Below are 144,179 nucleotides of genomic sequence, written 5' to 3'. Positions count from 1 at the left end.
TATTACAGCTTAATAGAGTCTATGCCATTAGAAATCCAGTGTTATTAAGATTTTTTTTGAGGGTGCGTCTCTTGGAACGTGAATTTGATTACATTGAATATCAGCATATTCCAAGGTATTTAAATACATTAGCAGATGCAATGGCGTCTTGAATGTTAAATAGACATTTGTAACAATCATAAATGTAAATTTATAAACATTTCATCACACATGTTTAACAAAATAAGTCAGTAATAATGATATATATAGATAGGAGTGTGTCAAAAATATACATCGTCTTCGATCATAGGTTGAAAAACACCTTATGATCGGCAAAAATGATAAGTACAAAAAACCAAAAATGTCATATGTGTCTACAAACTGACTAGCCAATCACTGGTGGTGCTCTCTATACGAGACCACTGCCTGCGCTACCCTACATAGGAACCTCCTGAAAGGTCCTGGGACTGCGACCACGTAGCGCTGAAGTCGGATAGGAATGTCATCTATAGTGGTCTCTGGTATATCCGCCGTCAGACGCTCTAGATCCTGTTCCAGCTCGGCTAAGGTCTTTACGGCCGCATCCTGTGGGGCTGGTGCTGGTACAACTGGTACTCTCCTCTCAAAAGCTCGGAGGTTGGCCGGAAGCCGTGGACCTACATCTGCATTTTGAAGATTTGTGCTGTCAGTTTTGAGGCGATATATAAAAAACAAAAAAAAATACATAATTTAAAAAACTTGTGAAAATGAAATACCTCTGTCGTCCCATTGTTCTCCCTGTGGAAGAACCATGTCCGGATCATTGCGAAAATCCATTCCGGCATACGGAAAATCCTGAATCGCAAAGACCTGGCCCTCCAGCCAGTGAAAGTAACCATCAGGAAATCGAACAACTGCTGCTCCCTCGTCAGGATGCCGGGCCATTACCGCAACCCATCTCGTCAACTTAGGCTCCCGAGGAGGCCCAACTGGAACTGTAAGATGCTGGGGGATCAGCATTGGAACTCTCTCTAGGGCAAAGCTCACAACTAAAGGCCCATATCCAAAAGTCTTCAGTTGTCCTCTCTTTGCCCTGGTTAGTTGGCCCTTCATATTGGCCAACACAGCATCGCACCAGTTGAAAATGGTGCCTTGGAAGCAATCTATAGCCATCCGCATTTGGGAACCAGTGGCTATGTGCAAAGCGGTAGCGCCGCAGAGTCTGGTAACTGTAAAGGCAATTACCATAAGTTCAGGTCGGGATATATATTTGATTTCTATCCCCTTCTCCTGGCTTTGATTGTTGCACCACTCTAGCCGGAGACTAGCAAGGGATTGGCCACCCGACCTAGTCCCGAATAGAGAGAGTTACTCGCCCCTGTTAGGCAAGCCAGTGAGAAAGTATATGTCGGAGGACTCTATCTCGAGCTAGTTTTCTCCGATGTAAAAAGATTGATCCTGAATATTCCACCTTTCAACCAGCCACTCTAAGAATGGCACTTGGGCCCTCATGCTAGGTATGGCCCAGTACTTGTAGAGTCTGCATGCCTTTAACGCATCAATAGAAGGTTGATGACCTATTGCGGCCAAATCAATGTCTTCGTGCTCTCTTTCACGCCAATCTAGCATGGTGAGTGACCTACACACCAAAAAACAATAGTTAGAATTCATTAAATAAAATTTGGTTGGTTAAAATTGGAGTTTGGGGTTTCAAAATCCATGTTTCACGGGGTACGCACCCCGCGTTCAGAAGACAGAGCGGCGGTACGCAGCTGTCTTGAAGGCGGGCTGCGTACCCCGACCTTTTTCCCATATACGAAAAAATCGGGGTACCCCCGAGAAACATATTTTAAAACCCTAAACCCCCCAAAAAATCAAACTAAAACTTGAAATGAAATTCTAAATGGATGAAATTGAAGAGGAGGATGTTGTGAAATACCTGAAAGAGACGACGCTCGATTCTGACGGTCGGATTCTCCGCAAAGTCCACAGGAAGTTTTCTTGTCAAAAGCCCTTTTCTCAACCTCAACAGTAAAATGGTAAAAATGACATGGTAAAAAGTCTTTTTATAGGTTTTTTGGATGAATGAATGTTAAGTTTGTTTATTTTTCACCATGAAAGGACATTTTTCAATGTATTTTTACCCATCTTAAACAGGTATGAGTAATGTGTCGTTTTTGTGCAGGACAAAAGGACTTTAGAGCAAAATCATCATTTTTCACGAACCAAAACATCAGAGTCATCTTTTAAGCTCTTTTCTGACTCCTAAAACATGAAAAGATTGCCAAGCGTTTCTTTTACACTCGTTAAAACAGAATTAAAAGACGGTCCCCTTATAGCTCTTTTCTGACCGTAAAAACAGGAAAAGATTGCCGGGTTTTTGTCGTTTCAAACTCGATACGGAAATAAAACGACGTGTCCTTGATCGCTTTTTACTTTTCAGGTCAGAGACACTAATCATGAAAGTACTCCTTGATCGCGAGATCAAGCGGTTTTCTCAGGTATTATTTTATACTTTTTCGGGCTTTGGAGACACAAATTTACGAAAAAGTTCACCGTGGAGTCTTCTTTAGTTTTTTCAGACTCTCTAAAAATGAAAAACGCCGAGTTTCTCCTATACTGGACTCGTTAAAATTTCACAGTAAAGGACCTGTTCGATTACAAACAGGAACGGACCACTCCTTCTTAGGGTCCAAATCTAAACTAAGTTGGACTCATCCGAAAGATGAGCTTATAATCAAGCATATGTTATCCTCCTCAAGCTTGTTAAAAATAAAGAGGTACTTGCCAGAAATGGTGGGGGAAAAGAGAGAAGAATGAATCGATTTGTCATCCTTTGTTACAGAAGAACCTTATCGCCGCTCTTGAACACGACATTTTTCATTCACCTGGGTTGGGAAATCCTTTGCCTTAAAAGTTGATCAAACCACTTTGAAAGTCTTCAACCGTTTCCGGGTATTAACTTTGGGTCAATCGTCACCAAACCATCTGTCGTGTCGTTATGTGTTCAAGAAGTCTCTGCAAATAAACCATTCATATGCAAAATACTTGTCATCCATTTGACCATCCATGAGTCAGTCCTTACAGCAACATTTCTTCAACTTGAACAATGATTTCGTGTTGCGGGCTTGCCTGCAATGGGTCGCTTTCTATCGACATCAGCACATTATCTAGAAAGATGACTTAGAAATCGTCAGTACCTTGAAGTCTGCATGCATCAATGGCAGGTTTCTCGTCTTTGACGACAGTTTACATCATTGACTTTCGATCAAAGGATTCCGTGACGTGTTCGACATCAACTCATTCATTCACATTTCATGGATTGTACTGGGTACTTTGAGAACCATTGAGATCACTGGTGGTCTCTCTCACACTTGTTAACGGTTTACATCATTGACTGGTAATCAAGTGGTTTCTACCATGCTCGACATCAACTCATTTATTCGCATGGATAGAATCGTACTAATTCGGGAAGTAGAAATGAAGACCCTGGATCTAGTTTCCACCATCCAGGCTGCGAGGAGTTTTGTATTCATTATACAATAGACTAATCATAAACAGATGGCTGCGTCCATATAGTGTCTACAAAAGTCTATGATTGTGATGTACTGCAAAATCATTCTTGTATCAGAGCAGTAGTTAGATCATTAGTTAAAGTTTTCAATCTGAGTATGGGAATGCCTACCTCAGCGATGATATCATCTTATATATGTATTTTGTGTTGAATATTTGCAGGTTCTGACCGGGTCCTCCGCAAGATACTCCTTGAAATGATAAAGTACTTCACCCTTCCTAGATCATAAAAACCCTAATCTACTACAGGCTTTGCACTTTAGGGGGAAATCTGTTACACTAAAAAATGTCACCATGACTATTTGCAGTTAGTATGGCTCCATCCACTGTCATACTATCCTCCTTGGCAAGTCTCATGCCTCTGCTCTTCATGTCAAACTTCAAGAAAGAGAGAAAAGTCATTTAAAAGTCAATTATCTCTGGTACGCAGTTTCTCTTAGCCTCACCTGCGGGTACGCAACCCAAGTTCACAAAACCTGCGTACTTGTACGCTCTGTATGTAAAGGGGTGGGTGCGTACTCCTGTAAAGGTCAAAAGGCGCAAGTTTCACTCCAAAAAAGTTACTTGTGGTCATTTCTAGAGTCTTCTAGAAGCATGTTTGATGTGTATGAAGCGCCTCCAGATGGTTCATGTATCCCTACCTAAGAGGAACTTATCCCATCAATAGGGGAGCTATCCCATCCAAAGAGGGGCTTATCCCATTGATGGTGGACCTGAATAACTTCCTCTAGAGCACTATAAATACAGGCATTGGGCCAAAGGGAGGGGAGGTTGAAAGTTGAACATTCCTAAGGGTAGATGCTGCTGGAATTAGGACTTTCTTGTAGAAGCTTGTGAGGAGAGATTACCATCTTTACTTGTTTCCATTGGGAGGTGGGTGAGCTGATCAGAGTAAGGGAGAACTCTTGTGGACCCTGGGAGGAGCTTGCACAACACCAAGGCTCAGGTTGTAATGGTTCCTTTTGTTACCTTTTAATACAAATTAGTCCATTCTTCTCAACAATTTGTTATTAATGAGTTGTTTCATATACTCCTTGGTCTATATGTTAAATATGTTTTATTTTATGTGATATTCAGGTGCTATTTAATCGTTTGATTGTTGGTGAATGCAGGTTTCGAAGGGAAGGAGGAGCTCATCCGGATCAACGAAGCTGGACTACTACAACAACATTGGATTACAGGTAGGATCTAAACACTTGATTTCTCATATTGTAAAAGCATATTTAGAGAAGGATTGCTCTTATTTGTCTTGTTTGTCATTAGAGAGTCTTAGGCTTTCTAGGAAGGTCGGTTGTGTCCGCACTAACGACTCTTTCCGCGTGACAATCCTAGGAACTAATCATATATCATTTCCTGACTTATTATCGCATGAAAATTTATTACCACCAATCATGGCAAAGTAAATGACAATGACCACTTGAGATTTGGCAAGTACGACAGACGTCCTATCCCCCCAGCCTCGCATCATAGCACAACAGCCTCTTACGTAATATGCTATCCAACTCTACGCCTCGATTTCGGTAATTCGTTGTTTTTCTAAACATGGCATATTTTCATATGTTGTTCCTTTATGACTCTATTGCAGATCAAGTGCTGTTCCTTTATTTGACGGCTGGGACAACCTATCACATTTCGGGGGGGAAGGTTGACCTCATTATTCCCTGGATTACGTTTCAGCTCACTATTCGGGAAAATTTATGTACTAGGGTATGGCACGGCTTAATGGCATGCTATTTCTATTTTTGTTACACAAGTTGCTGTTCATAAGCCATTTCTGTTGCATACTCTATTTTTTCAAAGACTTGCGACTATTACCCTCTCTGTGTTTCAAACAGCACAAACAGTTGCTGTTCCATTGAGAATCCACAGTGAAACCATAGGAGGAAGAGCGATTCGAAGGGAACCGCAGGTGTTGACAGTCTCCGCTGCTGCCCGGGAAATCCTGGAAAGAGCAGGGTGGCTGACTTATCCCAACCGCTTGCAAGAGTCTAGCGAAACAGTGGCGATTGAATTCCTGCAGAATCTGCAGGAGGATTACTCCACAGTAAGGGGGAGATAGATAGTAGTCACCGATGATATAATCGCAGAAGTCTCGGGACTACCAGCCACTGGACCTGTATGGACGCTAAAAAAGGAGAGACTACAAAAGATTATAGAAATATTCCAGGATGAAGGCCAGAGCTTGATGATTAAAGGGAAGGGAGTTCTGCCAGCAACGCTAGGAGAGCCCTGGGCAGAATTAGCAAGAACTGTGCAAAGCTACATTACCTGCGAGGGTAGAAAAGACGTGGTAAGACCACGACATCTTAAAATCTTAGCTGTTTTAAAGAGGAAATGCTCTGTAAATCTGCCTGCACTTTTGAATTCGTTACTTCATGACGTTGCACGAAGCTTAAAAAAGGCATAGCATGTAGAGTCAGTTGTCAGTCACCACGGGTTAATTCGATTAATTGTTAGTCATAGCCTCACCCAGCAGCAAAGCAGCTGGGAAGAACTAATTGCAATGATTGAGGGAGGGGTGACAGCACTATCCCCAAAACGTAAGCATACTACCAGCACACCAGAACTTCCATAAAAACGCAGAGAATTAGTAAAACAAAAACATGTCACTAGTACATCCGAACGTCCAGAAACACGCTAGGAATCGGCAAAGCGTAAGCATGCCACCGGTACACCCAAACAGCCAGAGAAACGCAGGAAATCGGTCTGGTTAGCTCGGATACGAGGAAGGCTGGAAAAGCTCCAGGAAAGCACCAGCCAGCCAGTAGAAATTGAGGACGAGCAATCCTCACGGCCAGAAGAAGAAGCAGAGCAATCTGAAGGAGAAGAGAAAGAAGAGGCCGAGCAATCTAAAGAGGAGGCCGAGAAATCCGAAGAAGAAAATGAAGAAGAAGCTGAGCATTCTGAAATAGAATCTGAGCATTCTGAGGCAGAAGCTGAACAATCCAAGCAGGAGGGGAAATGGGACAGCAGGAAGGCAGCCCACCACGGGACCCAGTGGGAGAAGATGAATTGGTCGCAGTCTTGGCCAATATGGGTGAATATGGCCAACCTTCTAGTCCATCAGACCTCCATGACAAACCATAAGAGGAAAATGCATCTGAAAAACCACATGCAAAAGAGGCAGAAGAAGGAAATATGCCTATTCATAATGAAGAAGAAATAAGAGATACTGAACAGGAACAATCCGTTCCTAAGGCACCGTAAGAAATTCCGGAGGAAGTAGGGGCAGAAAAAGAAGTTTCCTAGGAATTGACAGAACCAGTTAGGGTTCCTACCTTAGAACAGCCGTCCAGCAGAACAATGAAGAAAAACCCCAGGAGAAGATCCAGGGACTAGTCACGGCCCAAACCGCCGCAAACAACTTGCTGTTCCTTCTAATGAAACTTTGGAAATTAAAGAATTGCGAAAGGAACAACAGAGATTATTGAGCATAATAGCCCAGCTCCACGAGCAGATCAGGATCCTGAAAGCAAGGCAAAGGGTAAGAAAGACTGCAGGGAAGAAAAAGGTGACCACTCCAGTAAAACTCCGCAAGGCAAAAAGGCGAAGGACCAAAATTCGTCGTGTTGTTCAAAACCCTATTGAAAATCCAGCTATTGTTCCAAATGATGCTGAAGAACAGAATGTTGTTCCATTTGAAAAGGAATAACAGCAAACTGATATTCATGTTAAAATAGAAATGGATGATATGATGACTTGTGACAAGAAAATTCAGACGGAGGCACCACCCTCAGGGGTGTTAAGGGTTCTGAACTCAAAGCAATGCAATAAGAAAGTTTAGGTAAAACTCCCAGCCTCCACTGCTGCATGGAGAAGAGATCCAAAAACAGTAACCTTGCACAAGGGGTTAAAACAGGCTCAGCAAGAAGCAGAAAGCTTAGAGAGCAAACGGTCCCTCACGAGAAGTATGAAGAACTACAGCAGCAACTTAGGAACGTCAATCAATCCGAAATCCAGGCCTTTGAAGGTTGGCGGAAGGAACAAGAGAAAGTTGCAAAGGTAACTCGTAGGCTAGATACTATTATCAAGCAGATGGATACCTTGTGTTCTTTATACAATGACGTTTTAGCATGTAGGGCCCCTGCCAAAAATTATGCCCTGTTTTTACTGGAACGATATTTACAATTAAAAATAAAAGTTGTTAAAGCAGGTGCCCCCATACAAATTAACACTGTCAATGACTTTATAGACTGCTGTTAACACTTCGGGGTGAAGGTCCAGAGACTGATGTGCGAATTCTATTTGCATAACCTTGTACTAGATCAGGAGACTGAGCTGAACCCTGGCCCTTTTGTTGGAGACATCCAATTTCAAGAATTCATCTCATTCGAGGTTAATCAGATTGAATGGCTCAAAGCCTATAATACTTTCCAGAGGCAAGAAAATGGCCTAGATTTATGGGTAAGGGCTGAGCCTAGGAACCCAGTGCAGTTGTGGAAAGCACATAGAAACCTCATGAGGACTCCGGGTGTCATTGAAACATTAGGAGCCATGCATGAGGCACTCATTCGACAAGGATTAGAATATTTTCTTTCTATCAAAGACCTTGCCATTGATGCAGCTAAATTTTGGTATCAAATCTCTAATCCGAATATCCAGCTCAGGGAACCGTTTAAGTATGAGAATTTTAAATTAGCTGCCAATCGTTTGCACCTCTATGGTGAAAGAATTTTGAGAGCACGACCATCCTGGTTAGGATATAGGTTCCGCAGTCCAATTATTTGGCACCCTGCACCTGGATACCAAGCCCTGTATGAGATGCCTGAGGGTCAAACAAGCCATTTCTTTGACTACTTAGTTACTCAACACGGCTGTAGGCCTCCGCATGAGATTCCTTCTCCAGCCTATTCTCTCACTGCCTTGCATGTCAACTACAACGTTTTCATGAGGGCATGAAACAGGGTAAGTAGGGGGGTGTGTGGAGTACTAAAAAGACATGTTTTTGATGATCATTTCAGTGGCTTTTCAGTAGAACTTGTAAACCTTTTTGCATCATGAACTTGGAAAACAATAAAGAATTATAACAAAACATGTGAGATTAATATGCAAGACTTAACCGCTAACAATTGTCATTCTCTCATGTAGGAAGGGGTGAAAACGAGGAGTTGTTGTTCCAAAGAAAAAGACAAGGACAAGGTAACTGTTGTCCCTTTGAGGGGAGACCGAGTGCAAACAAGGCTAAGCAGATCAAAGCAAATTAGCCCTGAAAAGGAGGAGAAGACACCAAACACATATTTCATTAAAATTGGAAAATTTTTATTACAAGGACATCACTAGAATTGAGTTTTTTGGTTATTTTGAAATTCTAGATCCACAATTTAATTCCAAATTTAATAAAATATGTGTTACCAGCTCAGCGTAGGAGAAAAGAGATGATTAAGAATTAACAGTTTGGCGAATCCCTCAGGATCCTTGATCCTGAGGGATCGCTGCTTTATCTATCTTGTTACTTAGACATCTTCGCCGCCACCCTTATATAAAGGGACAGCACTGGTAGCTTTGGGGACATGATTATGCTTTTATGTAATTTCTATTAAGATCAAAACTTTGATCACCGAGTCTCGATAAGAACTGGTTCATTGTACTTTTGTTTCATGCATTAATACAAACTTGGTGATTATTTTATCTCCGCGTCTGGATTAACCTAAATCGGTGTACCCTTGGAGGCTAAGGACCCAGCCCCAGAGGACACTTGCTTCTGTATTATTACGATTTGATTTTTGCGTGGTTTGCTTATCATCGTTATTTGGTAATTTGATATGCTTTATAAGTCTACATCACATGCTTTGTTAAGATTAATTCCTTAAGATTTATACAGAAAGAACTGTTGTATTGAATCTGCATTATATTATTGTTCCTTTCAGAGTTGATTGAATATTATTAGTCTTAACCGAATATTGTTACTATTTTGTTACAAAGATTTTGTGTTGTACATTCATGTTACAGAATTCATTTGAAAGTTGTGTTCTTTATGATTGTTGGATTCAGAAGTAATGATGTTCTATTTTGAAACGCAGTTGTATTCCTTTTAAGATTGATGCTAGATCAGATTACTATTCAAGCGTGTTGTGTGTGTATATGATTTCCAAGTGCTGTTCCATAACTTATCAGTAATTAGTGTTGTTCTATTAGTGTGTGCTGCTTGATCTGCCTTAAGAGTGAAAGATTGATGTTTGATTACGATGAATGCATTTGAGTTAGTAGATTAAGTTTGATTACTACTCGCGAGACTTAGTTGTTTAACTTCTGTTCCTTTTGAGAATTGTTGTTCCATTTCAGAATTGTTGTTCCATTCCAGATTTGTTGTTCGATTTCTTATTTGTTGTTCCATTTTTCTATCTGTCGTTCCATTTACTAGCATTTTTTGTTTTGGTGTGAGAGACGATCTAAGGCTGTAGTGAGCCTCGGCATTTACTGTCTAGCTCCCAGACCCATGGTTTGTTCTCTAATTTCCTTTCCATCAGTTTCCAAAGGGATGGGTTATCGCTGCCGAACCCTTGACTGATAAGTTGCCTAGTTTTCTGAGTGTGCGATTTACTCTTTTGAAGTAACTTAGTTATAGACAAGCATCCGTTTACTCTTGTATTTTTGAACGTTGTACTACTAGCATTACTCTGACAAATGATAGCCTCAGACTGAGACACTCTTTGAAATAATACAACGCTCCCGGATTGACATATTAATTTGAGGTAATTAGAGGTGAAAAAGACCCTTTTTATAGCTCTACACAAGCATAAGCATAACCAATCCTTAGCATTCCAAAACTTAACATTGAAGCATGAGCATAGCTCCAAAAATTAATGCACCCTTTTAATGGAGAGGGCACTCCTATTTATACAACAACTAAGATAACTAACTAATAAATGTAGACCCAAAAATACCTCATGTGGTTACAACCATGTGTTAACATCTAAAAAGTATCATCTATTCATATTCTCTCACAAATCTCTAATAGCTTTGATACAAGAAACTTATGAAAACTTCCATGATTCTTCTCCATAACATGTGCTTGATTAATGATCTCAAATCTTCCTCAAATATTCAAGATCTCAAAGAGGAAATTCGAATTTGAGACTTAGAGGCCAAATATGACTCTGCTAGAATCTTCAAATAGGCCTACACACATCACAAAACTCGTCCAACTTTTATATATAAGTGAATACATCTTATTTTTCTAATATTTAATTATAAATTCGCTCCAAATACCAAAAACAATTATTGGAAAATAATATGTCTAAACTCATATTTAATCATGAAGATGGTATTAGTGCATGGTTATGGAGCTGTGGAATGTGGTAAACACTGAAGGAAAATGGAAGAAAAGAGGGTGAAATGGATGAAATTTTGGAGATCCATCATAATCTTAGTCATAACTATAAGAGAGAATGATAATAAGTAAAATTTAATTTTCTTGTTAGAGGTGAGTGAACTTGAGCACCCTTGGAGTCAAAATATAGGTTGGTAACAAGCCAAGCTAAATTCCCTACAAATTTCCAATAAAAAAGAAGAGTATCCACTAAGACGTTAATATTTTTAAGGAAGATGAGGAAATTTATTAGATAAACTATCATGAGGCAAGATAAGAAGGAGAAATGGAAAAAAAATATGTCTAAGCCTAAGTTAGCATATTACCTCTGAGAGTACTTGGAGGAGAATGTCTTGTTTTGGAACCCCGACTTAGATAGGAAGTCACAAGTCAGAAGAAGTATCCTTGCACATATAAAAGGATTTTTAACACTAGAGGTTAATAAATATCATCTTAAGATATATTTCATTTAAAAAAGGTCACTTTAATGTATTCTTGCACATATAAAATTCTTTTGACAAATACATTTTATGAATACTGAACCTAGTTACATTTTTCAACACGCCCTCTTAAGTAGGGAGGTATTCATATGAAAGATATCAAACTATATGAACAATGAATATTTTAGGCACCATAATGCCATGGACTAGATTCCAAGTGGGACTAAGATGGACTAAATATTTAAGCCTTTATAGGTACCATAAGGCTTACTTGCTAACCATCAACCAAGGGATCTAGGTGTGTATCTGAGGTCATAGATCCAAGACCAATACCACCCTCCCTACTTTGGGAACCAGACATCAAATCATAGTGCTGGCTAGATGTCCTCCTAGGAAATGTGTCTCACACAAAAGGCCTCAAAAAATATGTTCCAAACTTTTACCATTGTCAACAAAATCAACAATATCAACTAAACCAAGCATGTAACTTATTATTAGGAAGAGACTTTGTTAGTATATCAACTACATGATTATCTGTCGAGATATACTGTAGCTTTAGGATCCCATCCTACACCAAGTTTCTAATATAGTGGAACCTAGTTTTGATATGCTTCATCCGAGAATGAAACATGAGATCTCCAGACATCTTGATAGAAATTTACTATCACACTTAGTCAAAGTAGGATCTAGAGGCTTCTCAAATAAATCTATCACAAGTTTCCTCAACCATACAACCTCCTTTCCTACTTCACAACCAGCCACAAACTCTGCTTCAGCATTACTCAAAGCAATAGGATCTTTCTTTCTACTTATCCATGAGATCATGGAAAATCCCAAACTAAAGCATCCTACGGTAGTGCTTCTTTCATCAGTCTCACTGCCACCCAAATCTGAATTAGTGAAGCTAATCAACTTGATTTCATTTCTATTTTACTTTAGGTAGTGATGTATCGTACCCCAAATATATCTCAATATATGCTTCGAAGCTATCTAGTGATCATGACGAGGATAAAACTTAAACTGGTTGAGAATGTTCACAAAGAACATATATCTGACCTATTATTTACCAAATACATCAGAGAGCCTACCAATTGACGATAAGATGTAGAATCCACGCGACTTAAGTCAGAATGCCTAAAATTCTTGAGATTGGTGATCATAGGAGTAGTTATGGGCTTGGAATCCATCATCCCAAATTTCTGCAACAACTTGATGATGTACTTTCCTTGCCCCAAATATATCTCCCCGGGATTTTTCCATACTAGACCTAGATAATAGTGAATTAGTCCTAGATCCTTCATCTCGAATTAGGCTACTAGAATCTTCTTACATTCTTGTATTCTTATCTGCGCAGTCATGATGAATAGATCATCCACATACAATAGAATAATGACTGGCTCATAATTCACGACCTCGATGTAGAGAATAGGATCAGGGGAACTTTTCACGAACCCAATTCTCAAAAGGTATGCATCCATTCTTTCATACCATGCCCTAGGAGATTGTTTCAAACCATACAGGGCCTTCTTAATTCTACAAACATGAGTGTCCCTATTATTTTCTTCAAATACTTCGAGTTGCTCAATGTATACTTCCTGATTGATGGTCCCATTCAGAAATGTTACCTTCACATCCATTTGATGGATGTTCCATTCCATTGTAGCAACCAATGAAACCAAGGATATAATGGTATTATACCTTGCAGTGGATGAAAAGGTTTCTTCATAATCTATGCATTCCTTTTGAGAGAAAGCCCTTGCAACAAATATGGCCTTGTAATTATCTATCCTTCCATCAACATTGTGTTTCATGTTATAGATATATTTTGAGGTGACAACTGATTTTTCACTAGGTCTAAGAACGATTTCCCAAACCCCATTCTTCATGATGGATTGATATTATTCCTGCATAGATTTCTTCCATATTTCTTTATGATAAAATTCTTCAAATTTATATGGCTCTTCTTCAATTAGTCTTGTCATATATGCAACATATCCAGAATATATCTTCAGCCTTTCTCTTTCCCTAAAGGTTCCTTTCACAGCTCCATGCCCTTTAGCATCTTCAAGAGTGGATTTTAACTAATTTGGCCTCTTCCTTGTGCTCGGTATGACCAGAGCTTGAATAGGCTCACTTGGTCCTTCTTCTATCTCTTGAATTGTAGAAGGGTTGTCAGGTTGTACTTCTTCTTCTTTAAATATGGGTAGAACTTCATCATTAGAATCAATAGAAATATTCTTCGACTTTTTGTAGGCTTGATTCTCATCAAATATAACATCCCTGCTTACTTCAATGTGTCCCTCTTCCTTGATGTAGATTATATATGCCTTTGAGGAGAGATTATAGCCAATGAAGATCCTTTGATTCTTGTAGAATCCAACTTCTTTCGCTTGTCTTTTGGAACATGGATATATGTAGGACTCCCAAAGATTCATAGATGGTCCACACTTTGCTTCTTTCTTGTGAATTCTTCCTCGGGTGTCATATTATTGAGAATTCTACGAGGACTTCTATTTTGAATATATACAACTGTCATTGTTGCTTCTCCCAATAGAAACTTTGGAAAATCTTGATCAAGTAGCATTGTTCGTACACCTTCTTAACTTGTCCTATTATTTCCTTCCGCCACTCCATTTTGTTTGGGATAGTAGGGAACAATAAGCTCCCTCTTAATTCTTGATTTTTTACAATGTGTAATTAATTATTTAGATGTGTATTCCCCACCATTTTCAGATCTCAAAGTTTTTATCTTTCTTTCGGTTAGGGTTTCCACTTCATATCTAAACTCCTTCAATTTATCAAATAATTCATCCTTTTTCTTGAGAAGGTAGAGCCATGTCTTTCTAGAGTGATCATAATAATAGTTACATAGTAAAGATGACCTCCAAGTGATTTATCATGCATGGGAACACACATATCAGAATGTATGAGGTCTAATATTTCTTTAGACCTAGTTTCACTATTTGAAAATGGTTTTCTTGTATGTTTTCCCAAAGAGCATCCCTTGCAAACTCCTTCACTCTTCCTTGATATCGAGGATGCCATGAACTAGATGTTTGAGATTAGGAATGAATTTGTACTGAAGATGACCATATCTTATATACCATATCTCCAATGACTCAAGCTTTATCAATACTAGAATATTTTTCCCAGAACAAAACCTTTCCATCAACAAAAGAAACTCTATCCCCTTTATCTTCTAACAAAGAAATTGAAAGAAAATCCTTTTTTAAACCTGGAACATATAGTATTTTGTTGAGATGTATTTTTTCTCCATTCTCCAGCTTCAAAGATGTAAATCTCAAGCCTCTAACAACATAGCTTTTTTTGTCTCCCAATTCCACTGCATGACAGGACGGTTCCTTAGATAGAGTTTGTAGTTTCTTACTTTCCCCTGTCATATGCCTTTATGCTCCACTATCAATGATCCATGCATTATCATAATTGAGGGATCATGTAAGTGCAGATAATAATCCTTTCCTTATGACCTTGTTGAATAAGTAGTAGACAATCTTCTTGATCCATCTTCCTATAGAAGTGAATCCCATTCTTATCATAGAGGGATAAATCATTTCGTTAAAACCAACGAGGTGATCTTCAATCTTCTTTAACCTTAGCTCTGATACCATGTTGAGAAATCAATGCTAATAGGATTAGGGTTAGATTTATCTTTCTTGATAATTACTTATGAATTATGTTGGATTCTTTTAGTTATTTGTTATATTATCTTTCATCAAGCAATTACCAAATTATGTGTGCATGAAGATCACAAAAATACAAGGCACAAGATGTAGGCACACTGCTAGGGAAAAACCCTATTTAGGGGAAAACCCAATCAAAATCTCTTCCTTCAATAGTTTTCCTTGAGACTCTTATACCTAGACAAAGACCTCATCCACACCAAGTTAGCCTCTCCTTCTTCGATCCAACCTTCAACCTAGCAGCAACAACACTTTGACCCTAACAACTTTGACTTGGCAGCTTCCGGCATTAGCAACATCTTCAACCTAGACTTGGAGACTTTGATCTCTAAACTAGCCCACACAAGAGAGAGAGGCACCAAAATTTTGATTTTCTTCTTCTCTTTCACGTTGACCAAACTCGCATTCCTTTTGGACCCTTCAACTTCACACTTCTTTCTAGCTTCGAGTTTCTAGCTTCCAAAGATCGAACTATGCTTGAGAGAGTGATATTTCCAAATGAAGTCGAACTAACTTGTGTATACATCCTTCTAATGAGTTCGAAATGCCTTCCTTTAGGCCGACTTGATCTTATTGAGGCCGACTTGGTGTGGAGGTTACATAATTTTTTTTTGACTTAGAAATAATTATTTTTACACCATTCAAAAGCCCAAGAAGGGTCTCATGAAATATGCAATGACTCTATTGACACTTTATTAAACCTAGGAGTCCTCAATGGGGAATTTGACTAATAAAATGATGGTCCAAGCATGAAACCCATGCTTTAATAAGTCATTGTAACAATAATAATAAATTATTTTGACAAATACATTTTATGAAGACTGAACCTAGTTACATTTTTCAACAAATACATAAGAAATCTTGATTATCTAGGTAGAAATGGATATGGTGAATGGTGTATATAGTATACTAAACAAAATTAATATTTCCGGAATGATTTGTACATGTGTTATAGGAAAAACACACAAATAAAATTTATGATAATAATAATAATAATAAATTACACGCACCCCCACTCCCCCTAAAATAAATAAATAAGTAAAACTAGATGAGTCTAGCCACTTGAGCCTCATAGCCAATAAATTAGAGATGATAATACACTAATATACTCAAGTATCCTTCTATAATAAATGTTAGTGATATCTAATACACATATTTATCAATAATATTCGTAATGTTGCTTGTTTACCACTCTAACCTCCCATTGATTACATCCAGACTAGGATACCCATGAAAGTCCTCAATAACAACTCATGGAACAAATCAATTAATTCATGGGAAACAAATGATGGATAATCAAAGGAGGAGATAATTTGAAAGGCTTAGATGAACAAATGGAAAAGCTAACACAATCTAAGAATAGAAAAGCTTTCAATGGCTGGGGCGGATGGCTTTCACACCCCCCACCCAAGTTCGAATCCTGCGGAGGTTGTAAAAAGTGGAAAAAAGAGAGGGTCCTACCGAAGCTTACAAAAAAAAAAAGAATAGAAAAAAAAATACACTAAGGTGACAACTTGCAACAAGGAGACACATTAAATTATTTAATTAGAGCTTAGATGATACTACGATACAATATTTTCAAAATTGTACAAAACCATCACAATTATACACAAAAATGTAAAATAATTTAGTATGGTCCAAAAGAAATGAAAATAAAATATTTTTATGAAATTATATGTGTGTGTGTGTGTGTGTGATGGAAAATGGAAAGTTAACATTAAAAAATAGATTGAAATGGCATTTCTAAGCATTATTCTTCTAGAATCCGACACATAATAGATTTTTTATTTTAGTGTGATCCATTGTTGGGTTATTTCATTTTCGATGATCTAGGTCAATTTAGAGACCCCAAATCACCTGCTAATAAATTTATCAATTGATAAACATGTATCTTTGTCAAGATGAGATCACAATATCAAATTTCCAAACAAAATATATGTTGAAAGAATCATTGGAAGTAGGGTGTTTTAGTTAAAGTTTAGCCTACAATAATTGAATATATTGGTCACTAAGATGATAAATATATATAGTCACTAGGGCTTTTGAACACTATATATGCAACTAATCACAAAAATAATAACATTTACAAATACCAATACATATATCAATTGCATTTTATAATTGGTTTATTTTTTTGTTTATTTGTTTTCAATATTGACATCCATCATTAATATAAACTATATATCTTCAATATTAAAAAGGATATATATATATATATATATATATATATATATATATATAAGAGATTTGAGTTGTTAAATTTCCTTTTTTTACTCATTTTATTGATCCACCCAAATAAAAAAATAAAGACAATGAGAACTTATGTAGCCCAAAAGAGTAATTTTGTTGGGATGCCAATATAAAGTGTGTTGTTTTACAATGGTTTATTTCATGTAATAATAATGTAAATTCGTGTACCTTGAAATCCCCTTTCCATTCATTCATTCACCCTCCATCTGACTTATTATCTATTGTTTAAAAGGCTACACCCATCAATATGATATCGTTCATTATTCCTTCTTCAATCTCTAAACCATGTTTTCAAGTGTGTCATCCAAACTCATTGGATTTTGATATTTCAAAAAATTGCAGATTCGTCAAAATGTTATTTGTTTCAAATGCAAATGTGAAGGCCTGGATGAATACGTAAATGCTCTATGATATAACTGATTAGACAAGGAAAATAAAACCTGCCCTTCCATATCACAAACCAATAGAAGAGTAACACTTCCATGGCAATGTGTTTCTATCAAAATTTAACTGTTTTTAATATACTTATTTGCCAATTGTCAGATATGGAAGTTCAATTTCATGAAGAAGACAAAGCTATCACCTTGTTGTGTTCTATGTCTGATTCATGGGACCACTTCATAACTTCTATCAGTTTGAGCACAACTGAGTCTTTGGAATTTGTTTCAATTGTTGGAGCTTTGTTATCTGAAGAAGTAAGGAGGAAGGCCAGTATTGAAACCTCTCCACCATAAGCCATGGTAGCCAAAGGCCGGTCAAATAAAAGAGGGGAGAAAGTAAGGAGTTATTCCAGATCAAAGTCAAAGGGAAAGAAGTGTAAAGACAAATGTTGGTACTACAAAAAAATTGGACACCTCAAGAAAGATTGTTGGAAATAGAAGGAGTCTGAAAACCAGAAGAAGGAAGAAAATCAAGTTGATTCAGGTATGATTGATGAAATTTTATCTACTGAAGAATTAGGCATGGTAGATGAAAATTTACCTATTTGCACTGTCTCTAATAAATATGAAAATTGGTTGTTAGACTCTGGCACTTCTCATCATAAGAGTCCACATAGAAATTGGTTTACTACATATGAAGGTATGAATGGTAATTCTGTGTTTATGGGAAATAATGTATCTTGTCAGATTGTTGGGATAGGAAATATCAAAATCAAAATGTATGATGATACGTATTGAACATTAACTAGTGTTAGGAATGTTCCTGAATTGAGGAAAAAATGATTTCTTTGGGAGTGTTAGACTCGGATGATTACAAGTTTACAGGTTAGAATGGAGTGTTGAAAGTCTCAAAAGGTGCCATAGTTGTTATGAAGGCAGAAAATATCAGAAATATTTACAGACTTAAAGGAAGTAATCAGGTGAGTGAGGCAGTGGCTGTATTAGAGAAGGCAAAATAAGGTACTTAGCTATGGCATCATCGACCGGGTCACATGAGTGAGAAGAGTCTTTAGGGACTAATGAATTGCAAGTTGCTTCCTGATTTAAAATCCATGAGGTTGGATTGTTGTAAACATTGTGTTTATGGTAAACAATGTAAACATAAATTTAAAACTGGAGGTCATAATAGTAAAGAAATTTTGGACTATATCCATTCTTATCTTTGGGTACCATCTCCTACTGTATCTTATGGAGGTGCATTATACTTATTAACATTTATTGATGATTTCTCCCATAAAGTTTGGGTCTATATGTTGCAAAGAAAAGCTTATGTATTTAATGTTTTTAAATAATTTAAAGCTATGGTGGAAAACAAAATTGGAAAAACAATTAAATTTTTAATAACTGACAACTGCAGTGAATTTACTTCCCTGGAATTTGAACAATACTATAAGGATGAAGGGATTGTTAGACATAAAAATATTGTTTATAGTCCTCAAAAAATGGTGTTGATGAACATATGAATCAGACTCTTATGGAAAGAGTGAGAAGCATGATCATTAATGCTGACCTGCAAAAGGAGTTGTGGGCAGAGGAAGTATCTACTACTTGTTAATTAGTAAATAGGTTGCCTTCAATTGCCATTAATTTTAAAATTCCTGAAGAAGTTTGGTCGGGTTAGTCTTGTGATTATTTACAATTAAGGATTTTTGGTTGTGATGCCTATGCTCTTATTCCTAGGAATCAACAATCAAAATTATATCCAAAATCGAAATGTTACGTCTTTGTTAGGTATGATTATGCAGTGAAAGGATACAGGTTGTGGGATCCTTATTCACGGAATATAGTCATTAATAGAGATGTAACATTTGATGAATTCTCTCTTCTAGAATCAGATGTTGAAAAATTTGAGCAGGAACAGGTATCGCCTAATAAAAAAATTCAGTTGGAGACTAAACCTTTTTTAGAAAGTTGAAAGGAAGGAAATACTTCTGAAGAAAAGGGTGAAGAATATGCAAAGGAAATTGTTGAAGTTCCAGAACCAGTTCAGCCACTAGTCCCTCTAAGAAGGTCTACAAGGGAAATAAGAACACACAAAAGGTATGAATATTCTACTTCATCTTCTGCATTGACTACTAAAGATGGGGAACCTTCTTGTTATCAGAAGCAATGGATGATGTAGATAGCGAAAAGTGGAAAATGACTATGGACGAAGAAATGGATTCCTTAGCCAAGAAAAAACTTAGGATCTTGTAGAACTTCCTAAAGGGAGAAGTATTGTTGGATTAAAATGGGTCTTCAAATTAAAACAAAATGTTAATGGAAGTATTGAAAGGTATAAGGCGAGGTTGGTTGCAAGATGGTATTCTCGGGTTGAAGGTATTGATTTTCATGAGATTTTTTCACCAGCCATAAAACTTGTTTCTATTTGTATTGTGTTAGCACTAACTACATTGCTTGAACTTGAGTTAGAAAAGTTAGATGTTCAAACAACTTTTCTACATGGTGATTTGGATGAAGATATTTTTATGGAACAACCAGAAGGTTTTGTACAAGGTCACAGTAGAATATTAGTTTGCAAGCTCAAGAAATCATTGTATGGCCTGAGGTAGTCAACCAGGCAGTGGTACAATAAGTTTGACTCCTTCATGGTGAGCCAAAAGTTTATCAGAAGTGAGTATGATCATTGTGTATACTTCAAAATTTTCAATGATGTATTCATTATCTTGATCTTGTATGTTGAATATATGTTTATTGCAAGAAAAAACATTGGAAAAATCAACAGGTTAAAGGCTCATCTCTTTAAGATGTTTGATATGAAGGATCTTGGAGCGGAAAAAACATATCTTGGGCATAGAGATACTTAGAGACAGAAAAATGGAAATATTTGGTTATCACAGCAGAAGTGTGTGGAGAGAGTACTTGAAAATTTTGGTATGAAAGATGTGAAACCTTTTAATGTTCCATTAGCTTCTCACTTTAAGCTTTCTTCAGTTTTGAGTCCTAGAACTGATGAAGAAAAGAAGTATATGTCTCGTGTACCATATGAAAATGTAGTTGGAAACTTAATGTATATGATGGTATCTACAATACCTAATATTTCACATGTAATTGGAGTTGTTAGTAGGTTCATGGCAAATCCAGGAGAAGAAAATTGGCGAGCAGTGAAATGGGTGCCTCAGTATTTGAGAGGCACAAGTAACTATTGCATCATATTTAATGGTAGTGAAGGACCAGTCTGTGGATATGTAGATGTTGATTATGCAGGGTATATGAACAAAAGGAGATCTACTATAGGTTATGTCTTTACTCTTCTAGGTGGAGCAATTAGCTAGATGTCAAAGCTTCAAGAAACCATTTGTTTATCCACTACTAAAGCAGAGTATATAGCTTCTTTAGATGCCCGTAAAGAGGCAATCTAGTTAAAAGGTCTACTTGATGAGATTGGAAGGACACAGGAGAAAGTGAATTTGTTTTGTGACAGATATAGTGCTATTAATTTGGCTACAAATCCAACTTATCACAGCAAGACCAAACACATTGATGTAAGGTATCATTTGTTGAGACATGTGATAGATGGAGGAAAAGTAGTTCTCAATAAGGTCCATGCATAGGAGAATCATCCAAACATATTCACAAATCTAGCTACAGTAGAGAAGTTGCAACGATGTCTGGCTTCTCTTAGCTTGCAGAAGAGATGATGAATGGGCATGAGAAAGGGATTAGGAAAATTGTTGTCAAGGTGGAGATAGTTGAAAAGTGAAAACAATGTAATGTAAATGATGTAATTGTGGATAAATCTTATTTTTACTTTCAGTTAGTTTTATAAAAATATTTGTAATGAAAGGAGTTATGTAATGGAGTAGCCCATATTAATTGGTGATTTTCCGAGAGGCTTATATCATGGAGAATCATATTTGAGTAATAATATTTCCAATCCTTTGCCCCATGGAGGTTTCCTTGACACACTGTTAAGGTTTTACCATATAAATTTTTTGTTCTTATGTGTGTGATTTAGTTCCTTAGTTTTATTCATTTCTTTCTTATTTGTTTAAATGATTAATAACTCTGAAATATCGATAGAAAGAGAGTGTATTTCAAATCCTTAGGAACAACAGTCACATCCCAATGAATTTATTTTATTATCATCTATCATTCATATTATGAGTCAACAACAAATGCCATTTTCCTTGTTTTCCACTTCTTTTGTGGACATTAATTAAAAACAACACATTGTGCAACAAAGTCATCTCCAAGACGAAATGATTAGTAAATTACTTTCATGTTATAGAATCTGCGATAACTATTGAATGAATTAAAGCTTCTTTCGAAGAGATGCCTTTGGAAGACAAGTTATTCAAGCAAAGAGAAATCCAAGCTTGGGTAAATATCCATTATCAAGAGAAGTTTTATATATGTCCTTGCATTCTTGTAGTATTTACAAGGAAAGAGAAGAAAATAACTATACTTTGCACTAAAATAAATACTCAGAAAGGAATCGACATGAGAAGGAAGAATAAATAAGCAATAGCCTAGAGGACATAAGGTATGACTAAGAAGAATAAATAAGAAATAACTTGGAAGTTAGAGGATATGTCACGGTCATCCTTCCTTGGTATCCCTTCTCGTAATTCAATGAACTTCTATACAACTTCAGGCTACAGTTGGACAAAATAAAAGAGGTAGGTGTAAACACTCCTCCCTCCAATAAATTTCAAGAAGAAAATTGAACCAAATTTTTTCTCTAATGCATTAACTTATTTATATAGATCCTTGAATCACTGCTTTTTTCAAGTTTAGAAATATTGAAATGGAACAAATAAAATCTTATCTCCTGTTTACAAGTGCAAAATTCCTCTTATTTAATACGATAATTCAGCTTGGAAATCCAACTAACATAAAATAAAAGACACTGAAGGCCAAGGCCCAAAATATTTCTTATATCCTCTACCATCACAACAAAAAATGTAACTAAATATAGATACCAAACAATCAAGGTGGCTTTGGAGAATGTTTGAATAGACAAGAGTAAAGAATTTCACACTCTCAATAGAAGCAAGTTCTCGCAAATGTGTCAAAGGTTGCACTCTTTTTCTCCACTTTCTGCAAACCACTCATAAAGGATTAATTAGTTTATTACCTTTAACTGCATGTGTGTGTGTGTTTGTGTGAATGCACCGTGCAACAATATGACATATAATATAGTATATTCAATAGTTATTATAACAGTGATATATTTTGCATTCAAAAGGTATGATATTTATTTCCACTTGCAAATCATGAATGATTACAACAATATATACATGGTTATGATGGGACATTAAAATGTGTGATAAACAAGATGCACTTTACTGATGTAGAAGAAGGTTCAAGATCTAGGAAGAATTAACATGTTACATCTTACAACAGAAGTTATATTAATTTGGAAAATGGGATGGGCCACCCTCAAAGTCAACATAACAAATAATAAAATTTTCGAAAAGTTCTGAAACAAAGGGAAATGCGACCATCTATCTTAGCCCTTTCAATACATTATGGTTTCGCATCCTGAACTTATGTCTATTGTAGATTCTGTGAATATCCCAGAATTTGATGGTCATGAGAGAGGTCAAAGAGTTGGCCTCTCTTCTAACCATTAGATTCTAGGATATTCCCAGAATCTACAATCGACATAAGGATGTTGGTTTCACACAGTTTAAAGAAGCAAGTTCTGACAAAGGAGATGCATATATAATTTGGAACCTAAAATTTTATTATACAAAACAAGTTCTCTTGTAAAAAGCCATAATTACAATAGTATCATAACTGATTGGTATTTGTAAAATTGCTAGACATTTGTGTTGCAAAGTTTCATTTCCTGAAAATAACATAATAGAGTTCACGCACTGTCAAATAGCTATTAAAATCTTCAACAAAACCAAAACAAAAAATAAGGCTTCTCTTGAAGAATGATATAATTTGAGAACCAAAGAATGTGTTAAAACCTACCTAAATCATAGATGTTGCAACACAATGTACTAAATTAGAGAAGAAAAGATGGAATAAACAGAAGATGTGTTGAAATTTGGGGCAACTTTGGGATAAATTTCCCCAGGAGAAATCCAATTACCCCAAGGAGAAGCCATCTTGCCCCGAAAGAGAATTCAAAGTGAATAAAATAAATATTATAATTAATGTATTTCACACTCTCATTATTGTTGGGCCGTTAATATGTCATTATTATTATCACCTTTTAATACCTATTTCATCCATTTCTACCATTCTTTATCACGTCATTTATCATGGTTTATCATATAATTCCATCTTATAATTATTTATGCTCTTATGGATAAATATTATTTCTTCTCCTTTATTTTTAATAAATTGATTATTATGCATGATTTTACCAATTATGGTTTATTAATAATTTTTTTCACCATTTTAGCCTCCAAGATATTTTCTAGATTGAGGATTTGATCTCCAACTCATCATTAAATGTGCCAACTCAGAAATTTGTTGGAATAAGAAGTGACAATTTTTCATTGGACATTTTGGGCAAATGGAGAAGAATCTGGAAAATCCAAAACATGGATTTTGTTCATAACGGACCAAATTAGTTTTGTGATGAGCTGTTTTCCCAAATTCGGTCCATACTAAGAGAAATGGAAGGTTATATGAAGACATTTTTCTCAGATTCGCTGTTGTGGCCGTTTTCCAAAATATCTCAGCTGCAATGCCAAATTCGACCTGTTCTTGTTGAATGATTGATGAAGAGATATTCCCGATAGGATCTTGTTTATCAATTTGTTTTGAGAAATCCAATTTTGTAATGAGAATCATATTGTAATCATCTCTATTGTAACTGCTCTCTGCTCTCTCTGTATTTAAATGAAAATAGAGATTAGAGAAGAGAATTCAGGATTCATGATTCATGGTGGGATAGATTATGAGAAATTAAGTTAGGAATTATTAGAGATAGGATAGGATAGGATAGGAGGAAAGGGGAACTGTTGCATTACCATTGTAATTCTCAAGGCTTTTGCTGTTTTAATGATTTCACAGTTTGATGATTAATAAATAAAAGAGTTGGTGTTCCATTATTTGATACTGGAATAAGTTTGGTGGTGCTTCACTGGCGGCTAAGGGCCCGGCCCTGGTGGATCCACTTGCTACATGTACCATTATTTTACAGTTCCAGTCATGTGATGGTTTGATTTACGTTTCATTGATTTTGAGTTGCATTGCTTTCTAACTTCCTGTTCTTGTACATTTTCCTGAAATCGTTTCGTGCATGAAATCGCAATTGGACCGCATTGCTATTTTCTTCCACCATAAAAAACATTGCTATTCATTACAACTTAAATTGTTATGTTGTTCATTTTGGTTATAAAGCTTCACTGTTCACTTCAGATTCTGCCGTGCATTACAGGTTGCTGCTTATTTAGTATTGTTGTTCATTTAGCTTTGCGGTTCATTTCCATTTAGCGTTGTTTTTCATCTTCAATAATTTAGTATTACTATTCCTTTCCATTAATATTTCATTTCTGTAAGATGAGCTTTGTTGTTCAGTTTTTCGATAGACTTAGTCATTGTTCTTTTCTGCAAGGATTTGATTTCATGTTTTAATTAATATTGCAGCAAGTGTGTTTTAGTGAGCATTTCCAATTTAATTGCCATTTCCAGTTATTTGCTTTAGTGTGGATTGAAAGGTCAACAACTGTAAAGGACACTAACTATCACTGTCTAAGTTCTCAGATTGGAGATCTTGTCTATGATTGATTTTCATTTGCATCAATTTACAAGGTAGAGAGTTATCATTACTGAGTCCTTGACTGATGATTATTTGAGTAAATTATTTAATTACAGAACATTTCAGTTTCTTGTTGTTCTGATTAGATTTTGTTTCCAGCATTCATTTACTTTTGCATTTTAAGCACTATACTGCAAAACATTACCCTTGATCAAGTGACTGCCTCAGACTGAGTACACTCTTGAAATAAAAAATCGTCCCTGGGTTGACAATTAATGTGAAGATAATTAGGAGTTAAAAAGACACCTCTTTATTTCCCAACAATTATTATTTCATGTGACCTTTATTTGGGAAAGTAACTATGTTAGCTTCAATGTCAACACACTTATTAGCAATTTGATTTTATGTTTTACCTCCAAATTCACAAGTCGGACTCATAATATTTCAAGTTGGCCTGCACCAATAGTTGTGATCCTTCACATGGAGAATTAACTATAAATTGGCATTTATCCTCCATTGTTTGTAATTAAAACTCGAGCACATCCAAGTGCTATCATCTGAGGTACCGCAAGCCTAAAGAAGACAAATTGGAGAGGAAATAAGGATGTGGGTTTTTACTTGTTTTTATGGTTCGGTACAAGTTGAAGTTAGGGTTGTTGGATAAAATTATTCTGACAAGTTTTGTGGAAATCTTTGTGGCCTAATGATGGAAGCTATTGTGTTCTAACATTGGCAATATTTGTGGCCTAATGGTGGCATCTATTTTGGGCTAACAGTGGAAATCTCTATGGCTTAATGGTGGCATCTATTACGGCTTTATTGTGGCAATATTTTCGGCCTATTGGTGGCATCTATTGCAGCCTAAAAATGGATATCTTTGTGGCCTAATGGGCATCATATGCGAACTTTTATGTGGCATCTTGTGCGACTACCTCAATCCTCTATGTGGCCTTCTTTATGGAATATTGTGTGGCTTCCTCTAGCCTATTTGTGGCCTTTCTCTATGGCTACATGCAACCCTTTCCTTGCTTCTTCATGCGACCTTTGTCTATGGATATTTGCTACATTCTCTCTGTGATCTTATCATAATTATATGTGGCTTTTCCTTGAGAAAGTAAGGATTGAATGAGAGAAGTTAAGTAGCCTCTTTGGCATATCTTGGTGTGGCCCTAATGGCCCTAACATTCTGCAACTAGGCTATTGTTTATGTGACCTTTAAGAGGTCTACGAGGAGATCTCTGCAACCTACTTAAGCAACCTTTATGTGCCCTAATATTTTATGTTTAATAGTAATGTATGACAGTGATGTATGCTAAGTTTCTTGTAATTCTTATGACAATGATTCTTGACTATGATATATGGAATTATCTCTAAGACTAAGATGTATAGCGGTACCCTTATAGGGAAATCCTTTTATGACAGTGATGTATAAGAGTGACCTAATGACATAGATGTATGGCAATCCTTATGACCGTGATATATGGTAGTGTCTCTATGACTAAGATGTATAGCGGTGCCCTTGTAGGGAAGTCCCTTTATGATAGTGATGTATGTTGCACATGGAATGCCCCCAATGCATGTTTTGGGGCTTAAAGCCCAAGTTTTGACCGAATCTTGTTGCAAAAGCTCCGCGAATTGCGGGCGCGGGGTGCAAAAGTATAATAGAGTCACAGGGTTGTCCACCCTAGTTTTTGTAATGTAATGTTAGCTGGATAGACCTACCCATGGTCTGTGGACCATGGGATTGTATAAATAGAGTAATTCTCTAAGTATAGAAGGGGAAATGAATAGAAGATGAGAAATATAAGTGATTGAGTCGAAGTGTGAAGTATGTCTATGGGTCGTAGAGTAGGAGAAGGCTCTGCAGTTGAGTGCGCAGAGGACTAGTAGTCTGCAGTTGAGTGTGCTGACCCTTGCAACTGAGTATGCAGGGCAGGTCAAGTCTGTAACCATTGAAAGAATCAATAAAGAGAAGTTTTGCTATAATTTTGAGTATCTTTTCCTGGTTTAATGCATGATTAGATATACTTTGCAAATACATTGCTTATTTATTGCACGATCATGTATGAATGCTTTGTATTGTTGAATGATTTGTATTGCTAATTATAAGACATTCAAGTAGGCAAGGGCAGTTAATTAACACTGGAAGATAAGTAAGATCTTGGGAATAGTGCAAAGTGTGGTACAACCCCTGGTTAGGACTGCGCGAAGGTAGTATATCAGGCCATGTGGAAGAGGAAGTGCATGAAGCAAATTGCGTGCAGGAGCAAACGAAGGACCAGTCGAACTTCTCAGACATCTCAAGGGTGTGGAAACTTGGTTCTATCACCCTCCCATACTACTTCAGGTGAGACCTCATTCTGCGCTCCATGGACCGTTTCCGAAAGGGCTAGTAGTACAGGGATTTGTTTAGATAATTAACTCTGAACCTGGGTTAGGCCCAAACAAGCCAACAAGTGGTTACGTTGTTGGGACTAGGATCTGCATAGAGATGTCTGATGTTGTATCACTGGAATCCGACAAAGAAAGGAATTGAAGAGTGGTTGGACAAAAAGATTTACGAGTTCACGGCACAGGAAAACATGAATCCATGACTATCAAATGAAGAGTGGTTATATTGCTACTTGTATATGGAGATCCACGAAATTTCCTTTGCATCCTTCCCTACTCAGTTGTATGAGTGGATCGTGAAGCTAGTTGATAGCCAACGAAGGTGTAAACTCAACAAACCTATTATGTGGACTCTAGAATTGGTGCGCAGACTAGAAACATCGGAAGATAAGATCGCACACGCTGTCAATCACTGGCTCGATCAAATCATAGGAGGATTTATCACCGAATTCACGGTAGATACTTCAGTCAACTATATCGAGGTAGAATGATGTTTCCTCAAGGGACCGCGAGGTAAGTACGTTAAATCTTTGAACACTTGGAGTAAAATGCTACTGTGTAAAAAATGGGTTATGCGAATAAATTGATGTTTGGGGCTACGCAAAGTGGGAAAATTTACAAAAATGAAGGTAGCACTAGCCCCTTGATTTCACCTCCATGAGGGGGTGAAGAAGAGCTCGTGAAGGTTTCACCAAGAAGTGTGAACAATCTGATAAGGCAAAGCATTCCACGTGTACCTCTCCCACCCACACCACCACCAGTTTCACCATCATCACCCCTGACTTCATCCATACCACCTCTGCCACCACCACGAAGAAGTATGGCCAGTGCAATAAAGCTACCAGTGTTCAAGGGAGTAGGGAATGAGAATCCAAACCAATTTCGGTTCGTGATGAAAGCTGTATGGGAGGCACAGGGTGTCACAGATGAAAATATAAATAAGGCAACATTGGTCAACACTCTGCAGGATCGTGCGATGACCTGGTACATTAAGAATTCTAATGACAATCCGAATGCGGGGATAGCAGATATCCAAGCTGTGCTAAACAAAGAATTTAGCAGGCCAAAATCGGAGGCACAATCAATAATTGAATTCAAGGAAATCACAATGCTACCAGGTGAAACCCTCTGGGAGTTGGATCAAAGACTAAAGTGCACAATTCACAAAGAGAACATGACATTAACAGATGGGCAACACCGCGAATGTTTTGTAGCATCATTAACACCGAATCTATGGAATGTGCTATCACAACAAAGTCTAACCACTTAGGCTGAGGCTTTGGAGGTCGCGATGAGATTGCATGAGACTCCAATACAAGAACCTAACCTGGGAGTTTAGCAGATTCATGTGCAGTTGAAAAACACATGCCTTGAGATGCAGAGTTTGAAACAAGATAGGATGACGTGATGTGGTATTGTGTGTGACGAGGTATGGTGTGTAAAATGCAAGGGCCAGGGGCATGACAAGGACCACTACCCGGTGTTCACAAATTACCTTGCAGGAAGAGGGCCAATGCCACTAAGACTGGAGGCACAAGTAGGACCAAGTGTGGCACCTACATTATGGTGCGTGATTTGTCAGATAGGAGGAAAGCATGCTTTATATAACTGCCATCTATTACAGAAGTATACACAGAATTCCCAGTAGTTGTTCTATAATTTCTATAGGTCAGTAGGACATGATGAGCACACCTGTAGAAGTTATGAACTGATGATGGATCATACTCCTACCTACAAAGTTCAGGCTAAAACATTGGCCCTCGATCAAAACACAGGAATGGCGAGCACTAGATTTCAGGGGCACGAATGAGGCTGAGGTAGAGGGGGGCCGGGAAGAGGTCATGGATAGCTAATATGTTACAATTGCGGAGGGCTAGGACATTATGCTCGCAATTGTATGAATCCAACGTGGCCATCATTCTTGTATTGTACATTGTTTGATCATGAGACAGAGGATTGTCCAACATTGATAGCGAGGTTATGCGATAAAGGAGCACTCCAACCTCCCCCAACTCAGAACCTGCAAATGGTGAGGTCTGAGCTGTGTGAGGAAGACCCTAATGTAAATATCATGCTCCGGAGTGGTATTACGATAGGGGATGACAAAGGCAAGTATCTTGAAGAAAGTACCTCGGTTTGTAAGGCCCTAATGAAGGAACCAAAATTTGATTTGGAGTGCGCTAAGGAGACCTTCATGGAAGCTAAGAGGAGCTTTGTTGATGCCTCCATTTTAGGAAGTAAAGATAGACTAGAGCGAGAAATGGACCCATCGATTCTCACTACATTCTTGGAGACATGCATGAAGTTGTTGCATGACAACAAGGCTGTAAAGGGGCTACAAGAACTCATAACTAGATGTGCTAGGACCCCGCCAAGAGAACCGCGCGTAGTTCAAAAGCTCGGGAAGCACACGACACGAACAGGAAGGGGGATGAGATTGACTGCACAGATTAGGGAATATGAGATGAACCAAGTAATTCTGGACCTAGGATCAGACGCGAACCACCTGCCAAAGTAGACATGGGAGCGCATGGGCAAGCCTGCGCTGCAATGGTCTCCTATCCAACTGTGAATGGCGAACCAAAAAAAGATCCTACCTATGGGGAGATTGCAGGGAATCACAGTAGACATTGAAGGAGCAAGCACACTAGTAGATTTCGAAGTGATAGAAATTTTTGATGACAGCAATCCCTACCCCGCGCTATTGGAAATAGATTGGGCCACTGACATGAATGGAGTGATAAATCTAAAGAAGTACAAGATAATCTTTGTGGAAAAGTTGCTACGCGTAGTGGTACCTTTAGACCCTACAGAAGGATTGCGCTACACAAAGCCAGTACGCAACTACGATAGTGACGATGATCTGGACTGCATCTACAAGATAACTACGTGGGAGAAAGATTATGTAAATCCAACCGCGGATGGCCGAATCTCTTGGGAGTGTGAAAGCTATTGCACATCATATTCTGACGAGGAGATAGAACGATGGCAGAATCAGCTACACGAGGTAACCATGCTCAACTATAACATGATGAAAAGGTCGCTGCGCTGCATGGTGACAGAGGCAAGAGATCTGCCTACGTATGACAGGTTGAGTGAGGTGGATGACTTCTTGAACAAATTTGAAAGAGAAGTACCATAACAACAACGTTTCGACGCTCTAAAATGGGTACTACAAGCTATGCCCGCAAGATGGTGGGGTATGCACCAAAGAAGTTTTGAGGATTGGCGCCAATGAAGAAGGATGATGCTCATGCAGTTTCGGAAGCCTCAGATGTAATTAAAAGACAAGTATGACAAACGAACCAGCCCCAACACCCACTTATCTAGGCCAATACAAACATATGGTGCGAAACCTACGTGAATACACAATGTCCTTGCGATAGGAGACACGATCGGTAAGCAGGTGCGGGTAAGGAAATGGCACGAACGACTGCACCGGTTGGGACCATGAGGTATGGAAATACCAAGCGCACAGAAGAATACCCATGCAGAAGCTTTTAACAAAGTACACGAAGCGCTGAACAAGGTCCACAATGTGAAGCGAATTGACTCGGAACCGCACGTACCAGCTATTCTCTGGGATTATAGGACCGCGTGCAAGAACCTGACCATGCAGGCACCGCCAAGGCTAGAGTATGAAGCAACCACAGTAAGCCCTATAGTACTTGAAGAACTTAGACCGTGCATGATAGCACCGATAGATATGACGGTTCGCAAAACCTTGGAAGCAGAAATCCAACAGGGAAATCTTAGACTCCAAGAACTTGAAGAAGAAAGGATACGATTAAGGAAGAAAAGCACTCTGGTGGACGCGGAAGTCAAGAAGTTGGAGGACGAGATAAAGGAAGATTTTCTTGGAAAAAAAACCAGGGTGATAAGGCAGGATGCATACAATCGTGATGACAGGTTTAAGGCCTATCGTCGTGAATTGATCAATCTGATGCCTTGGCTTGGACCGCACATTACTAAGCGTATTGACTAAGGTAGCGCATTGCAGATGGTAAAGTGCACGATGTTGACCGTAACAATAAAAGGTGGGTATTCTCCAGGAAACATGATGAATGACAGGATGAAACTTTTCACGGGTGGTGCGACCACCTGACTAGCCGATGGAAGAACAGTCTTAGTGCTCCAGGCAGTTGAAAGGGAGTGTAGGACTATAAACTATTTTGCCTAGGAGCTGCGCATAGAAGCAAAGAATCAAAAGGTCCATGACCACGCACGGGTGGCTGCGCTACCACGCGGGTTGACCAGAAAGTGACCATTGAAGTCATTATTCATGATGAGATGCTGACTTGAGACCAAAAGGAGTGAGCGGCAGGCATTTAAGACACGATTTATGGGCAATATTTTGGAAAATATTCCACCAAGGGAGAATTAATGAACCGGATTTGGGGGGAACGATGGAATTCAAATTCAAAAAGTGCTATAAATTACAAAGGGCTTCCCAACAAACAACACTTGGTCATTTACGAATTGAGCTATTGAGCAGAGCCTTGATTGTTGTGTGCCGAGCATTGATTGAGCCCCTGAGTTCGCGAGTGCTAGATTTCTAGACAGATATGTTGGCAACAACTGAGGATGTTATGGAGATAATAGAAATGACTACTGAGGAGGCCGCACAGGCCCTCACTATGGGGGATGATCCAGAAAGTGCCAGGTTTGTGGCAGAAATCCCAAAATCACCACGCACACCAAGACCCAAGAAGGACAAATAAGAAATGGTTCCCATACGTGTGTGCCCGTGGAACCCGCTGCGCACCAAGCTGTCAATAGAGGAGAAGAGGAAAGGCATCACTATAGAGACCGATGAAGAAGAGGAAGACCTAATCATCACAAAAGATGAGGATGAAAGCATCGAGGAAGAAACTCAGCTTGTGAACCCCCTGACAAAGTTTCCCACCTATGGCCCCCCACAAAAAGGGAAGGCTAATGTGCCCAAGGACCTGGACAAGACCATGAGCTCGCTCCAGACCCTGATCCTCCTAGACAACATTATTTTTGACAGCACGCACCGGGACGGGTGCCAAGCCTAAAATTCAAATACTGGGACCTCGTTGACCACAAGAAGTTCCCTCACCTTGAGACCAAGCACCTCATGAAGCCCAAGAAAAACACCACGATGGTGGTTACAAAATTAGAGCTTCGAAAGTGGTTGCGTGGAGTGGAAAAGGCCAGGCTACTGAACCTGCTCTGGGTGCTACATTTCTACTGCACCCCAATAACCATTTTCGTCATCAAGCAACTGCTCTACTTGGTGCATGATGGGTGTTTGTGGCTGGAGGAGTGTTGAAAAGTGTGCAACAAGAAATGCTAAATTTAGAATGTGCTAAAAATAGACCTGCTAAAAATAGCATGTCTAAAAATAACAGTTTGGCCAATGAGGTCATTGGGCACATTGGGTGAGAGGTGAAACTGCTAAAAATAGAAAGTTCTAAAAATAGCATTTCTGGATCCCTTCCTATTTATAGCAGTCCCTCGTCTATCTATAGGAAGTAAAATTAATCTTGGTCTTAACAACAATTGGAAATATTAATTAATTAATTCAGTTGAGTTAATTAGTTAAGGAAATTCGAATTTGAAGTCATTGTGGGCATGCATATGAGTTGTCCCACTAATTGAGGAATTTATCCTTAATTTCCTCCACTGATTGAGGGAATAAGTATGAGTTCTATAATGAGAGAATCAGTTGACTTAGTTCTAACTAGTCAAGTCCAATTAGATTATTTTAACAAGTTGTTAAAATAATAAAATATAGTTTGTTAACGCTTGCATGCATGTGACAATTATTATTTTAGATAATTGAGGATTCACTCATGGATAAATGTTGCATGTCAGTTTTGTCAGAGACCCAGTTGAGATCAGATGAGGGACAATGTATTATCAAATTCTTGGATCTTCCCATGGAATATTCCTTGCATGCATGAGGAACTAGTGTCCTCAAGGATTGCGTAGTTGGACCTATGGTTGATAGCAGGTATGATTTGGGGCCAATGCTCATATGTTATGAATTGGACCCCAATCAAAATTGCGCAAGGAAATAGGGGATTGATGGATGGTTGCCTACATATTGAGGCATAGTGAGTCTATCATCATCATCTTTTGATTGCAGGAAGTAGAGGATAGCTCTTGAGCTGATATTTTTTGTAAACAGAAGAGGATTTCCACTTGATTGATAATATAGTGTTGGGGGTTTTATGCTGGTGCTTTCCATAGTGATATTTCTATGTTATGTGTGATTATTTCTCTTGATCAGTCATATGTGTTTATGGTTGATGTTTCTCATGAAATCGATTTTGCTTCCATTTAATGTTTTGTAGAAGTAGATCATGTGTTTTTCTTTTGTACATTGCATTACTAGTTTGATCTACAGGTGAAATTTCTACATGGTATCAGAGCACAGTTAATCAAGCAAGAACAGTATACTAGCAAGAGAAATTCAAAGTTTACTATTCGGGATATAGATCTCAAGTTCTTATCACATCTATTTCATCGATGGCGTTCTATGGTTTGAGGCTTGAGTATGCCCTTGATGGTAGCTCAAACTATATAGCTTGGAAGGATCGCATGGAGGCAGTTTTGGAAGATAATGGCCTTAAGGATTTCATTGATCAAGAAATCCCTAAGCCTACTGACAAGACTGAGTAGGTGGAATGGAGGAAGTGTGTGGCTAGAGCTAGGAGAATTTTATTGGAGGGAGTGCGAGATCACATTGTCTCGAGCCTCCATGGGAAGGAGACTCCGAATGCAATGTGGAAACCATAGAAAGATTTATATCAGAATAGCAGTGATCAGAGGAAGATGGCACTGAAGTACAAACTTTGAAAGATCAAGTGTGAAAGGGATGAGATGATCTCTATGTATCTGACCAAGCTCATCACATGCAGGGATGAGCTTGCAAGTGTAGGGTTCGTGACATCGGATGAGGATATGGTGAGTCTAGCACTCCTTGGCCTTCCTAAGAGTTGGCATAGCTACCAGGACTCAGTGAATGGAAGGGAGAAACTGTTAGATTGGGAATGACTATGGTCAAATTTGATGTAGGAGGAGATCAAACAGAGCACCAGAGACAGTTCTTCTTCCATGCATGATGAGGAGAACTATGCCTTAGCGAGTAAGACAAAGAAGGGGAAGGAGAAGGTTTCTCTTTCCGAATCCAGTTCTTCCAATGATAAGAAGGTTGAAAAATCAAAAGTGTGATGCTTTCGTTGTCATGAGGTGGGCCATTATGCTGCAAATTGTCCACAAAGGAAATCCAAGAAGGGATCCGGGGAAGGAGCTGAAGGTGAGGCACTTGCTTCACAATTTGAGTTGGATTTCACACTTTTCGCATGCATGGTTTCATCCATGGTGAGAAGTGGTTGGTTTCTTGACACTAGAGCTTCTTCCCACATGACCAGAAACAAGAGTTTGTTCAGTACTTTGGAGGAGAAAGATCTCTAGATACTCATAGTGATGGGTAATGATGAGAAGTATAGTGTCTCTGTCGTATTCATGGTTATTTTTCAGAGGGAGCATGGAGCTCACCTTACCTTGACCGATGTCAAGTATGTACCAGGACTGAAGAGAAACTTGGTGTCGATCGCGATGCTGGAAGATAAAGGCTATGATGTAATCTTCAGTAACAGAAAGGTTTTCCTTAGACATGTTATCACAAAATCATGCCCCTGATAGGTTGTTGATTAGGAAGACCTTATGTAACTATTTCAAACCAACTTTTGGCTAAGGCTTAGCCTCCTCAACCTGAGAGAGCTCTCTCAAAGGTTAATGATTTTGATAAAGATAAGATGGCTAACTCTTATAGAACAACTATAAAAAATATGAATGGTGGAAACACATTAAACAAAACTATCCATTGGGCTTATGGAGTCAACAACACCTCAATATAACAATGAACTCAACCTTACATGGAAGTCAAGGCATTCAGCGTTTAAACATTCAGAACATAACTCATATGGGACCACACAGTTTATGCATGTATACAGGAAGTCAGAGCACATTCAGTGAATTCTGAGTGATTATACATCCATACCACTGTAAACAAAACTAAGAAAAGGACAACATCACATATTCTGAACATAAAAAACCCTTCATGAATCCTGAGAAGTAAAGTCAAGCATGCATTATTGAAAATGAGTCTTACATATGCCAAATACAAGCTTTTTCATAAAAATTTCCAACCCTTTGTACATCAGCTCTTCTGCTATATATAGAGCTCTTTACACAACTTAGATTCCTCCTCCAGCATGAGGGAAATTCGAATTCATCCTACTATGACACCTATTGATACTCAAAACTAACTATTAAATGCAAATGACACCTAACTAGCAGTCCTAGAGACCTAATACAACTAGGAGTGTAACTCCTTATCATGATTCAACAACCTTATCTAAGCATTTAAAGCATTATTTGACACCTAAAACTCCATGAAGTCGAATTTGATGAAGCCTCCCACGTGGTCACCCAACTGCTGATGACAAACCCTAGAAATTAGGGAACATGTTTCCCTGTTTTTAGGTTTAGATCCTTGAAAATTGCAGAGCCTTTATCTCTTCATCCATGACACATTTTACGAAACTGAAGGAGGTTTTTGTAGCCCATGTTGTCTAGAACAAAAACCTCTCCGGGTTTTTGAAAATATTTCTCCAGCTGTCTAGAAACTGTCCTTGAAAAACACGTGGCAAACAGGAAAAATCCGTTTTCGGAAATTAGGGTTTCAAAGAAATCTTATTATCTCCCAACTAAAAAAACTTATGAAGAAATTGAGATAGGTTATTGTAGTAGGAGAGTTGATGAAGATAAACCTCCTTCATAATTCCAAAATACCCTTTCATGTGACCAGAAACGGATCTTGAAAAAGACTGCTAAAACCAGTAGACAAAGCTTGACTTTCAGCAGTTTCGTAGCGCAAGTTTAACCATAAATTCCTCCCACCTCAGAACGAATTTGAAGAAATGGAAAGTGGTTTTTGTAGTGCAGCATGTAAGGAAGAAAAGCCTCTTTCAGTTTGAAAAACTAAGTTCTCAGCTGCTCAAGAAAGCTTTTGGAAATTGACTAGTAAAAGCAGAAAACAGAGTTTTTCTGCTAAAACAGGCTGCTACAAGGGTTTCGTAACGCACTACGAAAATGCCTAGTTCAGTGATTTCGAAGCTAGTTTGAAAATTTCTCCAAAGTAATGTGAGATATGACTTCCAAACTCATGGTGAGGCTTCTAGGACATGGAATGAGGCTGTCAAACTTTGATGGAAAAGAGATATGACCTTGAAAGACTTCTAACCTTCTGACCTAACTCTTAAAGCATGAAATGACCTAGAGACCCTTTAACACCATGACTAAAAGAAGGGTTTGTAAATGAGAATGACACTTATTGTGATGAGCTGACTCAAAACTTATAAGACTATGATTAGAAACGAGGCAACTTACCAAAGCTTAGAGACAAAGATTTTAGGGTGATAACAGTGGCTCCACTAGGGATAGTGTGCCCTTGTGGTATACTAAGAACTTGCAGCTCCAGTGCCGCTATCCATCCTTTAGAATAAAACTCTAAACCTCTGCCCAATTTTCTCCTCAAGCCTTTATGTTTTCTAAATGAAGAATTCAAACCGCACCTACTGAAATAGATGCTCAGTCAACCTACCCTGAGCTTATTTGCACATTCCTACCTACCCTATCAGCTGCATTCTCCAATTGTAGCTCAAGGAACATGAAACTTCCAATGAATCCAATCATCAATCTGATCTGAAACTTGGATCTCCTTACTGTGCTTGAAGCATAAATAAACCAGATACTGAAATAACCAAGGAAGCATGAGGTGTAACTGTTCTTCAAGATGAACATATAATTTGAAGCCTGAACAGTAAATCTTTTCCATGTAGTCAGCTATAGGATCAAAAAACACATGGTTAGTTTGATGATTCTCATAACATTCTATATCTTCAAACAACTTATCCTCAGCCACACCAAATTTATTTGATATGCTATCCAACTGCCTTTCTGAATGATTCCCATAGACAATGTAATTTTCCTCACTATTGTGATCATTATTTGAAGTAAGCTGCTGCAGGGAATTACAAAAATGAACAACCTTTTCCTCTGCCTGAGGATTATAAAAAATTTCTTCCAGTATTTCTTCTTGTTGTGTGTAATCATTTTTATCTTCATTATGATTCGAAGACTGAGAATACTGTTGTATCTCTTCATTCATATCAAAAGATGAAACATGGTTTTCACAAGTAAACCCCTGCTGTTCTTCATGCTGCGTTTCATGAGATGTTATACTTTCTTCTTGGTGTTGAAATGCATTGTTATGAAGAGCCTCTAAAATTTCTTCATCCATAAATTCATCATCATCATAACAATCCTCCAAGTATTGAATAAGACTTAAAGAATGTCTACAGCAATCTTTGAGCAACAATAAGGAAGGATGACATTCTTTATACATCTCATAGAATTCATCATGAAAATTAGCAAGTGAATATATTGAACCATTTTCCAAACCTTTATACCAAGACCATGCTTTTCCTTCTAAAGTGGTCATAAACATCTTCATGAGACAATCTTCAGGGAAATGAACCTTAAGATTGCGTACATGCATATGAAACCTAACCAAATGAAGAGCAGCATCATCTTTCTTTTCATCTTTGAATATTGGAAGATCCTCTAACCAATCAACCTTTGGCATAGGATTTGGAAAACCAGGGATATGAGACTGATTCATAGGAGCATACCTGGCATTCATTCTTGCAGTGGAACTCATCTTGAAACTTCATCAAGCTACTGATCTTCTAGCAGTGGAGTCACCTTCCAATTTCTTATTCGATGTGTGGAGTCGCCAAGGTAGTTTTGCAGCCTCAAAATGATGTCTGAGCTCCTGCTACCTTCAGAAGTTCAACCTCTTGATTTCGGGAATGAATAGACTTCAGGCTCCCGGCAGACGCACCAAAATGTTATCACAAAATCATGCCCCTGATAGGCTGCTGATCAGGAAGACCTTATGTAACTATTTCAAACCAACTTTTGGCTAAGGCTTAGCCTCCTCAACCTGAGAGGGCTCTCTCAAAGGTTAATGATTTTGATAAAGATAAGATGGCTAACTCTTATAGAACAACTATAAAAAATATGAATGGTGGAAACACATTAAACAAAACTATCCATTGGGCTTATGGAGTCAAAAACACCTCAATATAACAATGAACTCAACCTTACATGGAAGTCAGGGCATTCAGTGTTTAAACATTCAGAACATAACTCATATGGGACCACACAGTTTATGCATGTATATAGGAAGTCAGAGCACATTCAGTGAATTCTGAGTGATCATACATCCATACCACTGTAAACAAAACTAAGAAAAGGACAACATCACATATTCTGAACATAAAAAACCCTTCATGAATCCTGAGAAGTAAAGTCAAGCATGCATTATTGAAAATGAGTCTTACATATGCCAAATACAAGCTTTTTCATAAAAATTTCCAACCCTTTGTACATCAGCTCTTCTGCTATATATAGAGCTCTTTACACAACTTAGATTCCTCCTCCAGCATGAGGGAAATTCGAATTCATCCTACTATGACACCTATTGATACTCAAAACTAACTATTAAATGCAAATGACACCTAACTAGCAGTCCTAGAGACCTAATACAACTAGGAGTGTAACTCCTTATCATGATTCAACAACCTTATCTAAGCATTTAAAGCATTATTTGACACCTAAAACTCCATGAAGTCGAATTTGATGAAGCCTCCCACGTGGTCACCCAACTGCTGATGACAAACCCTAGAAATTAGGGAACATGTTTCCCTGTTTTTAGGTTTAGATCCTTGAAAATTGCAGAGCCTTTATCTCTTCATCCATGACACATTTTACGAAACTGAAGGAGGTTTTTGTAGCCCATGTTGTCCAGAACAAAAACCTCTCCTGGTTTTTGAAAATATTTCTCCAGCTGTCCAGAAACTGTCCTTGAAAAACACGTGGCAAACAGGAAAAATCCGTTTTCTGAAATTAGGGTTTCAAAGAAAGCTTATTATCTCCCAACTGAAAACACTTATGAAGAAATTGAGATAGGTTATTGTAGTAGGAGAGTTGATGAAGATAAACCTCCTTCAGAATTCCAAAATACCCTTTCATGTGACCAGAAACTGATCTTGAAAAAGACTGCTAAAACCAGTAGACAAAGCTTGACTTTCAGCAGTTTCGTAGCGCAAGTTTAACCATAAATTCCTCCCACCTCAGAACGAATTTGAAGAAACTGAAAGAGGTTTTTGTAGTGCAGCATGTTAGGAAGAAAAGCCTCTTTCAGTTTGAAAAATTAAGTTCTCAGCTGCTCAGGAAAGCTTTTGGAAATTGACTAGTAAAAGCAGAAAACAGAGTTTTTCTGCTAAAACAGGCTGCTACAGGGGTTTCGTAGCGCGCTACGAAAATGCCTAGTTCAGTGATTTCGAAGCTAGTTTGAAAATTTCTCCAAAGTAATGTGAGATATGACTTCCAAACTCATGGTGAGGCTTCTAGGACATGGAATGAGGCTGTCAAACTTTGATGGAAAAGAGATATGACCTTGAAAGACTTCTAACCTTCTGACCTAACTCTTAAAGCATGAAATGACCTAGAGACCCTTTAACACCATGAATAAAAGAAGGGTTTGTAAATGAGAATGACACTTATTGTGATGAGCTGACTCAAAACTTATAAGACTATGATTAGAAACGAGGCAACTTACCAAAGCTTAGAGACAAAGATTTTAGGGTGATAACAAGACACATCATCACTAGACAGGTGAAGCAGATTGGTTCACAGGTCAAGAACATGTATGCTATTGAGGTTCAAGATGCATGAAAAGCCTTGAGCAGCAAGGCAACTGATAAAGACTTGGTGGTTGAGAGGGAGGGTATGTTACCTCTCAACATGCAGCGCCAGAAGAAGTCTCAAACGATTGTTGAGGAGCCACGATTGGTGCAACAGCTTCAGGAGGTTGTGGAGCAGCCACAATAAGGGAAGCTGAGAGGAGATCGAGTAGAGACATCTACTCATGCAGAGACCTACAATAGTGGGAAACTTCAAGCCAGGTGGGCTGAGGGATCACATGCAGCCATACCTCCAGGTAGGAGGTGGGGCAATATAGAGTGATCGTCCCAAGGAGGAGGGGCAAGATCCTTGAGGTACCCAACCTCTTGGATGAGACCTTGCTACAGAAACCCCGATGTGGAGTAGCAAGAATTGACTAATTGGGTAGAAACAAATGTGGATGGAGCAGCAGAGAAATGACAGTGCATGGAATCCCAAGACAGCGCATAGCTATCAGGCTGTAGCAATGTGAGAGGCACAAGTGTTTTGCACAGTGCTAGGTGGCACAGAGAGGTGTGCAATGGTGCGAGATGCATGGAGATGTTGCAGTAGCGCAAATGTCAGAGAGGGAGCACTTGTAAGTAGCAGGTAGAGCTTTAGCATCAAAGTATGTTCCTAGCCCAACAGAGTGGTTAGTTGGGAGTGTTTTTGTTCCAAGTGTTGTTGGAGCAAGTGGACTCGGTAGATGTGTTGCATGCAGAACATTCCAGAGTTACATGATTGGGTTCAATAGGAAGCATTTCTTGTTGAGAGGGAGTGTTGAAAAGTGTACAACAAGAAATGCTAAATTTAGAATGTGCTAAAAATAGACCTGCTAAAAATAGCATGTCTAAAAATAGCAGTTTGGCTAGTGAGGTCATTGGCCACATTGGGTGAGAGGTGAAACTTCTAAAAATAGAAAGTTCTAAAGATAGAATTTCTGGGTCCCTTCCTATTTATAGCAATCCCTAGTCTATCTATAGGAAGTAAAATTAATCTTGGTCTTAACAGCAGTTGGAAATATTAATTGAAATATTAACTAATTAGTTCAGTTGAGTTAATTAGTTAAGGAAATTCGAATTTGAAGTCTTTGTGAGCATGCACATGAGTTGTCCCACTGATTGAGGAATTTATCCTTAATTTCCTCCACTGATTGAGGGAATAAGTATGAGTTCTATAATGAGAGAATCAGTTGACTTAGTTCGAACTAGTCAAGTCTAGTTAGATTATTTTAACAAGTTTTTAAAATAATAAAATTTAGTTTGTTAATGCTTGCATGCATGTGACAACTATTATTTTAGATAATTGAGGATTCACTCATGGATAACTGTTGCATGTCAGTTTTGTCAGAGACCCGATTGAGATTAGATAAGGGACAGTGTATTATCAGATTCTTGGATCTTCCCATGGAATATTCCTTGCATGCATGAGGAACTAGTGTCCTCAAGGATTGCGTAGTTGGACCTATGGTTGACAGCAGGTATGATTTGGGGCCAATGCTCATATGTTATGAATTGGACCCCAATCAAAATTGCACAAGGAAATAGGGTATTGATGCATGGTTGCCTACATATTGAGGCATAGTGAATCTATCATCATCATCTTTTGATTGCAGGAAGTATAGGATAGCTCTTGAGCTGATATTTTTTGTAAACAGAAGAGGATTTCCACTTGATTGATAATACAGTGTTGGGGGTTTTATGCTGGTGCTTTCCCCAGTGATATATCTATGTTATGTGTGATTATTTCTCTTGATCAGTTATATGTGTTTATGGTTGATGTTGCTCATGAAATCGATTTTGCTTTCGCTTAATGTTTTGTAGAAGTAGATCATGTGTTTTGCTTTTGTACATTGCATTATCAGTTTGATCTACAAGTGAAATCTCTACAAGGAGCCCATCCCCATCATGGTAGACTTGATTCACCGCATCTTCCCACTTCCATGCAAGGGAGAGGACCCTGTAGACATCTCGGAAGGGAAAAGCAGTGACTTGGCCATCGCGGAGGCCATGAAGAAAAAGTACAAGCTAGTAAAGAAAAAAGGGGCTACACCATATCCATCATTAGCGACAAAGCAGTGAAAGTGGAAACCCAAATATTGGATGGTAAGGTTATGTGCAAGTGTCGCGCAGACGAAGTACCCATGCTGGTGGTCGCACTCGCTGAGTAGTGTGTGGAGGGGTTCCAGTTTAACTGGTCAGAATTCCTCTACAAGGAGTTTTTAGATAATTGTCGCGAAGCTTAGGAACAGGGCAAAATGTTCCACTATGCATGGCTTCTGCTGTCCATAGTGCTCATGGCAGGGGAATTACAAGAGGATAGTCAATTCCCCATAATTAACAGGGACCTGCCAGAGGTGATTTAGCCAAACAAATCCTAGTACTACTGGCCCTTCCAACAACAGTCCCCGGAGCACGGACTGAGGTCTCACCCGAAGTAGTATGGGAGGGTGATATAACCACGTTTCCACACCCTTGAGATGTCTGATGAGGTCAAGTGGTCTGCGGTTCGACCCTGTGCGCATGTTGCTATGCACACTTTTTGTACCTCGCAGCCTAAGATGCTACCTTCGTGCAACCTTACTTGAGCCCCAAATACTGTTATTACCCATGTGCTTACTGATGTTCAATGTTATTTGATTATCTTAGTCTACTTGCAATCTTTAAGATATGCTTAACAATACAAACCATTCATACAGGTGAGCACAGTAAATAAACAATATATTTGCAATTTATATCAAACATGCAATAACCCAAGAACATATACACAAAATTCATATAAAACTTCTCTTTATTATTTTCTTCCTCTGTTACAGACTCAACTCCGCCCTGTGCACTCAGGTGCAAGGGTTCACGCACTCAGCTGCGGACTACTAGGCCTCTGCGCACTTAGTTGCGGACTACTAGGCCTCTGCACACTCAGCTGCAGAGCCTTCTCCTACTCTATGACCTAAAGACACTCTTACTCATTTAGACTCTTATTCTTCTCTCTACTTCGCTATCCTCCATTCCTTAGTTAGTTGTTTTTTTCACTTAGAGCCTCGCTCTATTTATACAATCCCATGGTCCGTAGACCATGGGTAGGCCGACATTACATTACAAGACTAGGGCGAACAACCCTATGACCCTATTATACATTTCACGTTCTGCGCCCACAATTCGTGGAGTCTTTACAACAATATTGGGTCAAAACTTGGGCTTTGAGCCCTAAAACATGTCTTGGGGGGATTTCATTCCCAATAGGCCCCCAACACAAACATCATGAATCGCCCTCGAGTCACTCGATCGGCACGGTGATCTTGGCATGGAGTCCCTCCAACTATTCTTGAACTGTTCTGAGCTCTGCAGCGCACTGAGCTGCTGCTTGCTGGATCTGCTGCATCCATTGTTCCAAGACCTCTATGTTTGGGGTGATTCTCTGCATCAATGTGTGCATCCCCTGTATGTGTACGAGCTTTCCTTCGATGTTTGCTGTGATAGTGAAAGCCTCATTGATCCAAGGCTGAACGCATACTTTGAGAACTACCTCGTTGTGTCGCGCCACGTCCACCTTCTCCTTCAATGCTTTGGCTTGCTGTATCCTCGGAAGCCTCTGGGTGAGCACTACTATCTGTGCAATTCCTCGGACACTGTCATATTGTTGTTGGAGTTCTCATGCTTCTGTCTCCAAGTGCTGGATGTTGGGGTCCTCCTAGAGAGTTGTGACGACCTCAAGTGCTTGTTCCAACATGCTGATACAGTTTTTCACTACACCTCCGATTTCCTCCAGTCCCACTGTGATAGCTCTAGCACGCTATTCTCTGAATTTCGGGGGAGTGGATGGCTACGCCTTTAATTGCAGCTCGGCGATCTGAAGATTCAACTCCAGCTGAACCTTTGTTGTTTCTTCCCTAGCCTCGCAGACTCCTGTTGCTAGCTTATGGATCCGCACCTCCACTAATAGATCTGCTGGGATGGCTAGCTCCGAGACACTGCGGCAAGCGTCACCTACCACCTGCATCAAATGTTGATTTTGTGACACCAATTCATCACGCTGCAAGCTGAGTTTTTCCATGATTATCTTTTTCTCACTGAGGACATGGATTGCATGGCTCTCCCTAGTGCACAACTCTTCCGTTATCCCATCCTATAATAGATATAGTGTCTCACGCGGAATGGAAGCCAGATTAAGGCCAAGGCCTTTCATCATGCTAACCAAAAATCTATCGACCTCATCCGATGTCACTAGGGCCCCTTCTGGCAACACTGTTGTGTTCTCCATCCATGGGCGCAACATCTGCTCTACTGCCGAGGATCCCGCTGCGAGGTAGGTTGAAAGGGTACCAACCTAAGGGGGATGCACTTGTAACTCCTGCAACTATGCTCTAAGGGCCCCCAACACAGTAAGGTGCTCTTGCATAAAATCCTGAAGTGCCTCATTTGTGACATTGCACACTGTATCGTCGATGTCTTGCAGATCACCCTTGGTTAAGGAGATTGGGTCAATGGCCAATTTCAAGGTCTTGACCTTCTTGCTTGGTCCTTCTCGCTTTGTTGTGTGTGGGTGCTTCAACTATGTGGACGTGGTCCCTGGGTCCACGCTTCCTTCTTCTATTTCTACTTCCTCTGCCTCTTGCTCCTGCGAGAGCATTACTTGGCCCTCACCCGCCTTCGCGGTTGCTTCCTGTGCTGCTATGGCTGCTTCTTTGGCCTTTTTCTACTCAACGGATTTTTGTGCATGCTGCCCATACTTCTGTTGCTCCTATTTTCTTCTTCCTTTTCTCGGTCAACTGTGTGACACGCAGCTTGGCATCGTCCTTCTTTTTCTGTGTTGCCGCCTTCTCGAGTTCTACAAGATCTGTGGCATGCCATTCTAGAGGCCATGCCTCTGAAACAGTGAAAATGGCATCATTATTGGCTACAAAAGGTAGATTTGTCAACTGCTTCTTCAGGTGCTTTCGCGCCCTAATAAAGATGTTGTGCATGTTTGCCTTAAATTCTGCAAAACTCTGCAAATTTTTGTACACTGTGGGCAACAAGAGTGACTTCCGGTTGATCCACATTCAGATGTTCATCTCCATGAGCACCTAGAAGAACTTGTTATTGCATATCCTTTTTGCATCCTTTGTGGCCCAGAGCGAAGCGTACTTCACGACCTCTATTAAATCTTTGTCAATTGTGGGGAATTGACTGTCCTCCGGCAGTTCCCCTGCTACAAGCACTATGGATAGCAACAACCATGCATAGTGGAAGGTTTTACCCTGCTCCCAGGCTTTGTGACAATTCTGTAACAATTTTGTACAGAGGAATTCAGCCCAATTAAACTGGACCCCCTCCGCACACTGCTCAGCCAGTGAAATTACTAGCGTGGGTACCTTGTCGGCATGGCACTTTTGCATAACTTTGCCAGCCATGATTTGGGTTTCTATGTGTATCACTTTGTCCTTGATCCTGGAGATGGTGTAGCTCCTCTTCTTCTTCTGTAGCTTGTACTTTGTCTTCATGGCCTCTGTGAGGGCCAAATCACTACCCTTCCATTCTGATATGGTCGCGGGGTCCTTTCCTTTGTATGGTAGCTGGGATATGTAATGAATTGGGTCTACTGTGATTGGGATGGGCTCCTCCAGCCATAGATACCCATCATGCACTAGGCAAAGTAGTTGCCTGATGATGAAAATGGCTATTGGGGCACGGTGGAAATGTGGCACCCATAGTAAGTTTAGTAGCCTGACCTTTTCCACTCTACGTAGCCACTTCCGTGGTTCTAATGTTGTCACCACCCCCATGGTGTTCTACTTCATGATTTTCTCAGTCTCCAGGTGAGGGAAATTCTCGCAGTCAGCAAGGTCCTAATCTTCAAACTTCATGGTTAGCATGCAGCCCAGGTGCGCGCCTTCAAACACAATGTTGTCTGGGAGGAGCGGGGTTTGGAGTGAGCTCTTCATTTCATCCAGGTCCTTGGACACTTCGGCCTTCCCTTTTCGCGGGGGGGGCATATGCGGGTAGTTTTTTCGTAGAGCATGTAGGCTGAATATCCTCCTCCATGCCTTTGTCTTCTTCCTCCGCAATGATAAGGGCCTGCAAATATTCTTCTTCCTCATTTGTTTCTATTATGACAACTTTCTTCTTCTCTTCCATTGATAGTTTGTTGCACAGTGGGTTCCTCGGGGACACACGTACGGGAGCCATTGCTTGCTTATCCTTCTTCGGTCTTGGTGTACATGGTGATTTGGAGATCTCTTTCACAACCCCAACAACTGCTAAGAAATCCTCCATAGTTAGGGTCTGCGCTACCTCACCGACGGTTACCTCTTCTATTCCCAAACCATCCTTAGTTTTTGTCATGGTATCTGGGCTGTAATTTGTCACTTGTGAATTCAGGGGTTCAATTAATGCTCGACTCCTAATTCTCAGGGTTTTTCTCAATCGTTCAATTCTAAAATGACCAAGTGTTGTTTGCTAGGCACCCTTTTGCATTTTATAGTGCCTTTTGAATTCGAATTCGACCATTCCCCCTAATTCTAGTTCATTAATGTTTTCTTGGCAGCAAATTTTCCAAAATCTTACCCATAAATCGCATCTTAAATGTCTGCCACATACTACATTTTGCCTCAAATTGATCATCCCATCGTGAACAATGACTTCAACGGTCACTTTCTGGCCAACCCGTGCGGTAGCGTAGTCCCCCATGCACGGTCACAGACCTTGTGATTCTCTGCTTCTGCGCGCATCCCTAGCATCACACATCTCCTGAGTAGGATAGTTTATAGTCTCGCGCTCCCTTTCAACTGCCTGGAGCGCTAAGAATGTCCTTCCCTTGGCTAGTCAGGTGGTCGCACCACCTGTGTGGGGCTCCATCCTATCCCCCAACATGGTTCTCGGAGAATCCCCACCTTCTATGGTTGTGGTCGGCATCGCACACTTCACCATTTGCAACGCGATACCCTGGTCACTACGCTTAGCAATACATAGTCCGAGCCAAGGCATCACACTAACCAATTCACGACGATAGTTCCCAAACTTGTCAGTATGATCATGCGCACCTTTCCCTATCATTCTAGTGTTTTCGGCAAGAATCTCTTATTTATCTCGTCATCCAGCTTCTTAACCTACACATCCATCAAAGCACTTTGTTGTCTTAACCGTACCCTTTCTTGCTCAAGTTCGCGGAGTCTAAGGTTTCCTTGTTGAATTTCTTCCTTAAGTCTCATGTGTTCTGTCTCTTGTGGCTGTGTTATTCCTTCTTTCCAGGCTTTGCGTACCCTTGTATCTATGGGTGTTGCCATGCACAGACTAGGCTTTGCATGTTCCATAGGGATTACAACATCTACTTCATACTTCAGCGTTGGAAGTGCCCGCATGGTTAGGGTTTTTCACATGGTCCTATAAGCCCATAGAACCATTGGTACGCGCAAGTCCCAGTTAGTGCGTCTTACTTGGTGGACCGTGTTCAGTACTTTGCAGACTTTGTCAAAGGCTTCTACGTGGATAATATTTAGGGCACTTGGTCCTATCACACTTCGTAATTCATGCCATCGTCTTGCCTGCTCCTGCCTATTGGTCTTGTTTCGCATCACGAGGATGGTGTGCATTCATGCAGGTCGCATACCATATGCCTGTACCCATCTAGAGAGGTGGGCGTGCAAGTTGTTTCATCCATTATACCTGGATTTCATCCTCACCTAAGGCTTTCCAAACCATATCAGCATCATCCTCCTACATTCGCACCAGTCCCCAAAACTTCTTTGATGCGTACCCCACCATCTTGCGGGCATAGCGCACAGTGCTCATTTCAGAGCGTCTAAATGCTATTGTTCGGGTACTTCGCTTTCAAATTTGTTTAGGAAATCATCCATCGGTGTCAAACCATCATACATAGGCAGATCCCTTACCTCTATTGCCATGCACCACAATGAACTCATCATCATGTTGCAGTTTAGTGTGGTTAACTCGTGTAACTGGTTCTGCCATCTTTCTATCTCTTCGTCTGAATCTGAGGTGCAGGAGCTTTCACATTCCCACGAAATCCTGCCATCCGCTGTAGGATTCACCCAATCTTTCTCTTGAGCGGTTATCTTGTAGATACAGTCTAGATTGTCGTCACTGTCACAATCGTGGACCGACTCCGTGTAGCGCGATCCTTCCGCAGGGTCTAAAGGTACCACTACGCATAGAAATTTTTTCTCAAAAATCATCTTACACTTCTTTAGACTTATCACTCCATTCATGTCAGTGGCCCAATCTATTCCCAGTAGCATGGGATAGGGATTGTTTTCATCAACAATCTATATTACATCGAAATCTACAAGCGCGCTCGCACCTTCGTTGTATACCGTTATTCCTTGCAATCTTCCCATCGGTAAAATATTTTGTTGGTTTTCCATTCACAATTAAATAGGAGACCATTTCAACGCGGTCCTGCCCATGCACTCCCATGTCTACTTTGGCAAGATGTTTGCGTCCGATCCTAGATCCAAAATCACTTGATCCATTTCATATTCCCCGATTTGCATAGTCATTCCCATCTCCCTTCCTGTTCACGTTTTGTGCTTTCTGAGCTTCCATACTACGCGCGGTTCTCCTGGTCCAGCACATCTATTGATGAGCTCTTGCATCCCCTTCACTGCTTTTCTATCGCGCAGCAGCTTCATGCATGTCTCCAGAAAGGTAGTGAGCATTGATAGGTCCATCTCCTATTCTAGTTTGTCCTTACTACCTGAATTGGAGGCCTCTATGAAACTCTTCTTAGATTCCATGAATGTCTCCTTCGTGCACTCCAAATCAAACTTTGGTTCCTTTGTTGGAGCCTTGTGAACCTAGGCACTCTCTTCGAGCTACTTGCCCTTGTCATCTCCTATCGTGATACCACTTTGGAGCACGATGTTTACATTCGGGTCCTCTTCGCGCGGCTTAGACCTCATCATTTGTAGGTTGCGAGTCGGGGGAGGTTGGAGTGCTCCTTTATCGCGCAACCTCACTATCAATGTGGGTCAATCCTCTGTCTCATGATCAAACTGGGTACAATATAAACATGATGCTCTCGTCGGATTTGTACAATCATGGGCATAATGCGCTAGCCCTCCGCAATTATAATAAATTAGTTGTCTGCATCCCCTTCCTAGACCCATTCCACCTCGACCTCGTCTGTGCCCCTGAAATCTAGTGCACACCATTCTTGTATTTTGATCAAGGGCTCGTGTTTCAGTCTAGACTCTGTAGGTAGGAGTCTAATCCATCATCAGTTCATAACTTGTACTGGTACGCTCATCGTGGCCTACTAACTTGCAGAAATTATAGAACAACTATTGGGACATCTGCATATACTTTTGTAATAGATGGCAGTTATCTGTAGCATGTTTCCCTCCTATCTGACAAATCGTGCACCATAAGGCAGGCACCGTGCTCAGTCCTGCTTGTGCCTCTGGTCTTAATGGCATTGGCCCTCCTCCCACCAGGTAGTTTGTGAAAGCTAGACAATGGTCCTTGTCATGTCCCTGGCCTTTGCACTTTATGCACCATACTCCCTCGCACGCTTCTGGGAGAGTTGTCCTGCCTTGCTTCAAACTCTGCATCTCAAGACACTAATTTTTCAACTGCATGTGGATCTATTGGACTCTTAGGTTAGGATCTTGTATTGGGGTCTTGTGCAGTGTCATTGCGATCTCCAAGGCTTCGGCCTGAGTGGATAACTTCTACTATGACAGCGCAGTCCTTAGTTGCAGTGTTAGCGACGCTACAAATCATGCATGGTGCTGCCCATTCGTCAAGGTCATGTTGGCTTCATGAATCATACCCTTCAGTCTCTGATCCAGCTCCTAGGGGTCTTGCTTGGAAGCATCATGATTTCCTTAAACCCGATAATCGACTGTGTCTCTGATTTTGGCCCGCTAAATTCCTTGTTTAACACAGCTTGGATGTCCGTGATCCCTACGTTTGGATTGTCATTGGAATGCTTAATGTACCATGTTAGTGCGTGACCTTGCAAGGCGCTGACCAGCACTGCTTTCTTTATGTTTTCATCCATGACTCCTTGCGCTTCCCATACAGCCTTTACCACAAACCAAAATTGGTTTGGATCTTCGTTCCCTACTCCTTGGAATAATGGAAACTTTATCGCACTTGCCATATTGAATTGTGGTGGTGGCGGAGGTGGTGTGGATGAAGATGGGGGTGAATGTGGTAAGACTGGCAATGGTGTAGGTGGAAGTGGTATGCGCGGAATTTGCTGCCTTATCAAACTGATCGCACATCTTGGTGAAACTCTTGTGAGCTCTTCCTCACTCTCTCGCAGAGGTGAAATCAAGGGGCTAGATTCTAGTTCTGCACTACCTTAATTTCTGTAGATCCTCCCACTTTGCGTAGCCCTAAACATCAATTTATTCGCATAACCCACTTTTCACACAGTAGCATTTTAATCCAAGTGTTCAAATATTTAACGTACTTACCTCGCAGTCCTTTGAGGAAGCGTTGTTCTGCCTCACTATAGCTGACTGAAGTATCTACCGCGAAGTCGGTGATAAACCCTCCTATAATTCTATTGAGCCAATTGTCCACAGCACACGTGATCCTATCTTCCGATGCTTCTAGTCTGCGGACCAACTCTAGAGTCCACATAATAGGTTTGTTGAGCCTACACCTTCCTTGATTGTCTGCTAGCTTCGCAATCTACTCGTACATCTCAGAGTGGAAGGATGCAAAGAAAATTTCGTGGATTTCTTTATATAAGTAGCGCTCTAACCACTCTTCCTTCGATACTTGCAGATTCCGATTTTCCTTTGCCACGAACTCGTGAATCTTTTTGTCCAACAACTTTTTAGTTTCTTTCTTTGTTAGATTCCAATGACACAACATCAGACATCTCTTATGCAGATCACAGTCCCGGCAACAGAACCATTTTTTGGCTTAGTGGGGCTTGACCCAAGTTCAGAGGTGATTTAGCCAAACAAATCCTAGTACTATTGGCCCCTTTGGTAATAGTCCATGGAGCGCGAACCGAGGTCTTACCCGAAGTAGTATGGGAGGGTGCTAAAACCAGGTTTTCACACCCTGGAGATGTCTGATGAGGTCAGTGGTTTGTGGTTCGACCTTATGCGCACGTTGCTACGTGCACGTTTCGTACCTTGTAGCCTAAGATGCTACCTTCACGCAGCCTTACTCGGGGGCCAAATACTGTTATTATCCAAGTCCTTACTCATGTTCAATGTTCGTTGATTATTTTAGTCTACTTGTAAGCTTTAAGTTATGCTTAACAATACAAACCATTCATATAGGTGCGCACAATAAATAAACATTATATTTTCAATTTATATCAAACATGCAATAACCCAAGAACAGATACACATAATTCAGATAAAGCTTCTATTTATTATTTTCTTCCTCGGTTACAGACTCAACTCCACCCTTACGCACTCAGCTACAGGGGTCCGCGCACTCAGCTACGAACTACTACACCTCTGCGCACTCAGCTGCAGAGCCTTCTCCTAATCTATGACCCAAAGACACTCTTAGTCACTTAGACTCTTATTCTTCTCTTTACTTCGCTATCCTCCATTCCTTAGTTAGATGTTTTTTTCACATAGAGCCTTGCTCTATTTATACTATCCCATGGTCTGCAGACCATGGGTAGGCCGAAATTACATTACAAGACTAGGGTGGACAACCCTGTGACTCTATTATACATTTCGTACTCCGTACCCACAACTCGCAGAGTCTTTACAACAATATTAGGTCAAAACTTGGGCTTTGAGCCCCAAAACATGTCTTGGGGGGGATTCCATGCCCAACAGCCATATCCAACATCATCGATAAAGTAGTGAAAGTGGCAACCCAAATACTGGATGGTAAGGTTATGCGCAAGTGTTGCGCAGACAAAATACCTACGCCAATGGTCGCACTCGCTGAGTACTGCACGAAGGGGGTCCAGTTTAACTAGTCTGAATTCCTCTACAAGGATCTTTTAGAGAATTTCCATGAAGCTTAGGAACAGGGAAAAACATTACACTGTGCATGTCTTCTGTTGTTAATAGTGCTTATGGTAGGGGAATTACAAGAGGATAGTCAATTCCCCATAATTGACAGGGACCTGCCATAGGCCGTGAAGTATGCTTCACTTAGGGCCACAAAGGATGCCAAGAGGATCCACGACAGTAAAATATTATGGGTGTTCATGGAGATGAACCTCAGAATGGGGATCAACCGCAAGCCGCAGTTGTCGCCCACTGTCTACAACAGCCTGCAAAGTTTTGTGGAATTCAAAGTAGACATCCACAACATTTACATCAAAGCGCACAAGGACCCGACCAAACAATGGATAAATCTACCCTTTGTAGCCCCAAAAGACGACATTTTTAACGTACTGGAGGCATGGCTGCCAGAGTGGCGTGCCCTAGACATCGCGAAGATAGAGAAGTCGGCAGCACAAAGGAAGAAAGACGAGGCCAAGCTGCACATCGCATAGTTGGCAGAAAAACGAAGGAAGGAAGCAGTAGCAGTAGAAGAGAGGGAGGCGCGGGACACTACACAGACAACAACTGAGTAGGAACAGACCGCAACAGTAGTAACAACACTGTAGGAGGCAGCCACAAAGGCACGTGAGGGCCAAACGTCGCCTTCGCATGAGTAAGAAGAAGAGGAAGAATAGGGATGCGCGGACCCACAAACTGCGTTAACATAGTTGAAGCGTCAACACCCAGTCGAGCAGACAGGGTCGTGGAAGAAGGTCAAGGCATCGAAGTTGTCGATTGACCCAATCACCCTAACCGAGGGTGATATGCACGACATTGCCGAGACAATGCGTGATGTCACCTCTAAGGCCCTCCAAAATTTCATGCAAGAGAACCATATTGTGTTGGGGGCCCTTAGAGCGCAGCTACAGGATTTGCAGGTGCGCCCTCCTCAGGCTGGTACCCTTTCAACTAGCCTCTCAGTTGGAACAACGACAATAGAATAGATGTTATGCGCGCGGATGAAAAATACCATAGTGCTGCCAGAAGGGGCACTAGTGACAACAAATGAGGCTGACAGGCCTACAGTTAGTGCACTAAAGGGTCTCAGTATCAACATAGTTGCACTCCCGCGAGAGACCTTATATGTTTTATAGGATGGGATAACTGCAGAGCTATGAGCTAAGGAGAACCCCACACTGCAAGTCCTCAGTGAGAAGAAAATCAATATCGACCAATTGAGCTTGCAGCACAAAGAAGTGGTGTCGTAGAATTAACAGCTAGTACAGGTAATAGACAATGCTTGCCAAAGCGTCCCGGAGCTGGCCATCCCAGTAGACATGCCAGCAAAGGCGCGGATCCACAAATTAGTAGCAGGAGTATGTGAGGTGAGGGAAGAAATGACAAAGGTGCAGCTGGAGATGAACCTTCAGATCATCGAGCGGTTGTTAAAGGCACAGCCATCCACCCCCTCAAAAGTGAGATAACAGTGTGCTAGTGCTATCACAGTGGGATTGGATGAAATTGGTAGTGCAGTGCGAGACTGCACCAGCATGTTAGAAGAATAATTTGAGGTCCTCACAAATCTGCAGGAGGACCCCAACATCCAACACTTAGAGACAGAGGTGCGAGAACTCCAACAGCAGTATGACAATGTGAAAGGAACTGCGCAGACAATGGCTCTCACTCAGAGGCTCGAGTGGATGCAACATGCTAAAGCGCTAAGAGAATAGGTGGATGCGACACAACACAAGGAAGTAGTCCTGAAGGCACACATTTAGCCTTGGATCGACAAGGCCTTCACCATAACAGTAGAAATTGAAGGAAAGCTTGCACAAATGTAGGGTATGCACGCACTGATGTAGAGAAGTACTTCCATCACAGAGGTCTCGGAACAATGTATGCAACAGATCCAACAAGCAGCAGCTCAGTGTGTTGCTGACCTTACCGCAGTTTGAGAACAATTGGAGGGACTCTGCGCAAAGATCTCTGCTTCGACAGAGTGACTCAAGGACGAGTCATGATGTTTGTGTTGGGGGCCTGTTGGGCATGGAATCTCCCCAAGGCATGTTTTGGGGCTTAAAGCCCAAGTTTTGACCGAATCTTATTTCAAAAGCTCCGCGAATTGCGGGTGCAGGGCGCGAAAGTATAATAGAGTCACAGGGTTGTCCAGCCTAGTTTTTTTAATGTAGTGTCGACTAGATAGACCTATCCATGGTCCGCGGACCATGGGATTATATAAATAGAGCAAGGCTCTAAGTATAGAAGGGGAAACGAATAGAAGATGAGAAATCTATGTGATTGAGTCGAAGTGTGAAGTGTGTCTGTGGGTCATAGAGTAGGAGAAGGTTCTGCAGCTGAGTGCGTAGAGGCCTAGTAGTCCACAACTGAGTGTGCGGACCCCTGCAGCTGAGGGCACAGGGAAAGTCGTGTCTGTAACCATTGAAAGAATTAATAAAGAGAAGTTTTGCTATAATTATGTGTATCTTTTTCTGGTTTAATGCATGATTGGATATAATTTGCAAATACATTGTTTATTTACTGCACGATCGTGTATGAATGCTTTGTATCGCTGAATACTTTGTATTACTAATTATAAGACATTCAAGTAGGCAAGGGTAGTTAATTAACACAAGAATATAAGTAAGATCTCGGATAATAGCACAGAGCACGATACAACCCCTGGTTAGGACTGCGCGAAGGCAATATATCAGGCCACGTGGAACAGGAAATGCGTGAAGCAACTTGCGTGCAGGAGAAAACAAAGGACCATTCAAACCTCTCAGACATCTCAAGGGTGTGGAAACCTGGTTCTAGCACCCTCCCATACTACTTCAGATGAGATCTCAGTTCGCACTCCATGGACTATTGCCGAAAGGGCCAGTAGTATAGGGATTTGTTTGGCTAATTAACTCCGAACCTAGATCAAGCCCCAACAAGCCAACAATGTATAAGAGCGACCTAATGACATAGATGTATGAAATTCCTTATAACCATGATAAATGGAAATGATATGACACAGATGTATGGCACTCCTTATGACAGTGATATATGGCAGTGATATGACATAGATGTATGGAACTCCTTATGACGGTGATATATCGCAATGATATGACATTGATATATGGTAGTCAAACTTGCTCTTATGATTGTGATTGTAGTGATATGATCGTGACAAAAATATATGCTACTTTTAGTGATATGGAGGCATCCCTATCAAAGGTCTTGTGAACGACTCCTTGATAAACTTGTTTGCTACCATCTTATGAGGATCCTGTATGATCCAGGGTTAGCCCTAAGAGGCCTAATGTGATTGATGTTGATAGACTTGTGTCTCATTATATTCATACATTGTATCTTAGTTGAACATGTGATGAATATCTAAAGAAGAAGAAGAATTGATTTTTGGATTTTTTGCCTTATAGGGTTTTGCCCTGGTCTCTGACCTAAATTCTGGTGTCTCTATTGTGTATGATTTTCTTATAATGTTCTTCATTGTTCCACTTCATAGTTGATGTTATTATTCTCTCTATATAATTTATTATGATGATATGGGGTGAATGTAATGTATAAATTGTTGAAAAGTTTTAAAATTGCAATTATCTTCAGCAGAGAACAATCTAGCCCTAAAATTAACAAGATGTAGGAAAAATTTATGACATCAACATTAATTTTGACAGTGCATTGACATATCTTGAATTGGATTTTAGAATCCCTATTACATGCCTTGGCCTTACAAAGAGGATAATGAAGTCATCCATACACAAGCTTAAAATGGATCCTTTCCAAAGTGATGATGACTCCATGATGGTAGATTTTACTATGATTAATACTAATCAATGACAGGAAGGAAGAAGCAAAGTTGTGGCATGCATACATTTTTCAGTTTTTTATTTTATTTTATTAAATCATTCCTTGGTATTAACTCCTTGGTTTAAAAGTGTTTGTTTACATCCTGATACTCCCCATTTGGTTGGTTCTCTCTGTCGCTTTTTCAAAGATTTTCTAATCAGATAATTACTTCTTGTGATTTCTTATATTAATCTTTCTTGCATTCACATTCATCATAATGCATTTACACAAAAGATCTCAGCAATGGAAAAAATGCTAGTAGGATAATAAAGAGACAGTTAGACAAGAAACCCAAACTTTTTACCTTGGGAAAACTCAACAACCTTTTCCTTAGAGAAATTCTTCAATTCAACAAGAATACATCTAAGTCAAATACAAAGTCAAACTGACTAGCAATACAACCCTAGTCTAACCTAGTCAAACTTCCCTCTTGTGAAATCACCTATGTGCCCAACAAACTCAGCCCTATCTATCTAATGATTCAGCTAGACCAAAATTTCCATAAGTTGCGATTCTATAATACAGTTTGGAAAAGTTTTCTCCCCAACAGAAGCATCTTGTGGAGAATGTACACATTCTCATCTTTGGACAAAGAAAAATATTTAGAAGTTTTGAACTGCTTATCCCCTTATTTATTTTCAGAATGAGTGTGGAACAATACATTTTATTTTTCAAGGGAAATGTGCTTACAGATAAATCAATATAATCCCTAAAAAAAATCCAAGAATACTTCCTCATCAACACGCATCCTTTCAAGTTTTTTCTCCTTGATGTAGTTTTTCTGAATAAGAAAAGAAAGCATTGAGAAATCAGTTTACCATGAGGCGCATTTATTGTATTAACAAAAGATGCAAAGCAATCACGAACCAATAATACTTACTTGAGTAAGGAGATGATCAATGTAAACCACAAGTGCCTCTTCTAAGCAAGCTTCAACAAACCTCCTAAAGGACCTTTCTTCTACATACCTAAAATTAAAACAGAACCTAGGTAAAAAGAATTGCAGAGATACATCTATTGAAATGCCATCTAATTTAGCATAGCTTCAGTATATAGTTAAACCCATAGAGTTCTATTGTAATTTATTATTATAACATAAATATGAGCTTTTACAACAGTGGCATTTTTAGAGGTAATCAACCTTTAAAAGTTTATCGATAACAAGTGCAAGTATCCATTGTTGAATTTTGTAACTATGTTTAGTTTTCATAATGTATATTTTAAGAAGAGTCTTTTTGGTAGAAATCACATAGGAGAAAATTATGCCAACGCATTTCGAACCAGCAAGTTGGTTGATCATCAGGACCAGATGAAGATACAAATCATGACACAGGCTTAATTAGAGGGCGATGTAGAGACCAAAAGATCATATATGGCTAGTTTATGAAAATTAATATTTTAATAATGATTATTAAGATCAAATAATATTCCTATAATGGCTAATATGACGACTAGTTTAAGAATAATAATAATAATAATAATAATAATTAAGAAAGATCGATAAAGGTAAAAGTTAATAAGAAACAAAAAATGCAAGTCAACCAAATACATGGAACAGACTCAAAAATAAATAAAAAAATAAAAAATAAAAATAAAATAAAATAAAATAAATAAATAAACAAGAGTCAAGACCTCATTAATGAGTCAAGATCCTATAACAGAAATTATAATGAAATGAGTCTAAAAGTAAAACAAAGCAATCAAAATGAGAGTAATATATATATATATATATATATATATATATATGTCAAAATCTTATAACAAAAATAATAATTAAATGAGACTAAAATTAAAACAAAACAGTGAAAAGGGAAGGAAAAATTATATATATATAAATCAAAAAACATAAACATTAATAAGAAACAAACAATCCAAGTCAACCAAAGATAGAGAAGTAAGTGTGTGTGTGTATATATATATATATATATATATATATATATATTATATATATATATATATATATATTATTCAATTGTTAGTTTATGAAAAATAATCATTTAATAAATAATTATTAAGATCAAATAATATTTCTATAATGAGTGAGTTTAAGAATAATAATATTATAATTTAGAAATAAGTCTTTGAGATTAATCACATTGTTTGGATTTGGTCAACATTTCGAACCAACTAATGTGTTTCATCCTTAGGACAATGTGAGAAATCCTTCCATCAGAAGGAATCATTGCCTAGAGTTAGCCATTAAAAATTAGTTGTTGGTGAATTATTTAATAGGTAAAGAAATGATTATTTTGGAATTAGTGATAAGAAGTTATTTTATTAAAATATTGTATATTTAGTTAAAAATAGTTGTTAAGGTATAATTAAATATAAAATATTGTATTTCAATATTATCAATTAACGTAAAGTAATTATTTAGTAATAATTTATATCATCTTATTTGTTAGGGGTTGACTCATTCGTGTTAAATAAAATGTATTTGGTAGAAAACTAGTTGTTAGGAATTTAAAATATTTAATTCCAATATAATTCAATAATTATTAATTAATAATATCAATTTCTATATTAATATTATTTATTAATAATATCAATTTTATATTATTTTATAGAGGGACGCCTAACACCCTAAAAAGGGATAGCCATGATAAATATAATAAAACTAGAGTCAAAGGTTAACTAGAAAAAAAAATTACTAGTTATTTTATATTGTTATGCAAACATATTTTAGTCATTAAAAAATATATATTTGATAATAATAATAATAAATAGGGGATCAAGCAAAGAAATTAAAGAGGAGAAAGGAGAAGAAAAGGATGATGAGTTATGATGAGAGAGGTGGAATCCAGCACTTACTCAATTTCCAACCATCATCGCTAATAATAATAAATATAATAAATATTCTATTGACTTAATTAAATATAGAAATAAGAATTTGATTAATAATAGAAATAATTTGGTTTCCTCCTCCTCCCGTAGTAACAATAACATAGATCTAATTTATAATAATAATAATAAATCTCTTATGGGTTTTAAGAATGTTATTAATCTTTTGAGCAGAAATTTTGATCCTTCTGCCTTTAGTCTTCTTAATAAAGGTCTCAATTTTGTGCTTGCCCTGAATAAGATTCCTACTGATGACATTATCTGTAACATTGAGTATGGTATTAAAGACCTTCCAGATAATGTTAAGGAAACTATTAGGCAAGATTGTGTTGTTGTTCTTAGGAGGGCTAAACCTCCAAAGAAAAACCTCACCAAGGTTGAGTTTCTTGCCCCCAAATCCCTAAGGGACAACCCTGGCATTATTATCCTTAGAGTAGAAAAGGTGGAGCAGTTTCCATTCTTGATGAGTCTGGTTATTTCCATAAAATGTAAGATTATTTATCTAATAGTGGGAGTTACATCAAGCTTAAGAAGAATCCCATTAAGTCTGTTTCTAAGGAGGTAGCATCCGTTATTAAGTCGGACCTGTCTCTTAATCCTCTTTCTTGAAATCTCATTGAGAGAAATCTCCTTACCCCTAGAATTTATGGCATGCCAAAGATTCATAAATATGGGCCCCCCTTAAGACCTATTTTCAACACAATAGGTGGACCTACCTATCTTCTTGCTAAATTCTTAGTTCAAAAGCTTAAGCCTCTTGTTGGGTGCTCTCATTCTTTTGTTAAAGACTCTGCCTCCTCTGTTCAAGAGTGGAGAGATATCAAATTTGAACCGGGAGATTTACTGGTTAGTTTTGACTTCATTTCCTTATACACCAAAATCCCCATCGAGGAAGTCATTGAATCATAAATCGCATCACTAACAAAGACACTGCCAAGTTAGTTGACCTCTGCCTCACCTCAACTTTCTTCAATTTCCAAGGTGAGTTCTATGAGAAAATTTGTGGTGTTGCGATGGGCTCCCCTCTTTCCCTTATCATCGCTAACTTGTTTATGGAATATTTTGAGACCAAGGCCTTAGCCACTACCCAATTCTGTCCTAAAAAATGGAAGAGTTTTGTTGATGATACCTGTGTCATATGGCCTCATGGTCGGGAGAAAATCGATCTGTTTCTTAACCACCTTAATTCTCAATCTGACTCCATCAAGTTCATGATGAAAGTTGAGGTGAATGGTTTCCTTCCCTTTCTCAACATTCTCCTTTCAAGGATGGATGATGGTTCCATTTGTCACCAAGTCTTTTGGAAAAAGACTCACATGGAACAATATCTCCATGCCAATTCTCATCATTTCTCGGCTCAGAAATTCAGGGTTCTTAGCACTCTTGCTACCCATGCTCTAAGAATCTATGATGATAGCCACCTTGAACAGGAGAATTCCCATCTTCTTGAAGTTTTTCAAAATAATGGGTATAGCAAATCTCAAAGCCTGCAAAGCGCATAGAGTTAAACTTGCTTGTGATGATTCTATCTCTAAGGTTCATTTCCCGTATATTCAAGGAACCGCAGATAGGATTGCCCATATCCTTAAGAAGATTAATGTCTCTTCTTCATTCAAACCTCTCAATACCATTAAAAATTCTCTTAGGTTTGTTAAAGACCCTATTGACCCTAAGGACTCGAAAGGGGTCTACCTTGCTCCCTGCTCCTGTGGTATCCCCAACAATGGAGAAACAGGTAGGTCAATTAAACAGAGAATCAATGAGCATGCAGCAGACATAGACACAATCGCTCTTGCTCATCATCCTTAGCCGAACATGCAGAGAAATCGAAGCACCATGTTTGCATTGAAGAATCGAAAGTTATTGCTAAGGTAGATCACTTCCACCACATGAAGCTTAGGGAAGCGATTGAAATCGAAAGGCATGCCAGAAATCTTAAAAGGGATGATGGTTGGAAATTGAGTAAGATCTGGATTCGAGCTCTCTCATCATAACTCATCATCCCTTTCTTCTCTTTTCTCCTCTTTAATTTCTTTTTGGTTTATTTTCTTGTGGCTTTAGCCTTGATCCCCTATTTATTATTATTATTATCAATATTTTTTTTTAAATGACTAAAATATGTTTGCATAACAATATAGAATAACTAGTAATTTTTTTCTAGTTAACCTTTGTCTCTAGTTTTATTTAATTTATCATGGCTATCCTTTTTCAGGGTTTTAAGCGTCCCTCTATGAAATAATTTAAACTTGATATTATTAATAAATAATCTTAATATAGAAATTGATATTATTAATTAATAATTATTAAATTATATTGGAATTAAATATTTTAAATTCCTAATAGCTAGTTTTCTACCAAATACATTTTATTTAATATGAATGAGTCAACACCTAATAAATAAGATGATATAAAATTATTACTAAATAACTACTCTAGGTAAATTGATAGTATTGAAATACAATATTTTATATTTAATTATTCCTTAACAGCGATTTTTTTTTTCTCGATAAAGACTAAATCTATTAAGTAAAATATAGTACAATCAGGAGAAGCAAGAGACCGGCAGACCGGAAATGATGGAACCATCAACCTCGGTCCCGGAGGAAAGATTCAATCACAGAGCTACATCAAATAGTTTGAGAGCAAGGAATGACTAACAGACTTTTACCCCAGAGGGTCAGAAACTACAACACAATGTTTTTTCCCTTTCTTTTTGTTGACTTTTGTCCAGCCCTCATTGGGAGAATGAGCTAGAACAACTTGAAGACTGGAATTCTCTATCTTCAGGAACTCCTTTTCTGATTCAGAAGAGGAAGTCTCATGGGCGCGTTTCTGGGAGATTGCTGTGACATGGGTGTGCCCCTTAGTGTCTGTGGGCGGAACCATCGGCTGAGGCGCCTAGTCCGGTTCTGAATCGCTTTCCTTATCCTCCATACTTGGGGAGCTAGAGCTCCCAGCTGGCGGCGGTGGACAGGGAGCCCAACGCTTGGGTTTGGATTTTGTGAAGATGCCCTTTTTCGTTCTTGCTGTCAGCGATGGGCAGGAGTTCTGCAGGTGCCCTGTTAGGTGACAATGGTGGCATCAGAAGGCAGTGTTTTCGTAATCTAGAAACTGGGTCCAAACAGAGTCATTGATCTTGAGATTGATTTGCTCTGGCAATCCCTTGCTTAAATCTAGCTCCACACATACTCTAGCATATGTATAGAGACCTTGCTATTCCCTCTTGTAATATCCCATTAAAAAGCAACCCAAGGTGTTGCCTATTTGCCTGTAAACTTCTGTGCGCCACAGGTGTATTGGGAGATTTGGAAGTCTGATCCATACTAGGGCTTTAGTGATGACTGCAGAAGCTGGGTCAAAGTCTGGGAACCATGGAGTTAGGAAGAGGCCTGCTGAACCCATGAACCAAGGGCCTTCTTCTAATGCGTTTTCGTAGTGCTCGAGGTTGTCGAACAACACTATAAAATATCCCTTTGCACAAAAATAAACCTTGCAACGGTCAGTCCAGTTGTCATTGATCCAGTCATAAAGATCCTTTGAGCGTGGCCAGAGCCCATTGAATCTGCAGATGATGGCCCTTTCAGCAAATTTTTGGGTGTCGTCTGCAAGGTCAGGGTAGGAGATCTCAACAGAGGGAACCTCCTCCAATTTTTCAACCAAAAAAGGCTTGGGTTTGGGAGGTTCCGGGGTTGCGGGTATCTCAGAGCGGATTGCAACTTTGTAGGAGTGTGGAGGAGCAGAAGAGGACTGCCCTACAGCTCCACCTCTCAAGCGAAAGGAAAACACTAAGGAACTGTTGTTTTTTTATGCTGTAAAAAGAGAGAGGAAGAGGATCTTCAAGCTGTTTACCTTGGAAAATAAGTCTCTGTAGGGTTGAGGGGATCCCAAGTCTGTGCTCCAGATTTGCTTTGAGGTTTTGCACAAGAACTGTAGGGTTTACCCATTGCAGAATGGTTTTGCCCAAGATCTGTGCTATTTGAACCTGAAAGGGGGCAGAGGAAATTTCAAAAGATTTCTGGAGCAGCATGGAGCCAGAATCTTTAGAGCCTCCCATCTCTTGACGCGAAGGAGGCAGCGGGGGAGAAGAGATCTTCTGCCGAAGGTACCTATTGCTCCATCTCGGATCCGCTGCAGAGGGAAGGGCGCCAGATCTGTGGAGAGGCCGCTGATTAGTGGAGGGGCCATAGCTGCCATGGCTGTGCGCGCCTGTGTTCAATGCATGGAAGTTCGCTTCTTCCTTCGGCTCAACCTCCTCTTGGAGCTTCAACTCTGGTTCGCGCCTCCAATAGACCCTGAATCGAGCCTCCGTTTCATCAGCACATCCGCGCAGAGGCCAAGCGGCGGCCGAGGATAAGGAGGCTACGGCGGCGGCAGCCTCGCATTTAGGGTTCGGTTTCTGCTCCGAATATCTGTTCAATGCCTACTTCTCCAGCGTTGAGGAATGCTCCGACGTCCTGGTCTGGAATCGATCTTCCCCTTCGACTGAAGAGAGCCGAGGCCGAGCGGTAGCCGAGGGCGCAGAGGCGGCGGCGGCTGTAGGGTTCATCGTCGGGAGCTCGTTTTCTTGGTAGTATCTTAACAACAATTTTTAACTAAATATAGAATATTTTAATAAAAATAACTTCTTACCACTAATTCCAAAATAATTATTTTCTTTACCTATTAACTAATTCACCAACAGCTAACTCTTGGCAATGATGCATCCTTACTACTTATTCCTTCTTATCGATGGATTTTTCACTTTGTCCTCAGGATGAACCACATTAATTGGTTCCAAACGTGGAGCAAATCTTAACAATGTGATTACTCCAAAACACTTATTTCTACATTATGGATCACAAAAATTTTAAATCTAACAAAATATAGAAAAACATAAACATTAATAAGAAACCAATCATCCAAGTCAACCAAAAATAAGGAACTGAGCCAAATATATATATATATATATATATAAAGAGGAATCAAGACTTGATTAATAAATCAAAACCTTATAATAAAAATAATAATTAAATAAAACTAAAATTAAAACAAAATAATCAATTTTTTTTTAAATGAAAAAACAAATCAAAAAATATTCATTAAATACATTTATATATTTATTAAAACATATTATTAACCAATAAAATAAAATTATATTATTTATATTTGACCCAAAAATACAAAACAAGTTCTTCATAACCTTGGCAAAAAAAATTAAATTTAAAATATTATTATTATTTATATTTGAGAAAAAAATACAAAGCATGTTCTTCATGACCTTGGCAAAAATACATTAATTTTAAATATTAATTTTTACCTCCGCAAGTTGTCAAAGTCGGCCCTCCAACAGTCAAGTCAAGTCGGCCCAACCCTCATTGGCACCCATTTGTCAAATATATAAAAAAGACATTCGACGTCTGTCAATGTTCATTTGAGGCAAAAGAAGAAGTCAAGGAGCAGAACGAAGATCAAAGATAACTTGAATATCTTGGAAAGTGCCCAGTTTTTCTGTGGTTTATCTCTGTGCAAAGCTCGTAAAGAAGATGGCCAAAGGAAAGAACAAGAAGAGATCAGGCTACGGTCAACGACTAGCTGGGGGACCTGAAAAGGAGGCAGCACCAACTAATGTTGTTGATAAGACAGTTAAGAAAGAGACGGCTGTAAAGGAGAACGAACCCAAGGGTTCAGCAGAAGCTGCTGTGTCAAAGGTTGATCAAAATAAGAACAAAAAACAAGGCCACGAAGCCAACAATGAAGATGGCAGTGGCAAAGATAGGTTTGCCGGCTTGATTTTTATGTGTAATTCTGAAACTAGGCAGGAGTGTTTCCGATACAGAGTGTTTGGCTTTCCACCAGCCAAAAAGGAGCTTGTAGAAAAGGTGAAGCCCGGAATGAAGCTCTTCTTGTATGATTTTGACCTTAGACTCATGTATGGTATCTACAAGGCAGCGTCTGCTGGAGGAATGAATCTGGAACCAGATGCTTTCCGGAGTTCTAAAAGGCCATTCCCCGCACAGGTAACCTTTCACTGTGTCTTTGCATCTTTCGTATACATCAGTTTTCTGTTGAGATGAGCATTTTCTAAATGAAGAATGTTTGTGCAGGTGCGGTTCCGTATTCAAAGGGATTGTTCGCCGCTTTCGGAAGACATATTCAAGAAAGCAATCAAAGATAACTATGATGGGAAGAACAAGTTTCGGTTTGAACTCAATCCTCAACAGGTATCATCTATCTATTAATTATTTGTAATGAAACTGCTCGACATATTTATTTGATGGCTTCTTTAATTAGGACAATTATTTGTTTTACAGGTGAAAAAGCTTACGGAGCTCTTTAATTCTCGCCCTGAAATTCCCCGCATTCCTGTGGAGGTCCCCCCTCTTGAACCTAGAGTTCAAGTTGACCTTCAGCTTTCTAGGGAGCTTCAATTCAGGGAGGAGATGATGAGGGAGGAACTGCGTCGGGAGGAACTCCTAAGAGGGGAACTGCGCCAAGAGGAAGTGCGTCGAAAAGAATTGCGCCGAGAGGAATTGGTGAGAGAAGATATGCTACGCTATCTGGAGGAAGCGAGACGTGCAGCACGTATACGATATGGACTTATTTTGACTGATTTATAAGCTGCTGAATTTTGAATCAGTGGCTTATTACTATACTTTCATTCCATAGTTTTAGTTATGAATCAGTAGTTAATAACTGATATAATTGGTACGGTGGTACCAGACTATTTGAGATTATTGCGTAATCTTGTTTTGAACCCCATTATGATTTTCAGTTTGGAAACTACAAATTTGAGATGTGGAAGTATTATAGCAGTCACTTCAGTTAGAATTGTGATATGATAGATATATTGTTTTCATAAGGGATATTGTGGGAGCTTGTTACCCAGGAAAAAAAAATGCATAATCATAGTGTTGTGAATCCGTGTTATATAAATTGGAAATTGCATTATTAGGCCGTAGATTGAAATTTTGCATTATAACTGATCTTGCCAGCAATTTTTGTTGGGAAATATTCCATGTGCACAGTTCTGGGTTCATTGAAGATGTCTGCTAATTATTTTTTCTTATTGGTAATATTTCTTCTGGATTAACGTAAAATAATGTTGCTTGTGACAACATTTTGTGTTTTTGGTGCCCGAATTATAAATGATACATGCTTGGGAGTGCTTTTCTGGGATTCGATAGGAATCTTCATAGAAAAACATGTGGACTAGCTATACTGCAGAGAGCAGACCGCTAGATCTCAGGTTATACACTCTGTAAGCAGATTCGGGTCGTAGCTCTATTTGATCCATTTGGTGGATGTCCTTTGCAAACACTTCTAGGCTGGTTTTGATGTAATCTGCAGCTGACTGTGTAGGCATTTCTCTTCGACTTTTATGGTCTATTTGGTATTTAAAATCGATTCTCTTGAATTGATAATTCTAGGCTTCAGTGTGGTGTCCGTAACTGTTAGACTTCATTGTGTTAACTGTACTTGCCCTTAATTCTCCTTAAAATTCATAAATCACGTTAACGTTATTTTCTTTAATGCTCAAACACACTTTCCAATTTTCTTTGCATTGTATGTATTATATCTATTACAACCTAATTTTTCTCACATATGAACCAATTATTTTTAATATCTTCTAGCCCTTAGATGGTGGTGCACCATTTGGTGTCAAATGTTCATTCTTCACATACAACCATGGGGATATTGTTATTGATTACTACTATAGGAAAAATAAAATAGTTTGTGTTTTGGAGGGAATATGGGTTGATTTCATCCATGGCTATTTTGAATTGTAGACTTTGTACTCGATCCTTTAATTTTCTAGGCCATGTATCCTCTATATTCTTAATGGATATTAAATCTGTTAGGATTCACATAACTCTTGAGTCACTTTTGTGTGAGGAATCCCATCCTTGCAACATAGCTAATTCTTTTATTGAATTTAGGCTTCTGTGATCCATATCAAGTTGAGAGAAGATTCTTTGGCAAAAATCACATTAGGATTCTTTTTTGCTTTTATTTTAATGAGAAGATAACTAACTGTAGTAACTTTTTTTAACTAAATATAGGTTTTACCCCTATTCTTGGTCCAAACCTACCATCAATATAGCCATTGTCAATATAGCCGTTACCTAATCAAGTGATTCAGCCGTTGAGTTTCTGCTCTATTTATTTAATATGCAAAGCGAGATCTATTCATTCAAGTTGTCATGAACCACACTTGTTGGTTTGAAACGAATACTTTATGAAATGGGCGGAGTATCCGAAACCGTCGCTAGAGCAGCTGCTAGAATAGCTGCATACAAAATGCCTATACGTACTCAATTTGTTACTACTTAACCCAACCCATCCATACAGAATCAAAGAGTTATTTCTGGTGGAAGAAGATTACTAGTTCGTAAGAACTCTTCCTTTTTTCTTCATGTTATCTGCCGAGGTAAAAAATATTTTGGAGGAAAAATGATTCAGTCTCAAACTTATTTGAATATAGCAGATAACAGTGGAGCCCGAAAAATAATGTGTATTCGAGTTCTAGGAGCAAGTAATCGTAAATGCGCTCATATAGGTGATGTTATCATTGCTATAATTAAAGAAGCAGTACTTAACATGCCCCTGGAAAAATCGGAAGTAGTTAGAGCCGTAGTTATACGCACCTGTAAAGAATTTGAACGTGACAATGGAATGATGATACGATCTGATGACAATGCAGCCGTTGTCATTGATCAGGAAGGAAATCCAAAAGGAACTCGAGTTTTCGGTCCGGTTGCTCAGGAATTGAGACAATTGAATTTCACGAAAATAGTTTCATTGGCTCCCGAAGTATTATAAGTAATGATAGATCTTGTAAGAATCTTTGACTTAAGGTTCATCAAACGGTACATGGATCAATTAAATTCATTGCACCTCAGGCATATTCCTCAAAGAAGATCGAACATGCCTTTTATATCGAGACCAGGAATTCCTAAGAATTCGTTCGTCATGGGTAAACCACAAACGACGAAGATCTCTCTTGGGTTTACCTCTATCTCGGTGGGCAGAAACTAAGGCTCTAGCTTTCCGTTGGTTAGTAGAGGAGATCCTATTACAGGAATAGCCTCAGGCACACCAGTCACAATTTTCACCGCCCAATAACCAATTTGATCCCAGGGCAAAGAATAACCAGTTACACCGAAGGATACGGTCAACACAGCCAAAATTACACCTGTGACCCAAGTTAATTCACGGGGTTTTTTGAATCCACCTGTGAGATAAACACGGAATACGTGCAGGATCATCATTAGAACCATCATACTTGCCGACCATTGATGAATTGATCGGATTAACCAACCAAAGTTAACTTCGGTCATTAGGTATTGAACAGAGGCAAAAGCTTCTGTAACGGTCGGACGATAGTAAAAAGTCATAGCAAAACCAATAGCTACTTGTACTAAAAAACAAGTAAGTGTGATCCCCCCTAGATAATAAAATATATTGACATGAGGAGGAACATATTTACTGGTGATATCATCCGCAATCGCCTGAATCTCGAGACGCTCTTCGAACCGATCGTATACTTTATTGAGATAGGTAAACTGAAATTCCCCCTCTAAAAACCGTACATGAGAATTTCCCTTCATACGGCTTGAACAAGAACACGCAAATGCTTTTGGACACGAATAAATAAATTTTGGAAAAGAGATACTTGAGGGTTCGTTGCCTGACCGGCTGGAGAAATGAAGATCATTCGAAACAATCCAGCATTTCTATTAGAAGACTCTATAGTGCCAAAATTTCAAAAAGTGCCAAAATTTCAAAAAGTGCCAAAATTTCAAGTCGGCTCATCCCTATGATAAATCACTATAGGCCCTTTGAACGATCTTTTACCCTATTCGTGTGATATCAGTTCCCTAGAAAAGAACTAATATAGACGATTTATAGGAATTATCTTGTCGAGATCTCAATAGATGAATCAATCCAAACCTCAGATTTCAATTAGACCCCGATGATTTTATCAAATCCCCAAAAGGTTCTCTGGGTAATAACCTTTTCATTTTCGCTCATTCGACGAAATATGCTAACTAAGAGAAATCAAATACTATATCATTCTTTGGTCATAATCAACATAATTATGAGAGGGGATAGATCCTTCGATTTATTATAGGAAATACCTCTTTCAATTTGTTTATTGGAAGTCTGGTGACGAGGAAATGATAGGTACAAACCATAGTTCAGATCTTCCGGAACATATCTATGATAGACCTCGTGCTCTAGAGATTCAATATTCTAGAAATTAAATATCCAACGAGGTAGGACCATCTTGATGAAGATAACAGATCGGTCTTCTGTACTATAAATATGGATCGATTTCAACAAGTCGCACACCCATATTCCAAAAATCCTTAGAGAAAAGTAATTACACGATCAAACTATTGGAACAAGATAAGCTAAAAACTCAAAGCCACTATTTGGTCTGGGTTTGAATCCCTCAATTCTTTTTTTTTCTTCAAGAGCTCACCAGGTGAATTTTGGAGTTCCTCAGCCCCAACTAACCGGAATCCCATCCAATAAAACGGAAGAATTATAAATCTCCAAGATAATATATAGGAATACTGCAAATAGAGCCATTGCAAAACCCATAAGAGGAGTAGTTCCCCATCCAGGAGCTAAATTGAAAAAGAAAGGATGTTCATTCAGTCGTCTTGTTTTATAGGAAATCTCCTCCAGATAAAAAAAAAATTATGATGAACCTATATGACCAATCGTATATCAATACTCGAATACGCTATCTCTAACATATGTTCATTCATAGATCAGGATATTTTTCATATATATATATGAATGGAATAGAATTTCCTTTTGGGATTCCTTGATGGTGAAATGGTAGACACGCGAGACTCAAAATCTCGTGCTTAAGAACGTGGAGGTTCGAGTCCTCTTCAAGGCATAATATTGCTCATGCTTATTGAATGAGCAATATTATGGCCGTAGAGTATCTCAATAGATTGAGATAGATTCTCTGTTGATACGGTATTCCGACGATCGATTACCTACAAGTTAACGCTGTTGGAATAGGACAGTGGATCACAGGTAGGATCAGATCTTCTCTACCTAATGAGGAGTCCATTCCGAATACACCCTCGTATTATGAGGTATATTTCATTAAGGACACAGATTGAGAAGATCGATACATAGATTGACCAGATACCACCTCTATCAAGATCTTGCAATATACGGGAGTTACGACCGAACCTCACCAACTATATCCATGTCGGATCCTGTGACTCTATCCGTTGGTTGTCCAAGATCATTTCGATGACCTATGTTGAGGGAGATATATATCCATATCTATCTGAGATATGATCTGATCGACTGCGTAAGTCCACACGAATAGCAACTGATACCAGGGAGAGTATACGGAAAAGAAAGTGATTTTTGATCTGATATGATGAACTGATGAACGACATCAGTCCTATATCTTGTTTCTGTGGACCGGTGGAAAAGTGAGGGCTCAGTGGGAAGAGGATTGTACCACGAGAGAGCGAAGGGGTCAACCTGTTCCGAATAGACAACATGGATTTTGGATTGGAAATGTAGTTGTACTCTTACATCGATCCAGATCAAGAAGTATTTCCATCCACGGGGGTAAATATTTGCTCGCTAGACGAGAGGATAGCAGTGCTAGTTACAAATTCTGTTCCGGTAGGATTTCACTTTATTTCTATAAAGTAATTAACGGTTGCATAGGGTCTTCTCCTTGGTGCAAGAAGAACAATTTGATCCGTATCATCTCTGTATAATCTTGACTCGATCTTGTTCTCCTTGTTCTTCCAAACAATATTGAGTTCTTTCCGTATGCACTAGTGCTAGATCGGATCAAACATGCTGATTCAAGTTCATGTAAAACTTGCTTGATCAAGATAGGTAAAATATTACTGATTTTACGGGACCATATGTTATGATTCGAATCAGTAGGAAATACTACTTTCGACAGGATTCACTCAGAATAGGCTCCAATTTTTTTTCGTAGTAGTGTGAAAAGAAGGAAGGTCTGGCTTCAAGTTGTTCGAGATAAAATAGTCGGATAGTTGTGTTGAGTCTCTCGACCCTTTGGTAAGTTATTATTCATAAGTCAGTTCTCCTTCGAGATGAGAGTAGGGAAGGGATATAACTCAGCGGTAGAGTGTCACCTTGACATGGTGGAAGTCATCAGTACTTTTTTCCGATAAAGGGGTGTTTTCATGGGTTTGCCTTGGTATCGCGTTCATACCGTCGTATTGAATGATCCTGGATGGTTAATTTCTGTACATATAATGCATACAGCTCTAGTTGCTGGTTGGGCTGGTTCAATGACGCTGTACGAATTAGCAGTTTTTGATCCATCCGATCCTGTTCTTGATCCAATGTGGAGACAAGGTATGTTCGTTATACCTTTTATGACTCGTTTGGGAATAAAGGATTCATGGAGTGGATGGAACATCACCGGAGAAACTGTAATTAATCCCGGTATTTGGAGTTATGAAGGTGTGGCCGTGGCACATATCGTGTTTTCTGGCCTGTGCTTTTTGGCAGCTATCTGGCATTGGGTATATTGGGATCTGGACATATTCTGTGATGAACGTACGGGAAAACGTTGTTTAGATTTGCCAAAAGTATTTGGAATTCATTTATTCCTCTCAGGAGTAGCTTGTTTCGGATTTGGAGCATTTCATGTAACGGGTTTGTATGGTCCTGGGATATGGGTGTCTGATCCTTATGGACTAACTGGAAAAATACAACCAGTGGATCCAGCATGGGGAGATGAAGGTTTTGATCCTTTTGTTCCAGGAGGAATAGCTTCTCATCATATAGCAGCGGGTATTTTGGGTATATTAGCAGGTCTATTCCATCTCAGTGTTCGTCCTCCCCAACGTTTATAAATGGATGGTCTTATGCCTATTACCAGTTCTTCCTCCTGAACCGAGGCCAATCGTTCAATTAGGTGAAGGTGGACTTATTACCTCGTCAGATCTAAATGAACTTTATCGAAGAGTTATCAATCGGAATAATACTCTTACAAATTTATTAGCAAGAAGTGGATCTGAGTCATTTGTTATTTATCAAACAAAATTGATCCACGAAGCCGTAGATGAACTTCTCGATAATGCTATCTACAGAAAACCAATGAGAGACAGTCATAATAGGCCTTATAAATCGTTCTCAGATGTGATCGAAGGCAAAGAGGGAGGATTTCGTGAAAATTTACTAGGCAAACGAGTTGATTATTCAGGTCGTTCCGTTATTGTGGTGGGTCCCTTTCTATCATTGTACCAATGTGGATTACCCTCAGAAATAGCAATAGAGATTTTTCAAGCATTTTTAATTCGTAGTCTCATCGGACGACATATTGCTCCCAACCTAAGAACTGCTAAAAGTATGATTCGAGATAAGGGACCCATTGTATGGGAAGTACTTCAAGAGGTTATGCAAGGACATCCCATATTGTTGAATCGAGCACCTACCTTACACAAATTGGGAATACAAGCGTTTCAACCTATTTTAGTAGAAGGACGTGCCATTCGTTTACATCCATCGGTTTGTGGGGGATTTAATGCAGACTTCGACGGAGATCAGATGGTTGTCCATGTACCTTTAACACGTAACGGATCTTGAAGTACTATCTCTGCATCTCCTTGACCAAATCCACCCAAATTAGGGTTATTCGTTAATGGCTGATCGACCTTGATCAATTCGCCTTCTGAAATAAGAAGCTCCGGTCCTGGAGGTACAATGTCAACCACTTTCCCACCGTCTGATGTATTATCGATAGTTATCTCATATCCACCCTTTTCTTTACGTAAAATTTTGCTCACTCTTCCTATTGCTGAAGCACTATAGACCGTATTGTTGCTCTTACTCCCGTCGGGATAAATTTGTCCTCTTCCTCTATTACCACCCACATATATGGGATATTTCAGGAAGTGAGCTTCTTTATCAGTAGAAGGATCTGGTGAAAGGATGGGGAACACAAGTTCACTATATTTTTGACTGGGAACATGACCTATTACAATAATGTTTTTTTATTGGGACGATAGTTCTGAAAATAAATATTACCCATCTTTTGTCTAATCTCAGGGGAAATACGATCCGGAGGGGCTAATTCAAAGCCCTCGGGTAAAATTATAACAGCTCCTACATTTAAAGCCCCTTTCTTGCCATTAGCAAGAACTTGTTTCATCTGCATATCATAGGGGATCTTAACAACTGCTTCAAATACGGTATTGGGAAGCACGGATTGTGGAACCTCAATATCCACAGGTTTTTTTGCCAAGTGACAATTGGCACATACAATACGTCCAGTGGCTTCTCGGGGATTTTCATAACCTTGCTGTGCAAAAATGGGATATGCATTCGAAATGGATGTCCGAGTTATGATATGTATCATGACCAGGACGGAAATTAACCGAGTCATATTTTTCGCCCATTCATAAGTATTTCTATTTTGCATGGTTCAATTATTGGTTCCAAATCATTTTTGGGGTGAGAGTAGGTAGCTATCATAGTTACCTGTCAAAAATTTTGCTACTATATTGATTTAACCAAACCTAAAAATAAGAAATCGGAAGTCTTGCACCAGGAGAAGAATGCTTTTCATTCCTTACAATATAAAGGATTCATCAATCAAATAATAGATAGTAAATGGATCAATTTGAAGATTAATGAATTGCTGGTCGTAGAGTATTATTCCCGTCAAGCTTGAATCGAGAATGAAATGAAAGAGAGGGGTGGGTTGGTTGCTGGGCATCTGGAAATTATGTTCTTCTCCCTTCTTTTTCCCTTCCCCGAAGGAGACATTTTATAATCCTTACGTACGTTACTTGTTATCCGCGATACTTTTTTTTATTGCTTCTTAAAATAGTCTTTACTTTTCCCATACCACGAACCGATGTTCGTTCTATTTTCTCTATTACAAATAGAGGTAGATTGATCCTGGAATTAGGAAATAGTCCTATTGGGATTCAATAGATTGGAAAAACAATGGATGAGAAGAAAATAGATAGTAGGGCGAAGATACGGAAAGAGAGGGATTCGAACCCTCGGTAAGCAGAAGCCTACATAGCAGTTCCAATTCTACGCCTTGAACCGCTCGGCCATCTTTCTTATGAGATCTCTTGGTTCTAATTAATAAAATGAGTCAATAGCAACTTCCTTACGAAACGAATTCTTTTTGTTTGGGTACGAACAGTTCAATCTTTCGGAAATAAATAGATAATAAATAAGGTAATGATTCAATCCCCCCCGGAAAGACGAAAGGACATTTTAACAACTTCCTCTTATTTTAGGAAATCCTCAATCATCCCGGTTAATCCGACGTATTCAGATCGCCTAATCAATAATTTAAGACAGATTAACTGATCCATTCCATATTATGTAATATATAGATCTGTAGTGATCATCTTATCAATTGTATAAGAACTAATTCTTTGGCAATGATCCTGTAATAAAAAACTCTACTGTATAAGTGGCGATTTGGTATTTTCCGAGTCTCTATGTAAAGAATTGCAAAAAAAAAAAGTCCGAAAAAGATGTGAATTGGGAAAGATTGGTCGACGAAATCTGAACCAAAAACTGAACCTTGATATACCTGAGAACGAGATTTTTTCATTACCACAAGATGTATTGGCTGTTGTGGATTACCTTATCGAGGTTAAATTTGGAATGGGTACACTCGATGATATAGATCACCTCAGAAATCGACGGATCCTTATTGCTCCGCATCTTGGACGAGCCATCCTTTGGAAGGCGCTGTTAAAAGATCATCAATTCCTAATGAAATAGCTGTATCGATAGCTTGTTGAAAACCCGAAGTCTTGAGTTGATCCAAGATATGTGATGTATATGTCATTCCGAAGTGATCTATTAATCTGCTAATAAGCTTTTTAATGGCAGTTTTATCCAACACTTTATTATAAAAGGGCAAATTATCAAAGGGCAATCTAGTTCGTTCCTTCATAAGGAAAAATCTCCATATTTTCATGAGCAGGATGAAGCAATGGGTTCAAGCCGGTTATTCGAAGGCTTCCTCGATCTCTATATCTGCACTAATGAAAAAATCATAAGATCAATAACATTAGATCCTGAGAGCTGGTAGTGATTTATTTGGGTGTTCAGAACAGGCAAACCCTTGTATGGCTTCTTCCATTTCTCGATTGAAACGAGTACAACCAACAGTTGTTCGAATGTATATATTAAGGATTTCTCCCATTCTACCTTTTCTTATTCGATAATGTTCATGGATTTCGTGGAAAGTACCCAAAGATTCGTATTGAACTTCGATAGGTGCTTCTTGGTTTACTGAGGTAATGATACGTAAATCCACTTCCCCCCACCGGAGCCATAAGGGGCTGTATAAGTCAATTCGTTTCTGTCGGTAAGCTCTGAGCACATCATCATAACTATAAAAGGAAGGTTTCTTACAAGAAAAGCTTTTATTTTCCGAGTGATACGGATGGTACCTATTCCCATAAATACCTTGACTATTTTGGACCGTTGATATATAAAGTCCAAGAAGCATATCCTGAGTCGGTATAGAAATAGGATCCCCGATAGCTGGAGACAAAAGATTTGTCTCAGAAAACATGAGTAAACGAGCTTCTGCTCTAGCTTCCAGAGATAAAGGTACATGGACAGCCATCTGATCTCCGTCGAAGCCTGCATTAAATCCCCCACAAACCGATGGATGTAAACGAATGGCACGTCCTTCTACTAAAATAGGTTGAAACGCTTGTATTCCCAATTTGTGTAAGGTAGGTGCTCGATTCAACAATATGGGATATAGCTCCCAATAATATTACATACAGGCTAATATTACCATATATAAGCTGTTAATGAATGAATTGATCTTATTCTGAGCTACTAAGATGTAGAAGGGGGTTTCATCAATAGGATCAAATTGCACTAGATTAGTCAGCTCTTTTTATGTATCTCTGTCACAATGGTTTGGGCATTACACATTATAAATGGTAGAGATACGAAGAAAGATGATTACTTTTAGTTCTCCTAAAGGATTGAGCACTTCTTTTTATCCAACCATAAAGGAGGGAAAAAATGGGACCCAATAGGGGGATGAATCATTGGGAGGAGCAGAAACAGAAGAAGAATGAATCAAGATATCTGAAACTATAGTAATTATTCGCCATAAAGCAATAACGCGCATCTATTACGAAATGCACGAGCAATTCCATAATGAAATAATATCATCCCCATGTGTGATTCCATAGGTTCTCTTTATTTATAAATAATAATAAATTAATCCTAGTTTTGGATCGGAAACCTAACCACCGATCATCTCGACTCCGTACTTCTAGAAGTATATGGAACACGGATGAACTCCAGGAAAGGAACATGAATGATTCATACAAATTACTCAACGGTAAATGTCCTGAATAAAGCCAACGATTAATTAATAATCTCGTTGTACAAAGAAAAGTAACTATCATGCCCTTTCCTCCCGAACTACTTAGTCCTTCAATTCGATAAACTAAGGTTCCCCAATAAATGAGAGTGACAACCAAAATGAGAGAAAAAGAGATGTGAGCCAATATATGTTCTAAAGTTATGAATATCATAATAAACTCATTTATTCGTTTTATTCCCGAATGAGATCTATGATGGAAAGATAGGATTGATCCATCACAATGAAAATAGATTGAACATATATTGTTACATAGGAAGAAGTGATTGATGAGATCTTCCTGGAAAAATACCGCCACTCGGATTTGAACCGAGATGCTCTCGCACTGCTTCCTAAGAGCAGCGTGTCTACCAATTTCACCATGGCGGCTTCGTAGGGACCATACTAGCTTATTTACACTAGATCGTCAATGTTATGGAACATATCTAGCAGAGGAATAAATAATTTGATGGAGTATCTAACCACAGATAGATCTATAGAGTGTGGAATATATCTAAAAAAGAAAGATAGAGTCTATCTAAAATACCTCTATATTCTATCCATATAGTATAGATTCAGTATCTATCCCGTTGGGATAGATATTTAAATTCCATCCCAGATATTGGTTGACATTGATACATGGATCATATTATACTGTAAAATAACAAGCCTTATGCTTGGGAGCCTCTGATGATTTTATAAACGAAGTTCTGACCATGACTGCAATTATAGAAAGACGCGAAAGCGCAAATTTATGGAGTCGCTTCTGCGACTGGATCACTAGCACTGAAAACCGTCTTTACATTAGATGGTTCGGCGTCTTGATGATCCCTACCCTATTGACCACAACCTCTGTATTCATTATTGCTTTCATCGCAGCTCCTCCAGTAGATATTGATGGTATTCGTGAACCTGTTTCTGGTTCTCTTCTTTATGGAAACAATATTATCTCCGGTGCCACCGTGAAGAGCAACGAAGGTCCATAGACCACCTAATTGACACCAACGAGTCAAATCTCCTTGTGCTTCGGGACCCCATAATAGCAGCAAAGAATGTGCTAAACTATTAGCAGGAGTAGAAACTGCGGCAGTTAGGAAATTACAACCTTCCAGATAGGAACTGGCCAATCCGTGAGTATACCATGAAGTCACAAAGGTTGTACCCGTGAACCATCCACCTAAGGCAAAATAGGCACAAGGAAAGAGCAATAGACTGGACCAACCCACAAAAACGAAACGGTCTCTGCGTAGCCAGTCATCCACAGTATCAAATAAAGTTTTTTCTTCTTTAGAAGACTTTCCAAGGGCTATAGTCACATTGATCCTCCTATTTTACTATTTCGACCATTTCCGAGCACCCTATATGATCAAAAGGTATACGATGAATTGGGGACAATTTTTCATCCATCATCCTTTCAAAAAAAAATAGGGTTCCGAAGATTTGTTTTTGGAACAAATATTTGAAACTGGACCGAACCGATTCAATATAGGTAAATGCATGATCGCTCGATCCCGAGTTTTCCGAGTTCCTATCTGATCCTCGAATCACCTATTGAATAACATCGATGGAACAATTTAAGGGGAGGGAAGTGCGCTTTCTGCCTTCCATTGACCAGATTCTATTCACAATATATATTCCATTCAATATTTTTTATTCATTCTCGTCTTGAACCTTCTGCAATGCAACAAAATGAAAAGGAGTATTTCTATTCTCTCTCATCCATCTCTATGTATACTACATCGTGGTCCGATACGAATGAGTCTACGGGCAGGAACGAGTCGATTTTTTCATAACTCATAGAGCTAAATGAAATGACTCCAAAGTTCTTCTCCTTCTATAGCAAGAAGTTATATATTGAACCATTGTGATCCAAAAGTGAAACCCTTTTTTTCCCTTTTGTTTTCTCTTTTCACATCTTAATTTCGATCCGTTTCTCACCGGTGTAATCACCATACGGTACATTCATATGAAAATATTTAGTACATCGTAACAGAATCACATATTTTATTTGTGTATCAATTTCGTCTAAACAGAGAAAATACGTTGTCCGTAATTCAGCTCGGAATGGACTTACTTCAGGATCTATGGATTATTGGTAATTTTGAGTGAAAGGCTTTAAATATTCTTCTGGTGTTTCATTTCCAAGTTCCATAAAGTTATGGATAGGAAAGAGTTTAATCAAATAGAAATTTTTTCTATCAATCATACTACTTTGATGATTGAACCGATATATGAGGATCGATAATGTAAGTACTACTATACCTTTGACCAAAAAATATGGATTGCTTTTCCGTAGATCGCGTAAAAGCAACGTACTGAGAATTCTAGGATCAAAAAGCTTTATAAGGCGCTCCCGACGTGAAAGGATTTGAATTAACAATCTAATCAAATTGGATTTGGTCCATGGATTGCATAGAAATTGATAACTTTGTATCTCTTCCAATTTGATTATCCAGGGTCTTCTTCTTTTTTTCATTTATTTGAAACCCCCCCCTTACCTCTCCCTTTTGTTTTATCCCAATAAATAGAATATTTATAGCATATATTGATTTCATATAATTGTAAATCTCGTGTCAACCAACCGATACCATTATGTCCCATGGATATAATTTATTTCACTTAAATAGGTAGGAATGAAAATGACAACGAATCAGATCCAGTCCGATTTTTTTTATCTTCTTTTATGGGTGAACGACGGGAATTGAACCCGCGCGTGGTGGATTCACAATCCCTTGCCTTGGTCCACTTGGCTACGTCCGCCCCGGAAAAACCAATTTATCTATCTACAGTCATTTCTTCCAAGAATAAAAAATGAGCTAACGTTTGTTCTTATGTGGGTGATCTACGGAAAAGCAACGTACTGAGAATTCTAGGATCAAAAAGCTTTATAAGGCGCTCCCGACGTGAAAGGATTTGAATTAACAATTTAATCAAATTGGATTTGGTCCATGGATTGCATAGAAATTGATAACTTTGTATCTCTTCCAATTTGATTATCCAGGGTCTTCTTCTCTTTTTCATTTATTTGAAACCCCCCCCCCTCCTTACCTCTCCCTTTTGTTTTATCCCAATAAATAGAATATTTATAGCATATATTGATTTCATATAATTGTAAATCTCGTGTCAACCAACCGATACCATTATGTCCCATGGATATAATTTATTTCACTTAAATAGGTAGGAAGGAAAATGACAACGAATCGGATCCAGTCCGATTTTTTTTATCTTCTTTTATGGGCGAACGACGGGAATTGAACCCGCGCGTGGTGGATTCACAATCCACTGCCTTGGTCCACTTGGCTACGTCCGCCCCGGAAAAACCAATTTATCTATCTACAGTCATTTCTTCCAAGAATAAAAAATGAGCTAACGTTTGTTCTTATGTGGGTCGTCGGTGACCTTTGATAGGGGATCAAAGCAAGATTGATGACTAACTCTCAACTCTCAAACAAGTTGTATGGCTTATTATAAAATTAATTCAATGAAATGAAATGTTATTTGAATGTCTATTGAGAATATTTGACATGAATCAAGTATGAGAGAAAGAATGTAAATGGGTCCCAATCCCGAACTACCCAATTTTAGATCTGAGTCTATACTCATATTATAGAATGAATATGTTGATGATCTTTATCCAGCATCCATGGCTGAATGGTTAAAGCGCCCAACTCATAATTGGCGAACTCGCGGGTTCAATTCCTGCTGGATGCAGGGGAACTGCACATATCCATTATTGATGGAATGGGAAGAAGTATGAAGAATAACACCAAACAATACAATTGAAGCATACCAAGCCTTTCAATAAAATGAATGAAAGGCTTGGTATGCTTCAATTAAGCAATACACGATAACAATCCATCAGAGTATTATCCACCTATTGAAATAGATTCAACAGCGGCTAGATCCAGAGGAAAGTTGTGAGCATTACGTTCGTGCATAACTTCCATACCTAGGTTAGCACGATTAATGATATCAGCCCAAGTGTTAATTACACGGCCTTGACTGTCAACTGCAGATTGGTTGAAATTGAATCCATTTAGGTTGAAAGCCATAGTGCTTATGCCTAGAGCGGTAAACCAGATACCTGCTATGGGCCAAGCAGCTAAGAAGAAATGTAAAGAACGGGAGTTGTTGAAACTAGCATATTGGAAGATCAATCGGCCGAAATAACCGTGAGCAGCCACAATATTGTAGGTTTCTTCCTCCTGACCAAATTTGTAACCTGCATTTGCGGACTGATTCTCAGTAGTTTCCCTGATCAAATTGGAAGTTACCAAAGAACCATGCATAGCACTGAATAGAGAGCCGCCGAATACGCCAGCTACACCCAACATGTGGAATGGATGCATAAGGATATTGTGCTCAGCCTGGAATACAATCATGAAATTGAAAGTACCAGAGATTCCTAGAGGCATACCGTCAGAGAAGCTTCCTTGACCAATAGGGTAGATCAAGAAAACGGCAGTAGCAGCTGCAACAGGAGCTGAGTATGCAACAGCAATCCAAGGACGCATACCTAAACGGAAGCTAAGCTCCCACTCACGACCCATATAGCAAGCTACACCAAGTAGGAAGTGTAGAACGATTAGCTCGTAAGGACCCCCATTGTATAGCCATTCATCGACGGAAGCTGCTTCCCAGATGGGATAGAAGTGCAAACCGATAGCTGCAGAGGTAGGAATAATGGCACCGGAGATAATATTGTTTCCATAAAGAAGAGAACCAGAAACAGGTTCACGAATACCATCAATATCTACTGGAGGAGCTGCGATGAAAGCAATAATGAATACAGAGGTTGCGGTCAATAGGGTAGGGATCATCAAGACGCCGAACCATCCAATGTAAAGACGGTTTTCAGTGCTAGTGATCCAGTCGCAGAAGCGACTCCATAAATTTGCGCTTTCGCGTCTTTCTATAATTGCGGTCATGGTCAGAACTTCGTTTATAAAATCATCAGAGGCTCCCAAGCATAAGGCTTGTTATTTTACAGTATAATATGATCCATGTATCAATGTCAACCAATATCTGGGATGGAATTTAAATATCTATCCCAACGGGATAGATACTGAATCTATACTATATGGATAGAATATAGAGGTATTTTAGATAGACTCTATCTTTCTTTTTTAGATATATTCCACACTCTATAGATCTATATGTGGTTAGATACTCCATCAAATTATTTATTCCTGGTTCCAGAAATGGAAGATCAATTGGAATGAGAACAGATAGGATCGAATAAGTATTTTTTTTTTTCGCTATAACGAAGTGCAACGCAATTCTGGAACCAAATTATTAATAAATTTATATGAGTGGAATATCAATTATTTATCACCTTTCTGGAGAACTCGTAGTGCGATAGTTCGTTCCCTGTGAATAGAAACAAATATTAAAAAAAACTTGATTAGATCCAGAACCAGAATAAGTGCACAGAGGTACCTATCAGAAATTTGATCCGGGTTGCCCGGGACTCGAACCCGGAGCTCGTCGGATGGAGTGGATGATCTGCTCTTCAGTATCAGTAAGAGCGAGAAATCTCTCCCCAAACCGTGCTTGCAATTCTCATTGCACACGGCTTTCCCCATGTAATGTATCTATTTCCTATTAGTTCTCGGATAGAAAAATAAAAATGATTCTGAATCAAGGCAATTACTCAAAGAGCATTTCATTGGTCAAATAAGTTTTCTATTTTCAGATCCTGTATCTTTTGCCAGGAATTAGCTAGGGGATGTATCTGGGGAATATCTGAATGCCAAATTCGTTCTCTCTGTGAACGGGCCGCCGCTTTTGATGAAAAAGGCAGAGAATCAAATTCTCGTTCTTTTGAAAACAATTTTTTAAAGAGTTCTGGACCTAATTCCTTCCGAACTACACGTATCGTACTTTTATGTTTACAGGCTAAAGTTTTAGCACATGATAATAAAAGTATATACTTTATACGATATAAACCATCTCGATCAAAGGATCCACTGTAGTAATGAAAAAGATTTCTCCAAATTTGATCGAATCGATCGAGGATATCATCATCTGTTAGACTGGTCCAAGACAATTTACTAATTGGCCGCCCTGATATGTCACAGAATTTTTCTGTAGCAATAATCCAATTATTGGTACAATCGGAACTATTGGATCCATTTCATTGGTAATAAGAATGGGGATGAATAACTCATCTAGCGTTTTGGTTCTGACCAAAAGAGGGTTCATCCGAACCCTTAAAAAATAACCTGGAGAAGAAGAACAATTCTTGGATACACGGGCATAATACCCCCCCGGAGTTTCCAGTATAGCGATCCTTACCCTACGAGCTACTATAATATATGTTCTCAACTTGATATCTATAAAGATAGATGGATCATCCATATCCAATTTGTTGTCCATCTACCATAGTAGACTCACTCATTCATATATGATGAGGGGGCCCTTTTAACTCAGCGGTAGAGTAACGCCATGGAAGGCGTAAGTCATCGGTTCAAGTCTGATAAAGGGCTCATGTTTCCCACGAAGAAAGAAGGCTCGGGTGTCCATTTCTATTACATAGAGAGAAATATTTTCACCGAAATATGAATATGAAAATGACAACAAATCGGATTCGGATCCAGTCCGTTTTTTATCTTCTTTTATGAGGCGAACGACGAGAATTGAACCCGCGCGTGGTGGATTCACAATCCACTGCCTTGGTCCACTTGGCTACGTCCGCCCCGGAAAAACCAATTTATCTATCTACAGTCATTTCTTCCAAGAATAAAAAATGAGCTAACGTTTGTTCTTATGTGGGTCGTCGGTGACCTCTGATAGGGGATCAAAGCAAGATCGATGACTAACTCTCAACTCTCGAACAAGTTGTATGGCTTATTATCAAATATGTGATAAATATTAATTATTTTGTATTTCTCCCAGAGAAATATCACGATCCCATCTTCCCTCCGTTCTTTTGAACGTGAAAGAAGAATCTTTCTTCTTTCGTATCGATCCTTTGTCTATTCACTCATGGGCGATAATTATTGTTTTTCCCTATTAGATTTTAGTTTTCAACTAACACAGTTTTGCAGATTGGTTCGGTAGATCCCACGTTATTCGAGTTGTAACGAACGGGCCATAACCATTAAAATGGTTCGGTGTAAATGGAATAGATCGAGATCTATCTCAAGATTTATTGTATATTTTATCTTGATACTAAGATCTTGTCCATCTGAACAACTCTGGGCAGGGTATTTGATCGGAGAGTTGTTGTTTAAAATGATCAAGGTTGTGGCTGTGTCGACAAGTTCGACCCTATTCGCTTATCATATATTCAGATTCGATGAATCTAGACCATTTGAACTTGTATCCTTCCTTCTCGTATTAGAAGGTATAGGGTTTTCCAATCTGGAAAATTTTGTTATCTTACATGCATGGTTAGGATACAATCAAGTTCTTTGTTATATTATTATGCAGGTTATGGGACAAAGATACAAATTTAAAGGCTCATCTACCGACGGAGATAGTGAACATTTGATGAATCAAATATAAATTTGATTGTTGTCTTTCAGTTAATTCGTTTGAAAGTTTAGATCAAGCGAATTCAAGTTGTCATGAACCACACTTGTTGGTTTGAAAAGTGTCGACAAAAGAATCTTAATGTGATTTTTGCCAAAGAATCTTCTCTCAATAGCTAATTCTTTGCAACTAAAGAGCCTTTAAACCCTTGGCATTAAAGGCATGTGCTTCAATATCTTATGAGGAGGACCATGTGATTTATCTTTTCTTATTTATTTATGGTACATGTCATGCCCACATTTCAGACATATCTCTTTGCTTGCATATTCTCCTCTATATAGAATAAAATCCTTCGGACATGCATGATATGATATGTACTCAACACCCAACATTTTCAATAACTACTTTGCCTCTTTGTAGCTAGCAGGTAAGACATTATCATTTAGAAGAATCTTATGTTTGAATAACCTATAGTTGGTGAGCGATCATTTTTATCATTGATTATGTGACAAGATTTCTCAAAATTTCAAGGAATTGATCATGCTCATTTACCTCAATATTTCCAAGAAACATGAATTCCACATGCAAAAAATTTCTTTCGAGTTGTACATTAACATCGTTGTTCCCAGCTAGGTAAACTTTGACTAGCCACTAGGTCCAAAGGGAGGGTGTTGGAAGAATATTTTCGGCTTTCAAAAAAGGTATTAGTGATATGAGCATCATCCCCTATCTCATTGTTATTGACTGCATCTAAAAACATTGTCTCCATGGTAGTCATATCCTTTAAGTAATCATCCATACCAACCTTTATTTGATTGCCTCCATTGCAATGAATGTCACTATTTATGCATATATATGGTGACCTTTGATGAAGAAATTACCATTGTTAAACTTCAAAAGCAACTTGTTGAGAAGGACAAGTTTATCCTAAATCTACATGTCCTCAATAGAAACAATGTTCAAGAAGTAAGAAATTTAATAAGTATTAACAATGAGTTTGGGAATCCCGTTAACAAATTGCAAAAACTTGCCTCTTTCTATTATGAAATATACAATAATGTTTGTTGAGATGACAAACAAGAGTGGGTCGAACAAAACTACTACAGAGATTAGGCATTTCTTGCCTCTATACATTCAACATAATTGGGAAACTATCAATTTGTGACTTGGGGTATGTCATGTGGCAATAGATACAGAATTAAAGATCCCTAGCAGAGCAGAGAGAACAATGAAATTATTGAAAAGAGGGAAGAGAGAAACAAAAATCACAGGGAGGAGCCACTTATCCCAAGTTCCAACTGTAAGGAGAAAGAGAGACCAACACACTATAAGGAGGAATGATTTCTAAAAAAATCACTAACCTAAGGCTGCTATCTAAGTTGTGGAAGTAAAAAGCATTAAATTATACTAAGGTGTAAGCAAAGAGCAATTGGAGGTTGAAATCAATGAAAGGAGGACGTAAGGATGCAATAGCACATAGGGACCATTGGATTGATCAACGAACAGAAGATGGATGGTGTAGATCATATCACGAGGGATTAAATGAGTGGATGGACAAACGAGGTTAACAGGAGATGAATGGCCGAGATCTAATTGCAGAAATTAAGTCAAGAGATGGACGGACAAGGATAATAGGTGTGATGAATGGTTACGGTCTTATCGTGCGGGTGAAGTCAAGAGATGGATGGTGGAGATTGTATCGCGAGAAATAGAAACATGTGGAAATGATGGAGTGGGTTCCTAAGGCGGTAAGTAGTTTCTCGCGCGCCCTCAAGGCAGTAAGCGGAATTCTGAAATTTCACATGATTAGCCTTACTATGTGACACATAGCATGAGAAAACCACTTTTATCGCATTCTCTCGGGCGGATAATGTTCGTGCACTAATCCACGTGATATTGCACGATATCCATTTGATCAGACGGGGCTGATCAATGGTGGAGATCAGCCAAGCTAGTTAGCGACCTGATGAAGCGATAGCTGTCAGATCAAGAGACAGATCAACGATGGATATTAAGGCTCATAAAGCAAGTGGTCGACTCCATGCGAGGAAGAAGTTGGAGAAAATAATGAATTGGACGGTGAGGAAACGATGCATGAGGAACGTGTTGAAGGCAGTTTTAAACGAAAACAACAGAGAAAACCAGTGCGGGTGAACAAATAACTACATCAAACAACGAACTCCCTAGCTCATGCAAGAACCAGAAACCTATGTTTTTGGGGCTGCTGATGGGTCCCTTCCTTAAGTCATGGTCCCAGAGGGAGGATATGAGGCCGAGACACCTGCGCATAGCCTAATAGTGATCTTTTTCCTCTAACTAACCTGTGAACTAAAAGAAGGCACAAATGGAAGTAAACTGAAGCAAATGCAGCTACTAAAGAAACTGAATAGAAAAACCATGAATCATCTGCGTTAACTGTTGTAATGGAAATGCGGCTATTTAAAGAAATAAATAGAAAACCATGAATCTACTTAAGAAAATGAACAGAAATAGGAAGCTATTCTACTTAAACAAATGAACAATGAAAACCAGGAAACTATGATAGCATACATGTACGATAAAGAGGAGCTTTGCTGCTCGGTTCGGGCCCTAACCCAAGAGCTTCAGCCCTCTGAGTTAACTCAGAGCTAGCTTAAATAGAATTCATTCTGATTATGAAAGCCATGGAATATAAAACAACTGTCACAAATCTCTTGCAACTCAGAAATAAAGCAGAGTTTTTACAATAGAAGTTTGAATCCTACTGAGGTCTTAAGCCTCTCTATTTATACATCTGAAGTCTCCAACGTCTTCCTTCCCATTAGGGAGGCTAGGCTTCATGCTCAAGATAAACTGGTTTCTATCACTTTCACTTGCTTAGCTATCTTTTAGTCTTCAAGTGATGGTTTTTTTCACTTCGATGATGGAGGAATATTTGAATGGAGGGGTAGTAAATGAGGAGGATTTATCTCCTATAATTACCCTCCCTTGTTGCATTCAAGCTTTTACCAAGGTCTTTGCCACAGTTTCTTATTTTTACCCTTTATTCCTTTATTCATGCACTTTTCCTTGCTTTTATCCTTTATTCCCGCATTAGATGCACATTAGACCACAAAGCAAAATATCCAACTCTAACTCATCTCATAAACAAAATATAATAAAAAATATGCAATAAGTTGTGAGAATATTTGGTTTGACTAAGCTAGGTGGTGAGTTAAGAGCAATTACAGCCCATATAATTACCCAATGATGAGGCTCATCATCACCCCCCTATTGAAAGTATTTCTCATCCTCTGAGAAACTTTGTCAATGTCCATGTCCTTCATGGATCTAGTAGCCTTTCTGACATGTCATGCTTCTGTTGTGGTCTCTTCTTCTTGTTCATAGAATCCTGCTTTCCTTTCTACTTCTTCCCACTGCCTCTTTTCCTCTTCTTCTTTTCTCCCTTCTAGCATCTCTAGGAGTAGTGGTGAACTGAGTTTTAGGCCTATCCAATTGACCTTCAACCTTTGCATTGATTTCTTATACATAGGTGTCTTGGTGAGTGCCTCTCTCAACCTTTGAGGGGAGTGATATTCTCTAATCTTCAAGCTGTGTGGCAGTGTTTTACATCTCCTTTAGCAGACATGTATGCTATCATCTCTTAGCAGCCTAAAAATATCCTCAAAATGTGAAATTTCTTGCTCTTGGGCAGCAAGATATCTAGGTGCCAGCTGAGGATCATTTGCAATTAGATTATGGGTGCTGATTAGGGCCATGGGATTTGATTGTTTAGCTTTGATGAAAAGAGGTTCATTTTTCTCTCTGGCCAATATCCTTTTCATCTCTGTAGCCCTTGAATTCTCATGGTTCATCGATGATGCCAAAGCCATTAATTGTACATCTCCTAGCTCAACATGAGGATTCCAAATATTCATGTCTGTGAAGGCCATGTTGTGTAAGTAAAACTCAACCATTTTGGCCCCATGTTCTAGTGAACTTTGATCACAAAGATCAATAAACTGATTGCAGTCCTGAAATGGCATGGTGCCCCTTTGTGCTGGTGTTTTAATCTAAAATTGCAACCATTGCTCTCTTAGGTAAAGAGCATAGGATTTAGCTGGAATCCTACACTAGATGGCCTTTTGTTGTTCTTTCTCCTCTATTTCAATGCCTTCTTCCTCTTGCTATTTCAACATCATCCTCATTCCCTTCTGCTTCATCACGTTCCTCTGTATTAGTTTCTTCTTCATTCATCTCATCCCCATCTAGCTCTGTATCTTCTTCTTCTTGTTTTGCCTTCTCCTCACTGGAACTAACATCATAGGTGAGGGTTTCGATTTCATCCTCTACTGGTAAGTTTCTAAAGACTGGCCATGTTATGGAGATCCTGAGGCTTTGGAGGGCATCCTTAATGAGGATCTTGATTAACCCATGGTGAACTAACTGCTAGGAATTTCCTTCCTTTACTTTGTTGTTGGAGTCTATGAGTGATTGCATCAAGAAATAGGGTATGTTGAGTCTTTGCTGAATTGGTGTTTCTACCCCAAATCTTAATTATTCAAGCATTCTAAAATGGTTGCCATAATAACACTGTATCTATGGACTCTTGCATTCTCTTTTGACTTATTAAAGAATTTCCTTTTTGCCACCTTTTCAATTATAAACCAAGTACCTCTTAACCTTTACAACTTTTGATCAAATGATGCATATGAGTGAGTGAGTGGGATACTTACTTGTGGTCTTGATACCATGTTACAGTTGTCAAAGATCAGAGGTGTTGTTTATGGTCATTCTTCTTCCTCCTATGTTGTCTGCTAATGGTTTCTTTGCTTTTGGAGGTGTCTGTGACTGAAGATATGATGCTGCTGCTACTGTTGTGGAGCTCCTGGATTACCACTTGGCAATGCTTTGTGTCTCCCTTAGAATTTATTGATCATGTTGTTGGCTAGTGTTGTGAGTATGTTGTAATGAATGGACAGAGGGAGTAGGAGTGTGTGCGGATGCAGGGATGATGGTAATGGATGAGGTGATTCTGTAGAAAACATAATCTTTACCTGAAACTAAAGTAATGAAGTAAAAAACAATGGAATTGATGGAGGGATGCATGGTAAGGAATGGAGGAGATGAATATATGTGAGGCAGGGTTCCCTTTAGATCTTCTCTTTGCTCCTTGCGTGTCTCTTTCACCCACCTGTAAATAAAAATTATGTTTTTTTTCTTTTTCTTTTTATTATTATATATTTTCTGAAAAACACCTAGGCTGGATCAAAGAGATTTTCACCCTAGCTATCTGCCCTGGGCGCCTTAAGGAAGGTTTTCACCCAGAGATCTTCTTACTCTTTTTCATTTCTTCTCATCCTTGGGCCGCCTCACAAGGTTTTCAACCCAAATATGGGACGTAGGTGCCTGATGGAGGTTTTCACCTGAATCCTTATTCTTTTTTCTTTTTTCAGTGTCCTGATGAGGGAGGAGCTACAAGTTGCTCCACCATCAGCACTGTCTTATTGATATTTTCTATGAACTCTTGTTTTGATAAAGGCCTCTTGTACATTTTCAATCAGTGTCCATTAACTATCAATGGAATGGCTTCTTCATCAATAATTCTGATTTGCACTGAACAATTGTCATGACATCTTTCCACCACATAAGTTGTGATCCATCTTGTCCTTAGCTTGCCCTTGAAGTCTCTATACCTTGAATCGTATAACAATGCCCAATCTCCCTCTTCAAATTTCTTCTCCTTGATATGTTTGTCATGCCAGATCTTCCTTTGAAGGTGAACTATCTCTGTATGTAGGAGGGCTTGCATTCTAAATTCATCCAAGCCATTTAAATGTAGCAACCTTTCTTTTTGTGCATGAATGAGATCCAAATCTAGTTGGGTTGCCATCCTCAATGTGTTCTATTCAAACTCAATGGAAAACAAATCCATTTTCCCATAGACCAACCCATAGGGTGTAAATCCAGTGGTAGTCTTCCATGTTGTATTATAGGCCCAGGTGGCCTCAACTAGTCTCTCTGCCCAATCCTTCCTATTGCTGCTCACTACCTTGATTAAGATGTTCTCCAGGGACCTATTGGTCACCTCCACTTACCCATTAGCTTGTGGATGATAGGGAGTGGAGGTCCTATGCTTGATTTTTTGATGGTTAAGCAGTTCTTCAATCATGCTAGAGGTAAATTGGATGCCTTGGTCTATGACTAGCTCTTTAGGGTACCCAAATTTGTAGAATACATTCTCCCTTAGGAACTCAACCACCTTCTCTTATGTTTCTGCCTTAATTTCCTTGGTTTCAACCCACTTAGTCAAATAATTAGTGCACACAATGATGTGTTGTTTTTTCTTTGAAGGAGGGTTGATAGGCCCAATGAAGTCCATGCACCACTTGTCAAATGGCTCGAAAGTCACTTGAGGTTGTAGGGGAATTTCATCTCTTGGAGTAAGCTTTCCCATCCTCTGGCACTGGTCACACTGACTAATATGCTTTTTCACATCCTGATGAAGAGTAGGCCAATAATAGCATGCTTGAAACACTTTGAATGCTATCCTCTTTGCTGCAAAGTGACTTCCACAAGGCCCATCATGACAGGTCAGAAGGATGTCAAAGACTTCCTCTTCCCTTACACACCTTCTTAAGATTTGATCTGGGCCAAGTTTGAACAGATTGCTCCCAATCCAGGTGAAGGGGGTGCTTTTCCTGACTATCTTGCTCTTTACTTTGGAGGGCAAGTTTGGTGGGAACTGTGTTGATACCAAATAGTTTGCTATATCATCAAACCATGGGGAGAGAACTGAAATAGTAAACAGATGCTCATATGATAACTGGTCATCCACCATTCCTTCTTCAGCTATAGGCAGATTCATTCTAGATAGAAATTCAGCAACAACATTTTCCTTACCAAGATTATCAACAATAGTTAGACCAAATTACTGTAATAAAAACAACCATCTTATAATTCTAGCATTTACATCTGGCTTGTTCATTAAATATTTGAAACAATGTAAACTTTGAAACGAGAATTGATATTGTTACCCATTTTGTAGAGATAGCAAAAAAGTGACCCAATTTTGAAAAGGGGTGATGCAGAACACACATGTCTTTTTTAGAGCATAGTTTTTGGCACTTCAAATTTTTTTTATGTACATTACGTTTTAGAATGGTAGTGATTTTCACGCTGATTTAAAAAAGTGGTAATTCTGCATTAGGCCATTTTTTTAAAAGGCCTATTTTTTGACTTTAAATTTTCTAATGTATGAAATGTAAATAATTATTTTCTAAATTTAATAATTTTTGAAGTGGTCTGCTTCTTCATAATTTCTTGTTTTTATTTAATTTTTTTTTTGTAGTAAGGTTTTTATTGTTTTGCATATTTAAAGAAGAAGGTCGATATTTTGAATTTTCGATATTCTACATATTTATACATCGTTAATTAATATTTCAATCCAAATGAAATAATTGTCTCTTAAAAAGAATAATTTTTAACAATTGACAAAAAAATTACCATTTTTAACATAAATATAACTAAAAAACTACATGTTTCGATAATTTTTTGCTAGAGCATGTCAAAATCACAATTTTTATCGGAAAGTTTTAACTAAAAATGGTTAAATAATAGTTTTATTTTTATGAATTTCATGTCAAAAAAAATAATAATCACTGTTTTTTTTCAAAAAATAATGATTAACATAAAAATGAATGCGAAAATCACATAATACAAATATTGAACACATAACAACCTGAATTGAGTGCTTATTCTTCTCATAAAATGTCAAAGTCAAAACATTACAAGTATAACTAATTAATAGTTTCCAAAAATGAGCTTGATTTCCAAGCATAACTTAAATTTAATCAACAACGTCACGTAATCCAAACTCTTCATCCTATGGAGTTTCATCATTGTCTTCTTCCACAATATTTTCTGCTTCATTTTGCTCATTTTCCTCCTCTAATAGATCTTTGATGTCTGCGAATCTCCCAATGTATACCTTTCCAATCATTCCGTGTAATGGTGTTTGGGGTTCCTTTGCCTTTTTTCCACATGTGATTCACTAAAGCCCCCTTTCTTCAGCCCAATTTCTTTCATTGCATCTGGAAGAAATTAAAGAGCATTAATTCTTTGCTAAATAAAATTGCACTATATTGGATCTTTCTCAATGGCAATGCAATTTCTTCCTTTTTGAAGGCAACATGTTAGTGTTCTACCTAATTATCAAGCACAAAAGAAATAATGAAGTAAATTAGTACAATGACATATAAATTAATAAATAACATATTGAAATTCAATTCCATATAATAAAACTTACCTGAGCCAGAAAATGAATCCAAAACCCAATCTCCTTCATTTGGCTACTGCAAAGACATGGCTAAATCAAGCTCCTAAATAACATTGGGTTACATTGTTTAAGTGCTCAAACGACTCGATTGAGCGCTTAAAAAGGGCTCAATCGAGAAATTATTTTTTCCACCCAAACGTGCCATCTCTTCCCAAAAAGTGTAACCCAACTCCATGCTTTAACCCTTATAGATTATGAATTTCTAACAATCTATATCTTAATTATTATTATTATCCAATTTTAAGGTCATAGCCAAGCCAAACACCAAATTGGTGTATGAGACCCCCTTGTTTGTGGGACAAGAGACCCACCTCCATGCAATGATTTAATTATTTTGTCTACGAAGGCATACCTGCTCTAACCCCTTCTAGTTTTTGAACCCGTGACCTCTTAGAAGGAAGCACATGCTCTTAACCATTAGGCCTATTCATGCTCTAAGAAAGTGGATTTGATTAGCTAAAGATAGTAATCTAGAAACTCACAATTATAACTCACGATCACAAGATATAACACACATGTAACACACCTGTAAGATTACAAATTATGATAATATGTTTGAGAATACAAGAAAAGCTATTTCCTTTTATGCATCTCCAATGAGAATGTAATTATCAACTAGAACATTCATGCATGTTTTTTTCCATTACGACGTTCATGCAAGTTAGTAAATTGGCGGCAACAAAAAAGTTGGATAAAGGACTTTGGTTAACTATTATGTAGTCAAAGAATTCATTTTTGCTTAAATCATGATCATTCATTATTTAAAATATAATCTTTAACTATATATAGATTCAACAAAATCCTTAAAACTTTTTAACTAAAAATTTAAAACCTTTTAACTAAAAATTCACAATTGAAATTTGTGATTTTAACAAATTCCTACCAACTTATAAATAAGTTCAACCAACAAAATATACTTTAAAAACTCTAAACCATATAACACTAACACAACACATGAGATAACATGGATACAAGTTGTCACAGTGATGTGACCAGCAGTTTGTACTATGTAATTATCACTTGGAAGTTACAAACTTATAAACCATAAACCCAAATAAATTTATGAAGGTTTAAGTACTCGAAATAAATATCTGCGGGTCGAGTGGAGGTAAGTGCAATGAAGAACTTTTGACTAAATCGAATTAAATAAATATAAATTTACATTGAAGTAGTTTTAAAGAGTGATTTATTGTACTTAAATTTAAATTTAAATTTAGGATGTTTAAATTAGTTTTTGATAATATGATTTACTATTATTCTAGATAATTGTGAAAAATTCACTTGTAAAATTTTATATGTTAATAAATCTTACTAAATTCTAAACAAATTAAATCTGAAAAAAAATATGTTTCAGAAAATCACACTTAACAACTCAACTTAGAAAAAAATTAATATCACACCATAATGATTATTATAATTATTGGGCACACAGACGCCCAATTTGTCAAATTTGGGCACACAAACACCCAAATTTGTTGAATTTGAAGCAATATGGCTCTGGTCCAATGATATCATCTGGAGAGGGAACATTTGTCACTGACGTGGGCACATGGGCGATTCTGAGAATCGCTGGGTGGCGGGGCGATTCATGTGCCCATGCCAGTGACAAATGTTCCCTCTCCAGATGATATCGTAGTACTATATATAGTCTTTGAGTACTAAACAATCTGAAAACAAGACAGTGGACTAGTACCAGTGCAGTAGATTGTGGAAAAGATGGCAGAAGTTGAAAAGAAAATTAAAGTGGAAGAGGAAGAAGTGGTAGTGAGTATGAAGGAGTGCGTTGAACAAGTTAGAAAGATTGTCACTACACTATTGGTGGATGTGGAAGAACCACTGGTGATTAAGGAGGAATGGGTGGTGCTAGTTCGAAAGATGCTTCATGATAATAATTACGAGGTTGCTCTTCCCCATGTGGCCACAACGCTCAAGAATGTCAATCCTGAGGCATACATTCCGCGGTTTATATCGCTGGGGCGATTCTGAAAATCGCGGGGTGGCGGGGTGATTCTTAGAATCGCCCCATGTGCCCATGCCAATGACAAATGTTCACTATCTCAATCGTTCACTAGTGTAATAAACCGCATAGATTTATCAAACAAAGAGATTGACAGGGTCTTCGGTTCGATGCGATAAATATGGGTGTTTCAATCCATCTCAAGGTTCAAATAATTCACAATATTGTTGCATTGCAGAAGCCTGGAAGGATTTCATCACAAAACTTAAGTGTATTAATAAAGAGTTTAGTACAGATGCTAACATTTTTATGCAGATTTTTATGTTTATAATTTCAGTATACTGGCTAGTAGATTTGGAAGACCAAGCTACATTTGTTAATATATATAAACAAATACATTAAATGCGGAAGTAAATATATGTAAACAAATGTGAAAGTGCAAATTGTGGAGGTATTGTTGATGATGAAGATGTTTGGAAAAATGTCAATCCTGAGGCGTACATTCCGCGGTTTATATCGCTGGGGCGATTCTGAGAATCGTGGGGTGGTGGGAAAATCTCAGAATCGCCCCATGTGCCCACGCCAATGACAAATGTTCACTATCTCAACCGTTCACTAGTGTAATAAACCGCATAGGTTTATCAAAAAAAGAGATTGACAGGCTCTTCGGTTCGATGCGATAAATATGGGTGTTTCAATCCATCTCAAGGTTCAAATAATTCACAATACTATTGCGTTGCGGAAGCTTGGAAGGATTTCATCACAAAATTTAAGTCTATTAATAAAGAGTTTAGTATAGATGCTGTCATTTTTATGCAGATGTTTATGTTTATACTGTTAGTATACTGGCTAGTAGATTTGGAAGACCAAGCCGTATTTGTTAATATATATATAAACAAATACATTAAATGTGGAAGTAAATATATGTAAACAAATGTGAAAGTGCGAATTGCGGAGGTATTAAATATTAAATATGAGGGGTTGACTCATTCATATTAAATAAAATGTATTTGGTAGAAAACTAGTTGTTAGGAATTTAAAATATTTAATTCCAATATAATTCAATAATTATTAATTAATAATGTTAATTTCTATATTAAGATTATTTATTAATAATATCAAGTTTATATTATTTTACAGAGGGAAGCTTAACACCCTAAAAAGGGATAGTGATGATAAATATAATAAAACTAGAGTCAAAGGTTAGCTAGAAAAAAAAATTACTAGTTATTTTATATTGTTATCCAAACATATTTTAGTCATTAAAAAATATATATTTGATAATAATAATAATAAATAGGGGATCAAGCAAAGAAATTAAAGAGGAGAAAGGAGAAGAAAAGGATGATGAGTTATGATGAGAGAGGTGGAATCCAACACTTACTCAATTTCCAACCATCATCCCTAATAATAATAAATATAATAAATATTATATTGACTTAATTAAATATAGAAATAAGAATTTGATTAATAATAGAAATAATTTGGTTTCCTCCTCCTCCCATAGTAACAATAACATAGATCTAATTTATAATAATAATAATAATAATAATAATAAAAAATCTCTTATGGGTTTTAAGAATGTTATTAATTTTTTGAGCAAAAATTTTGATCCTTCTGCCTTTAGTCTTCTTAATAAAGGTCTCAATTTTGTCCTTGCCCCGAATAAGATTCCTACTGAACATTATTTGTAACATTGAGTATGGTATCAAATACCTTCCAGATAATGTTAAGGAAACTATTAGGCAAGATTGTGTTGTTGTTCTTAGGAGGGCTAAACCTCCAAAGAAAAACCTCACCAAGGTTGAGTTTCTTGCCCCCAAATCCCTAAGGGACAACCCTGGCATTATTATCCTTAGAGTGGAAAAAGGTGGAGCAGTTTTCATTCTTGATAAGTCTGGTTATGTCCATAAAATTTAAGACTGTTTATCTAACAGTGGGAGTTACATCAAGCTTAAGAATAATCCCATTAAGTCTGTTTCTAAGGAGGTAGCATCCGTTATTAAGTCGGACCTGTCTCTTAATCCTCTTTCTCAAAATCTCATTGAGAGAAATCTCCTTACCCCTAGAATCTATGGCATGGCAAAGATTCATAAATATGGGCCCCCCTTAAGACCTATTGTCAACACAATAGGTGGACCTACTTATCTTCATGCTAAATTCTTAGTTCAAAAGCTTAAGCCTCTTGTTGGGTGCTCTCATTCTTTTGTTAAAGACTCCGCCTCCTTTGTTCAAGAGTGGAGAGATATCAAATTTGAACCAGGAGATTTACTGGTTAGTTTTGACTTCATCACCTTATACACCAAAATCCCCATTGAGGAAGTCATTGAATCATAAATCACATCACTAACAAAGACACTGCCAAGTTAGTTGACCTCTGCCTCACCTCAACTTTCTTTAGTTTCGAAGGTGAGTTCTATGATAAAATTTGTGGTGTTGTAATGGGCTCCCCTCTTTCCCCTATCATTGCTAACATGTTTATGAAAGATTTTGAGACCAAGGCCTTAGCGACTACCCAATTTTGTCCTAAAAAATGGAAGAGTTTTGTTGATGATACCTGTGTCATATGGCCTCATGGTCGGGAGAAAATTGATCTGTTCCTTAACCACCTTAATTCTCAATCTGACTCCATCAAGTTCATGATGAAAGTTGAGGTGAATGGTTTCCTTCACTTTCTTGGCATTCTCCTTTCAAGGATGGATGATGGTTCCATTTGTCACCAAGTCTTTCGAAAAAAGACTCACACGGAACAATATCTCCATGCCAATTCTCATCATTTCCCGGTTCAGAAATTCAGGCTTCTCAACGCTCTTGCTACCCATGCACTAAGAATCTATGATGATAGCCACCATGAATAGGAGAATTCCCATCTTCTTGAAGTTTTTAAAAATAATGAGTATAATAAATCTCAAAACCTCAAGGCTTTTCACAAAGCTTGCAAAGGACATAGAGTTAAACCTGCTTGTGATGATTCTATCTCTAAGGTTCATCTCCCATATATTCAAGGAACCGCATATAGGGTTGCCTATATCCTTAAGAAGATTAATGTCTCTCCTTCATTCAAACCTCTCAATACCACTAAAAATTCTCTTAGGTTTGTTAAAGACCCTATTGACCCTAAGGACTCAAAAGGGGTCTACCTTGCTCCCTGCTCCTGTGGTATCCCCAACAATGGAGAAACAGGTAGGTCAATTAAACAGAGAATCAATGAGCATGCAACAGACCATAGACACAATCGCTCCTACTCATCATCCTTAGCCGAACATGTAGAGAAATCGAAGCACCATGTTTGCATTGAAGAATCCAAAGTTATCGCTAAGGTAGATCTCTTCCACCACATGAAGCTTAGGGAAGCGATTGAAATCGAAAGGCATGCCAGAAATCTTAAAAGGGATGATGGTTGGAAATTGAGTAAGAGTTGGATTCGAGCTCTCTCATCATAACTCATCATCCCTTTCTTCTCCTTTCTCCTCTTTAATTTTTTTTTGGTTTATTTTCTTCTGGTTTTAGCCTTGATCCCCTATTTATTATTATTATTATCAATATTTATTTATTTATTTATTTTTTAATGACTAAAATATGTTTGCATAACAATATAAAATAACTAGTAATTTTTTTCTAGTTAACCTTTGACTCTAGTTTTATTTAATTTATCATGGCTATCCTTTTTTAGGGTTTTAAGCATCCCTCTATCAAATAATATAAACTTGATATTATTAATAAATAATCTTAATATAGAAATTGATATTATTAATTAATAATTATTGAATTATATTGGAATTAAATATTTTAAATTCCTAATAGCTAGTTTTCTACCAAATACATTTTATTTAATACGAATGAGTCAACCCCTAATAAATAAGATGATATAAAATTATTATTTTTTTTAACTGAAACGGGTGTATCTTTATTTGAATTGGAAGAAATTTGGACTTACACCAATGCTGCCATCATTACATTGCATCTAATTCTATTCCATAATGCATGCTGCAGAATCCTCATGGATTACATAGGTGGATAGAACTATCCCCGTTTTTGAGGATTTGACCTTTCCCAAGTGTACAACCCTTATTTTCCAACAGATCAGCTTCGCTATTCAGATTTCTGAGTATGTGGAAGCATTTGTAGGATTCAAAATCGAGTAGGACTTCCTTCAATCTACTCAGATTTTTGTTAAGGCTTACATTGATGAACAAGTTCTCCGAATTTAAATTTTTAATTATGAGCTCGGAATCTCTGAAAACTTGGATTTATTTGTCCCCTCTGTCTCTAACAATTTGGCAGGCTTTAAGAAGGCTTAATATCTCGGCTTGATTGTTAGATTTCTACCCAATGCCCCAGGAGAAGATGTCCCTTTTGACTCCAGTTGGGTCATAGATGACCCCACCTGCCCCAGCAGTCCCGGGGTTGCCTTTGGAGGCGCCATCAAAGAAGATCGTGGATATTTTTTGTTTTTTCCACCATTCTTGAAAGTTCTCTTCAGTTTATCTTATTCTCCAGATTGGATTCATTGATTGAGGGGCAGAAAGCAACCGCCGGGGGTAGGGGGAGAGAGAATTCAGCCACCTTTCTTCTTCGGGAAGCAGCAATGGGTCTGCAGAAAAGTACTGCTGTTGGGAAGCTTCCAGGAGGAGGGATTTCACTTTTGCAGCTACAACTAGAGGAGTTTGTTCTTTTCCGTTAAAGATCAGGTCGTTCCGGGCCAGCCAAGTCTGCTAGCAAGTGAATTTGGGGATGGCAATCCAGATTTTTCTCCAAAAAGGTTTGCTGGGGATTTTGTGGGGGTAGCAATGATTCCAGGCATCGAAGAGATCGGCTACAGAGTTGTACGAGGGAACAGTGATTTGGAACTCATAAAGGATAAGACGCCACACCTCTTTGACAAACTTGCAGTCCATGAAGAGGTGCTTAGCTGTTTCTTCACTTTTTCTGCACAACTCGCATCTGTGAGGCCCAGTAATGCCTCTTTTCATCAGATTGTCTCCGGTTAGCAATTTATTATGAGCCAGCGTCCAAAAAAAGAAGTTGAATTTTGGTAGAGCGAGGGGATCCCATACTTTCTTCTAGAATTCTGGGTTTCTGCTACTGTTCTTTGTGGGTTGGAGAGCGTTGAACGCTGCCGCTGATGTATAAGTCCCGGAGCGCCCCCAACCCCATCTGTCCTTCGACCATCTGCTCACTGGAGTTGCTTCCTCCAGCAACTCATCGAGCGCAATCATCTGATGGTTTAGGCGACCTGGGATGCCATGGAAATCCCAACCGATCCATGCGCCACGATTGTCCCACTTGGAAAGATCATAACCATTGTTGATTCCAGCGCGCTCCAACCATTGTCTTATTTCGTCGATTTCCTCGTTTTCTGAAAGAGGGGCGCTGTCCATAATACGATCATGCCACAGTTTTGTATGTTTACCGTTGCCAGGGATTTTATAAACTCTGTCTTTGAAGAAATTCAAACTTTTATTACAGAGTTTCCATACCTGGGAGGCGTTAATTGTTTGGGAAGCCTGTAGATTTCGAAGCGATACCTTATGGGCATACTTTGCTTTCAAAGTTTCGCTGACAGAGTGCTTTGGATTCTCATATAAATTCCAGAGTATTTTCCCCCCCAACGCCAGATTAACCACGGCTGGATCCCTGATTTGCAGACCTCCTTCTGCAAAAGGGCGTTTCACCTCTTCCCATTTCACAAGATGCATTTTATGGGTGTTCCCTTTCCCACCTTGCCAGAGGAAGTCACGAATCAGTTTGGAGATGTGGTCTGTCACCTGCTTTGGTGCTAGTAGGAAGGCAGCTTAGCAAATTGGTAATGCTGAGAGAACAGACTTGATCAAGATGACCTTACCACCGGAAGTGAGCCAATATCATCCCCAACTTGTGATCTTTGTCTTGATTTTGCTGATGACTTCAGACCATAGATCTCTCTTATTGCAGCCATTAATGATAGGGAGTCTAAGGTATTTTATCGTCTCCCATTGAGCTTGGCTATTGAAACCTAGGAGAGCAGAGATGTTTGTGAGCTCCTGTTGATCGATATTCCATCCATAGACTTCACTTTTCCTTTCATTTATGGAGGCTCCCGTGGCCCTGCAGTAACTTTTTAGGACTTCATCAAAAGCTTTGGCAATTCTAGGAGAAGCTCCTCCGAGTAGGAGAGAGTCGTCTGCAAAAAGAGCATGATTCTGGGCAGGAGAGTGAATGGAAGGTTTAAGGCCTGGAAGAGTGCCTGCCGCTTTTTCTGCTGAGAGTTTTCTGCTGAGAGTGTCCGCCATCAAAATGTAAAGGAAGGGAGAGAGGGGGCATCCCTGCCTAAGACCTCTCTGGGCATGGAAAAAGGAGGTGGGGCGGCCATTGACGAGGGGGGCAATCCAGGGGGTGTCAGTGCAGGCTTTGATAAGAGCAACAAAGTGAGGGGAGAAACCAAAGGCGAGGAGAACTTTGTAAAGGAAGGCCCGGTTGACTCGGTCAAAGGTGTTGGCCATGTCAAGTTTGATCAGCATCCCTTTTTCTTTTCGTTTCTGGCTTGAATGAATGATATCCTAAACTTGAATGACATTGTCCAGGATGTGCCTGCCTTCAATGAAACCGCCTTGATTGCTGGAGATAAGTCTGTTTAGGAGAGGCTTGATCCTGTTTGCAAGGAGCTTTGCTAGGATTTTGTAAGAGGCGTTGCACAACGATATTGGCCTGAATCTGGCAAAGGTTTCAGGATTTGAATCTTTTGGAATGAGGGCTAGGTATGTGGAGTTGGTTCCTCCCCCTACCTTGGCTTTATTCCTGAATCCTTTGATTATCTTTAGGAGATCTTTTTTAATAATGTCCCAACACATTTTGTAGAAATGGATGGTAAAACCATCGGGCCCAGGAGCCTTATCTGAGTCCATAGACCAGATCACTTTTATGACTTCTTCTTCCGTGAAGGGTCTGTTGAGTTCGAAGTTGTCTTCAGGTCTGACCAGAGGGGGAATATTGGAAAGGAAGTCTGCCATGTCCTCCTCATTACCTTGGATTCCAGCAGTGAAAAGCTGACTATAGTGATTTACAGTTGCCTCTTTGATCTGACTGAACCCTTTGCAGGTCTGCCCTTCTGCTGTTGTTATTTCAGAGATGTGATTTCTGCAGAGTCTTGCCCGATATTGACGATGGAAGAAGGTGGTATTCCTATCACCCGCCTTCAACCACAGACTTCTAGATTTGATTCTCCAGTACTCCTCCTCTAACCGAAAGGATTGAAAGGTCGAACATTGGATTTTGACTTCTTTATCCAGCAGTGCTGGAGTGACATCTCTGTTTTCCATATCTGTTTGCAGCTCCTCAAGGGTCTGCACAATTTCTTTTCGGAGACTAGTTGGATTTGGAGCAGGTTTTTTGATCCACTCCTTCAGAGCGTGCTTTGTGGCTTTGAGTTTTTTCTCCCACACATAGCTGGGGGACCCTGAGAAGGATTTTCTCCAAGCTGCTTTTACTGTGTCAAAAAAACCTTCTCTTTCTGTCCATAGAGGGCTGAAGCGAAAAGGGATGGGGCCCAAATCTTCTTCGTCTTCTAAAGAGAGCTGGATGGGCTTATGATCTGAAGTGAGTTTGGGAAGGATTTTGGTGGTAATGATCTTCTTGGTTGTCATTAGAGCACCTTGAACCAAGAATCGATCCAGTCGAGCGGAGATATGTTCCCCTCCCACCCTGTTATTGGTCCAAGTGAAGAGCCCTTTCGCTGGTATAAAATCAGTGAGGTCCCAATCCTGAATGAGTCCTTCGAACATAGGAAGGAAGGGATCTCTGCTGTGTGTGCCTCCCCTTTTTTCCTTGTATTTTAAAACAATATTTAAGTCCCCGGCCAAAATGATATTTTTGGGGGAGTGTTGCTCAAGGAAGGTTATGAGGGAGGTCCAGCAATCTCTTTTTTCTGAGTATAAAACAGGGACATAAAGATTGAAAAGGGAGAAGGATAACTTACTTGGATTGTGCATTAACTCCGTGAAGATCCAGTGTTGAGTTTCTTGAGAACTTTTCAGCTGGAAGAGATCCTCTGACCAGAGAGTTGCGAGACCTCCGGAAGAGCCTCTTGAGCTGACTGCTTTTCCTACATTTTTCTTCCATTTCTTTTGACTGATATCCAAGAGGGCTCTCCCCTCTATCATTGTCTCTTGGAGCAAGAGGATGTCTGAGGGCTCCATCTTGAGAAGATCTTTAATCACTTCAGCTTTCGAGGGATTACCCAGTCCTCTGCAGTTCCAAGAGACGAGACGCATTATTTACCTGGGAAGTGGAGGGAGCCTCCCTTAGGAGGCATGGTCCTTGTATTTCTTCCGATAGACATCTCAATAGTAGGATGGCTTCCTTGAGTTTTTAGCCTTTTGGCCTCCTCTTCCCTTTCTTCTTTGCGAGATTTTGTGCCAACTTTTTTGATGGGTTGCTCGAAGGTCTCATCCTCTGATGACCCTGAACTGTCAATAGGATTTTTCCTTGTGACGTCTGCATATGAGGGGTTTGAAGGGCTTCCTTGGGTGGCCTCGGGAAGTGTCTTTTCCCCTCCATCTTGAATATTGGTGGGAGATCCAGGCTGTTCCAGGGTTTCCTGGTTTGTTGTAGCTACCGTTTTCTGACTGTTTTCTTTGCCATTTGGATTTTTGCCTTGGGTGTGATTGGAACTGCTTGGAGCCTCTTTCAGGGGGCCTTTCCCGGTGCCCTTCCTATTGGGTTTTTGGGCTAGAGTCCACTGCTCTCCTTTTTGGTTCTCTGGAAGATCTTTTGCCTTTTTCTTGCAGTGTTTGGCAAAATGCCCGTAGCCATGGCAGTGTCTGCATTTGAATGGGATCTGTTCGTAGTCTAGCTCTTGGACATTGGTCCATCCTGCGACTTTGAGATTGATGGCTTCCGGTAAGCCCTCCTCTAGGTCTACTTCGACGCAAATGTGGGCACAGGAGTATTGATCTTTCCTTAGGGCTTGATCGATATAATTGCCTAAGGCGTTGCCTATGATCCGGAGGAACTTAGGATTCCAGCAATGAAGAGGAAGATGGGGGAGGCGTACCCAGACTGGAACGGCCGTAGGAACATTCTGAGCTGGATCAAAATCAGGCGACCATTTATTGAGGTATAGACCTTGCGGCCCTATGAAGTAAGGGCCATTCCTGAAGATCAAGCTTCTGTCCTCTGCACTTTCGAAGACAAAGACGAAGAAACCTTTGCCAACGAAATAGCTTTTAACTCCCTCTTTGATAAGCGGCTTCCAGTTCCTTTGAGTCCACTCCTCCACCGATTTGGGAGAGCGCCAGAGGCCCGTGAACTGGCCAATGAGGCCGCGCTCAGCTAGGTTTAGAGCAGCTTTACAGGTTTCTTCCTCGGGGAGGGCGACAGAGGGGATGGTGTCCATCTTCACAAATTTCTGTTGGCTCACAGAGGGAGGGCGCTTATTGCATTGTGCGATCATTTCTTTGAAGGCAGAAACCTCCGGGGGGGGAGGAGGCAGATCCGAGCCCCCAGAGGGCTCCATGGTTATGCACAGTAGCAGCAGAACAGAGACAAAGACGCGGCGGCCCAAGGGGCGCGCGATAGCTTGCAAGCCCTAGCCCGGTTACTCGCAGAAAAAGGAGCTTGTAGAAAAGGTGAAGCCCGGAATGAAGCTCTTCTTGTATGATTTTGACCTTAGACTCATGTATGGTATCTACAAGGCAGCGTCTGTTGGAGGAATGAATCTGGAACCAGATGCTTTCCGGAGTTCTAAAAGGCCATTCCCCGCACAGGTAACCTTTCACTGTGTCTTTGCATCTTTCGTATACATCAGTTTTCTTTTGAGATGAGCATTTTCTAAATGAAGAATGTTTGTGCAGGTGCGGTTCCGTATTCAAAGGGATTGTTCGCCGCTTTCTGAAGACATATTCAAGAGAGCAATCAAAGAGAACTATGATGGGAAGAACAAGTTTCGGTTTGAACTCAATCCTCAACAGGTATCATCTATCTATTAATTATTTGTAATGAAACTGCTCGACATATTTATTTGATGGCTTCTTTAATTAGGACAATTATTTGTTTTACAGGTGAAAAAGCTTACGGAGCTCTTTAATTCTCGCCCTGAAATTCCCCGCATTCCTGTGGAGGCCCCCCCTCTTGAACCTAGAGTTCAAGTTGACCTTCAGCTTTCTAGGGAGCTTCAATTCAGGGAGGAGATGATGAGGGAGGAACTGCGTCGGGAGGAACTCCTAAGAGGGGAACTGCGCCGAGAGGAACTGCGTCGAGAAGAATTGCGCCGAGAGGAATTTATGCTACGCTATCGGGAGGAAGCGAGACGTGCAGCACGTATTGATTATGTTCGTCAGGCTCCTTTAACTGGATATGGTGTTGATCCAGCTATACCTGAGAGGGAGCTGTTACGATATGGAGGTGGAGGGGATTTACGTCGACCTGGTTTAGGAGCCCCTGCTCCTCAGGCTCCTTTAACTGGATATGGTGTTGATCCAGCTATACCTGAGAGGGAGCTGTTACGATATGGAGGTGGAAGGGATTTACGTCTACCTGATTTAGGAGCCCCTGCTCCTCAGGCTCCTTTAACTGGATATGGTGTTGATCCTGCTATAGCTGAGAGGGAGCTGTTACGATATGGATTTATTACGACCGATTTATAAGCTCAAGATCCTGCTACAGCTGAGAGGGAGCTGTTACGATATGGATTTATTTTGACTGATTTTATAAGCTGCTGAATTTTGATTCATAGGCTTATTACTATACTTTTAGTTATGAATTAGTAGTTAATAACTGATCTAATTGGTACGGTGGTACTAGACTATTTGAGATTATTGCGTAATTTTGTTCTGAACCCCATTATGATTTTCATTTTGGAAACTACAAATTTGAGATGTGGAAGTATTATAACTGTCACTTCAGTTAGAATTGTGATATGATAGATATATTGTTTTCACAAGGGATATTGTGCGAGCTTGTTACCCAGAAAAAAAAATGCATAATCAGGACAATGTGATTTATTCTTTCTTATTTATTTATGGTACATGTCATGCCCACACGTATCTCTTTGTTGCATATTCTCCTCTATATAGAATAAAATCCTTTGGACATGTTTGCATATTCTCCTCTATATAGAAAAAAATCCCTCAGACATGCATGATATTTGTTTGTATATTCTCTTTTATATAGAATAAAATCCTTCGGACATGCATGATATGATATGTACTCAACACCCAACATTTTCAATAACTACTAAAATCCTTCGGACATGCATGATATGATATGTACTCAACACCCAACATTTTCAATAACTACTTTGCCTCTTTGTAGCTACAGGTAAGACATTATCATTTAGAAGAATCTTATATTTAAATAACCTTTACCTTATCATTTAGAAGAATCTTATGTTTAAATAACCTATAGTTGGTGGACGATCATTTTTATCATTGATTATGTGACAAGATTTCTCAAAATTTAATGGAATTGATCATGGTCATTTACCTCAATATTTCCAAGAAACATGCATTCCACATGCAAAAAATTTCTTTCAAGTTGTACATTAACATCGTTGTTCCCAGCTAGCTAAACTTTGACTAGCCACTAGGTCCAAAGGGAGTGTGATGGAAGAATATTTTCGGCTTTCAAAAAAGGTATCAGTGATATGAACATCATCCCCTATCTCATTGTTATGGAGTGCATCTAAAAACATTGTCTCCATGGTAGTCATATCCTTTAAGTAATCATCCATACCAACCTTTATTTGATTGCCTCCATTGCAATGAATGTCACTATTTATGCATATATATGGTGACGTTTGATGAAGAAATTACCACTGTTAAACTTCAAAAGCAACTTGTTGAGAAGGACAAGTTTATCCTAAATCTACATGTCCTCAAATGAGTTTGGGAATCCCCTTAACAAATTGCAAAACCTTGCCTCTTTCTATTATGAAATATACAATAATGTTTGTTGAGATGACAAACAAGAGTGGGTCGAACAAAACTACTACAGAGATTAGGCATTTCTTGCCTCTATACATTCAACATAATTGGGAAACTATCAATTTGTGACTTGGGGTATGTCATCTGGCAATAGATACAGAATTAAAGATCCCCAGCAGAGCAAAGAGAAGAATGAAATTATTGAAAAGAGGGAAGAGAGAAACAAACATCACAGGGAGGAGCCACTTATCCCAAGTTCCAACTGTAAGGAGAAAGAGAGGCCAATACACTGTAAGGAGGAATGATGTTGCCATTGCTCCATCTTGAACAAGAAAAGATGTGACAAGTCAAAGGTCTAATGGAAAGAATTAAAAAAAAATTGAGGCAAGCTGCCCAAGCACAATTGAATCCTGAAGTGCCAACCCACCTGTTGTACTTCCATAAGCTAAAAACAACTCAAAATAAGTGATGCAGTGAAACTGACAACCCCTAGATAAGGAATATTGTAGGAACCTTAATTAAAACAAGATAAATATAGTGGAGTTACTGGTAAGATCAAACATTGTCGAATCATCACTACTAAAAAGACTTGACTTCGACCTCCCAACTTTGTTTTCTCTTTTGGTTTTAGGCTCTTGCATGCTAGGAAACAAAAAAATACAAACTTTCAACTTTTGTTTACTAGATGCAAATATTGCAATGCTTAGTGATAAGAATACAAGGTTTTACACTTCAAAAGTAGCTTGAAAGGTGGACACACTATTAGAAATTAGTTTAGCTATTTGATATCCCATGTTTCCCCTTAGTTTGCACGATGTTTTTCAAAATTGTGATGTAATTTTGAAAATGCCAAAAGATAGCTACAATTTAGCCTCAGCAATAAATTGGTTGAAACCCTAATTTGTAAGTATCATGTGACTAGTTGACCCTAATGGTAAAGATTGTGCTTCAATTGTGATATAGTTAATCAAAGAACCATTCCTACTTGCATGCAGAGAGACAAATCGGTGCTGTCATCAACCCTCAAACAAATGTAGATGGGTCGTCCCAAATAAATCAAATAAGAATACAGAGAAAGGTACAAGTAGATGAATGGCCATAGAAGCAGAGCAACCAGCACACTGAGAACCTCGATAAGCTGCAAATTGGCACACAACTACAATGGGAGGAGAATATGGTACTATAAAGGAACATCATGGGGGAGGGAAGAATATGATGGCTTTCCACTCATAATAGACAAGAACAATCACTCCAAGGATTTTAAGGAAATACTTCTTCACAAAGAAAAATAGTGAGAATTTAGTGTCACCTATAAGCTAAAATTTCAATGATGGCCAATGATCCAACTGCCCATTTTAAGTGGATTATAGATAGTACCCAGTGTAACCCATATGACTTGACAAGGAGAACTCATATAGAATCAATGTACCATGGATAAACTTGGTAATTGTCTCTTCTAGAATCCTAGAACCCAAAAAAACCACTGTAAGTTTAGAGCTTAGTTTTTGATGGATTTCCCCATTACATTTGGCATCAAATGCCATTTCAACAAATTTTCACTATGTCTTCCCCTTTATAGCCCAGAACCACTAGCTTTATTCCTGCATCTATTTCTCAATGTGTTCTCATTTTTCTGCTATTTCTTCAAAAGTTCTTCACTTAGAAGAATTTAAAACCACTTTCCACAAACAACTTGAGGGATGGATTTCGGAGTACAAAAATCAATGGAAAAAGAACTGAAATAAGGGGTAATAAAAGCTACTCCTATGAGAGTGACAAATGAAACAAGAAACTATGAAACTATTGAAAGCAACACAAAATGGTATCACTTGAAAAGAATTCCTATCGAATCAATGTACCATGGATAAAATTGTTAGTTGTCCCTTATGGAATCCCATAACCCAGGAAGGCTAATGTAAGTTCAAAGCTTAGATTTTGATGGCTTTCCTAATTGCATATGGCATCAAATACCATTTCAAAAAATGAAGAATGCAACACAGAATGGTATGAAGAATGATGCATCATATTGAGTGCCCTTCAAGAATTGCTTTCATTTGACATAACATATGAATAAGGAAATTTTTGTTGACTAAATCGGGAATCAAAAGAAATGGTCCATGGCTGTACATTTTTATCGTTCATAGGAACCAATCAAACAACTAAAACCCCTTTAGAACTATGACTACAATTCAGAACTAATACAAGTTCCTTTCATTCTAAGGGTAAAGTGAATTTAGCTATAGGTTAAGGGGATCTAGCAAACAAACACATAAGAAGGTACACTTATGCGTAACATAATTGACATTTAGATTAAGGTGCATGAAACAATTTCAAGCTAAAAAAATTCAGCAGGAATCTCAGCCGACGTACTACAATTTGACAATTAGTAGCCGACATTGTTTCCTCAAGTCCATAACTGAAGATGTCACCAACCAAATGTATTCTTATAATGGTTGATGGCTAGCAGGTAAAACCATTGGATAACAAAAATCATTGTTCGATAAAGAGATCAAAAATACCAACTGCAAAACAGAAGATGTGAGTCCCCAAAATTTTGCTACCAAGTCTGCATTTTCTGGTAGACCTCAGGATATACAGTATCTACAACTATTGTATGTCACAATTAGGATAGAAATAAACAAGGATACATTACAAATTTCCATTACTTATTGCAGTATAGTGTTGATATAATTATCAGAACATAGTGATAATGGTTTTAACATGTCAAGAAACAATGTATATCTAACTCACAAACTGTACCTACATATGCTTTAGGACTTAACTCATAGGCCTGTAACTGAATTCTTACAACCATCAAATTAATTCATGCACTATCAATTAGTATAATTAGTGATATGCATTGCCTTATAAAAGATTATGCCTCATACCTTGAATCTGACCGGGAGTTTAATGCACATTTCAATCATAAGTTCTTACCTCAGATAAAATGGGCAACTGAGTTAGGGACTAGGCTTACCCACCCAACCATAGATTCAAAAACATCGTGGTCTTTCTTGCTTCCCAATCACCCCCATGCTAGATTACAGGGCATAGGGAGTGATGAGCCTAGCTATTGCAACAAGAATGTTGTAACTCCCATGGTTACCATCTTTACTTATCAACTCGGGTTTCATACAAAATTGGAGGTGACAGTGCTAGATGCACAAGTAGAAGTGAAGGTACTACCTGTTGTCACTGCTCATCTGGCAAGAGACCCCAGGGATTCCAAGCCAGACTTCTATAGGGTTAGAAGAAGCTTAACTCTTTGATGGAAGAAGAGAAGATATATCCTAAGGGAGAGCTACTTCTAATGCAGTATCGAAGAAAACAACATGTAATGATAAACCACACCATAACTTAATTAACAAATTAAGCAACTATGGTAAGCAGAATTTCTAAAAAAATCACTAACCTAAGGCTGCTATCTAAGTTGTGGAAGTAAAAAGTATTAAACTATACTAAGGTGTAAGCAAAGAAACTTAAGGGAAATTGGTTTTCAAGAGGAAGAGAAATTGGAGGTTGAAATCAATGAAAGGAGGACGTAAGGATGCAGTAGCGCATAGGGACCATTGGATTGATCAACGAACAGAAGATGGATGGTGGAGATCATATCACGAGGGATTAAGTCAGTGGATGGACAAACAAGGTTAACAGGAGATGAATGGCCGAGATCTAATTGCGGAGATTAAGTCAAGAGATGGACGGACGAGGTTAATAGGTGTGATGAATGGTTGCGGTCTTATCGTGCGGGTGAAGTCAAGAGATGGATGGTGGAGATCGTATCATGGGAAATAGAAACGTGTGGAAATGATGGAGCGGGTTCCTAAGGCGGTAAGTATTTTCTCGCGCGCCCTCAAGGCAGTAAGCGGAATTCTGAAATTTCACATGATTAGCCTTACTATGTGACACATAGCATGAGAAAACCAATTTTCTCGCATTCTCTCAGGTGGATAACATTCGTGCACTAATCCACGTGAGATTGCACGATATCCATTTGATCAGGCGGGGCTGATCAATGGTGGAGATCAGCCAAGCTAGTTAGCGACCTGATGAAGTGATAGCTGTCAGATCAACGATGGATATTAAGGCTCATAAAGCAAGTGGTCGATTCCACGTGAGGAAGATTTTGGAGAAAATAATGAATTGGACGGTGAGGAAACGATGCATGAGGAACGTGCTAAAGGCAGTTTTAAAAGAAAATGACAGAGAAAACCAGTGCGGGTGAACAAATAACTGCATCAAACAGCGAACTCCCTAGCTCATGGGAGAACCAGAAACCTATGTTTTTGGGGCTGCTGATGGGTCCCTTCCTTAAGTCATGGTCCCAGAGGGAGGATATGAGGCCGAGACACCTGCGCATAGCCTGATAGTGATCTTTTTCCTCTAACTAACCTGTGAACTAAAAGGAGGCACAAATGGAAGTAAACTGAAGCAAATGCAGCTATTAAAGAAACTAAATAAAAAAAACCATGAATCATATGTGTTAATTGTTGTAATGGAAATGCGGCTATTTAAACAAATAAATAGAAAACCATGAATCTACTTAAGAAAATGAACAGAAATAGGAAGCTATTCTACTTAAACAAATGAACAATGAAAACCAGGAAACTATGCTAGCATACATGTACGATAAAGAGGAGCTTTGCTGTTCGGGTCGGGCCCTAACCCAAGAGCTTCAGCCCTCTGAGTTAACTCAAAACTAGCTTAAATAGAATTCATTCTCATTATGAAAGCCATGGATTATAGAACAACTATCACAAATCTCTTGCAACTCAGTGTTAGGCCCCTATACTACTAGTGTAACCCCTTATTGTTATTAGTATAACCCACTTATTATATTGATGTACCCATGTAGTGCCCATATTGTTACTATTATGCCACATAGAAGCCCACCATTGTTACTATTGTGCCCTACAATATTATTGTTATGTAGGCTTTGATTGTATTGGGACCACTTAGACTCCTATATATAGAAAGGAGGTATTTTCATTTGTAACATCCAAGAATTGTTCATTTATGTAATGTAAAGGAGGTTTCCCCCTCGAAGAGGCTGAATTCTAAGGCGTTGATCTTTCTTTTCTATCTTTTCTTGAGCTGGTTTCATAACATTTGGTATCAGAGCTTTGGGTTCTAGGGTTTCGCTGCTCCAAACAGGTCATCGTGGCATTTTCGCTATAACTTTTTTTCGGTGACGTTTCAGAAGTCGCAAAAAAAACCCATTTGAGAAGAATTGGCGCTGAACCGTGAGTCTGAATTTCAGATTTTTTCGCGCGATATTTTTGGAGATATGATCTGCGGAAGTTGGTATTTTTGCAAACTCCTGAATTACACTCAAAACAGGTGACTTGGGGAAAATCGTCATAACTTTCTTTCTGAGCATCGGATTGAAATTGCGTAAGAAGGTAAAGAAATAGGACGGACTGTAGTTTCGGTTTATATATTTTCAGAGTAAAAGGTTGAAACAGTGACACGTGGCACTTCATACAATTTCGCTCCACTGAACTAGTCTATAATTAGGTCACTGCGGGAGATTGTGCATAACTTTTTCTTGGAGAATCCAATTTGGATCAGACTTGTGGCATTGGAAAGAGGACATAGAGGGCTACCACAGATCACAAGTTCAGAACTTAAAGGTCCGAAAGTACAGAGTTATAGTCATTTCAAGGTAGAGCTCCTAAAATAAAGAAAAAGCAAGATGAGGAAGTTTGATGGCAAGGATCCGGTAAATTGGATACTTCAGATGGAGCAATATTTTGATATACATGGTGTACAACTGTTACAAAAGGTATGTATTGCATCTTCGTATTTAGAACCAGATCAATTTTTATGGTACAAAGGGCTTTGTTCTCGTAAAAAACTTGTTACGTGGTCAATTTTCATGGAGGAAATGATAGCACATTATGAGGATATAAAGAGCAACACCTTCTTTAGAGCAACACCACAACAATTGGAAAGAGTAAAAGGGCTTTGTGACATAATGGAAAGCAAAATTATGGAAACCAGGAAGCATACCCCTCACAACTATAAAGATGGAAGTGTTGTTTCTCCCAGCCTTCCACAACCTACAAGGGTTACACCACAACAATTGGAAGAAAAAAGAGAAAAAGGGCTTTGTTACAATTGTGATAGCAAATGCATTAAAGGTCATAGGTGTGCTGAGAAGAAATTATTTTACATAGAATATGAAGAGGAGGAAGAAAAGGATCAAGAAACATCAAAAGAAGAGGATATACGTCAAGACACCACCCTAGAGAAAGAAGAAATGAATCGGACCATATCTTGTAAAGCATTGGCAAGAATTACCACTCCTCAAACTCTCAAGATAGAAGGACATATCAAGAAGAAAAAGGTGCAAGAAGTGAAAGATCACATCGAGAAAGAAGAAATGAATCCAACCATATCTTGTAATTCAATGGATGAAATTACCACTCCTCAAACTATCAAGATAGAAGGACACATCAAGAAGAAAAATGTTCAAGAAGTGAAAGATCACATCGAGCATCAAGAAATGAATTCGACCATATCTTGTAAAGGACTGGAAGAAATTACCACTCCTCAAAAGATAGAAGGACATATCAAGAAGAAAAAGGTTCAAGTAGAGAAAGATCATATCGAGCATCAACAGCAAGTTCTCCAACTTTTAAAGGATAACGCCACTTCGGTGCAAAATCAAATTAAACAACAGGTAGATCAACATCGTAGTGAAAAATGTTTTGATGTGAGTGATTGGGTATTTTTACTGCTACATCTCAAGCAAGCTATTTATGAGAAGGAAATGTTGGCAGTACTACATGCACTTAAAAAATGGCGACCTTACCAAATGGGAAGATGCTTCAAGGATGAGGATGTGGAAGCATTGTTTTGTGCTATTTATATTATCCAACCAAATTGGATAAACGAAGCAACGGATGAATGGAAGAAGAACGAAGAAGTATGGCCACTTATTCAAAAGTTGCAAAAGATCCCAATTCAAGCAATATTACCAGAAATTGAAGAGGAAGGAAAAATCATATTGGAACCTGGAGCAGTCATAGAAACAAGAACGCGACAGCTACGAAATCGATCAATTTCAGAGTATCTTATCAAGTGGAAGAACTTACCGGCTGAATATTCCACATGGGAGGACAAGAATTTTATATAGAAGCATCAAGAACTACTCAAGCGTTGAGGACAACGCTTTTTGAAGGAGAGGGGCATGTTAGGCCCCTATACTACTAGTGTAACCCCTTATTGTTATTAGTATAACCCACTTATTATATTGATGTACCCATGTAGTGCCCATATTGTTACTATTATGCCACATAGAAGCCCACCATTGTTACTATTGTGCCCTACAATATTATTGTTATGTAGGCTTTGATTGTATTGGGACCACTTAGACTCCTATATATAGAAAGGAGGTATTTTCATTTGTAACATCCAAGAATTGTTCATTTATGTAATGTAAAGGAGGTTTCCCCCTCGAAGAGGCTGAATTCTAAGGCGTTGATCTTTCTTTTCTATCTTTTCTTGAGCTGGTTTCATAACACTCAGAAATAAAGCAGAGTTTTTACAATAGAAGTTTGAATCCTACTAAGGTTTTAAGCCTCTCTATCTATACATCTGAAGTCTCCAATGACTTCCTTCCCATTAGGGAGGCTAGGCTTCATGCTCAAGATAAACTGGTTTTTGTCACTTTCACTTGCTCAACTGTCTTCTAGTCTTCAAAGTGATGGTTTTTTTCACTTCGATGATGGAGGAATATTTGAATGGAGGGGTAGTAAATGAGGAGGATTTATCTCCTATAATTACTCTCCCTTGTTGCATTCAAGCTTTTACCAAGGTCTTCGCCACAGTTTCTTGTTTTTACCCTTTATTCCTTTATTCATGCACTTTTCCTTGCTTTTATCCTTTATTCCCGCATTACATGCACATTAGACCACAAAGCAAAATATCCAACTCTAACTCATCTCATAAACAAAATATAATAAAAAATATGCAATAAGTTGTGAGAATATTTGGTTTGACTAAGCTAGGTGGTGAATTAAGGCCAATTACAACCCATATAATTACCCAATGATGAGGCTCAACATCACCCCCCTATTGAAAGTGTTTCTCATCCTCTAAGCAACTTTGTCAATGTCCATGTCCTTCATGGATCTAGTAGCCTTTCTGACATGTCATTCTTCTGTTGTGGTCTCTTCTTCTTGTTCATAGAAGCCTGCTTTCCTTTCTACTTCTTCCCACTACCTCTTTTCCTCTTCTTCTTTTCTCCCTTCTAGCATCTCTAGGAGTAGTGGTGAACTGAGTTTTAGGCCTATCCAATTGACCTTCAACCTTTGAATTGATTTCTTATACATAGGTGTCTTGTTGAGTGCCTCTCTCAACCTTTGAGGGGAGTGATATTCTCTGATCTTCAAGCTGTGTGGTAGTGTTTTACATCTCCTTTAGCAGACATGTATGTTATCATCTCTTAGTAGCCTAAAAATATCCTCAAAATGTGAAATTGCTTGCTCTTGGGCAGCAAGATATCTAGGTGCCAGCTGAGGATCATTTGCAATTAGATTGTGGGTGATGATTAGGGCCATGGCATTTGATTGTTTAGCTCTGATGAAAAGAGGTTCATTTTTCTCTCTGGCCAATATTCTTTTCATCTCTGTAGCCCTTGACTTCTCATGGTTCATCGATGATGCCAAAGCCATTAATTGTACATCTCCTAGCTCAGCATGAGGATTCCAAATATTCATGTCTGTGAAGGCCATGTTGTGTAAGTAAAAATCAACCATTTTGGCCCCATGCTCTAGTGCACTTTGATCACAAAGATCAATAAACTAATTGCAGTCCTGAAATGGCATGTGTTATAGACATTTTTGTGCCTAAAAGCATGAAGCATGAAATGTCAATAATCTAAGGGATCCAAAGTCCCTAAACATGTTGTTCCTACCCCTAGAGGAACAAGGTCAGCAAACCACAGCACTGAATATCAGTTCTCCACCTGAAAACACTCAAAAACAAGCTAATTCTGGATCATGTCAACTGCTCCACTGAGTATCTGCGCTGAATGTCAACTGCTCCACTGTGTACCTGCGCTGAATGTCAACTGCAAAGAAGGCTACCTGCGCTGGTCGAGTTTGGCCAAGTGGCACAGTCATTCCTCAAGGTGTCAATGCCCAGGAAGCTTCCAAAATGACACTTGGATTAGAGAATTCGCCTACTGATGAGTAAGAGGGTCTAGATCTCCAAGTGGAAGCAAGAACCTCCAAGTGGACTCAAGAACTGAAGAATAACTAAAGTGGGAGAGGACACTAGTCAACTTCATGCCAGCCTCAAGCTGACTCATCCTTTCTCCAAAACTCCTATATATAGAGCTCTCTCATGAGGTCTAAGGGGGCTGGAATCTGGTGAATGTAAGGAAGTGCTGTTGGTTTGAGTATAGAACTATTGGGTGATTTTCTTGAAGGAGGTGAAGAGGAGATTTCTTTCTGCTGGGAGGTGATGCTGGATTGGGCCTTTTATGGTTGTATCACTTCCTCAACTTTACTTCTTCCATTAATAAAGCATTTGCGGTTCTTCTATATGCATGTGTCTCAATGATGTGTTGTTATACTTGTGTATTTGATTTATTCTAATCCTTGAATCAATTATGAATGTATGCTTCTTGTAGTTTCCCTTTCTTGTGATTTTGCAGGATCTTGGTGTAGCTGGGCCAGTAAAAGAGCAAGGAGCTGGGAGCAAGCAGCAAAGAGAGAAGATTGGATCAATCATTAGCGGAAGACATCGGTTAGTGGATCTCTTTCTCCCCTCTCTTACATCTCATAAAGAAGTAATCTCAAATAGCTTTGCTTTGATTGTTGCTGAGGTACTATCACCCTTAGAGTGGGATAGGGTCATTCCGTATTGGATACTTTTCCCAACAACAACATGGTGCCCCTTTGTGCTGGTGTTTTAATCTAAAATTGCAACCATTGCTTTCTTAGGTAAGGAGCATAGGATTTAGCTGGAATCCTACACTAGATGGCCTTTTGTTGTTATTTCTCCTCTATTTCAATGCCTTCTTCCTCTTGCTATTTCAACATCATCCTCCTTCTCTTCTGCTTCATCATGTTCCTCTGTATTAGTTTCTTCTTCATTCATCTCATCCCCATCTAGCTCTGTATCTTCTTCTTCTTGTTTTGCCTTCTCCTCACTAGGACTAACATCATAGGTGAGGGTTTCGATTTCATCCTTTGCTGGTAAGTTTCTAAAGATTGGACATGTTATGGGGGTCCTGAGGTTTTGGAGGTCATGGTGAACTAACTGCTAGGAATTTCCTTCCTTTACTTTGCTGTTGGAGTCTATGAGTGATTGCATCAAGAAATAGGGTATGCTGAGTCTTTGGTGAATTGGTGTTTCTACCCCGAATCTTAATTCTTCAAGCATTCTAAAATGGTTGCCATAATAACATTGTATCTATGGACTCTTGCATTCTCTTTTGACTTATTAAAGAATTTCCTTTTTGCCACCTTTTCACTTATAAACCAACTACCTCTTAACCTTTACAAATTTTGATCAAATGATGCATATGAGTGAGTGAGTGGGATACTTACCTGTGGTCTTAATGCCATGTTACAGTTGTCAAAGATCAGAGGTGTTGCTGATGGTCATTCTTCTTCCTCCTATGCTGTCTTCTGAGCGTTTCTTGGCTTTTGGAGGTGTCTGTGACTGAAGATATGATGCTGCTGCTACTGTTGTGGAGCTCCTGGATTACCACTTGGCAATGTTTTGTGTCTCCCTTAGAATTTATTGATCATGTTGTTGGCTGGTGTTGTGAGTATGTTGTAATGAATGGACAGAGGGAGTAGGAGTGTGTGCGGATGCAGGGATGATGGTAATAGATGAGGTGATTCTGTAGAAAACGCAATCTTTACGTCAAATTAAAGTAATGAAGTAAAAAACAATGGAATTGATGGAGGAATGAATGGTAAGGAATGGAGGAGATGAATATATGTGAGGCAGGGTTCCCTTTAGATCTTCTCTTTGCTCCTTGCGTGTCTTTTTCACCCACCTGCAAATAAAAATTATGTTTTTTTTCTTTTTTTTATTATTATATATTTTTTGATAAACACCTAGGCTGGCTCAAAGAGATTTTCACCCTAGATATCTGCCTTGGGCGCCTTAAGGAAGGTTTTCACCCAGAGATCTTCTTACTCTTTTTCATTTCTTCTCATCCTTGGGCGCCCTCACAAGGTTTTCAACCCAAATATGGGACGTAGGTGCCTGATGGAGGTTTTCACCTGAATGCTTATTCTTTTTTCTTTTTCAGTGTCCTGATGAGGGAGGAGCTACAACTTGCTCCACCATCATCACTGTCTTATTGATATTTTCTATGAATTCTTGTTTTGATAAAGACCTCTTGTACATTTTCAATCGGTGTCCATTAACTAGCAATGGAATGGCTTCTTCATCAATAGTTTTGATTTGCACTGAACCATTGTCATGACATCTTTCCACCACATAAGGTGTGATCCATCTTGTCCTTAGCTTGCCCTTGAAGTCTCTATACCTTGAATCATATAAGAATGCCCAGTCTCCCTTTTCAAATTGCTTCTCCTTGATATGTTTGTCATGCCAGATCTTCCTTTGAAGGTGAACTATCTCTGTATGTAGGAGGGCCTGCATTTTGAATTCATCCAAGCCATTTAAATGTAGCAACCTTTCTTTCTGTGCATTTTGAATTCATCCAAGCCATTTAAATGTAGAAACCTTTCTTTCTGTGCATGACTGAGATCCAAATGTAGTTGGGTTGCCATCCTCAATGTGTTATATTCAAACTCAATGGAAAACAAAGCCATTTTCCCATAGACCAACTCATATGGTGCAAATCTAGTGGTGGTCTTCCATGTTGTATTATAGGCCCAGGTGGCCTCAACTAATCTCTCTGCCCAATCCTTCCTATTGCTGCTCACTACCTTGGTTAAGATGTTCTCCAAGGCCCTATTGGTCACCTCCACTTGCCCATTAGCTTGTGAATGATAGGGAGTGGAGGTCCAATGCTTGATTTTTTGATGGTTAAGCAGTTCTTCAATCATGCTAGAGGTAAACTGGATGCCTTGGTCTATGACTAGCTCTTTAGGGTACCCAAATTTGTAGAATACATTCTCCCTTAGGAACTCAATCACCTTCTCTTATGTTGCTGCCTTAATTTCCTTGGTTTCAACCCACTTAGTCAAATAATTAGTGCACACAATGATGTGTTGTTTTTTCTTTGAAGGAGGGTTCATAGGCCCAATGAAGTCCATGCCCCACTTGTCAAATGGCTCGAAAGTCACTTGAGGTTATAGGGGAATTTCATCTCTTGGAGTAAGCTTTCCCATCCTCTGGCACTGGTCACACTGACTAATATGCTTTTTCACATCCTGATGAAGAGTAGGCCAATAATAGCATGCTTGCAACACTTTGAATGCTATCCTCTTTGCTGCAAAGTGACTTCCACAAGGCCCATCATGACAGGTCAGAAGGATGTCGAAGACTTCCTCTTCCCTTACACAACTTATTAAGATTTGATCTGGGCCAAGTTTGAACAGATTGCTCCCAATCCAGGTGAAGGGGGTGATTTTCCTGACTATCTTGCTCTTTTCTTTGGAGGGCAAGTTTGGTGGGAACTGTGTTGATACCAAATAGTTTTCTATATCATCAAACCATGGGGAGAGAACTGGAATAGCAAACAGATGCTCATCTGATAACTGGTCATCCACCATTCCTTCTTCAGCTATAGGCAGATTCATTCTAGATAGAAATTCAGCAACAACATTTTCCTTACCAAGATTATCAACAATAGTTAGATCAAACTGCTGTAATAAAAACAACCATCTTATAATCCTAGCATTTACATCTGGCTTGTTCATTAAATATTTGAAATAATGTAAACTTTGAAATGAGAATTGATATTGTTACCCATTTTGTAGAGATAGCAAAAAAGTGACCCAATTTTGAAAAGGGGTGACGCAGAACACACATCTTTTTTAGAGCATAGTTTTTGGCTCTTCAAATTTTTTTATGTACATTACGTTTTAGAATGGTAGTGATTTTCATGTTGATTTAAAAAAGTGGTAATTCTGCATTAGGCCATTTTTTTAAAAGACCTATGTTTTTACTTTAAATTTTCTAATGTATGAAATGTAAATAATTATTTTCTAAATTTAATAATTTTTGAAGTGGTCTGCTTCTTCATAATTTCTTGTTTTTATTTAATTTTTTTTTTGTAGTAAGGTTTTTATTGTTTTGCATATTTAAAGAAGAAGGTCGATATTTTGAATTTCCGATATTATACATATTTATACATCGTTAATTAATATTTCAATCCAAATGAAATAATTGTCTCTTAAAAACAATAATTTTTAACAATTGACAAAAAAATGCCCATTTTAACATAAATATAACTAAAAAACTACACGTTTTGATAAATTTTGTAATTTTTTGCTAGAGCATGTCAAAGTCACAATTTTTATAGGAAAGTTTTAACTAAAAATGGTTAAATAATAGTTTTATTTTTATGAATTTCATGTCAAAAAATAATAATAATCACTGTTTTTTTTCAAAAAATAATGATTAACATAAAAATGAATGCGAAAATCACATAATACAAATATTGAACACATAACAACCTTAATTGAGTGCTTATTCTTCTCATAAAGTGTCAAAGTCAAAACATTACAAGTATAACTAATTAATAGTTTCCAAAAATGAGCTTGATTTCCAAGCATAACTTAAATTTAATCAACAATGTCACGTAATCCAAACTCTTCATCCTCTGGAGTTTCATCATTGTCTTCTTCCACAATATTTTCTGCTTCATTTTGCTCATTTTCCTCCTCTAATGGATCTTTGATGTCTGCGAATCTCCCAATATATGCCTTTCCAATCATTCCGTGTAATGGTGTTTGGGGTTCCTTTGCCTTTTTTTCCACATGTGATTCACTAAAGTCCCCTTTCTTCAGCCCAAGTTCTTTCATTGCATCTGGAAGAAATTAAAGAGCATTAATTCTTTGTTAAATAAAATTGCAATATATTGTATCTTTCTCAATGGAAATGCAATCTCTTCCTTTTTGAAGGCAACATGTTAGTGTTCTACCTAATTATCAAGCACAAAAGAAATAATGAAGTAAATTAGTACAATGACATATAATTTAATAAATAACATATTGAAATTCAATTCCATATAATAAAACTTACCTGATCCAGAAAATGAATCCAAATCCCAATCTCCTTCATTTGGCTACTGCAAAGACATGGCTAAATCAAGCTCCTAAATAACATTGGGTTACATTGTTTAAGTGCTCAAACGACTCGATTGAGAGCTTAAAAAAGGCTCAATCGATATCGAGCAATTATTTTTTCCACCCAAACGTGCCATCTCTTCCCAAAAAGTGTAACCCAACTCCATGCTTTAACCCTTATAGATTATGAATTTCTAACAATCTATATCCTAATTATTATTATTATCCAATTTTAAGGTCATAGCCAAGCCAGACACCAAATTGGTGTATGAGACCCCCTTGTTTGTGGGACAAGAGACCCACCTCCATGCAATGATTTAATTATTTTGTCTACGAAGGCATACCTGCTCTAACCCCTTCTGGTTTTTGAACTCGTGACCTCTTAGAAGGAAACACATGCTCTTAACCATTAGGCCTATTCATGCTCTAAGAAAGTGGATTTTATTAGCTAAAGATAGTAATCTAGAAACTCACAATTATAACTCACGATCACAAGATATAACACACATGTAACACACCTGTAAGATTACAAATTATGATAATATGTTTGAGAATACAAGAAAAGCTATTTCCTTTTATGCATCTCCAATGGGAATGTAATTATGAACTAGAACTTTCATGCATGTTTTTTTTCCATTAAGAAGTTCATGCAAGTTAGTAAATTGGCGGAAACAAAAAAGTTGGATAAAGGACTTTGGTTAACTATTATGTAGTCAAAGAATTCATTTTTGGTTAAATCATGATCATTCATTATTTAAAATATAATATTTAACTATATATAGATTCAACAAAATCCTTAAAACTTTTTAACTAAACATTTAAAACCTTTTAACTAAAAATTCACAATTGAAATTTGTGATTTTAACAAATTCCTACCAACTTATAAATAAGTTCAACCAACAAAATATACTTAAAAAACTCTAAACCATATAACACTAACACAACACATGAGATAACATGCATACAAGTTGTCACAGTGATGTGACCAGCAGTTTGTACTATGTAACTGTCACTTGGAAGTTACAAACTTATAACCCATAAACCCAAATAAATTTATGAAGGTTTAAGTACTCGAAATAAATATCTACGGGTCGAGTGGAGGTAAGTGCAATGAAGAACTTTTGACTAAATCGAATTAAATAAATATAAATTTACATTGAAGTAGTTTTAAAGAGTGATTTATTGTACTTAAATTTAAATTTAAATTTAGGATGTTTAAATTAGTTTTTGATAATATGATTTACTATTATTCTAGATAATTGTGAAAAATTCACTTGTAAAATTTTATATGTTAATAAATCTTACTAAATTCTAAACAAATTAAATCTGAAAAAAAAAATCTGTTTCAGAAAATCACACTTAACAACTCAACTTAGAAAAAAATTAATATCACACCATAATGATTATTATAACTACTGGGCACACGGACGCCCAATCTGTCAAATTTGGGCACATAAACACCCAAATTTGTTGAATTTGAAGTAATATGGCTCTGGTCCAATGATATCATCTGGAGAGGGAACATTTTTCACTGACGTGGGCACATGGGGCGATTCTGAGAATCGCGGGGTGGTGGGGTGATTCATGTGCCCATGCCAGTGACAAATGTTCCCTCTCCAGATGATATTGTAGTGCTATATATAGTCTTTGAGTACTAAACAATCTAAAAACAAGAGAGTGGACTAGTACCAGTGCAGTAGATTGTGGAAAAGATGGCAGAAGTTGAAAAGAAAATTAAAGTGGAAGAGGAAGAAGCGGTAGTGAGTATGAAGGAGTGCGTTGAACAAGTTAGAAATATTGCCACTACACTATTGGTGGATGTGGAAGAACCGCTGGTGATTAAGGAGGAATGGGTGGTGCCAGTTCGAAAGATGCTTCATGATAATAATTACGAGGTTGCTCTTCCCCGTGTGGCCACAATGCTCAAGAATGTCAATCCTGAGGCATACATTTCGCGGTTTATATCACTGGGGCGATTCTGAAAATCGCGGGGTGGCGGGGCGATTCCTAGAATCGCCCCATGTGCCCACGCCAATGACAAATGTTCACTATCTCAACCGTTCACTAGTGTAATAAACCGCATAGATTTATCAAACAAAGAGATTGACAGGGTCTTCAGTTCGATGTGATAAATATGGGTGTTTCAATCCATCTCAAGGTTCAAATAATTCACAATATTGTTGCGTTGCGGAAGCCTGGAAGGATTTCATCACAAAACTTAAGTGTATTAATAAAGAGTTTAGTACAGATGCTGACATTTTTATGCAGATGTTTATGTTTATAATGTCAGTATACTGGCTAGTAGATTTGGAAGACCAAGCTGCATTTGTTAATATATATATATAAACAAATACATTAAATGCGGAAGTAAATATATGTAAACAAATGTGAAAGTGCAAATTGTGGAGGTATTGTTGATGATGAATATTTTTGGAAAAATGTCAATCCTGAGGTGTACATTCCACGGTTTATATCGCTGGGGCGATTCTGAGAATCGCGGGGTGGCGGGGCAATTCTCAGAATCGCCCCATGTGCCCACGCCAATGACAAATGTTCACTATCTCAATTGTTCACTAGTGTAATAAATCGCATAGGGTTATCAAAAAAAGAGATTGACAGGCTCTTCAGTTCGATGCGATAAATATGGGTGTTTCAATCCATCTCAAGGTTCAAATAATTCACAATACTATTGCGTTGCGGAAGCTTGGAAGGATTTCATCACAAAATTTAAGTCTATTAATAAAGAGTTTAGTATAGATGTTGACATTTTTATGCAGATGTTTATGTTTATACTATTAGTATACTGGCTAGTAGATTTGGAAGACCAAGCTGCATTTGTTAATATATATATATATATATATATATATATATAAACAAATACATTAAATGTGGAAGTAAATATATGTAAACAAATGTGAAAGTACGAATTGCGGAGGTATGAAATATTAAATATGAGGGGTTGACTCATTCGTATTAAATAAAATGTATTTGGTAGAAAACTAGTTGTTAGGAATTTAAAATAGTTAATTCCAATATAATTCAATAATTATTAATTAATAATATTAATTTCTATATTAAGATTATTTATTAATAATATCAAGTTTATATTATTTTACAAAGGGAAGCTTAACACCCTAAAAAGGGATAGCCATGATAAATATAATAAAACTAGAGTCAAAGGTTAACTAAAAAAAAAAATTACTAGTTATTTTATATTGTTATGCAAACATATTTTAGTCATTAAAAAATATATATTTGATAGGGGATCAAGCAAAGAAATTAAAGAGGAGAAAGGAGAAGAAAAGGATGATGAGTTATGATGAGAGAGGTGGAATCCAACACTTACTCAATTTCCAACCATCATCCCTAATAATAATAAATATTATATTGACTTAATTAAATATAGAAATAAGAATTTGATTAATAATAGAAATAATTTGGTTTCCTCCTCCTCCCATAGTAACAATAACATAGATCTAATTTATAATAATAATAATAATAAATCTCTTATGGGTTTTAAGAATGTTATTAATTTTTTGAGCAAAAATTTTGATCCTTCTGCGTTTAGTCTTCTTAATAAAGGTCTCAATTTTGTCCTTGCCCCGAATAAGATTCCTACTGAACATTATTTGTAACATTGAGTATGGTATCAAATACCTTCCAGATAATGTTAAGGAAACTATTAGGCAAGATTGTGTTGTTGTTCTTAGGAGGGCTAAACCTCCAAAGAAAAACCTCACCAAGGTTGAGTTTCTTGCCCCCAAATCCCTAAGGGACAACCCTGGCATTATTATCCTTAGAGTGGAAAAAGGTGGAGCAGTTTTCATTCTTGATAAGTCTGGTTATGTCCATAAAATGTAATACTGTTTATCTAACAGTGGGAGTTACATCAAGCTTAAGAATAATCCCATTAAGTCTGTTTCTAAGGAGGTAGTATCTGTTATTAAGTCGGACCTGTCTCTTAATCCTCTTTCTCAAAATCTCATTGAGAGAAATCTCCTTACCCCTAGAATCTATGGCATGGCAAAGATTCATAAATATGGCCCCCCCTTAAGACCTATTGTCAACACAATAGGTGGACCTACCTATCTTCTTGCTAAATTCTTAGTTCAAAAGCTTAAGCCTCTTGTTGGGTGCTCTCATTCTTTTGTTAAAGACTCCGCCTCCTTTGTTCAAGAGTGGAGAGATATCAAATTTGAAGCAGGAGATTTACTGGTTAGTTTTGACTTCATTACCTTATACACCAAAATCCCCATCAAGGAAGTCATTGAATCATAAATCGCATCACTAACAAAGACACTGCCAAGTTAGTTGACCTCTACCTCACCTCAACTTTCTTTAGTTTCGAAGGTGAGTTCTATGATAAAATTTGTGGTGTTGTAATGGGCTCCTCTCTTTCCCCTATCATTGCTAACTTGTTTATGAAAGATTTTGAGACCAAGGCCTTAGCCACTACCCAATTTTTTCCTAAAAAATGGAAGAGTTTTGTTGATGATACCTGTGTCATATGGCCTCATGGTCGGGAGAAAATCGATCTGTTACTTAACCACCTTAATTCTCAATCTGACTCCATAAAGTTCATGATGAAAGTTGAGGTGAATGGTTTCCTTCGCTTTCTTGGCATTCTCCTTTCAAGGATGGATGATGGTTCCATTTGTCACCAAGTCTTTCGAAAAAAGACTCACACGGAACAATATCTCCATGCCAATTCTCATCATTTCCCGGTTCAAAAATTCAGGCTTCTCAACACTCTTGCTACCCATGCACTAAGAATCTATGATGATAGCCACCATGAACAGGAGAATTCCCATCTTCTTGAAGTTTCTAAAAATAATGAGTATAAAAAATCTCAAAACCTCAAGGCTTTTCAAAAAGCTTGCAAAGCACATAGAGTTAAACCTGCTTGTGATGATTCTATCTCTAAGGTTCATCTCCCATATATTCAAGGAACCGCATATAGGGTTGCCTATATCCTTAAGAAGATTAATGTCTCTTCTTCATTCAAACCTCTCAATACCACTAAAAATTCTCTTAGGTTTGTTAAAGACCCCATTTACCCTAAGGACTCAAAAGGGGTCTACCTTGCTCCCTGCTCCTGTGGTATCCCCAACAATGGAGAAACAGGTAGGTCAATTAAACAGATAATCAATGAGCATGCAATATACCATAGACACAATCGCTCCTGCTCATCATCCTTAGCCGAACATGCAGAGAAATCGAAGCACCATGTTTGCATTGAAGAATCCAAAGTTATCGCTAAGGTAGATCTCTTCCACCACATGAAGCTTAGGGAAGCGATTGAAATCGAAAGGCATGCCAGAAATCTTAAAAGGGATGATGGTTGGAAATTGAGTAAGAGCTGGATTCGAGCTCTCTCATCATAACTCATCATCCCTTTCTTCTCCTTTCTCCTCTTTAATTTATTTTTGGTTTATTTTCTTGTGGCTTTAGCCTTGATCCCCTATTTATTATTATTATTATCAATATTTATTTATTTATTTTTTAATGACTAAAATATGTTTGCATAACAATATAAAATAACTAGTAATTTTTTTCTAGTTAACCTTTGACTCTAGTTTTATTTAATTTATCATGGCTATCCTTTTTTATGGTTTTAAGCATCCCTCTATGAAATAATATAAACTTGATATTATTAATAAATAATCTTAATATAGAAATTGATATTATTAATTAATAATTATTGAATTATATTGGAATTAAATATTTTAAATTCCTAATAGCTAGTTTTCTACCAAATGCATTTTATTTAATACGAATGAGTCAACCCCTAATAAATAAGATGATATAATTTTATTTTATTTTTAACTGAAACGGGTGTATCTTTATTTGAATTGGAAGAAATTTGGACTTACGCCAATGCTGCCATCATTACATTGCATCTAATTCTGTTCCATAATGCATGTTGTAGTATCCTCATGGATTACATGGGTGGATAGAACTATCCCTGTTTATGAGGATTTGACCTTTCCCAAGTGTACAACCCTTATTTTCCAACAGATCAGCTTCGCTATTCATATTTCGGAGTATGTGGAAGCATTTGTAGGATTCAAAATCGATTAGGACTTCCTTCAATCTGCTCAGAGTTTTGTTAAGGCTTACATTGATGAACAAGTTCTCCGAATTTAACTTTTTAATTATGAGCTCGGAATCTCCGAAAACTTGGATTTCTTTGTCCCCTCTATCTCTGGAAATTTGGCAGGCTTTAAGAAGGCTTAATATCTCGGCTTGATTGTTAGATTTGTGCCCAATGCCCCAGGAGAAGATGTCCCTTTTGACTCCAGCCGGGTCATAGATGACCCCACCTGCCCCAGCAGCCCCAGGGTTGCCTTTGGAGGCGCCATCAAAGAAGATCGTGGATATTTTTTGTTTTTTCCACCATTCTTGAAAGTTCTCTTCAGTTTCTCTTATTCTCCAGATTGGATTCATTGATTGAGGGGCAGAAAGAAACCTCCGAGGGTAGGGGGAGAGAGAATTCAGCCACCTTTGTTCTTCGGGAAGTAGCAATGGGTCTGCAGAAAATTATTGCTATTGGGCAGCTTCCAGGAGGAGGGATTTCGCTTTTGTAGCTACAACTAGAGGAGTTTTTTCTTTTCCGTTGAATATTAGGTCGTTCTGGGCCAGCCAAGTCTGCCAGCAAGTGAATTTGGGGATGGCAATCCAGATTTTTCTCCAAAAAGATTTGCTGGGGATTTTGTGGGGGTAGCAATGATTCCAGGCGTTGAAGAGATCGTCTACAGAATTGTACGAGGGAACAGTGATTTGGAACTCATAAAGGATAAGACGCCACACCTCTTTGACAAACTTGCAGTCCATGAAGAGGTGCTTAGCTATTTCTTCACTTTTTCTGCACAACTCGCATCTGTGAGGCCCAGTAATGCCTCTTTTCATCAGATTGTCTCCAGTTAGCAATTTATTATGAGCCAACGTCCAAAAAAAGAAGTTGACTTTTGGTAGAGCGAGGGGCTCCCATACTTTCTTCCAGAATTCCAGGTTTCTGTTGCTGTTCTTTGTGGGTTGGAGAGCGTTGAAGGCTGCCGCTGATGTATAAGTCCCGGAGCGCCCCCAACCCCATCTGTCCTTCGACCATCTGCTCACTGGAGCTGCTTCCTCCAGCAACTCATCGAGCGCAATCATCTGATGGTTTAGGTGGCCTGGGATGCCATGAAAATCCCAACCGATCCATGTGCCACGACTGTCCCACTTGGAAAGATCATAAACACTGTTGATTCCAGCGTACTCCAACCATTGTCATATTTCGTCGATTTCCTCGTTTTCTGAAAGAGGGGCGCTGTCCATAATACTATCATGCCACAGTTTTTTATGTTTACCATTGCCGGGGATTTTATAAACTCTGTCTTTGAAGAAATTCAAACTTTTATTACAAAGTTTCCATACCTGGGAGGAGTTAATTGTTTGGGAAGCCTGTAGATTTCGAAGCGATACCTTATGGGCATACTTTGCTTTCAAAGTTTCGCTGACAGGGTGCTTTGGATTCTCATATAAATTCCAGAGTATTTTTCCCCCCAACGCCAGATTAACCATGGCTGGATCCCTGATTTTCAGACCTCCTTCTGCAAAAGGGCGTTTCCCACCTTGCCAGAGGAAGTCACGAATCAGTTTGGAGATGTGGTCTGTCACCTGCTTTGGTGCTAGTAGGAAGGCAACTTGGTAAATTGGTAATGCTGAGAGAATAGACTTGATCAAGATGACCTTACCACCGGAAGTGAGCCAATACCCTCCCCAACTTGTGATCTTTGTCTTGATTTGGCTGATGAATTTAGACCACAGATCTCTCTTATTGCAGCCATTAATGATAGGGAGTCCATGGTATTTTATCGTCTCCCATTAGGCTTGCCTATTGAAACCTAGGAGAGCAGAGATGTTTGTGAGCTCCTGTTGATCGATATTCCATCCATAGACTTCACTTTTCCTTTCATTTATGGAGGGTCCCATGGCCCTGCAGTAACCTTTTAGGACTTCATCAAAAGCTTTGGCAATTCTAGGAGAAGTTCGTCCGAGTAGGAGAGAGTCGTCTGCAAAAAGAGCATGATTCTGGGCAGGAGAGTGAATGGAAGGTTTAAGGCCTGGAAGAGTGCCTGCCACTTTTTCTGCTGAGAGTTTTCTGCTGAGAGTGTCCGCCATCAAAATGTAAAGGAAGGGAGAGAGGGGGCATCCCTGCCTAAGACCTCTCTGGGCATGGAAAAAGGAGGTGGGGCGGCCATTGACGAGGGGGGCAATCCAAGGGGTGTTAGTGCAGGCTTTGATAAGAGCAACAAAGTGAGGGGAGAAACCAAAGGCGAGGATAACTTTGTAAAGGAAGGCCCGGTTGACTCTGTCAAAGGCGTTGGCCATGTCAAGTTTGATCAACATCCCTTTTTCTTTTCGTTTCTGGCTTGAATGAATGATCTCCTAAACTTGAATGACATTGTCCAGGATGTGCCTGCCTTCAATGAAACCGCCTTGATTGCTAGAGATAAGTCTGTTTAGGAGAGGCTTGATCCTGCTTGCAAGGAGCTTTGCTAGGATTTTGTAAGAGGCATTGCACAACGATATTGGCCTGAATCTGGCAAAGGTTTTAGGATTTGAATCTTTTGGAATGAGGGCCAGGTATGTGGAGTTGGTTCCTCCCCCTACCTTGGCTTTATTCCTGAATCCTTTGATCATCTTTAGGAGATCTGTTTTAATAATGTCCCAGCACATTTTGTAGAAATGGATGGTAAAACCATCGAGCCCAGGAGCCTTATCTGAGTCCATAGACTAGATCACTTTTATGACTTCTTCTTCCGTGAAGGGTCTGTTGAGTTCGAAGTTGTCTTCAGGTCTGACCAGAGGGGGAATATTGGAAAGGAAGTCTGCCATGTCCTCCTCATTGCCTTGGATTATAGCAGTGAAAAGCTGACTATAGTGATTTACAGTTGCCTCTTTGATCTGACTGAACCCTTTGCAGGTCTACCCTTCTGCTGTTGTTATTTCAGAGATGTGATTTCTGCAGAGTCTTGCCCGATATTGACGATGGAAGAAGGTGGTATTCCTATCACCCGCATTCCACCATAGACTTCTAGATTTGATTCTCTAGTACTCCTCCTCTAACCAAAAGGATTGAAAGGTCAAACATTGAATTTTGACTTCTTTATCCAGCAATGCTGGAGTGACATCTCTGTTTTCCATATCTGTTTTCAGCTCCTCAAGGGTCTGCACAATTTCTTTTCGGAGACTAGTTGGATTTGGAGCAGGTTTTTTGATCCACTCCTTCAGAGCGTGCTTTGTGGCTTTGAGTTTTTTCTCCCACACATAGCTGGGGGACCCTGAGAAGGATTTGCTCCAAGATGCTTTTACTGTGTCAAAAAAACCTTCTCTTTCTGTCCATAGAGGGCTGAAGCAAAAAGGGATGGGGCCCAAATCTTCTTCGTCTTCTAGAGAGAGCTGGATGGGCTTATGATCTAAAGTGAGTTTGGGAAGGATTTTGGTGGTAATGATCTTCTTGGTTGTCATCAGAGCACCCTGAACCAAGAATCGATCCAGTCGAGTAGAGATATGTTCCCCTTCCACCCTGTTATTGGTCCAAGTGAAGAGCCCTTTCGCTGGTATGAAATTAGTAAGGTCCCAATCCTGAATGATTCCTTCGACCATAGGAAGGAAGGGATCTCTGCTATGTGTGCCTCCCCTTTTTTCCTTGTATTTTAAAACAATATTTAACTCCCCGGCCAAAATGATATTTTTGGGGGAGTGTTGCTCAAGGAAGGCTATGAGGGAGGTCCAACAATCTCTTTTTTTTGAGTATAAAACAGGGACATAAAGATTGAAAAGGGAGAAGGATAACTTACTTGGATTGTGCATTAACTCTGTGAAGATCCAGTGTTGAGTTTCTTGAGAATTTTTCAGCTGGAAGAGATCCTCTGACCAAAGAGTTGCGAGACCTCTGGAAGAGCCTCTTGAGCTGACTGCTTTTCCTACATTTTTCTTCCATTTCTTTTGACTGATATCCAAGAGGGCTTTCCCCTCTATCTTTGTCTCTTGGAGCAAGAGGATGTCTGAGGGCTCCATCTTGAGAATATCTTTAATCGCTTCAGCTTTCGAGGGATTACCCAGTCCTCTGTAGTTCCAAGAGACGAGACGCATTATTTACCTGGGAAGTGGAGGGAGCCTCCCTTAGGAGGCCTGGTCCTTGTATTTCTTCCGATAGACATCTCAATAGTAGGCTGGCTTCCTTGAGTTTTTAGCCTTTCTACCTCCTCTTCCCTTTCTTCTCTGCGAGATTTCCTGCCAACTTTTTTGATGGGTTGCTCGAAGGTCTCATCCTCCGATGACCCTGAACTGTTAATAGGCTTTTTCCTTGTGACGTCTGCATATGAGGGGTTTGAAGGGCTTCCTTGGGTGGCCTCAGGAAGTGTCTTTTCCCCTCCATCTTGAATATTAGTGGGAGATCCAGGCTGTTCTAGGGCATCCTGGTTTGTTGTAGCTGTCGTTTTCTTACTGTTTTCTTTGCCATTTGGATTTTTGCCTTGGGTGTGATTGGAACTGCTTGGAGCCTCTTTCAGGGGGCCTTTCCCGGTGCCCTTCCTATTGGGTTTTTGGGCTAGAGTCCACTGCTCTCCTTTTTGGTTCTCTGGAAGATCTTCTGCCTTTTTCTTGCAGTGTTTGGCAAAATGCCCGTAGCCATGGCAGTGTCTGCATTTGAATGGGATCTGTTCGTAGTCTAGCTCTTGGACATGGGTCCATCCTGCGACTGTGAGATTGATGGCTTCCGGTAAGCCCTCCTTTAGGTCTACTTCGACGCAAATGCATGCACAGGAGTATTGATCTTTCCTTAGGGCTTGATCGATATAATTGCCTAAGGCATTGCCTATGATTTGGAGGGACTTAGGATTCGAGCAATGAAGAGGAAGATGGGGGAGGCGTACCTAGACCGGAACGGCCGTAGGAACATCCTGAGTTGGATCAAAATCAAGCGACCATTTATTGAGGTATAGACCTTGTGGCCCCATGAAGTAAGGGCCATTCCTGAAAATCGAGCTTCTGTCCTCTGCACTTTCGAAGACAAAGACGAAGAAACCTTTGCCAACGAAATAGCTTTTAACTCCCTCTTTGATAAGCGGCTTCCAGTTCCTTTGAGTCCACTCCTCCACCGATTTGGGAGAGGGCCAGAGGCCCGTGAACTGGCCAATGAGGCCGCGCTCAGCCAGGTTTAGAGCAGCTTTACAGGTTTCTTCCTCGGGGAGGGCGACAGAGGGGATGGTGTCCATCTTCTTCACAAATTTCTGCTGGCTCACAGAGGGAGGGCGCTTATTGCATTGTGCGATCATTTCTTTGAAGGCAGAAACCTCTGGGGGGGGAGGCAGATCCGAGCCCCCAGAGGGCTCCATGGCTGCACGCAGCAGCAGCAGAACAGAGACAAAGACGCGGCGGCCCAAGGGGCGCGCGATAGCTCGGAAGCCCTAGCCCGGTTACTCGCAGAGTTTTCTTCACGGGCAGAGCAAAAAACCAGGTACTTTAATAAGATGATATAAAATTATTACTAAATAACTATTTTAGGTAAATTGATAATATTGAAATAAAATATTTTATATTTAATTATTCCTTAACAAGGATTTTTAACTAAATATAGAATATTTTAATAAAAATAACTTCTTACCACTAATTCCAAAATAATTATTTTCTTTACCTATTAACTAATTCACCAACAGCTAACTCCCGGCAATGATGCATCCTTACTACTTATTCCTTCTTATCGATGGATTTTTCACCTTGTCCTCAGGATGAACCACATTAATTGGTTCGAAACGTGGAGCAAATCTTAACAATGTGATTACTCCAAAACACTTATTTCTACATTATGGATCACAAAAATTTTAAATATATATATATATATATATATATATATATATATATATATATATATATATATATATATATATATATATATAAAGAGGAGTCAAGACTTGATTAATAAATCAAAATCTTATAATAAAAATAATAATTAAATAAGACTAAAATTAAAACAAAGTAATCAAAAATTTTAAATGAAAAAACCAATTAAAAAAATATTCATTAAATACATTTATATATTTATTAAAACATATTATTAACCAATAAAATAAAATTATATTATTTATATTTGACCCAAAAATACAAAACAGGTGCTTCATAACCTTGGCAAAAAAATATAAATTTAAAATGTTATTATTATTTATATTTGAGCAAAAAAATACAAAGCATGTTCTTCATGACCTTGGCAAAAATACATTAATTTTAAATATTAATTTTTACCTCCGCAAGTTGTCCAAGTCGGCAAGTTGTCAAAGTCGGCCCTCCAACAGTCAAGTCAAGTGGGCCCAACCCTCATTGGCAACCATTTGTCAAATATATAAAAAAGACATTCGACGTCTGTCAATGTTCATTTGAGGCAAGGGTATCTGAGGCAAAAGAAGTCAAGGAGCAGAACGAAGATCAATGGTAAATTGAATATCTTGGAAAGTGACCAGTTTTTCTGTGGTTTATCTCTATGCTTCGAACTTCTGTGGTTTATCTCTGTGCAAAGAGCGTAAACATGTATGGCAAAGGAGGGAAGAAGAAGATATCAGGCGGTGGTCACAAAGAAGTTTTAGAGGTGAGAAAGCTTAGGGAGGTCTTCGGACCTGCACCACAGATTAATTCTTGCCCTGAAATTCCCCCCATTCCTATGGAGGCTACCCCTCTTGAACTTGTAAAGAAGATGGCCGAAGGAAGGAACAAGGAGAGATCAGGCGATGGTCATCAAGTAGCTAGGAGAGCTGAAAAGGAGGCAGCACCAACTAATGTTGCTGATAATACTTTTAATAAAGAGACGGCTGTAAAGGAGAAGGAACCCAAGGGTTCAGCAGAAGCTCCTGTGTAGTCATATCCTTTAAGTAATCGTCCATACCAACCTCTATTTGATTGCCTCCATTGCAATGAATGTCACTATTTATGCATATATATGGTGACGTTCGATGAATAAAATTACCATTCTTAAACTTCAAGAGCAACTTCTTGAGAAGGACAAGTTTATCCTAAATCTACATGTCCTCAATAGAAACAATGTTCAAAAAGTAAGAAATTTAATAAGTGAATTTAACAATGAGTTTGGGAATCCCCTTAAAAAATTACAAAACCTTGCCTCTTTCTATTATGAAATATACAATAATGTTTGTTGAGATGACAAACAAGTGTGGGTCGAACAAAACTACTACAGAGATTAGGCATTTCTTGCCTCTATACATTCAACATAATTGGGAAACTATCAATTTGTGACTCGGTGTATGTCTTGTGGCAATAGATATAGAATTAAGGATCCCCAACATAGCAGAGAGAAGAATGAAATTATTGAAAGGAGGGAAGAGAGAAACAAACATCACACGGAGGAGCCACTTATCCCAAGTTCCAAGTTCCAACTGCGAGGAGAAAGAGAGGCCAACTCACTGTAAGGAGGAATGATGTTGCCATTGCTCCATCTTGAACAAGAAATATATGTGACAAGTCAAAGGTCTAAAGGCAGGAATTAAAAAAAAATTGAGGTAACATGCCCAAGCACAAATGAGTCGTGAAGTGCCAACCCACCTATTGTACTTCCATAAGCTAAAAACAACTCAAGATAAGTGATGCAGTGAAATTGACAACCCCTAGATAAGGAATATTGGAGGTACCTTAATTAAAACAAGATAAATATAGTGGAGTTACTGGTAAGATCAAACACCGTCGAATCACCACTACTAAATAGACCTGACTTCGACCTCCCAACTTTGTTTTCTCTTTTGGTTTTAGGCTCTTGCATGCTAGGAAACAAAAAAAACGAACTTTCAACTTTTGTTTACTAGATGCAAATATTACAATGCTTAGTGATAAGAATACAAGGTTTTACACTTCAAAAGTAGCTTGAAAGGTGGACAGACTATTAGAAATTAGTTAAGTTATTTGATATCCCATGTTTCCTAGTAAACATAACTAGCCAAAGGTTTTAATTGGAAAAAAAACACGAATCAATTTATGTGAAGGATGGCTTTGGCTAAGTTTTGCATTGAGCTCAAACATAAAATTTTATGGTTAGTTTTTCAAAAATATTTAGAGGGGAGAAATTATTTTTCCCTTAGTTTGCACGATGTTTAGTTTTTCAAAAATATTTAGAGGGGAGAAATTATTTCTCCCTTAGTTTGCACGATGTTTTTCAAATTTGTGATGCAATTTTGAAAATGCCAAAAGATAGCTACGATTTAGCCTCAGCAAGAAATTGGTTGAAACCTTAATTTGTAAGTATCATGTGACTAGTTGACCCTAATGCTAAAGATTGTGCTTCAATTGTGATATAGTTAATCAAAGAATCATTCCTACTTGCATGCAGAGAGACAAATCAGTACTGTCATCAACCCTCAAACAAATGTAGATGGGTCGTCCCAAATAAATCAAATAAGAATACAGAGAAAGGTACAAGTAGATGAATGGCCATAGAAGCAGAGCAACCGGCACACTGAGAACTTCGATAAGCTGCAAATTGGCACACAACTACAATGGGAGGAGAATATGGTACTCTAAAGGAATCAAATACCATTTCAACAAATTTTCACTATGTCTTCCCCTTTACAGCCCATAACCACTAGCTTTATTCCCGCATCTATTTCTCAATGTGTTCTCATTTTTATGCTATTTCTTCAAAAGTTCTTCTCTTAGAAGAATTTAAAACCACTTTCCACAAACAAGTTGAGAGATGGATTTCAAAGTACAAAAATCAATGGAGAAAGAACTGAAATAAGAGGTAATAAAAGCTACTCCTATGAGAGCGACCAATGAAGCAAGAAACTATGAAACTGTCGAAAGCAACACAAAATGGTATGACTTGAAAAGAATTCCTATCGAATCAATGTACCATGGATAAAATTGTTAGTTGTCCCTTATGGAATCCCATAACCTAGAAAGGCCAATGTAAGTTCAAAGCTTAGATTTTGATGGCTTTCCTAATTGCATGTGGCATCAAATACCATTTCAACAAATGAAGAATGTAACACAGAATGGTATGAAGAATGATGCATCATATTGAGTGCCCTTAAAGAATTGCTTTCATTTGATATAACATATGAATAAGGAATTTTTTGTTGACTAAATCGGGAATCAAAAGAAATTGCCCATGGCTATACATTTTTATCGTTCATAGGAACCAATCAAACAACTAAGAACCAAATATAAGTTCTTTCATTCTAAGGGTAAAGTGAAATCAACTATAGTTCAAGGGGATCTAGCAAACAAGCACATAAGAAGGTACACTTATACGTAACATAATTGTCATTTAGATTAAGGTGCGTGAAACAATTTCAAGCTAAAAAAATTCAGCAAGCAATCTCAGTCGACGTACTACAATTTGACAATTAGCAGCAGACATTGTTTCCTCAAGTCCATAACTGAATGATTAATCATTAAGAATTGGCTAAGGTGTATATTGAAGATTTCACCAACCAGATGTATTCTTATAATGGTCGATGGCTAGCAGGTAAAACCATTGGATAACAAAAATTATTGTTCGATAAAGAGATTAAAAATACCAACTGTAGAACAGAAGATGTGAGTCCCAAAAAATTTTCTACCAAGTTTGCATTTTCTGGTAGACCTCAGGATATACAGTAGCTACAACTATTGTATGTCACAATTAGGATAGAAATAAACAAGGATACATTACAAATTTCCATTAATTATTGCAGTAGAGTGTTGATATAATTATTAGAACATAGTGATAATGGTTTTAACGTGACAAGAAACAATGTATATCTAACTCACAAACTGTACGTACATATGCTTCAGGACTTAACTCATAGGCCTGTAACTGAATTCTTATAACCATCAAATTAAATCATGCACTATCAATTAGTATCATCAGTGATATACATTGCCTTATAAAAGATTATGCCTCATACCTTGAATCTGACATGGAGTTTAATGCACATTTCAATCATAAGTTCTTACCTCAGATAAAATGGGCAACTGAGTTAGGGACTAGGCTTACCCACCCAACCATAGATTCGAAAACATTGTGGTCTTTCTTGCTTCCCAATCACCCCAAGCTAGATTACAAGGCATAGGGAGTGATGAGCCTAGCTATTGCAACAAGAATGCTGCAACTCCCATGGCTACCATCTTTACTTATCAACCCAGGGTTCGTACAAACTTGGAGGTGACAGTGATATGCACAAGTAGAAGTGAAGGTAATGCCTGTTGTCACTGCTCATCTGGCAAGAGACCCTAGGGATTCCAAGCCAGACTTCTATAGGGTTAGAAGAAGCTTAACTCTTTGATGGAAGAAGAGAAAATATATCCTAAGGGAGAGCTACTTCTAATGCAGTATTGAAGAAAACAACATGTAATGATAAACCACACCATAACCTAACTAACCAATTAAACAACTATGCTAAGCAGAATTGATAAAAAAATCACTAACCTAAGGCTGTTATCTAAGTTTCGGAAGTAAAAAGCATTAAACTATACTAAGGTGTAAGCAAAGAAACTTAAGCGAAATTGGTTTTCAAGCAGAAGAGTGATTGGATGTTGAAATCAATGAAAGGAGGACGTAAGGATGTAATAGCGCATAGGGACCATTAGATTAATCAACGAACAAAAGATGGATGGTGGAGATCGTATCATGAGGGATTAAGTGAGTGGATGGATGAACGAGGTTAACAGGAGATGAATGGCCGAGATCTAATTACGGAGATTAAGTCAAGAGATGGACGGACGAGGTTAATAGGAGTGATGAATGGTTACGGTTTTATCGCACGGGTGAAGTCAAGAGATGGACGACGGAGATCGTATTGCGGGAAATATAAACGTGTAGAAATGACGGAGCGGGTTCCTAAGGTGGTAAGTAGTTTCTCGCGCGCCCTCAAGGCAGTAAGCGAAATTATGAAATTTCACGTGATTAGCCTTACTATGTGACACATAGCATGAGAAAACCACTTTTCTCGCATTCTCTGGAGTGGATAACGTTCGTGCACTAATCCGCGTGAGATTGCACGATAGCCATTGGATCAGGCGGGGTTGATCAACGGTGGAGATCGGCCAAGCTAGTTGGAGACCTGATGAAGCGATAGCTGTCAGATCAATAGATAGATCAACAGTGGAGATTAAGGCTCATAAAGCAAGTGGTGGACTCCACACGAGGAAGAATTTGGAGAAAATAATGAATCATATGGTGAGGAAGCGATGCATGAGGAACGTGCTGAAGGCGGTTTTAAACGAAAACGACAGAGAAAACCAGTGTGGGTGAACAAATAACCGCATCAAACAGCGAACTCCCTAGCTCATGCGAGAACCAGAAACCTATGTTTTTGGGGTTGTTGAAGGGTCCCTTCCTCAAGTCATGGTCCCAAAGGGAGGATATGAGGCCGAGACACCTGCGCATAGCCTGATAGTGATCTTTTTCCTCTAACTAACATGTGAACTGAAAGAAGGCACAAATGGAAGTAAACTGAAGCAAATTCAGCTACTAAAGCAACTGAATAGAAAAACCATGAATCATCTGCGTTAACTGCTGTAATGGAAATGCAGCTATTTAAACAAATAAACAGAAAACCATGAATCTACTTAAGAAAATGAATCGAAATAGGAAGCTATGCTACTTAAACAAATGAACAATGAAAACCAGGAAACTATGCTAGCATACATGTATGATAAAGAGGAGATTTGTTGCTCGGGTCGGGTCTTAACCCAAGGGCTTCAGCCCTCTGAGTTAACTCAGAGCTAGCTTAAACGTAATTCATTCTCATTATGAAATCCATGGATTACAGAACAATTGTCACAAATCTCTTGCAGCTCATAAATAAAGCAGAGTTTTTACAATAGAAGTTTGAATCCTACTGAGGTCCTAAGCCTTTCTATTTATACATCTGAAGTCTCCAACGACTTCCTTCCCATTAGGGAGGCTAGGCTTCATGCTCAAGATAAACTGGTTTCCGTCACTTTCAGTTACTCAGCTGTCTTCTAGTCTTCAAAGTGATGGTTTTTTTCACTTCGATGATGGAGGAATATTCGAATGGAGGGGTAGTAAATGTGGAGGATTTATCTCCTATAATTACTCTCCCTTGTCGCATTCGAGCTTTTACCAAGGTCTTTGCCACAGTTTCTTGTTTTTATCATTTATTCCTTTATTCATGCACTGTTCCTTGCTTTTATCCTTTATTCCCGCATTACATGCAAATTAGACCACAAAGCAAAATATCCAACTCTAACTCATCTCATAAACAAAATATAATAAAAAATATGAAATAAGTTGTGAGAATATTTGGTTTGACTAAGCTAGGTGGTGAATTAAGGCCAATTACGACCCATATAATTACCCAATGATGAGGCTCATCATAACCCCCCTACTGAAAGTGTTTCTCATCCTTTGAGCAACTTTGTCAATGTCCATGTCCTTCATGGCTCTAGTAGCCTTTCTGACATGCCATGCTTTTGTTGTGGTCTCTTCTTCTTATTCATAGAAGCTTGCTTTCCTTTCTACTTCTTCCCACTACCTCTTTTCCTCTTCTACTTTTCTCCCTTCTAGCATCTCTAGGAGTAGTTGTGGACTAAGTTTTAAGCCTATCCAATTGACCTTCAACCTTTGTATTGATTTCTTATACATAGGTGTCTTGTTGAGTGCCTCTCTCAACCTTTCAGGGGAGTGATATTCTCTGATCTTCAATCTGTGTGGCAGTGTTTTACATCTCCTTTAGCAGGCATGTATGTTATCATCTCTTAGCACCCTAAAAATATCCTCAAAATGTGAAATTGCTTGCTCTTGGGCAGCAATATATCTAGGTGCCAGCTGAGGATCATTTGCAATTAGATTATGGGTGCTAATTAAGGCCATGGGATTTGATTGTTTAGCTCTGATGAAAAGAGGTTCATTTTTCTCTCTTGCCAATATTATTTTCAACTCTGTAGCCCTTAAATTCTCATGGTTCATCGATGATGCCAAAGCCATTAATTGTAGATCTCCTAGCTCAACATGAGGATTCCAAATATTCATGTCTGTGAGGGCCATGTTTTGTAAGTAAAACTCAACCATTTTGGCCCCATCCTCTAGTGCACTTTGATCACAAAGATCAATAAACTGATTGCAGTCCTGAAATGGCATGGTGCCCCTTTGTGCTGGTGTTTTAATCTGAAATTGCAACCATTGCTCTCTTAGGTAAGGAGCATAAGATTTAACTGGAATCCTACACTAGATGGACTTTTGTTGTTCTTTCTCCTCTATTTCAATGCCTTCTTCCTCTTGCTATTTCAACATCATCCTCCTTCCCTTCTGCTTCATCATGTTCCTCTGTATTAGTTTCTTCTTCATTCATCTCATCCCCATCTAGCTTTGTATCTTCTTATTCTTGTTTTGCCTTCTCCTCACTAGGACTAACATCATAGGTGAGGGTTTGGATTTCATCCTCTGCTGTTAAGTTTTTGAAGACTGGCCATGTTATGGGGATCTTGAGGCTCTCGAGGGCTTCCTTAATGAGGATCCTGATTAACCCATGGTGAACTAACTGCTAGGAATTTCCTTCCTTTACTTTGTTGTTGGAGTCTATGAGTGATTGCATCAAGAAATAGGGTATGCTGAGTCTTTGGTGAACTGGTGTTTCTACCCCGAATCTTAATTCTTCAAGGATTCTAAAATGGTTGCCATAATAACACTGTGGCTATGGACTCTTGCTTTCTCTTTGGACTTATTAAAAAATTTCCTTTTTGCCACCTTTTCACTTATAAACTAACTACCTATTAACCTTTACAAATTTTGATTAAATGATGCATATGAGTGAGTGAGTGGGATACTTACCTGTGGTCTTGATGCCATGCTACAGTTGTCAAAGATCAGAGGTGTTGATGATGGTCATTCTTCTTCTTCCTATGTTGTCTGCTGATGGTTTTTTGGCTTTTGGAGGTGTCTATGACTGAAGATATGATGTTGTTGCTGTTGCTGTGGAGCTCTTGGATTACCACTTGGCAATGTTTTGGGTCTCCCTTAGAATTTATTGATCATGTTGTTGGCTGGTGTTGTGATTATGTTGTAATGAATGGATAGAGGGAGTAGGAATGTGTGCGGATGCAGGGATGATGGTAATAGATGAGGTGATTCTGTAGAAAACACAATCTTTACCTGAAATTGAAGTAATGAAGTAAAAGACAATGGAATTGATGGAGGGATGCATGGTAAGGAATGGAGGAGATGAATATATGTGAGGCAGGGTTCCCTTTAGATCTTCTCTTTGCTCCTTGCTTGTCTTTTTCACCCACCTACAAATAAAAATTATGTTTTTTTTTTCTTTTTTTTATTATTATATATTTTTTGAAAAATACTTAGGCTGCCTCAAAGAGGTTTTCACCCTAGATATCTACCCTGGGAGCCTCAAGGAAGGTTTTCACCCAGAGATCTTCTTACTCTTTTTCATTTCTTCTCATCCTTAGGCCGCCTCACAAGGTTTTCAACCCAAATATGTGATGTAGGTGCCTGATGGAGGTTTTCACCTGAATCCTTATTCTTTTTTCTTTTTCAGTGTCCTGATGAGGGAGGAGCTACAACTTGCTCCACCATCATCACTGTCTTATTGATATTGTCTATGAATTCTTGCTTTGATAAAGGCCTCTTGTACATTTTCAATCAATGTCCATTAACTAGCAATGGAATGGCTTCTTCATCAATAGTTCTGATTTGCACTGAACCATTGTCATGACATCTTTCCACCACATAAGATGTGATCCATCTTGTCCTTAGCTTTCCCTTTAAGTCTCTATACCTTGAATCATATAACAATGCCCAATCTCCCTCTTGAAATTGCTTCTCCTTGATATGTTTGTCATGCTAGATCTTCCTTTGAAGGTGAACTATCTCTGTATGTAGGAGGGCCTGCATTCTGAATTCATCCAAGCCATTTAAATGTAGCAACATTTCCTTCTGTGCATGACTGAGATCCAAATCTAGATGGGTTTCCATACTCAATGTGCTATATTCAAACTCAATGGAAAACAAAGACTTTTTCCCATAGACCAACTCATAGGGTGTAAATCCAGTGGTGGTCTTCCATGTTGTATTATAGGCCCAAGTGGCCTCAACTAGTCTCTTTGCCCAATCCTTCCTACTGCTGCTCACTACCTTGGTTAAGATGTTCTCCAGTGCCCTATTGGTCACCTCCACTTGCCCATTAGCTTGTGGATGATAGGGAGTGGAGGTCCTATGCTTGATTTTTTGATGGTTGAACAGTTCTTCAATCATGCTGGAGGAAAACGGGATGGCTTGGTCTGTGACTAGTTCTTTAGGGTACCCAAATTTGTAGAATACATTCTCCCTTAGGAACTTAGCCACCTTCTCTTCTGTTGCTGCCTTAATTTCCTTGGTTTCAACCCACTTAGTCAAATAATTAGTGCACACAATGATGTGTTGTTTTTTCTTTGAAGGAGGGTTGATAGGCCCAATGAAGTCCATGCCCCACTTTTCAAATGGCTCGAAAGTCACTTGAGGTTGTAGGGGAATTTCATCTCTTGAAGTAAGCTTTCCCATCCTCTGGCATTGGTCACACTAACTAATATGATTTTTCACATCCTGATGAAGAGTAGGCCAATAATAGCATGCTTGCAACACTTTGAATTCTATCCCCTTTGCTGCAAAGTGACCTCCACAAGGCCCATCATGACAGGTTAGAAGGATGTCAAAGACTTCCTCTTCCCTTACCTTCTTAAGATTTGATCTGGGCCAATTTTGAACAGATTTCCCCCAATCCAGGTGAAGGGGGTGCTTTTCTTGACTATCTTGCTCTTTTCTTTGGAGGGAAAGTTTGGTGGGAACTGTGTTGATACCAAATAGTTTTCTATAGCATCAAACCATGGGGAGAGAACTGAAATAGCAAACAAATGCTCATCTGGTAACTGGTCATCCACCATTCCTGCTTCACCTACAAGAAGATTCATTCTAGATAGAAAGTCAGCAACAACATTTTCCTTACCAAGATTATCAACAATAGTTAGATCAAATTGTTGTAATAAAAGCAACCATCTTATAATTCTGGCATTTACATCTGGCTTGTTTATTAAATATTTGAAACAATGTAAACTTTGAAACGGGCACTGATACTATTACCTGTTTTGTAGAGATAGCAAAAAAGTGACCCGATTTTGAAAAGGGGTGATGCAAAACACACATGTCTTTTTTAGAGCATAGTTTTTGGCACTTTAAAGTTTTTTATGTACATTACGTTTTAGAATGGTAGTGATTTTCATGCTGATTTAAAAAAGTGGCAGTTCTGCATCAGGCCATTTTTTTAAAAGACCTATTTTTTGACTTTAAATTTTCTAATGTATGAAATGTAAATAATTATTTTCTAAATTTAATAATTTTTGAAGTGGTCTGCTTCTTCATAATTTCTTGTTTTTATTTAATTTTTTTTTGTAGTAAGGTTTTTATTGTTTTGCATATTTAAAGAAGAAGGTCGATATTTTGAATTTTCGATATTCTACACATTTAGACATCATTAATTAATATTTCAATCCAAATGAAATAATTATCTCTATTTTTTTTTTAACAATTGACAAAAAAATTACCATTTTTAACATAAATATAACTAAAAAACTACACGTTTTAATAATTTTTTGTAATTTTTTGCTAGAGCATGTCAAAATCACAATTTTTATAGGAAAGTTTTAACTAAAATGGTTAAATAATAGCTTTTTTTATGAATTTCATGTCAAAAAATAATAATAATCACTGTTTTTTTTCAAAAAATAATGATTAACAACCTTAATTGAGTGCTTATTCTTCTCATAAAATGTCAAAGTAAAAACATTACAAGTATAACTAATTAATAGTTTCCAAAAATGAGTTTGATTTCCAAGCAAAACTTAAATTTAATCAACAATGTCACGTAATCCAAACTCTTCGTCCTCTGGAGTTTCATCATTGTCTTCTTCCACAATATTTTCTGCTTCATTTTGCTCATTTTCCTCCTCTAATGGATCTTTGATGTCTGCGAATCTCCCAATGTATGCATTTCCAATCATTCTGTGTAATGGTGGTTGGGGTTCCTTTGCCTTTTTTGCCACACGTGATTCACTAAAGTCCCCTTTCTTCAGCCCAATTTCTTTCATTGCATCTGGAAGAAATTAAAGAGCATTAATTCTTTGCTAAATAAAATTGAACTGTATTGGATCTTTTTCAATGGCAATGCACTTTCTTCCTTTTTGAAGTCAACATGTTAGTGTTCTACCTAATTATCAAGCACAAAAGAAATAATGAAGTAAATTAGTACAATGAAATATAAATTAATAAATAACATATTGAAATTCAATTCCATATAATAAAACTTACCTGAGCCAGAAAATGAATCCAAAACCCAATCTCGTTCATTTCACTGCCGCAAAGACATGGCTAAATCAAGCTCCTAAGTAACATTGGGTTACATTATTTAAGTTCTCAAACGGCTCGATCAAGCGCTTAAAAAGGGCTCAATAGAGCAATCATTTTTTCCACCCAAACATTCCATCTCTTCCCAAAAAGTGTAACCCAACTCTATGCTTTTACCCTTATAGATTATGAATTTCTAACAATCTGTATCCTAACTATTATTATTATCCAATTTTAAGGTCATAGCTAAGCGAGACACCAAATTGATGTATGAGACCTCTTAACACCCAGGTTGTTCCCTATGACTCCCAAGGGAATACGGCCGGGGTAACCACTAACCAATATTTGGGTTACAGTTTCTAGCCTAACTGCAACCAGAGAGGGCTC

General features: G+C 38.6%; 1 protein-coding gene across 1 annotated transcript; it reads left to right on the top strand.

Annotated features, from left to right (window-relative positions):
* Window positions 1-64,694: 64,694 nt before the first annotated feature.
* On the top strand, window positions 64,695-104,903 carry LOC149203608 (uncharacterized). Its single transcript, XM_089401932.1, has 4 exons — window positions 64,695-65,168; window positions 65,256-65,372; window positions 65,463-65,651; window positions 104,448-104,903. The coding sequence occupies exons 1-4, from the start codon at window positions 64,695-64,697 to the stop codon at window positions 104,901-104,903; spliced, it is 1,236 nt and encodes a 411-aa protein (XP_089258058.1).
* The last annotated feature ends 39,276 nt before the right edge of the window (window positions 104,904-144,179 follow it).

Source organism: Pinus tabuliformis, chromosome 2_1, assembly GCF_031772625.1.
Source record: "Pinus tabuliformis cultivar Carrire ecotype Pingquan chromosome 2_1, CPIR1, whole genome shotgun sequence".
In the NCBI taxonomy this organism is placed as follows: Eukaryota; Viridiplantae; Streptophyta; class Pinopsida; order Pinales; family Pinaceae; genus Pinus; species Pinus tabuliformis.
Note: the sequence above shows the minus strand (reverse complement) of the source record. Positions and strands in the feature narration are given on the sequence as shown.

Bases quoted from the DNA above. Each gene is read 5' to 3' on its own strand.
- LOC149203608 (XM_089401932.1), top strand. From the start codon at position 64,695: ATGGCCAAAGGAAAGAACAAGAAGAGATCAGGCTACGGTCAACGACTA. The intron at 65,169-65,255 runs GTAACCTTTCAC...ATGTTTGTGCAG, and splicing joins AAAGGCCATTCCCCGCACAG to GTGCGGTTCCGTATTCAAAG. The intron at 65,652-104,447 runs GTGCGTCGAAAA...TTCAGGGAGGAG, and splicing joins GGGAACTGCGCCAAGAGGAA to ATGATGAGGGAGGAACTGCG.